At 38.8% G+C, this 144,179-nt stretch overlaps 1 protein-coding gene across 1 annotated transcript; it reads right to left on the reverse strand.

Annotated features, from left to right (window-relative positions):
* Positions 1–19,675: 19,675 nt before the first annotated feature.
* On the reverse strand, positions 19,676–117,325 carry LOC126110224 (uncharacterized). Its single transcript, XM_049914997.1, has 9 exons — positions 112,252–117,325; positions 110,074–110,257; positions 97,438–101,273; positions 72,692–72,803; positions 69,369–69,542; positions 62,967–63,084; positions 51,508–51,690; positions 39,313–40,415; positions 19,676–21,236 (listed from the first exon to the last, which is right to left on the reverse strand). The coding sequence occupies exons 1-9, from the start codon at positions 117,323–117,325 to the stop codon at positions 21,233–21,235; spliced, it is 10,788 nt and encodes a 3,595-aa protein (XP_049770954.1). The 3' UTR covers positions 19,676–21,232.
* Between the last annotated feature and the right edge of the window lie 26,854 nt (positions 117,326–144,179).

Consider the following 144,179-nt stretch of genomic DNA (forward strand, 5'->3'; position numbering starts at 1 on the left):
GTAAAGATATTTTTGGGAGGTATGATTATATCTGAGTAAGCTGACAAAAAATTGAATATTATATTATCAATTTCTTTATGTACTTCAATTTTTTTTACCGATTATATGCAGAAGTCGCAAGTTTTCGTTCTTCTACCCACCTACGTCCTAATCTTCACAACCTGACGCGACAAGGACTTGCATTTTTAAATGGACCTTTTTGGAGAAGTCAACATGAAGAGAGAGTAGCTGACACAGCCATGACGGCATTGTTGTACATCACTGCCGTGACGAGGCAAGTATCAAGCTGAACACAAAAACTCAAAGGAATTAAATTCAATCATAGTTCCACAACTGCCACAATGTTTCTTAACCTGCATGCATCCATACCTGCTGTGCATTTCTGGACTTACAATTTCTGGCATTGCTAAACATGCAAGATGTATGAGACAGGCGAAATACCCTCAGACTTCAAGAAGAATATAATAATTCCAATCCCAAAAAAGGCAGGTGTTGACATATGTGAAAATTACCGAACTATCAGTTTAATAAGTCACAGCAGCAAAATACTAACGCGAATTCTTTACAGACGAATGGAACAACTGGTAGAAGCCGACCTTGGGGAAGATCAGTTTGGATTCCGTAAAAATATTGGAACACGTGAGGCAATACTGACCCTACGACTTATCTTAGAAGAAAGATTAAGGAAAGGAAAACCTACGTTCCTAGCATTTGTAGACTCAGAGAAAGCTGTTGACAATGTAGACTGGAACACTCTCTTTCAAATTCTGAAGCTGGCAGGGGTAAAATACAGGGAGTGAAAAGCTATTTACAATTTGTACAGAAACCAGATGGCAGTTATAAGAGTTGAGAGGCATAAAAGGGAAACAGTGGTTGGGAAGGGAGTGAGACAGGGTTGTAGCCTATTCTCGATGTTATTCAATATGTATATTGAGCAAGCAGTAAAGGATACAAAAGAAAAATTCAGAGTAGGTATTAAAACCCATGGAGAAGAAATAAAAACTTTGAGGTTCGCCGATGACATTGTAATACTGTCAGAGACAGCAAAGGACTTGGAAGAGCAGTTAAACGAAATGGACAGTGTCTTGAAATGAGAAAATAAGATGAACATCAACAAAAGCAAAACGAGGATAATGGAATGTAGTCGAATTAAGTCAGGTGATGCTGAGGGAAATAGCGGGTTGGGGTTGGGTTGTTTTGGGGAAGGAGACCATACAGGGAGGTCCTTGGTCTCATCGGATTAGGGAAGGAACCATCCCTGCATTTGCCTGGAGCGATTTAGGGAAATCACGGAAAACCTAAATTAGGATGGCCGGACGCGGGATTGAACCGTCGTCCTCCCGAATGCGAGGGAATTAGATTAGGAAATGAGACACTTAAAATAGTAAAGGAGTATTGCTATTTGGGGAGCAAAATAACTGATGATGGTCGAAGTAGAGAGGATATAAAGTGTAGACTGGCAATGGCGAGGAAAGCATTTCTGAAGAAGAGAAATTTGTTAACATTAAGTATAGATTTAAGTGTCAGGAAGTCGTTTCTGAAAGTATTTGTATGGTGTGTAGCCATGTATGGAAGTGAAACATGGATGATAAATAGCTTGGACAAGAATTCAAAATTTGATGTTCCAGAAGAATGTTAAAGATTAGATGGGTAGATCACATAACTAATGAGGAGGTATTGAATAGAATTGGGGAGAAGAGGAGTTTGTGGCACAACTTGACAAGAAGAAGGGATCGGTTGGTAGGACATGTTCTGAGGCATCAAGGGATCACCAATTTAGTATTGGAGGGCAGCATGGAGGCTAAAAATCGTAGAGGGATACCAAGAGATGAATACACTGAGCAGATTCAGAAGGATGTAGGTTGCAGTAGCTACTGGGAGGTGAAGAAGCTTGCACAGGATAGAGTAGCATGGAGAGTTGCATCAAACCAGTCTCAGGACTGAAGACAACAACAACAACAACAACAACTATATCTGGCGAGCATGACAGGACATTACCATCGGGAAAGAGTTAGCACATTTCTAATAATTTAAAATGGTTATATAATTTTGCAAATTTTCTATTGTACGAATTGTTTTCGTGCACTGCTTCATGAGTGGGATACTATACTATCGTAATAAGGATGGGAATCACACGATGTGCAAAAAATTAAACATAATCAATTGGAGAATTAATTCGAGAAGGAGCGAAAATGCCAACGAAAAGGTAGGAAAATTCACAATCCATTGTGTACACAACTGCGCTTAGTAGTATCTCCGCCAATAATGAACGTAGTACCTTTTCTAATCCAATACCCAAACCAAAGCATACTCGCAAAATATGTAGACATTTGGACAGAAAATTAATTTTAAGGATGAAAATGTGTGCATACAGTTGAGTTACACCGACAATGTATTTTGATATATGTTGGCGAGGTACTACTGAAAAGGTTTCATAGTGATATCCTCACTGTTACAAACAGAATATTTCATTTTCAAAAGTATGCATTTATTTTGTCATTTTATAAAGTTATCAAAAAATGAAGATACAAGTTAGGCTTATCGTTGTCAGTCCACTGACAGATAGCCAGGCACAAGATATCGCTGACATGGACATGGCAACAAATGAAATCAAAAGAAAAATGTCATTCGGAGTGACGAAGACCAGTTACATTTTTCAGTTAACATGGACACAGAACATTATCATTCGAACTGACATGACATAGGGTCATAATTTTCTCCAGCAACTATTCTTTCCCCTGGTGAAAATTTAACACGTGACAGCGCGAACTTAATAAATCATTCTTTGCCTGCCACATTTACACCTAATGCAAACATGATTGGACAGGGTGCATTGTGCACGCCAGAAGCCCTGATCATGATGCAAATGTTACAACAATTATTTAAACAAAGTTTCAACAATTTCAAGAACGAGTTTATGGGACAGCAAAACAGACACTCAAACAAAGTATTGATATAAAATTTAATGATTTTTCGAAACAACAGACAGATACACAAAAGGAATTACTTGATCAGCAAAAACAAAGTCTTGATGCTTTCAAAACCAACACAATGCAACAGTTCAATGACTTGGCAAAACGTTTGCATGCTGATCTTTCAAATGAATTATGGGATAAACTTGTAATTATGGGGAAAGATCTAAAAACATAGTCTCTCAGCGACTTGCCACAAGGTATAAATACTTTAAGCCAAAAAGTGTCATCAGTAGGGGAATCACAAGAACAGTTCGTGGAAACAATGAAGGACGTATCTGACACTCAGGCAAAAATGCAACAGGAGCAGTCACAATTGTGCCAGAATATAAATACACTCGTAGGTACCGTTGATGGGTTGCAAACAGTGTACAAAGGTCAAACTGAACAGGTGCAAGACCTGTCAATGCAACCAGGTAGCATAAAAACAAATACTCAGTTAAAAAGAAAGGAGCAAGGAAGGATAGATAAAGTCATTACAGAAATAAAGCATAGTGCCAAGGCTGGTTATGTTACACCAAGGCAGTACACTGGCACAGAAGTTAGTCCAGGAACACAAGGGTTACATAGATGTGATCGAGGAAGTGATTAAGGTACAGAAGATAGAGCTGACATAGATCACAGGTTGAAGCCAGTGGAGGGAAAATTGCAGACTAACATCGTTAGTAACATTGAAAAGGAAAGTGAACATTTAACCCCGAGCTATCAGGTGTCAACAGACAGGATAGATAATCCGAACATCTGTCCAAAATTGAACCCTGACCTGTCAGGTGAAATCAGTCACAACTATATGGTGCAGCTGACACTGCCTACTTCTGTCCCTGTCACGCCGAGATATTTGGAATACGATCTGATGCATCAAAACAATGTCAAGCCAGTAATGGGTAGTTCTGTGAGCCTTTCTGCTTTGCTCATGGATGAAGGCTTATTACGACAGAGGCAGTTTCCAATTTTTTCTTCCGAAGGTAAGCGAACAAACTCAGTCATATTCGTAAGAGTAGATCCAATTATTATGTTCTTGCTCACTTTTCATTTACTACAGGAAATCGCTCGTTTCACTCATCCTTTTCACTAGAAAATGAAAACTTACATAGAACCTACTATATGGATCTACTATAATCCACTCTTCAGGTCTAACTCACTTAATTCCATTTAAATTACTTAGAAAAAAAATAAAAATAAATATTTTTTGTATCATGTTCACTAATTCTCAGAATAATAATTTTCATACAAAAGGTGAACATAAGAAAATACAATTTAATATTGTTTTATAAAATGTGAACATAAGGAAATAAATAAAAAGCATTATGGTGAACATAAGAAATTATTCATTTCTAATTTTTTCTTCTTGAGCAGTCATAAGATTTTTATCATTTGTTGTTAGTATATGTTTTTTGAGATAAGACTTATTTACAGTTTTATCACATAAACATGTAACTTTAATTTTCTGATGTCTCGATACACGTTGCTTACAAATCCAACAAAATCTATCTTTTCAATACTTATCTTCATTAAATTCATTAATATTCTTTTTTTCTAAACAGTCACCACACTACTTTAGCTGTTTGGTATTGTCCATTTAAGGGTTATAAAATTTTATAGGTAAAATAAAAAGTTGCTGAAACTGAGTAGCTGAAAGTACAGTGAAGTGATTTTCTTACCTATATGAAAAAGTAGTTAGATTTAGAGATGTACAATTATTAATAAAATACATAAAATTTAATTGTTTTCAAAAAGTAGTTGAAACTTGGGTAGCTGAAAGCATAGTGATGTGTTTTTTTTACTTATATGAATAGCTGAAAGTAAAGTGAAGTCATTTTCTTACCTATATGCAAATTCAAAATGCTAACATAATTTACATAAAAAGAGCTATTCATAAAAATGAGAATTAGATGTCATTTCATAACTGATGTACAAAATTTTTGTTTTTATTTCTCTGTCTCTCTGAAAATATTTCAAAATGAAATGCCAACAAGCTATAAAGATTTATATAACTTTTCCTAATTTTTTATTCATTTATATAGTTAAACATTTTCAGTAAGTATTTTGTACTGTGCATCCTAAGTTAATTTTTTCTTACCATACATCGTTACATACTTAAAAGTATTTGTAGGAATTTTTTCATTAAAAGTTGCAGAAAGTTTCATAGTCATTTTCAGTGAACTCGTTTAAGATCAAGAAATGCATTGTATGCTTTGAGAAAATTATTTGGAGATTAGTATTCCACATTTCCTGTGGGAAAATTTCGTTTCTTCCATTTTTCAAGTATATATTCTGTAGAGTAACGTGGTTGAATAAGAAAGAGTCAAGTAACTGATTATTTTTACGATTTGTCTGAAATTCAACAAATACGAAATATGGCATATCAGATTTCATTGAGTTACAGTAATCAGTGATATCTAGTTTAAACTTTCCTTGCCACTGAATCCTCATAGAAAGATATTGAAATTTTTGGATTTTTCAGAATATTTTCTCATTGTTCTAACTCCTAATTTGGTTCATATTTAACGATTGGTACACAAATTTCCATCGATTCTATTGCAATTTTTCTTCCTTAGGAAGTGTATCTTTAATAATTCCAATTCCAGCATCATTATAATCAGCCCCTCTAAGAAGTGCATCTCCAGAACTAGAAGACTTAGTTAAAATTACTATTCAACCTCCTTCCCACATAATTTATTTATAATCTTTAAAATATCAACCAAGCATTGATAAGTGATAAAGTACTTTATTTTTCTTACTCTTCATTTTTCCATTATTAAGAATATGTCCTTCCAAGCTTATTTTATCAGTAACAGATAAATTCAAATATAACACAACTTTTGATGAAATAAAGGGATGTTCGATTCTACATAAAATTTTATTTCCTTTCTTCATGGTCAGAAAATCAAACAGTTTTACCACATAACTATTGATTCGTTTTTTACTGGATTTCCCATTATATGTCAGATAATCTGATTCTGATCCATCTGGATTAGCTATAACAATTCTAAAGTTTGTGTATAACTGTGTATGATTCGGATGAAGCCATCCATCTCCGATATTTATTTCAGTCTCTCTATCCTTGTTGGCTGCATTTAAATTATTTTTTTTTTCTCATACACAGGGAATAAGTAAAACTGATAACTCTAGATTTTGTCCACGTTTTATTCAGGTTAAAATTTATTAAGGCAGTTTTAAAACAACTTTTACTGTAGCACCATTAAAATCAGTCAGATTATCATTTTCATCAATTATAGTAAATCTTGAATAGGATCAAAAATAGGAATATCTATGGGACAATCAGGCTCATAAATAACTGCTCATCCAAATTCAGCATTTGGTTTAAATGAAGCAATAATATTAGTTTCTCCATGAAAATGATCAGTATGTTTAACCAACATTCCATCAACCAAGTTAAAATTTATAGTAATTAATTGAAATGGAATAATTTTTGGAACATCTTTAGCAACAGTTTTTTCATTAGGTTCTAAAATTTGATCATTAAATCTTAATATACTACCAATACTATCTTTTATATCCATGTATAATTTTACATTAATTTCAATAACAACTCTATTTAATATTTCATCTGCTTTAATTTGAATACCTGACTTTTTCGATTGAGCAAATTTTTCTAAATTTTTTTAAAATTGTATTGACCAACAAGAATTTCTATTGTTTCTCCACTGATATAATGTTTAGTATTTTTCGGTTTGATATTTGCAATTAAAAACATGAATAAAAACTAACCAGTGAAACATTTTTATAAGTTTCTCTTATGGTGATAGTTAATCTACTTTTAAGAATAAATGAATTATGATTTAACTGAAATTATCTACTAAGTTCAATTTACTGTTAAAAATATATTAAAATAATGACAGATTTGGAGCCAAAAATAAGACTTCCAGAAAAGAATAAAAAAATGACATGGTAAACTTTTACCAAATTCTATTTGATGTGCAATTATAGGTCCAATTGGTTGTGGAAAAACAACAATTATATTCTAACTCCAGGATGGGTGAATTGGAATAAAATTAATCATTTGTATGTTTATTCAAGAAATGTACGTCAACCAAAATATCAAGGATTTGTAAAAAGATGTGAATAATTTGAAGATAAGCGAAATGAAAAAATTACTCCCTTTATTGAAAATAATGAAGAAATTATTCCATTAGATCAATGTAAAAAGAATTCTGTTGTTGTATTTGATTACTCCATTCTTGAAAATGAGGATATATGGAATTTTTTATTAGAGAAAGGCATAAAGGAATTGCCTATTTTTATTTTGCTCAAACTTATTAAAAAATACCAAAACAATTAGTTAGAGATAATATTAATTTTTTAAAATATTTTTAGACAAGATGACACAAATTTAAATCATGAATTTTTTGGTGGAGAATTAAAGTTTGATAATTTTTAAAAAATTGTAGTAAATGCTGGAATGATCAATTTGGAAGTTTTTATAATAGACATGACTAGAAAACCAATTGGTGGTAAGTTCAGAAATAAAATACAGAATTTTTTGAGAATATAAACGTTAAACATAATCATTACATGTAAACATAAACATTAGATGTCAGACATTAAAAATGTTTAATTCATGTTTTTCATCTCTAATAAATGTTCCCAAAATACGATGCAGAAGTTGTCCAAATAGCTAAATAAAATAGAAAGCTGAAGAATTTCATCAACAATTCAAGCTTTGGAAGAAACAACCATGAACAGAATAAAAAAAATATAAAAAAAGAAGATCAACCAGTTGTTGATGCAAATGAACAAGCTAAACAAGAAATCAAAGGACTAGGTGATAATGTTTTGAAATCTACTGAAGTGTAAAGGACGAGCCAGACAATAAGGGATTTTACTTTATTATATGGACCTCCAACTGGTAACTTCATTTTTCCATTGCGGTCAAGCCACGGCTGGCAGTGTTGCTGCCTGTAAATTCTTTCGTCCCACGGTCTAGAACAGGAAGTCAGCACCGAGAAAGGGCACCTTGTTCACGCGCCTCTCGTGTGCTGACGAGGTAACGCCGCCCCAGGCGCCGCTTAGCAGGCAACGCTCTGGAAAGTTCCATGCCGCCCGCACGGTTTGCTCGGTCCTGACCAATCAGGGCGGAGGAAGCCGCGTGGTGCGTCGAATATACCCGGCTGCCCGTCGCCGGGCCCGTTCTCTTGTATTCTTGCTCACCCGCGAGTTGGATGCGTGCCCTGTAGCATTGAACACCTCCCGCTTCTCCCGGTGCTGCGGCACTGTGGGCTTAGTTTTGGCAGACAACAACTTTCGGTAGCTTCGCGAACAATGTTCACCAAATTATAAGCTCTGGCTCACCCTCACCTCCCTAGGCCTATGTAGCCCCTTTTCATCATGCTTTAGCCAATAAATGGCCTTTCTCTAAAAATTACCCTACTATTCCACAACGCCCACCGCCTGCCCATACACTCCATCCTGTACAATTGGTGTCAGAAGTGGGAGTACGCGTGACAAAGCTACATATTTCTGATATTCGACGTCTCTTTGCTGTGCTTCCCTTAATTCTTCAATAGAAACGTCATTAGCTACGATCACTCTGACTTTTCGGCTTAATGCGTCGGCGTTTTGATGTAACTTGCCCGGTTTGTGTTTCACCTCATACTCAAATTCGCTCAATTTCAAAGCCCAACGAGTTAGCCTACTACTAGGGTCTTTTAAGCTCAACACGCACTGTAACGCGGCGTGATCAGTGATGACAGTGAATTTTCTCCCATACAAATAACATCGGAAATAAGTTACACCAAACATGAGTGCTAGAAGTTCCTTCTCAGTTGTGCTGTAATTTGACTCTGCTTTATTAAGCTGTCGAGACGCACAACCAATTGGTCGTTCTTCACCATCTATCTCTTGTGACAGGATGGCTCCTACAGCATAATCTGAGGCGTCCACTGACAGTATGAAGGGTTTTTCAAAATCAGGGTACGCTAGTACAGGGACTCTAGTTAAAACATGTTGAATTTGTTGCATAGCTTTATCACATTCTTTGGTCCAAATAAAACTAACTCCTTTTTTCAATAAATTAGTCAGGGACTTAGCAAGGGTGGCATAATTATTCACAAAACGTCTATAGTAGTTTGCAAGGCCTAAAAATGACTGTAGTTCCTTGACATTTGTCGGCGTTGGAAATTCCTTTACTGCGGTGGTCAAACAGGGGTCCGGTTTGACACCTTCTCCACTTATTATATGACCTAAATATTGTACTTGTGACTGGGCGAAAGCACACTTTTCTAATTTTACACTCAAATGAGCTCCTTTTAATCTTTGCAAAACATCTCTGAGTCTTTCTGCATGTTCTTTTATCGTTTTAGAAAAAATGATAATGTCATCTAAATACACCAAGCATGTTGTAGGTTTCAACCCACGCAACAGCAAGTCTGCAAATCTTTGAAAAGTGGCAGGGGCGTTTCTCAATCAAAATGGCATCCTTACAAATTCATACAATCCTGTAGGTACAACAAAAGCAGTTTTATGGTGGTCCTGGGGTGCAACAGGGATTTGATGGTACCCAGAACGCAAATCAAGGGTGGTAAAATACTTACAGTTGCCCAATCAGTCCAATGTTTCATCAATGTGTGGTAACGGATATGTGTCTGGTGTCGTTACCCGATTTACTGCCCGCATATCGACACATAGGCGATCGGCTTTCTCCCCATTTACTGATTTCTTTGGCACAACGACCACGGGAGATGCCCACGCACTCGAGGAGGGTTGTATGATTCCTGCAGCTAATTGCTCCTGAATCGTATCTTCAACTACAGACTGCAAATGATATGGTATACGGTAAGGTTTTTGTGCAATTGGCCGAGCTTCTCCAGTCGGAATTTCGTGCTGAACCAAATCCGTAGCCGGTAGAAACTGCCTCTCTTCAAACAACCACGAAAATTCCTCTAATACTGGCTGCAACATCCTTTTCTCCTCACTGTTTAAATGACCTAACTTCTCTGATAACTGACTCCTTAACGTCGACGCGACACATCTCACTTCTCTAACTTCCTTTCTCATCTTTATCTCGCTGCTTCTCAGCTCCTCTTATTTCCTCAAAAATTTCCTGTCCACTGGCAACAATAGTACCCTTCGGTATCACAACATCTTTTACACCAAAATTATCTATACTTACTGGTATCGCAAAACCCTTCTGTCTCCTCTCCAGTCGGCAGATACTTCTCTTTATATGTACTGACTGATGATCTAAAACATCATTCTGGGTGAGCGGGTCAACCAGAATGTCTGTCTTAGGCTGTTCTTGACTTTTGACATCTATCCAGAGAATCTTTCCACTTCCACCTTTTATCCTCACAGGGTCAGTGGTTTTTATTGCCCACATCTGCAGTTTTATGGGAGACTGTGAACGGCGCCTTTCGCAGCTCCCTCGCGTCTCACGGGGGTGCGCACTGCCAAATCGGTGAATTGCTTCACCGAACTGCACAGTTCACGTTCGATAATCCACTATCCCCTGATAACGGTGCAGGAAGTCATTCCCTAGTATGATGTCAAATTCACCCTTCTTTAGCCTTACTACTTCCATCCTCTGACTGTATTTACCCTCGTCTATTTGCAGATTCACTACACAAGAACCTGCAGGGACAATTACTTCCTCTCCAAGGCCACTGATATGGTACCGGGGTGGCTGTAACACCCTTTGATCATTTTTCTCCACAAACAGTACACTAACTTGAGCATCAGTATCGACTAAAATTCTAACGATTTTGTTCCCGAGTATGCCAACTAGACTAACGTGTTCCACCTCTTTACATTTTTCAGTCCTAACCGGGTGTATTATTTTTGTCGGGGGCGCGGGTGGGTGGCGGAACCTGCCCCCCAAGCATTTCCCTGATTCGACCCCGCGTTGTGCGGTGGCCACGCATCTGATTAGAAAATGGTGACTTTGTGGGGCAAACATTATTAGCATGACCTACTGTCTGGCAAATAGTGCAATACAGCGCGCGACAGCGCATTGCCGTATGGTTGGGCTTCCCACAACGCTGACAAAATACTTCTTTTGCTGGGACCGGTACTGGGTCCGATGGGCGCGGTGCGGCAGCGCAAAAACGCAATACCTCTTCGCGTAACATTGCCAAACGAACAGCTTCAAACAGAGAAGTGGGGGAGGCTGCTTTGACTTCTCCTCTGATGCGGGGGTCAATACCGCGATCAAATGCATCAATTGCATGCGCTTCCGCTTCTGAGCGCAAAATTCTGTTTTCACTGGCATTTTTGCCTAGCTTATAGCTACGACAAGATACTGCTCGTATGCGATCTGCAAAGGCATCAAAATCCTCATTAGGCTTCTGCCTAAGGGTTGATAATTGATCTCTGTAATACGCGGTACCTCTGGTATCGGAATAACGCGTAGTCAACCCGCAGGGGCATGTACCTGATATGACGCGAATGGCGATCGCGCGGAACCCTAGCTGTCTATGCCGTTTCTTCACTTTTCATCTTCGCGGCATAGTCCATCCTAACCACTTCATCTTTCTACTATCAACAGAACAACACATGAAGAGTCATGCACCACCCGCGAGGGCACGTACCTTACGTGACGCGGTTGGCACCCGCGCGGACCCTTAGCTGTCTGTGTCGTTTCTTCACTTTTCCATTTCGCGACATAGTCCGTCCTATCCACTTTCATCTGACAACTTTCAACTGAACAACGCCTTTTGCAGTCTATTACCTGGGCGTATCCTAACACAAAACTATTCAGCCCAGACTTTGATCTTCCATCTCGAAGAAGAGTACACGAGAACGGTGTTCCGTGCTCTCTGACGACAGCTGATCAGGCAACGTCAGACGCTAACCACGTCTAGCCCGCAGCTAAACCGCCAGTAAGCGGAAATCTCTGTTCAAAACCTTGAGCCTTCTTTGATACTGTTTTTACGTTGTATTTTCCGATGGAATACCAACTATTGAAGTAGTAGCATTTAACTGTATGACGCGTCCCAGGACATTGCGAGATAACCAATGATAGACGGAGTTTTAAGAAACCAGTTGGGCCCAATGAGGCCAGCACCATGGAGGATAAAGACAGTGAATTTGGTCGCAAAGTAAAGTTAGTCGCAAGATGTTGAGAGAATAAAGATGACGAATTTGGTCGCACAACGAAGGTTTTTGTGAAGAGGTGTCGTATTTGAGGAAGAAGTATGAAGCAGCTATCTTGGAGTCGCAGAATTGTCATTTACACAGTTAAGTAGGCGATACCGTCGTGCCAATGATGCGCCGCGCACTATACCTTCATAAAAGAAAAGTCCTTCAGAAATTACGCTCAACTTAAGTCTTTTCTAATCCAATTCCTTACACTCTCTGTGTCCACTATGGACATCGTCGAGTTTTGTTTCTCTCCTTTCGTTATCAACAGCGTTGACATCCTACGACACAATCTATGTACCACCTGCACCAAACTGGTGTCACTTTTCTTTGTCACTCTCACTTTATGGTGTTTCGCAAATATATTGATGCATGAGAAACTTCCTCTCACAATGTGAATGTTATTGCATTTGGATGGTTAGCTCAAAGAGGCATTTAACCTTGTTTATTTAGTGATATGGAATATGCAGTAAATTTAATGTGATATTTCAGTGCTTCGTTTTTATATTTTCATGTTTTTATAACAATTATGTTTGGGCTAAAATGGATTTCATAGGACCTGTGTTACGGGGTTGTGACGTATCTGTCACTTATGAACCAATTTACTATGGCATAATGTAATTTTTAACAGAACCCACTGTAACAAATCATCTAGCTTGATGTCACGAGTAATCCCGCTTCTATTTTGTTGGTCATCGGTGAATAAACTATATCGATTACGCATATCTATTCCCCTTTATTCAGTAATGCTATACCCCTTTTTGTGACATTAATATTCGTCACTTTGAAGCACATAAATACGCTCATCTGGCGCAGGAGCCCAAGAACGTGTGGAGAGAGCGTAAAATACAGACAGCGTCGGTAAGCTTCATCCCTCTCTCTCGCTCTTACACCTGATGCACTGCGTGCGCACGTAGCGGCCTCGGCTTCGCTCCTCAGCTGCCGCGTGCTGCTCTGACGCGGCGCTGCCCTTGGAAGTTATCTGCCGCGCGCCTTTCTGACGTAGAGCGAGATTCGGCCTTGCAGTCAGCTGCCACTCTGACGTAGCCTCCGCGCAGGTCTTTAGCAAACGGTTCCTGTTGGAACACCACCTTTCATGCCATAACGCCTTACTTGGTATTCACACCCCTTTAATTATGTTTTTTATACCTGAAAGCCCATTCATGATTACCGTGTCAACACTTGTCGTTGTTGGCTAAATCCTATTATATAGGAGGATCCGGGTAACAAGGTAGCACTTCTGCACTATTGAGAATGTTGAATTTATTTAAATATGTTTCATCCATAGCCCCTAACTAAGTAATTGATGTGATGTATCTGTCCCTTATACACCAATTTACTAATGCATAATGTAAATCCTAAGCCGATGAATCTAACGTAATGTCACACGTAATCTCGCTTCTCGTCTCTCGACATCCCCAATACCTATTCACACCCATTTACCTGCATTTTTTCCTACCTTCCTTCAAATTTATCATTGGTCCTCGGTAAATCAAAGTTTGACCACTGTACACTGTCTTCTTCATCTGATTCATCCGAATCAGTTGGCAACCATAGGGTTCACCGAATTCTTCTTGGACGTATTTCTCTATCATCCAACAATTCTGCTTCACTTTAATTTTTGGTTATCCAATGTCTTCTTCCCAACTGCCCAACTTGTCCAGAACACCAGACAAGACGTCCGTGCATTCATCATAAATAATCATATCGCCTCTTTCGTCTGCCAAGATGAAAGGGCACAAGTACTTATAAAAACAAAAAACTTGTTGACGTGTGTAATTTATTGTTACCTAAACAAAACACCAACAGAATGCAAAAGATACTAAAGTGCTGTCGCTGGCCACTGAGCGATACTATACACGACTCCACTGTGGTGTCACCAGCCTTTGAGCGATACTATGCACACAACAGCTCTGTCATATCACTGGATGACATAGTGTTAATTATAGTGAAGATCTAACTTTTGGATGAAAACATGTTGATAGATTTAAATTTTTTGGAAGTTTTCCAGTTGATTTTGATGGCAATAAATTAAAATTTGGTAGAAATAAAGCAAAGGCACAGATGGTATAATGAATCTTCCTGATGAAACAACCGTTGGTTGTGAAAGCTAGAATTTTGTGTTTGTGTTTGTTTGTGTGTCTACCAACATGCAAACTCTTTCGTTTGGTAAGTTATATCATCTTTGTTTTTAGATATAAACAATTTACTATGGAAGATATGGGTGAAAAATTTGATTCTGTTCGTTTATCAAATTATGCAAGTATATTGTACCATTCAGGAGTATTATATTCTGAAAGTGATCCAAATAAAATAAATTCACGTAAAGATAAAAAATACAATAAACTGTGATTGCAGGCTTTCTCGGCGTGTTTCAGCTATGAAATGTTCATGGGTTATCACTTGAGTGGCATCGTCTTCTAGTCGCAACGTTGCAATGGATTGCATATCCATCATCTTCAGGTGAAGTGTTGGCATGCTGACCGCTGGACCGCTATCAGATTCTGCTTGCTGACCAATCTCATGCCAGCGGAATCACACCAGGCCTGAATACTAGTACTGGAACACAATTGACATCCGAGCTGGTCTCACACATGTTCTATCAGAAACAGATCTGGTGATCTCAATGGGCACCAGTATGCCTCATCACAACACAAGACAGTTTATACAGGCATTTTCCATGTGTGGGCATGGATTGTCTTGTTGCTAAATGGTACCACAATATGATGCTACTATGGCTGCAGTACTTTAGGACACTGTTTTTATAAAACACAGATCTGAAGATGGTCATGATAGACCAAAACTGGTAATCTGTGAACAAAAAGTTTGTGACCATAGACATAAATTAAAGCAAATTTATTTTATTTTATACTACAGTACTGTTGCACGAGAGGTAACACATGAGGATGCAAGATGCTTGTGATATACTGTAGTGCCAGCAGAGTTCTTTCAGCCACTAGGAAATCATACGATGCATGGCGGAGGGTACCACAAATCACTACTAATCATTTCCTTCCCTGTTCCACTTGTAAATAGAGTGAGGGAAAAACAGCTGTCTGTAAGCCTCCATATGAGCCCTAAATTTCTCTCATCTTATCTTCATGGTCCTTATACAAAATGCATGATGGCACCAGTAAAATCGATCTACAGTCAGCCACAAATGCCGGTTATCTAATTACATTCTTGTTTATGTGATTAACATTTTAAAACAGTCAATATTGAAATTACTGTATGTACATTTTACAAAATGCTCTTTAACAATTTATATAAAGTAATAAATTGACATCAAACATCATGATTATTTTAAATATATCATTTAAGGACTAATTTCTTATTAAGATTAAGAATGGCAAACTTACAAAAAATTTGTCCTATTCACTACCCATGAACCAGGATACACAGGTTTGGCGTTGGTCACTTCATTGTAGTGTTTCTTGGCTTATAAGGTGTTACCAAGTGTTTAATATGTTAACATTAAGACATCACCTTCACTATAGAACATTAGGAAAAGGGGAATATTAACTTTTTGTATCTGTAGATCAAAAGAGAAGGGTGAAATTACAATGAAATCCAGACCTTTAACTGCATACAGGCATCAATAAATATCAACGGGGCAGCTGAAAATGTCTGCCCCAATCAGGACTTGAACCCAGGATCTCCTGCGTACATGGCAGATGCCCTATCCATCTGAGCCATCGAGGACACAGAGGATAGTGCGACTGCAGGGACTTATCTCTGGCACGCTCCCTGTGAGACCCACATTCCCAGCCTACTGTCCACACACTACATTTGTAGTGCCCCTGCCCAATATACTCATTACTCACGGCAGTAAATCTACAAATTCCCGTAAGAGTTCGGGCAATGTCAGTGCATCCAGACTGAAGAAAATCATTGGCCAGTTAGCCTTATCTATATGAAGATGGTATCTGTTCTTTCGGACATCTGAAAGAACAATACCACCTTCATCAAAAGATAAGGGAGGGACCTCTTATTCAGTATTATCCCTTAAACCCACAACATCTTCTGTTCGTGTAATTCACAACAATTCTTGTTATCGAAGGTCCCATAAAGAAGCTTATTTTCACCCAGCAATTGACAATATAACCAGATATTCCTCATGTGAGGCAAATATTAATACTGAATCACACATACTGAAAAAGGTAGTATCTGACAATGGCTTCGACAAAACACTAATTATGAGGTTTTACACCATGAAACAGTAGGAACAAACTAGGAATTGATATCAGGTCACATCAGGAATGAGTGAACAGAAGAAAAAAGATAAGTTATAGTTTTACCACACTGGAATCACATTTCTGATGAGTCATTTGTTTCAGAAATCTGGGTTTCAGGGCAGAGAACACTATAGGACCTCGCATTATATACAACGTAGATAACAGTCAGTTACATAACACATCCAGAGTATACAAAATAATATATAGTGACTAATAAGTTTTGTGTTGGGAAAAGCAAGTGAAACATCAAAAACAAGGTTTAGAGAATATACTAACATTAATGAATTTAATCTCCCAGTATTTGATGCTCATTTAAGAGAGTGCGAGCATTCTATCAATGACATCACTAAAAAATCACCATTCTTCACATGTCAGAAAAGGTCGATTACTGAATATCCTAGAAGAAATAGAGATAAGCACTCATATAACCAAACACCCAGATAATGTCCTTAATGAACAACAGAGTTATGAAATAAGATGTATGTACAGAACTTTAACAGCATTTTAACAATAAATGTTCAAAATAGAATTTTCTCCAATTTCCTTTCTGTAAAATTGAACAAATTTGACATTTGTTGATTTATCCTTAGATCCAGGTCTGACTTGACAACTTTGTAACATGGTGGACACAGATTTTGCTGCATATGTCCATCTTGCTCAATGTGTTGTTTGAGACAGTTAACATGAGTTTCATCTCTTTATTCTTGTCTTACATGCTGTATATATTCTACCCATAGATACCACTTGTCCAAGTGCAGTCCTCATTACACAGTCTGACAAAGGAAAAAGCGAATCTCCTGGAAGACACGGACACGTACACACTATCGATGGGTGTGTAAATGATTAGAATTAAGATTGTGTGTGGCACAATGCAGGACACAGGATTGCTGCATACTAGTGTTACAGCATTATCAGCACCTGATAAGAGTTTGAAAGGAGCCTGATTGTGGCTGGTTGGATCGTGCAATATCCAGATTTGTTGGGCATCTGAATGTGACAGTGGTCTGATAGACCAAATGAAGATATGAGGGCAGAACACTCATTATCAACATTCTGTTGATTGTGTCTGACTGCAACAAGGGAGGACTGTCATATTGTGGACGAAGCATATCATAAAGTCCTTCAAATCTGTACTCTCCTTCACATCTGTGCTTGCCATCCAAGAACAAGTAATTCACTCCCTATTACATTCTGTATCATCCCACACCATTGGTCAGAGACTAGCAGCAGCCAAGCTAGGCAATTATCATCGCATGCACAGGCTGCCATTAACACAACACAATGTTTGGAGTGGTTCTGAGACTGGGAAACGTGGGCTGCTGATAAATAACATTGCATTGTGTTAGTTCTAATTTACGGTTCTGTACTACCCCAGATGATCATTGTTGGCAAGTATGGTGGCAATCTGGGAAAAGTAAATTTTGGTCACACGTAAAATAACTAAATGATTTGAAGATTTATATCCAGTCTCTATTCAACCAGTCTCAGGTGCCAATAGAAGACAATAAAAGAAAGCTGAAGTTTTACATTTCACATTTTAGAAATTGTTCACAAGGGAGGCTCGTACAAACATACCATTGTTTGACTGTTCCACAGTTTCCCGCATGGAGGATGCAGAAATAAGAATCACTGGCACAGAGAAGCAACTGAAAGAGCTGAAAACAAGTAAGTCAGCAGGTCTAAATTGAATCCCAGTTCGGTTTTACAGAGAGTTCTCTGAGGCATTGGTCCCTTTGTTAGCTTGCATTTATTCCTAATCTCTTATCCAGCGCCAAGTCCCAGGTTACGGGAAAAACTGCAGGTGACTCCTGTATATAAGAAAGGTGAAAGAACACATGCACATAATTACAGACCAATATCCTTCAATGTCCTTAACTCTTGTTTGCTGCAGAATTCGTTAACACATTCCGAGTTCAAGGAAAAGCTTCTGTCCACAAATCTGCATAGATTAAGAAAGTATCATTCATGTGAAACTCAGCTTGCCCTTTTCTCACATGATATCCTACAAACCACAGATGGAGGGCAACAGGCATTTCCAGAAAGTGTTCGACATGATGTCCCACTGCAAGCTAAGACTAAGTAACGGAACTCAGTAGGTAGTCCTCAGCAGAGAGTGTTCATCAGAGACCAGGGTATCATCAGGAGTCCCCCTGGAAAGTGTGGTAGCACTGCTCTAACTCTGTGTATACATAAATGAACTGATAGACAGGGAGAATGGCAATTTATGGCTGTTTGCTGATGATGCTGTGGTGTATGGGAAGATGTTGTTGAGTGACTGCAGGAGGATAAAAGATAACTTAAGACTGAATGTCTAGTTGGTGTCATGAATGGCAACGTGCTCTAACTGTAGAAAAATGTAAGTCAATGTGGATGAGTAGGAAAAACAATTCTTTAACAGTTGATTACAGCATTAGTAGTGTGCTGCTTGACACAGTCACAATGATTAAATATTTAGGCATAACACTGAAAAGTGAAATGAAATGGAATGAGAATCTCAGTTTGGTAGCAGTAAACACTAGTGATCAACTTTTTTTTTATTGGGAGAATTTTGGGAAAGTGTAGCTCATCAATAAAGGAGACAGCGTACAGAATGCTAGTGTGATGCCTTCATGAGGCCTGTTCAAATGTTTGGGATCTTAACCAGTCATATTAAAGGAAGACATTGAAGCAGTTAAGAGGAGTGCTGCTAGAAAGTATTATAGAGATGCTACATCATTTCAAATGGGAAGCCCTTGAGGGAGCCACCATTGCAGAAATTTAGACAACCAGAATTTCAGGCTCATTTATATAGACGTACAGAATATTTAAGTAATGTAATGTATACAGAATATTTAAGTAATGTTATGTATACATTCATTTTTTGTCCTCTGTAACAGGAGCCACTGATGGTGGGTGCAAATACTGGTCAGGCAATTAAATATTTTCACATGCAGCTCATGGTTTTCAATAAGATGTCTTCTAACAACCTTAAAATGTTTTACATGTACATATCGATGAGAACTTAAAACTTGAGAAAGCATATTTTGAAACTCCCAAAACTCTTAGTTCAACCACATTCAACAACTTTAAATCACTGCTAATCTTGGAGAGAGACAAATCAGTTGAGTTAACATATTTTATGGATCTTAACTGAATAATGTCATACTGAATAATGTTCTGAGTCAATTCATAACTAAGAAAGAAGATATCCATTGCTCAAAAATGTGCTGTAAAAATAATATGTGATGCTCATTCTTTACCACCTTGTAGCCGTCTATTCAAGAAGTTAAGCATTTTGACTACTGCCTCATTGTATATTTATTCCCTCATGAAGTTTGTTATAATGGAACAGTTTAAAAAGAACAATGATGTACACAACTATAATACCAATAAATTATTCACATTAAGGTTGTCTTTAGCACACAAAGTGATGTATAATCTTGCCACTAACGTTTCTGATCACTTACTTCCTTGACAACTTCTATTCTGTAGAAGAATTTTTATTTTTGTAATGGGTAAAAGAGTAAAGAGTACGAATTACTAATTCATATCTGTATTTAAAAAAAAAAATACACACACTGGTAAATGGTCAGCATGTAGCCATATTTACACACGAGTGTGTAATGTGAATGTAAAATGACTTGTGTCACATCATTACAATTAATCGTACAAATGATCCATGGAACATGAAACTAGATAATTGCATACCTTGAAGGTACAGATCCTCATCAATGAAATAAAGTTCAGGACATGGATACATTCACTGTAGATGGTTTTAATAAAATTGGAACAATGACTGAAATACAATAATTTAACACATTAAGTGTTCTGCTTGTATCGCTATGTAATGTGACAAATATTTCTATGGGTTTTGTTTTTGTAAACACTGCCAGTATGCTAACAGGTGTAAGCATATTTTTGTCCACAAGTATCATGAAACATCTATAAAAACTCTCTTTACTTAGAAACATTACAATTACATAGAATGCCTTGAACAGTCTCCTTATGAACTACATCTATTGTTGTATCCAAGGCTACTCTTCGGCATGTCGAGATCAATAATTTAATGGAACATCATCTTCTTGCCTTTAGTATGAGACTTATACCAATTCAAATTTAATAAATATCAAATTTGCAGCACATACACAATTATCATAAGCAACAATTAAGACAAATACTGTTAATAGTAGCCATTGAACATCACATTTAATCACAGATGATTTACCACACATATTACATACAATCAATTCACAGTTATAAAAAGAGCAAGATTAACATCATGTTTAAATTTTGCTACATAAGTACATCAATTCACTGATTGAGTGACTAGTACTTCTAACTCTGATGCAATATTTATAAACTGGTACAATACACTATATAAAAAGTATTCGTAAAGAATCTTCTAATTAAAAACATACAGAAAATAGGAATATTATTCTAATACATTTGATAATAGGTATCAAATTTCAGGTACAAAGAAGGATAGTAAATAAGTTTTTCACGATGGACTAGACCAAAATGTATGCAATACTGCATACAGCTATCACATGATGCTGCATCACTGTTTAAAATAAAATAGAACATCTATAAATCTATATGAAAAAAGTTTAAATCAATTACTGTGATGAGGACCAATTTTCCCAAAAGTGAATATTTCTAGCTAGCAGGCAAAAATGCTCACTGCAGACATGTAAAATTTCAAACCTGAATATTATAGGACATCAATACAGGCTTTACTAGGATAATCTACGTATACAAGGACAATGACACTGATGAATACAATCTTCAGTCACAGGTGTTATACAAATAACACTGCAATATTACTGAAACTCACTTACTTCCATTTTTCACTTAATGCAAGTTTTATCTTGGAAAACAAATGCTGCAATGTGGTGAAACACCGTCATATGTAAAGCTTGGAACACATTGCTGGCACCAACAGATCTCATGTCATCTGAAACAATAATTTAAAAATAATAACTGTATCACTTTAACAACTGATTCGTTATTTTTTTACCTGATAGTTGTATCATATTAAAAACTGATTCTGTATTTTTTAGGTAAAATATAGTCTTACTGGGAAACGACAGCAGAAATAGTTCACACTCTAAAGTAAACTGGCAGAAAATCATACAGGAAGTGGTTAAAGATGGGGTTGGGGAGGGGGGGATGATTGGTAAATCAGCTGTAGCACACCATGGTTAGCAGCATGAAAGACATAATTCTATTTTGTAAAACCTAGGTCCTGAGAAGCATAACAATGCATCATATTTGACAGAGAGATGATAGATATCTGTTAACACATCAATAATTTTATTAGAAAGAATGAGGTGTATAGCTAAATGTTATCTGATTATGGTACTGCAGAGAATGTGAAGTAGTTATCCACTAAGGAACAGTGCCGTTGATGATAATAAACAACAATCACCAACTTGTACTCAAATTCAACGAAAAAGCAACATCATGTCTCTTTGTGAATGTACAGTGTTAAGGAGGTTCCAGCCAGTATCAAGCCATGACGGGCATTCATCATACATCAAAGGTACGACTGAATCACCCTCAAGGTTACAACATTGTGATTTCCAAGAGCAACCATTTGACTGCACATAACAGAATAGAAAGAAATTTAATAAATTCAGTATGCTGGCCATGAACGTTTGCAGTTTACATTCTCACAGTATAACATTCTTAATTTCAGCAGCTGCTTCAAAGTCTGGCATGCCTATAATTTTTTTGCCAATATCAGTCCAGCACAAATTTGATGAGAGAATGTCTCCTCATACGCTCAGCCATTTTATTAACATGGCTATACTTGCACACTGATTTGTCTACATTATAACCAGCAAATGACCATGAACTGTGCAGCACAGGTTACAAAGGATACACAGATTCAGATCTCTTCTTGTCCCATCTACAAGTGGACAAATGCAGGAATGTCTTTGTGTATCCTACTTTTATTGACATGGCAGCAATTGCAGCAGTAATATACAGAAGGCACAGTGATAGATACGGCACTGGAAAATGGTACCATTTCTGTTCCTCCCTGTTATGAAGCAAACAGGTCTGTGACCATTTGTACAGTCATTCTTTATATGTGCTCAGATCTGTGACCATTTGTGGTCATTCTTTATAAGTGCTCAATACCACTTGTTGGTTCAACACTTCAACAGTACTCCAGTATTGCCAGTTTATCACTTCAACAATACTCCAATATTAGAAATCTATAAGTAATCTCTTTCATACACAAATTGCAGTTTCCCACATCCTACCAATAAAGTGATTCTGGAAGCACAAGCTCTTCACCACATGCACATTTGATGTATTTTGAATCTCCACCAAGGGTCCACTTAAGAAAGAATACTTCCAACAGATCCCCACCCTTTCTTGGTTTGGTTCCATTATCAACACATGTGCCAATTTTCACAACTGTAATGTGAAAATTACTATATAGCAGATTTACCATTCATTACATAAAACAGTTTTTATTAATAGCACAGCTAATATGAAAGCTGAATCTGGAAAAATTGTTGATAATCAAAGGTAAGAAAACATAAAAATAAAAGAAAAAAATCAACTGAGTGAGGTGATGCATGGGTATGACACTGGCCCACATTCAATAAAAGGGCAGTTCTAATCCCAGTCCACCAATCGAGCTTTTTTCCTGTGGTTCCTTAAATCACTTTAAGCAACCCATGGATGGTTCCTTCCCCATTCCAGGATTATGTTCCACCTAAAGACCTCACCATTGATGGAACATGAACCCTAATCTTTCTTCCTTAGGAGAACTTCCTATAAGACCACGTATTTGTTACTGCAAACAATCAAAAAATGAAGCCTTATACACAATGAATTAACTGTATTTTGTGATAGACTCATCTGTACACAGCTGAATCAGGCTGAATGAACTACAATTTATGTATATGGATTCAGTAAGAATCTTCATGTGGAACTGTAACTATGAAGATATTTCTGAAAAAAGTCATTCAATATGAGGCACAATTGTAAAATATACTTTTCTAGATAACAGATTCTCACCACTTAGCCTTCAGGAAAATGGAAAATGGGTGGCGGTGGTGGTGGTGGTGGGGGGGCATTCTCCATCTCCTTGGCCCAAATGGTTCAGACTTCACGTCCAACAGTAAATTATCTAGTAACTGCAAGGAGTATCTAATTCAAAAGTTTGATATACATTTAGTAAATTATCTGAAGACTACAGGGTTGTCTTAAATATGTAAATTAAATTACGATTCCTGCAGTAATTATTTATGTTGTACAAGAGTCACCCATACACTGAGTTGAATAAGGTTGACATTCATGTCAGTTGTGAGCAAGACTTTAGCCATGATGGTCATATATGTGTTAGCTGGATCACATGGCTGTGACTTACGTAATTCAATTTTAAAATGGAAGCTAAAACCAAGTCAGATCAGATTACTTGTAGTGACCAGCGTTTCTGCATCAAAATCGAATCCCTATGTGAAAAGAAACCAACAGAAATGTACAACGCTTTGAGAGAGGTATGTGGAAATAGTGTGCTTGATTGTAGCACAGTACCATGGTGGTCTGCTTGTTTCTGTAAAGATCGGGTAAGCTCTCAGGTCAACCCAAGAAGTGCAATGCCATCAACTGCAACAGACCATACCATTCACATAATTATTAATGACATTTTGTGAGAGGATGGAAAAACATGTGAGGAAATTGCATATGAGGATAGAATGTCTGTCAATTCAGTTTACAGAGTCATAACTCAAAAGTTAAAGATGAGAAAAGTTACAGCCAGATGGGGGCCACAAGATCTGAGTGAAGAACAGAAATCAAGTTGCAAAAGAATTGCAGAAGAATTGCTTCAACATTATCAAACAGAAGGAGAACAGTTTCGGAAAAGGATTGTTGCTCTTGATGAAAAGTGGATACGAGATTCTGATGCAGAATTTAAGTCTCAGTCGTCACAAAGGAAAATTTCCAGCTCTCCACGTCCGAAAAATTTCTGCCACAAACAGTCAAATGTGAAACTGATGATAATCTTTGCATATCACAGGAATGGAGTTAACAGCCATGCACTACAAGCTGTTCCTGCAAAATGTTTTGCAACCAAAATTTTTCAAAGAAGGCCTGCCACACTTGCAGGTGGTGTCCTGATTTTGCAAGATAATGCAAGACCACATACTGCCTAGCAGTGAAACACTTGACAAATACAGATGGGAAACACTTCCCCACCTGCCATACAGTACTGATATGAGCCCAATAGATTTTTATTTGTTTGCCAAATTGAAGGAACATCTCCATGTAAAAAATTTTGATACAATCAATAAAGCTTCCAATGATGTGAACTCAGTAATCAGACAGCACAGCAAATAATGTGCCCAATTCAGAATACAGAAGTTGCCAAAATGCTGGGAAACTGTACTAAGCAAGAATGGAGGTTGTATTAATAGCCTGCAAAAGTAGTTTGTCAAATAACTTCATTTTCATGATACTATATTACACGGTGGAAAACTTTCGAAATAATCTGCACCTAATAGCTTCATATAGAGATTTTCTTACATTTACAGATAAAGCTTCATCAATTGTCATCACACACAGATTTATTTTGAAGAATTTGGATGGGGGTTGAGGGTGGGGGGAGGTGTACAGCAGCACCAACTAGATGGAACACTAGGACGAATGTGAGAAGGAGAATGGCAAACAGATTACCATTCACAATGCAGTTTAATGAGATAAATGTTTTCCATCTCTAGAAAACCGTATTCGAAATCAGTGCGCAATTTCAAATGAGAATTGCTCTTGGTGAACTGATAATATTTCATGACTTCTACATATCATCCATGTGCCTTATATAGTTTGAAGAATTATTAATGAGAATTCCTCTTGGTGAACTGATAATGTTTTATGACTTCTACATATCATCCACGTGTCTTATATAGTTTGAGGAATTATTTCAAAAGTAATTGCTTACGCTTAAACATCAGCTGAGCAAGTTACATACACTGCCATCAATACATAATTTTAAACTGAACAATCAATTTTAAGACATAAGCAGCACAACAATTTAAACAAATACGGTATGTACATATTGATAACACTAGCAGAGATATTGAGTATCACCTGGCAAGGCATAACACATGGGGATCAAATAGTTTAATAATTAATTTTTGAAAATATGATGTAATTGGATACTCAAAACAAACCTGCTCAACAAAGGTTAGAGAAATGTGGACGCTTTTAGAGCCAGTGGCAGAAAGATTGAAGGGGATGGAAGAGGGATGAAGGAAAAGGACTACTGAGGTTTAGGAAATGGGGAGAGTTTGGAAAAGTCAGCCAGAACCACAGGTCACCGGACATTTACTGGACAAGATGAAAGGGAAGAGTCTTTCCTCCCACCCCATTCGGTGAGTGCCCACTGACCTGGTGTTCTGGGTGACTTTTCTGAACTCTCCCCATTTCCTAAACCTTGACAGTCCTTTTCCTTCACCCCTCTTCCTTTTCCTTCATCTCTCTTCCTTCACATTCAACCCTTCAGCCAGAAGGAGGGCACACTGGTTTCAAAACCTGTCATGTTCATTTAACCTACATACGAGTTTTCCCCCAGTGCCATTTGGTGAGTAGACTGTTTTCTATCTGTCCAATTATATTAAATTATATAAAAAGTTTAAATAAAAGTTTCTCTAAAAAGTATCTTACTAATAAGTGGTTTTACAGCATTGAAGAATTCCTCTTTGATGAATAAATTATTTTCATTAGCAGCACATCATTTTTAAGTAATCAAGGTACAGTAACTACGATCACCAAGCAGGATACTAACACAACTTGAACTTGAGCTTATGGGAGTATTTGTAACCAGGCTTACAGAAACTAGCACACAAAAGAATATTCTGTTCATTGTTATATCTATCACCATAACACAATGTATTTGTTAAACAAGATACAATAACTTGACAGTAAAATGTAGTTAACAACATTAAACTGAACCAAAATTATTTCTGAGTAAACAGTGTTGCTCAGTATTTACTATTCAGGAGGCCAATGTGCTGACTCTTCCCAGATATATAAAATGTTTTCTTGTTTTAAATATGGCAATGGAAAATCCTGATGGAACATAACTTATTTAGGAGTAAAGGTAACAACTCACCTGATACTAGAGGCTTCAATTTGTCAAAGGCACGTAAACAAAATTGAAAACATTGCTAGCTTTCAGACGAATCCTTTATCAAACTACTACATGGGTACACTGTACCAGCTGAATGTATGTGCCGCGGATGCAGTTCTGTATCTCACCTGGTGTGATGAAAAAGGGGGTTTAGAGAAGAGTGGCCAATGTACTGGTGGCAGACAGTACGTGCACGAAATACGAATGCGACACAGGTACCACACCAGTGAGATTGTGCAGCACATGACCACAGTAAGGTTGAGGAGAAGATTGAGGGGGAGACAGAATGGACACCATGGCAAAGAGGGTATGGGTGCAGGATAAGTGAAATTACGGTACTGAGACAGGATTCACCTGAAAGCTAGCTTCATTTTCACTCTCATTAACATGCCTTCGATGACTCGGGGCCTCTACTATTTTGTGAGTTGTTACCTTCACTCCTTAACAATTTTTTTTCTGGTTTTCATACACATAAATCTTAAATATTGGTACATAGAATTCTAGCGGCACGTAACACAGCCTAGCACTGAAATCGAGCCACAGCTGTGGCCTTCCAGGCAGTCAATGCCCCTGCTTATACAGTAACCTCATCAGAAGCCACAACTTCTGTGCCATCCACTTCCACGAGCAGTCGGCCAAGTCTGGGGGCAGCAACTATCTGCCGCATGACAACAGCCAGATCTCAGTCGTCGGCCTCTGTTCCAGATCTTTCTAACCAACACAAAAACACTGTTCATTCCACAAGGTCAGCCCAGGGCAGTTTTGGCAACAGATTGGCAACCTATATCATCAGCACTTCCAACCACCTCCAGCAAGAGCAGCTTGTCCACACTTTCCTGTTATTGAGACAGCTTACACTACACTCGTTCGTCCTCTGTTACAATATTGCTGCGTGGTGCGGGATCCTTACCAGGTGGGATTGACGGAGGACATTGAAAGGGTGCAAAAAAGGGCAGCTCGTTTTGTGTTATCATGTAATAGGGGAGAGAGTGTGGCAGATATGATACGCGAGTTGGGATGGAAGTCATTAAAGCAAAGACGTTTTTCATCGCGGCACGATCTATTTACAGATTTTTAGTCACAAACTTTCTCTTCCGAATGCGAAAATATTTTATTGAGCCCAACCTACATAGGTAGGAATGATCATCAAAATAAAATAAGAGAAATCAGGGCTCGAACAGAAAGGTTTAGGTGTTCGTTTTTACTACGCGCTGTTCGGGAGTGGAATGGTAGAGAGATAGTATCATTGTGGTTCGATGAACCCTCTGCCTAGCACTTAAATGTGAATTGCAGAGTAATCATGTAGATGTAGATGTAGATTTGTGTCAGAAGAACTGTTGGAGGCTGTCCACCAAAGGGTAGAAATGAAGAGAATGCGGCAGCAGCAATCAGCACTAAAACTGAAGTAATTGATGACTAATTTATTTATTTATTCTTTTTTGGGGGGAGGGCAGTGTCCTGTCAGGATGTATTATTTCCTTTCATTGCCTTTTCTGTTTGGGGTTATTGTACACTTGCAGTAAGCAGAAAGTCAGTCAGTGAAAACTTGACAACACAGAAGGCGTTTCAGCATTTCACAGATGAGATAGTTAAGGCTCAAGCTGATAATGATGCTTTGCATAAGGAAATAGACTGTTTAATGAAAGAAGGGAACAGTAGCTTTCTAGTGTGTATCCACCCATCATTGATAACGGTACTACTTCACTGGTTACCTCGTTTTTGGGTAAATCTGAGGAAGATGTTTTTGTCTTTTTTGATAATTTGTATCCAGTCGTGATGTTATGGAACTGGAGTAGTGTGCAATTGTTAAGTGTGGCTTGTTTAAAATTGGTAGAGGTACTAGATCATACGTGATGTGCAATGAGAAGTTGCAGCATGGTCTTTCCTTACTTTGTGGAAGCGTTAGCAGATCGCTGCAGAAGAAAGAATACTGTGGTATAGTTAAAATACAAGTGGAATCAATAGAAAGATTTGTAGACCACATCAGAAAAATCTTCCCCATGAATCACGGACTCAGACATTGGTGAGGAGGCTTGTGTGCCTCAGCCATACAGATAGCTGTACTGTAGCTGCAATCACAATGGAGGGATATCTGTTGAGAGGCCAGCCAAACATGTGGTTCCTGAAGAAGGGGAAGCAGCTGTATAAGTAGTTTCTGGGGCAACTGTCTGGATGATTGATTGAACTGGCCTTGCAGCATCATCCAAAACAGCACTGTTGTGCTGGTACTGCAAATGGGTGAAAGCAAGGGGGGCAGCTTTACTTTATGGTCTAATTATGATGCTGTCCTCTTGGGTAAAATATTTTGGAGATAAAATAGTCCCACATTCGGATCTCCGGCAAGACATTCTATGGTTTGAAGTGTGGAATGTCAATTGGGCAATTATGTTAGAAAATTTCAAAAGGGAACTGGACAGGCTAAAGTTAGATATAGTGGGAATTAGTGAAGTTGCGGTGGCAGGAGCAACAAGACTTTTGACAGGTGAATACAGTGTTATAAATACTAAATCAAATATGGTTAATGTAGGAGTAGATTTAATAATGAATATAAAAAAATAGGAACACAGATAAGTTACTTTGAACAGCATAGTGAATGCATTATTGTAGCCAAGTCCACACCTACTACAGTAGTACAAGTTTATATGCCAACTAGCTCCACAGATGATGAAGAGATTGAAGAAATGTATGATGCAATAAAAGAAATTATTCAGATAGTTAAGGGAGACAAAAATTTAATAGTCATGGGGGACTGGAATCCAATAGTAGGAGAAGGAAAAGTAGTAAGCAAATATGGACTGGGGATAAGGAATGAAAGAGGAAGCTGCCTGATAGAATCTAGCACAGAGCATAACTTAATCATAGCTAACACTTGATTTAAGAATCACAAAGTAGGTTGTACACGTGGAAGAGGCCTGGAGACATTGGAAGGTTTCAGATAGATTATATAATGCTACGACAGAGATTTTGGAACCAGGTTTTAAATTGTAAGACATTTCCAAGAGTATATCTGGCCAAATACCAACTGCGGTTTGTGTGACCAACGCAGTAAGTAAGTAAGTAAGATGTGGACTCTGGCCACAATTTATTGGTTATGAACTGTAGATTAAAATTGAAGAAACTGCAAAAACATAGGAATTTAAGAAGATGGGACCTGGGTAAATAAAACCAGAGGTTGTACAGAATTTCAGAGGGAGCATTAGGGAATGATTGACAAGAATAGGGGGAAAGGAATACAGTAGAGGATGAATGGGTAGCTTTGAGGGGTGAAATAGTGAAGGCAGCAGAGGATCAAGTACATAAAAAGATGAGGGCTAACAGAAATCCTTTGGTAACACAACAGTTCTTGAATGAGAGAACATAAAAATGCAGTAAATGAAGCAGGCAAAAAGCAATACTAACATCTCAAAAATGAGATTAACAGGAAGAGCAAAATGGCTAAGCAGGAATGGCTAGAGGACAAATGTAAGGATGTAGAAGCATACATGACTAGGTGTAAGACAGATGCTACCTATAGGAAAATTAAAGAGACCTTTGGAGAAAGGTATATAATAATATCAAGAGTTCAGATGGAATACCAATCCTAAGCAAAGAAGGAAAAGCATAAAGGCGAAAAGATATATAGAGGTGTCTATACAAGGGCAATGTACTTGAGGGCAATATTACAGAAATGGAAGAAGACACAGATGAAGATGAAATGGGAGATATGATACTGCATGAAGAATCTGACATAGGACTGAAAGATCTAAGTCAAAACAAGGGAGTAGACAACATTCCATTAGAACTACTGATAGCCTTCGGACAGCTAACCATGACAAAACTCTTCCATCTGGCGGTCAAGACGTATGAGAAAGGCAAAATACCCTCAGACTACAAGAAGAATATAATAATTCCAATCCCAAAGAAAGCAGGTACTGACAGGTGTGACAATTACCAAAGTATCAGTTTAATAAGTCACAGATGCAAAATACTAACATGAATTATTTACAGACGAATGGTAAAACAGGTACAAGCCAATTTTGGGGAAGACCAGTTCAATAGAAATGTAGGAACACGGAATGCAGTGCTGACCCTGCAACTTATCTGAGAAGACAGGTTAAGGAAAGGTAAACCAACATTTAAAGCATTTGTAGACTTCGAGAAAGCTTTTGACAATGTTGACTGAATACTCTCTTTCAAATTCTGAACATGGTAGGGGTAAAATATAGGGAGCGAAAGGCTATTTACAATTTGTACAGTAACCAGATGGCATATATAAGGGTCAAGGGGCATGCAAGGGAAGCAGTGGTTGAGAAGTGAGTGAGACAGGGTTGTGGTCTATCCCAAATGTTATTCAATCTGTATATTGAGCAAGCAGATAAGGAAACAAAAGAAAAATTTGGAGTAGGAATTAAAATCCAGGGAGAAGAAATAAAAGCTTTTGAGGTTTGCCAATGACATTGTAATTCTGTCACAGACAGTGACGGACTTGGAAGAGCAGTTGAATGGAATGGACAGCATCTTGAAAGGAGGATATAAGATGAACTCAACAAAAGCAAAATGAGGATAATGGAACGTGATCAAATTAAATCAGGTGATGCTGAGGGAATTAGATTAGGAAATGAGACACTCAAAGTAGCATATAAGTTTTGCTCTTTGGGCAGCAAAATAACTGATGATGGTCGAAGTAGAGAAGATATAAAATGCAGACTGGCAATGGCAATGGCAATGGCTTCTGAAGAATCAAAATTTGTTAACATTGCGTATACATTAATTAAGTGTCAGGAAGTCTTTTCAGAACATATTTCTAAGGAGTGTAGCCATGTATGGAAGTGAAACATGGATGATAAACAGTTTAGACAAGAAGAGAATAGAAGCTTTTGAAATGTTGTGCTGCAGAAGAATGCCAAATATTACATGTGTAGATCACACATCTAATGAGGAGGTACTGAATAGAATTGGGATGAAGGGGAATCTGTGGCACAACTCAACTAGAAGAAGGGATCGGTTGGCAGGACACGCATCAAGGGATCACACTTCAAGGGATCACCAATTGGACAGAATCATGGACGTAAATACTGTAGGGGGAGACCAAGAGATGAATACACTAAGCAGATTCAGAAGGATGTAGGCTGCAGTAGTTACTTGGAGATGAAGAGACTTGCACAAGATGGAGTAGCACGGAGAACTGCATCAATCCAGTCTTTGGACTGAAGACCACAACAACAACACTAAAAAAATCAATATTGTTACATATGAACAGAGGGATAATCTTGCCAATAAAGCCATACTGTAGCAAGCAGGACAATGGGCATCTGATACATTCTTTTCAGGAGATACAGGCTGACATGTCAGGTGAAGTGCACATGAAATTCTCAAAATCCTTGAACGAAACACAGCTCAGTCAGAAACTGACTCAGCAACTAGGCTGGAGGAGAAACGAGTAATTTTTAATGCAGGGGTTATCTTATGGAATTTGGTTCTCTGGGCCACGTTCAGCTGTTTTGTAGAAATACATTGTGTCAAAGGTGTAAACAGGTAGGGCACTCTATTCAAAAGCGTCTGCAGGCATGTATAAGGTGGAATTGGTGCAACACTTGACCAGACGGAGGATGGAGTGACCACTGCACAACACTCCCAGTAAGTGTGGTCACGGGACAGCCCTGTGCAAAATCAATGCCACACATTTGTCTATCTGGCTTTAGAAAAGGAAGGTTGTGTAAGTTTTTGTTGGATACAGGATCACAGGTACCCTTGGCTCGCCAAGAGTGTACTTGGTTCTGTAACACTGAACCCACCTTGTTGTACACTAAGTAGTGTGAGTGGTAATAGTGTTCAATCACTCAGTTTGGCATTGTTGGGTTTCAAAGTGGGCAGGAGATACTTCCGGGTGTGTGTGGAAGTTCTCCCTAGTGTCGGTATAAGCTATAACAAAATTCCTGAGGTACACTTACTGGATAAAAATCACGCCAAAGTTGACCTATAACTGGGCACAGAGGAGCTGGATGGGACATCATTTTGTCTTGTTTTTACTGCTGAAAAAACAAAAATGTCATAAGGAAAGCCTGAACACTGGGTAACCATACATGGTCTCTTAGGCTGACTCATGGATATAATACTGAAAAGCACAGGAAGGCTGCTCGGGATGAATGCATGAGCCCGTGTGCCAAATAATACTGTTTTTCGTACAGCCATTGCTCTGGATCTGGAACAACATTTCATAAAATTGTAGCTTATCATTTGCGCAGGAAATTGGTGGCAGCTGAGTAGTTCTATTTTGGTTGGTGAGGGGTGAGGCTATCAAAAGGTGCACTGAGAGAAAAAATAGAACTGTATAGGAAGGTGAGCCATGTATGGATTTCTGTGTAGAATACAATGAAGCCAAGACAGTCTGTCGATTTAACTGTGCTAAGAAAAGTTGTTGCATCTGGAAGGACATGATAAAGTGAACATAGGGAGATTATTGCAATAATACACAGAATTATTTAAGCTGCCTGGACCATTGCTGGCGACGCCACTAAAGCAACACAGAATTCCCACTAGGAACAAGGCACCTGTGTGTAAGAAGCCATATCAAGTCCTACACAATCTGCAACCAGTGACAGAATTATAGAAGAAAGTCCCTGGTTGGCACCTGTTGTTATCATTCCAGAAAATCCTCTGATGGTAAGAAGGCTTATAGATTCCTCTGTGACTATAGACAACTACTGGTGCCTACCTTATGCCAAACATTACAGGGATCTGAAACAATCTGGACCAATGCCATTATTTCACCACCATGGATTTATGAAGCAGGTACCACCAATCAGAGACATCAATGGAGGACCTGCCAAAAACATTGTTTCTGCTTCCGTTTGCTCACTAGTGGTACCACTGGATCCATGTGGTCTGAAAAATGCACTGACGACTTCCCAATGCTTGTTAGGCAGGATGCTACAGGTCGAAAACTAAAACAACAGATATCTACAAAGATGATGTCATTGTGTTCTCCAAGTGCCAAACCACTTTATACTGCAGAAAGCCCATTACTTAAGCTATATTTATCAGCCATGGCTCACATCTGGTGCAAACCATAATAAAGGATTTCCAAACATGTAGCACAGCACAGGAATTAAAGTCTCATCTCGGTATCACTAATTTTTATGGAAAATTTATTCCACATTTTGGAGAGGTAGAAAGATTCCTTATCAGATTTTGTTAAAGAAGGGAGCTAAGTTTCATTGGACTCCAGATTGCAAAGCACCATTCGAGCAATTTCAAGATTTTGTACTGTCTTGTGACTCAAGTGAGAATGTTCTAAGGCTGTGTTTTGAGTTAAGACATAGAAGGGAAAAACACCCACAGCTTATGCTCCTAGACAGCTCAATCAGGCAGAGAAGAACTATTCAAGTACCAAAAAAAGAAATGCTCAAGATAATTTTTGGCCTCGCCTATTTCCGCTGTTATCTGTAAGATCACAATACATCATGCACCACTGGAATGGCTTCTGCAGTGAAAGATTCAACCAGTTGTTTGACCTGCTGCTAGGCTTTATGGCGATTTCCAGGTTGTACATCATCCAGGGGAATGTCACAGAACACGGACAGACTTAGTCACGAGATATGCATGACAGAATATATTGGGAGTATGCGTGAAAAAATGCAGCATACCTTAGGTTGCTGACTGTTTGTCAGCAGTTCACAAGGCAAGCACAATGATCAGAATGGACATTCTTGGTCCTTTTGCACAAACACCAGCAGGGAATTGATATGTATTGAGGGTAATTGATAATTTTTCATGTTTCTTGCCCATGACTGCTATACTGAAACAAAGGCAGAAACGATGGCACAGATATGGTTAACCAGTGGATACTGAAATTTGGAACACCAGAGACCCTAGTAACTGACTAAGGCACTAACTTTAGGTCCGATTTATTGAAGTAATTACGCTGACTACTACCATAGAAAGCTTAAGAACTGGTGCACTACACCCACAAGCGAATGGCAGAAGTGAAAGAGAATGGCATGAAAAATGTTTGAAATGTTGCTAAAACATCAAGTAGTATCTGGTGTCAGTTTAAAAAGATAAATACAAAGGCTCTAAAATGGCAGGAAGGCACCCACAACAAAAGAAGCGAAACTGTTTAAGAACCATGTTGTGCAGTGGGTTTTGCAATCAAAATCTCCTGTACCAAAAGGAAAAACTAAGAAATTCATTTTGCGATACCAAAGATGAGATAATATCTCCAGTTAAAGTCAAGCTGCAACTTCTGAACCCAAGCACAGCTGTCTATGTAGGAAGAATTCGTACATTTCAGATTGAACCAGAAGCACTGCCTCAATTATCAGCATTCCTTCTGAAGATTGATTCTGAGATTGGGTGGAGAAAATAAGAGAAAGGAAGGTAAAACCAAGAAAGTGAAGCAGGGTGTATCTACAATTGTGCCGACACATCCATGCAGTATTTTACAGACTGTAAGGCGCCCCTTACTTTTTACGCAATTTTTTTAAAAAAATAACATTTTTACAATTTTTATTATTAGACTGCTAAGTCACATGAAAAAAAGTTCTTATTCATAAACCAAACTGATCTTCAAAATCCCTGAAATCAGTCAGCTGAACTTTCTTCTTATTATTCTTCTTCCTCTTCATCATCATCATCATCATCATCATTATCATCATCATCTTCATTGTCCTCTTCATATATTATGTTCTTCACTGCCATCGAGAGCCTTACTTATGCCACAATTCTTCAAAGATTTAACAATAATATCTTCTCTCACTCTAGGCCATGACTGTTTCGTCCACTAACACACTTGTTTGATAGTAGGTCATTTTAAAACTCTCTCTGGCATGAATTCACGTTGTATTTCATCCCCAACCATTCGTCCCATTGCTCTCTCATATTTTATTTATAAAGAGGTTGCAATTGTGAAGTAAGTCCTCCTGAAACAACAGCAAGCTTTGTGTTTCCCTGTCTTAAGTTCTCCTCCACAGAATTTTTCAAATGACTACTAAACTGATCTAGGAGAAGAAGAGAACTCTTCTTCAATACAGCATCTTTCCTTTTATCCCACACTCTGTTAATCCACTATTTCACACCTGTCTTGTCCATCCAACTCTTGTCATGTACATGAAGAATAACACCTAGCGATATTTCAGGTCTTGGCATTGTTTTTCACTTGAAAATGATCATCGGATTAAGTTTAGTACCAACAGCACGACATGAAAGGACAACACTATAGTGCATTTTTTCATGTCTTCTTGTTTTTACAGTAACAGTTTCACCACATTCCATGGCAACAGTTCTATTACTCAGCACATCAAATGTCAGAGGAGCTCTGTCCACTTTGGTTTTCTTTCGAGTTGAATAATGACACAATGGAAAGATAATATTGTCTCTTCATACTCTTATTGACATTTTATGAGATATTTTAGTTCTGGGTTGCATGATAAGTCCTTGATGCTTCAGAAACCTATAGCATCAACCAACTCCACCCTTAAAGACCGTTAAGTTCCACTGGAACGCCATCTTATGACTGTGTATTTCCATCATTTTTGTATTAACTCCAATGGCATTTTGACAGTATCCTTGACTTCATTTCAATACATACTCTTCTATTTTGGCCATTTCCATTCAGTCCTCTACTTGCACATTTAGTCTTCCTCATTTTTTTCAGTAGTTCTTTCCTAGCTCGCCAATCATGAACGGTTTTTCTGTTGGTGAAGGGCTGAAATGTTGCTCAGCTGCACTGTTTCCATGTTCTTCTGCATATGCTAATAACGAAACTAGCTACTGACAAAGCTATTGTTCTGTTACCAATAACAACACAACTCACTTTTCAGTTCAAGTTCACTGGCCTTAGAGTGCACCATAATCTAGACAGTGTTCTGAGTTTTGGATGGTAGGATGGGAGGGAGACAGTGGTAGCAAGCTTGTGAATCCCAGGAACTCATATTCGCCACATTGGTGAACTGCTGCTGACAGTTGAATCCGATGTTGCCAGATAGAGATAGGTTTCCCTTGGCATTTAATATATGGCCATTTTGTGACTGGCAGGAATTTTAAATTGAACACTGGACATTTTTATATTAATTCCAAGTATAAGATGCACCTGAATTTTTGAGGCAATGTTTCGAAGAAAAAAGTGAGTCTTATAGTCCTTATAATATTTTATGCCTTGAGATCGTGAGGTGGCCTTTCAAACTAATTTTTTATGTTTTCTAATTAATTATTAGTGACATTTTTTAGTATATATTAAGGTTATATCCATGTTTGTGTTGCTTTTCTAGGAGAGCCTCACAGGAACCTTTTAGTACATGTAATAGGCTAAGAGGATTTTCAAGAAATTTTATTGGCAATATTTCACTTTAGCATGTGGAATTCAGTTTAGAAGGATAGCATCAGTGTCACCTGGTGCCACACATTTACTGTTTCGCGATGTGTGTGGCTTGTGTAGAAGTAGTTGTGCTGATTGCAACAGGATGTAGGTTGGCAGTTGGCAGTAAATGATACTGACTGTGTGTACATGTGATGCATGTAAGGTTACCAATTCTGTACAGTGTATGTTTGCTAGGTCAGTTTATACTCATTTAAGATGATGGGGGTTTGACTAAGTACTACTCTCCACTGTTACTGAAGTGCCAGAAGTGGCAAGTCACTGGCCACCCCACAAAATGGATACACAAAGTCCTAGAGTCATGCGAGTAAACCCTGTTTGATTCTCAAGTAGCCTGCAACCGACTGCCCTGGGGAACCAACACAAGTGAAACTGAATTCTTTCAAAAGATAAGGTCACACTGGGTAACCTCAGTACCAAAATCGCTAGTTGTCATTTATGCCTGCTGTGAACAGGAATACAACTGGAGGGACAGGGATTGCTGATAAGTGCTACACAATGGGGCATCTGAGAACCTATTTTTCAGTTACCTACCATCAATGGAACCATCATCCGTGAGCTACTGGCCGAATCTGGGACAATGACCAACTGCTGAGTGACAACAGCCAGATCCCAACCTTTGACCTTTGCTATAGACATTTACAAATGACACAAAAACACAGTCTCTTCCACAAAGTCAGCCCGAGGCGGCGGTATTCAAAACCCCAGGTCCAGTCCGTCTATCGTTGGTACAGTTGGGTCATACTATGACGGACAGCCCATGCCAGTCATCACCATATGACATAGCCATGACTGCCATCTAGGCTATGAACCAATGACTGCTATCTTACTGTCTGAGCCCAGGCAGCCAACACTCTGCTACCACCTCACGGTCTGGGTCAGGCAATGAGTTCCAGCGGATTGCTGTTGCTGATCACTGCTCTCCAGTCTGCAGTTCCGTGCTCATCACTTGGATAGTTCTGCTGGGCATGCCTGCCTAGTCCTGGCTACCTGCTGTGTCACTGCTGCCCCTCTGTCTGGTCTCACCCAGCAGACATGTTCACATCTGAAGGACATTGTTTACTGCACACTGCAGGTATACTGATCTATGTTGGTTAAGTGTTTTGGCAACAGATTGGATGCCTACATTGTCTGCATCTCCAAAACTACCTCCAGCACAGAGCCACTTGCCCATACCTTCCCGTCTTACCCTGTTACATTGTAATGGAAATTCTGTCATGTGCGTTTTAAAGTTGAAGTATCTTGAATTTGTTTGGAGTCCCCATGCTACATAACCTATAGCTATACAGACACTACAACAATACTCTAGGTGTACTAAAATTTTAACAGTCATTCTTGTGCACAGCCATGGATTTCTGCATCAAGACACACTGCCTTGCGTAGCAGATAAATTTCACTAAACGTGAAAGGTTATTTAAAAGGCAATTTGGTCAAAAAGTGCCAGATAATATTTTCAAATGGAATTATACAAGCAAAAAATCAAGTAAATTAATGTGGAGGACCATGTATCAAGAGAGGGGCACCTACAGAGACAATATACCACAGAACTGATCTGGTTTCAATGCATTAAGTTTCAGATAAATTTCTCAAGTAATATATAAGACCTTCTGCAGTAAGCCATCAGTTGGTACTCATATGGAAGAAGTTAGAATACTGAGCTAAATCCAACTGTATTTACAGATACTCAATTACTGAGAGAACAACAGAGATCCCTGCAATGTTATATGGTACAACACAAGCACTAACATACACGCCAGTAGATCATTACAATAAACAGTAAAACCTGTAGTTGGATGTGCCAATAGGTAGCCACATGGTCACAATAGACCAGTGCAAAATGACTGCCAGAAAAAGAAGGTGCTTCTTCCAGTCCATGAATATGATAGCTCCTACACAAATGCAACTCATTTGTACTACAGAAAGATAATGCCTGGAACACTGATACCTTCAAGTAGACTTACAGAGAAATACGGAGTATCTGTGGAGAAACAGCCATACATGCTGCAAATCACAGATACTTATTTGAGTTTCTGGGGCTATTCTACTCAAAAATACAATGTGAGGCATATTGTCGATACTATATTGGCACAGACCTCAGCACCTTATTAATGTTTTATTGCACTAATAGTGCTCATAATGCACTCCTAGCAGAGATAAGTGCTGCACAAAGCACTACTCCATACCGATGGACAGTGTAGCTCCCCAAAATGGACAGGAATGTGTCTGATGGCGTGTCACACACGCTCACATGAAACTCACCATCAGTGAACACAAAATCAGAATATTCACAAAATAGCTGCATTTACAAATTTAATTCACAGTACCTATGGTTTGCTGGCTGATAAAGAATAGTCTTTGCAATGCACAGCTGCCTTCATACACATCAAAAATTTGATGCAGCTTCAGCTTGAATTCTCTTTTTATGCTGAAGAATTTTCTGTTGTGCATTAAAATTAAATATTACTTGAGACTATTCTCTTTACACTAAATAATAGTGACTGGGTAAAATCTAAATTCACATAACTCTACCTTTCATCATTAGGTGACGTCTGTGGTAGTTGGGTTGCACCACAGCAAGCAGAACCAGCTGCTGCAAGCCTCTTGGTATGTGTAGCACATCTACTTTGCTCACAACAGTTGACAGTGCACAATTCTTGATTTTGCTGTCCACAATTTACATAGCTGGCACCTTTGCCATTCATTGCATGCTGTATTGAGTCTAGTGAAGGTCTTCTTGTGGCACATGACTGAGGGTGGCTGGCTCCCAGCATACGTGGTGATGACTGCGATGGTGTTGATTTGGTAGTACAGTCTACAATGGTAGATGGTGACAAATCCATCGCTGTCACTTGATGGGTGTGCATATTGGATAAAGCACTTGTCTTATTGTCAGGATCTTGACACAACCTTTTTTCTGGAGTACCACACAGACTTTCACTTTTACATTTTTCATCCACAGATTCTGAACGAAGAGCTGTTTTTGTTGCAGAGATGTTGACCTGAAGGTTGTCTGGAATATTATCTTGTATATAGTCTGAAGATTGTGGTACTTCACTAATAGCTTTGGATGAAGAGATGCTGTTTGGCTTCTCCATAACAGGACGATGCAATTCAGTTCCTCTGGGGATTCTGTCACTCCACTTAACCACTTGGCATTTATCATTATCCTCTGGCGTGCTTTTATCCTGTGACAGATCTATAACATTACAATCACAGTTTAAATTTTCAGTGTCTCTCACAGAAGGAAGTGAAGCTTCCTGTGAAATTCGGTTAGAAGATGATGCAGTAAGTTCAGAGCGGAGTTGCACGTTTGTACTGCTAGGTGCTGGTTGCACACTGTTCACTGGTAAATTCACTGGTGAATTATTCACGGAGTCATCGAAAAAACTTGATGGTGGTGGTACAACCATTCGATGGGAGGACTGCCCAACAGTGTGGACTGTTTTGTAGAGCAGTGGTTGTGTTGGTGATGCTGGGATTCTTGTGTGCTCAGGAAACATAATAACTGGCTGACTGTAAGGAAGTTGTTGTACTGTTGTTGTTCCGTGCCTTGCATGCACAGTATCTTGTGGCAATGCAAATCGAGCAGCCCACTCCCTCTCAGGCAGCTTGTACTGGTATCTGTATAAGTCCTGGAAGGTTCAGTCAGTATTAGAGACATTGTGTAGTTAGCACATGTTTCTTGGATCATCATACATAAGAAAAGACAATGTAAAACAGTGAAGCCACAACAAAAAGCTATAAGAGAACTATGAACAAAAACACTGTGCCAAAGCATAAAGCCCACAAACAAAGCAAAATTGCTTTACAGTGAAGAGGTGCAAGTTTCTGGCATTACTTTGTTAGCAAGTCACATTGAAATGAAACTCCTTCTTTACATTTAAGGAAGGTAGTTGGGAATAGTGTTAAAGCAGCAATAAATTCAAAATACATAGAACAGACTAATACACTGAGCACAAAATACTTTCAAAAGCAGTGGCAAAAACATTAATGAGGCCAGAAATCAGGTAAAACCTGTAGAGGACTTCACCTTGAATTTTGACACTTGATATCACAGGTTTTCTGCTTTCCAGAGGACTACATATGCTTGCTCAGTAAAGGCTGTAACTAAGTTCTATGAACTCTTTGCCCCATTCCATCTCCTTCCATTTTTCATAATATGCAGGGAAGTAGTCAGTTATAAGGCAGAAGTGATGAACAAAGGGAGACCACACAAAATGTGCAAGCCCTTATATGCGTAGCAGCAAATAACACAAACATGTAGCACATCAGAAAGAGCACAAGCATACATCAACAACAGTTAACCAAAGATATTTGGCATTCTAACAAGGTTAATGATACAAACTTTTTAGGAGGTGTGAATAATGTAAAACAAAAAATGGTCTACTTATTTTGAAGAAAAGTTTGGTGTCTAGAAGGAATTCATAATGTTTCCTGTGTATTTCTGCATATTCCCAATCCTTCCTACCTTCATCACTGTGATAAATGTTTAATATGCTACACCCTCCCCACCAATATGTGCAATGCCCATATTTTCCCTACTTCTCTATTTTCTTTTCCCCTTTTCTTTTTATTTGATTATTACATTATTATTTCCACTTTTCATTTTTTCTTCCTCTTATAATCTATCTTGCACCTTCTATAGCCTCTGAACTGAAGCTGCCACACTGTTTACTAATGTGTTATCTTTAACCCTTTATGTTATCCAATGCTTTTCCTTCATCTTTACCTCCCTTGCACCACATAAAAAATGGGTCCCTCTGATCTTAAAATATGATGACCCCCTGCCTCCTTCCTCACCTTCCACAATGACAAATGAACCTACTATCTGAAAGTTAGCAGTGCTGCATCCTATTTTAGGTGTTTTTATTGGTAATAACAGAGCTGTGTTTCCTGAAGAGAAGTACTTGCCAGCCATTCTGTCTGTTTGTCAGAATAATACTTTCCTCAGCTGTATTTGACCAACAAGAATGGAGCATTTTTTAAAATTGTATACAAACCAGAAGAGCGAAATACCTAATGATCACACATTGAGAGCATCAGGGCAGTCAGCTAGCCTTCGAAAAAAGAACAGGAAGAGGATGAAAGAAACAAAAATATGTGCATGCAACATTCACTTCAACACGAAAGTAGCTGTTTTTTGAGAGTGGTGCATCACTTGTCTATTATGTAGAATATTATATTTCTCACTGTAAAGCACTGCTAAGAAATTCCATGGTCAATATAACCAACAGTGTTCAAATGTACAATAGGTGCTGGATACGCACCATTACTCTATGGCACATTTTTGGGACAAGTTTTCATCAGTGGGGAAATGAAAGTAGAGCTACATGAAGTAATTCACATCATATATCAAAGGTGCTCAATGAGAATTGTTGTAAAGTGTCATGGAAGCAACAGCTGCAAACTAAATGCAGTCGTTTCCCTTTATTGTCGAATGTGAGAGTACCTTATTTCAGAGTACAGCTACTTGAATTTTCCATTAAAAAAATTGGAAACAGTTTGAATGTGTCATGAATGCAGCCAAAGATGATAAGCAGCTGTTGGTAAAGAAAAACAGCCAGGTTGCAAGTGTAACTGAGTAATTCTTCCTTCTGTCTGTTCTCAGAAACAACAAGGAATTTTGTTTAACATACCTCCAGACCGGAACTAATATTAACTTTAAGTAGTAAAAACCACTACAAAAAGTGGGATGAGTTTTAGTGGGTTCTGGTAAACCATCCAAACCAAACTCCATATAATCCATATTCCAAAGAAATGAAAGAAAAACGTACTGCATTACAATTGTGCAATCAGAAGCTGCAATGAAAAAGACAATTAAAGAACTTTGTCTGTACTAAGTACAACTGATTCCACAGATGAGTCTACTGTAAGAATACAGAACAAGACTGGACTTATATTTCCAAGGCAGAGTTCAGATTACACAAACAGTTATTCATGCAAATAATTTCCCCCTGATATCATTTCAAGCATAAAGACAACTCTACAAGCACTTACCTGGTATCAATATCTGATAGGCTAGGTAAACTGACAATTTATACTGTTCTGTTTTTACAATTAACTTCACAAACTGTTCATCAAACAAATCTCAAACTTGCCTAATCAATCATAAAACCTGAAAGCTTCCCAGAATCCCATTACATAACAAGCCTATAAATTTACTGGCTGACTAAAAAAGTTAAGCACCTGGAATGAATGGTTATAGAAGCAATTTTGTACATGCACAGAACATCAATGGGTATCTAAATGACTATAATTACAATGATCTGTTGTAGGTAAAATGCTCACAAGAGTTAATTAGTGCTGTCACCACAAGGCCATATTATCAGCCCTCACAAAGTACTGCATGGTGGTCCTGGGGGTGGACTGTTTACAATTAGTTACATTACTGCCGGCAGCTGGCTTGTTGGTCTAGAGGCATGATTCCTGCTTTGGGTGCAAGAGGTCCTGGGTTCAAATCCCGGATCGGCCAGTAATTACCCTCAACAGGCAAAATGTGTAGCAGTGCCAGAGAAGTAAATACAACATACTTTCTTGGGATGAAAACAACTATTAGTTCCAACTATTAATTCCAAAGGCTAGGTAGGGGTGTGTCACTTTTATACCACATATTTTGCCTCCTGAAGGGTTGCCAGAAATTTTGTCTCAATGTATATAATGGGTATGTTCAGCATCGGATGGTTAGTGAGCACTTTGAATAGCCATGGGAAATACCATGCACTTGTGTCATTTGGCAAGAGTTTGTAATGGGCATTACTGTGGGTCTACACAGGGCTTTCAAATCAAACTGTGATATCTAGGCATTTGAACAGATCAGTAGTCCAATGTGGATTGAATGGGAACCAGAGGGTAAACTGCACATCACCAACATTTGGATCAACTAAGTCTGATCACACTGAGGGACATCACCATCTGTGAGCCAAGACTACTGTAGCCCTCCTTACATCTGCATCTGCCATCCAAACAGAAGTAATGGACTTGTCATCCAGTGTCACCCTTCATCACTGGTCGGAGATTACAGAAGCTGTCCACTGAATTGCCCTCCCACATGTTGGCCATTAACAGTGTCATACTGATGACTGTTTTCAAAGTGGTGCCAATCATGAGAAACACGAACTGTTGATGACTAGCACTGCATTAGATGACAAATATAGTTTGTGCATTACCTCGGATGACCTCTGTCACTAAGGGAGAGAATAAATGAGAGAAAATACATTCTGACGTTGGTGTTACTGCTACTGTGAATGGTGTGAGGAGCCATTAGAAGTGTCTTCAGGTCATTTCTGGTAGTGATTCAGGGAACTATGATGATACAGTGGTACATCACAGACATATTGCCTCCTCATATGTCAACTCTCATTAGATAGTATCCTGGAACTGTCTAGTGGCAGCACAACACTCATCCAATAAGGTACACGACATATGAACTTCCTACATGATGTTAAGTGACTACTTTGGCCATGTTCCGCAATCTATCCCCAATAGAACATATGTGGGGCCAGTTTCATTGTCAACAGCATCCCAGTACCAAAGTCCATTTTACTGAGGGCCAGTTACAACAGTTGTAAGTCAACTTATCCCTGGAGATGATTCAACAGCCACATGACATCCTTCTCAACCAACTGTAGCCAGACTCGAGATGGAGCAGTGTCTGACTGATATAAAACCCCACAGCCTTTCTATGCACAAAGTTTCATTTTGTTCCTTCTCTCCTTCGATGTGCTCTCTATTTTTCATAAGTGAATGTAAAAATGGTGGGTGACATGACTTTTTTGTTATCATGTTAACATTCAGCACAGAAGCACACGAATAAGCCACAATTTTTTTTCCACCACTGGCTCGTGTCATTAGTAGATACCCATTTCTTCATGTAACAACCAGGCGTATCAAGGCACTCAGCAATAAAAGGAAATAATGGAGCTGACATATCAACCACGGAAGTCTGTAAAGGTGACATATATCACTCCCCTATATGCTGTAACCTTTTCCTTAAGTCAGAATGGAAGGCGAGAGAAGTCTTATTCCATCATCTCTATATAGATTATTGCATTCTGCTCCAGTGGGAGGATCTGCCCATTGTGCTGTCAGCTGTGTCAACAGTTTGTTGCATGACATTTTAAAATTTAATGAATGTCCATACTTCAACCTACACTTTGAGGCTGGAGGTTTTAGTGTCTTGTACAGTGGCTGTCTCATACAGTTTTAGAGCTGATGCCTAAATTGATAGTAGAGAGAGAGAGAGGGAGGGGGGATTCAGAGAGAGGGAGAGATTTAGAGAGAGAGAGACAGTGATCTTCGTTTCAAGGAAGCTGGTATTTTTCATTATGTTGAAACTTTTACAGGTTTCTTTTAAAAAACCTTGTCTCATAAAAAATGTTATATGGGCATTAAAGATCCAAGTGTTGTGCCTTCAAACAAATATATCAGCAGCATCATCACTATACCCTAACAGCAACACTGCAAAATTTGATACCACACAAAACCAAATGGGGGGAGAAATACATAAGATACAGAAACATGCAAGTAAATGCAGCAGGATTAACCCTAACAAGAAGCAACATTAAAGTCATTTCCCAAGGAGCTACTCAAAAATCTTATATGTCTTACTTGAATCCCAAGTTGAAGATAAAGATATTATGTAAATTTTCTATCCTTCCATCTCTGTGGCTGGTAGTCGCAAGCCATTGTTTCTCCTCTGGAGCTGCTTGGTGTGAGTTGCTGTAATATTAAAGGTTAAACTTTTTGCAGTGGTTTGTTTATGTACCCATTTAGTCACTGTCTTAGATGTATCAGGACTTGCAAATATATATATACTTAATTACGACCGTATCATCAGCAAAAATTTTTTTGGGAAATTTTCCTTTGCCTCGGACCAAGTCACTGATGCACCTATACCCATAAGATGCATAAAATACTTTATCCTAACTTGAAAGACAATCTGTTATTCATTAGTTGATTATCTCCACATTCATACACAGGTAGGGTTGTGTAGAAGAGATAACAGGATGTTTCCACTTATATAATTTTATACTGATGATCAAGAAGTGAGAGCTATAACAATATAATGATAGACTAATTTTTGAATAATGGAATTTCGAATCTTTCAGCTACTCTGTATCAAAATAATTTCATATCTCTTTCATAGAAATCTGTATGAACACAATAAGGACCTGTGGTACCACTAATCATTTCTGTAAAGCAAAAGGTAGCCGAAGGAAGAAGAACGGAAGTTCTCTGGGGATAGGGAGAGGCAAGCAGTTATTTTTCTTTTACAAGAAATCACTTTTTAAGACTCATGTCATAAAAAAATGGTGTGTTTAAGTTTTTGCATTGTGTTTCTGGACTGAATCAACAGGCAAGACTAGGCAATGCCAAGAAAGCAACAGAAGTGGAATAATTTAACACACATAGAATATGATGTGCACAATATAAGGCATTCAGTGTGTAGCATGCAGTTCAAGTAAAGTGTGTAAAAAAACAAAAAAGTTTGTAAGTCACTTATTTATGTTGCCACTATTGGTATTATTGGCATGAGCAACTGAAATGCCACACATACAGTGAACTTTAAAACTAAAATTTTAACATTAGTTAGAAGTTTTGTTGAAGCTCTCAAGAGACAGAATTGCTCTCTGTGACAAACGAAAAATTCTGTGGTTCAGTAACTTATAAGGGACACAAAACTAGTGAGTGTGTTCTGCATCTACTTAATACTGTGTGTGTATCACTAAATAATCACTCAGATGTATCTAATATAGTACTGTGTGTTACAATGCACAACAGTTGATCACTATAATAATAAACATCAAGGAACCACAAGAAAACAAGATTAAGTTGTAACAAACATGGGTCAAGCAATAGTAAACATTACGGTACCATATGAAAACACCGAAGTCAATACACAGTCTCATTTATGAATGCAATTTAAATATATATTAAAAGGCAAAAACTAAACTTAGTTTCAAAAATAAATGAATGTAACCAAAATTTGAGAAAGATGCTTTTCTTCAAGAGAGGTAACTATTTCTGTAACTACAGTGGAAACAACAAATTAATGAAACAAGTGACCTGTCAAAATGATAAAAAAAAAATTAAAAAGTAATTCCCCCAAAAAATTAAATTGTCAATAGATGGTGTCATGATAAGACACAGCAGATTCAGAGCCAAAACTGAATGGATTAAGTTTCCATTGCTCCTCTCACAAAGATCAGGCACATATCGTTATCCAGCAGCTCCTAACATTAAACAAAACATTACATGAGCCTTAAAACTTCCATTATTTAATATGTGTAAAATCAATTTCTGACTGCAAATTGCAAAAGGGGTATTCAAATGCACACTGGCCATTAAAAGAGTGACACCATGAAGATGGCATGCAACCATAGCAAACTGGCATGAAGTGTTCTAAATGCTAGGATATGCATACAGTTAGCATTTTGGTGTACCCACACAAAGGAGGAACACCAAATACATTCTGGAAATAGGGGAAGATTACGCAGCATGTTTCTCTCCTTGCTATATGGGATCGAACAGCCATGTTACCACAATCAAATCCATTCCCTGATTCAAGGTACGAGGAATAACCACATGGACAGTGCAGCTATATCTGGAGCACCCTAGATTGTAACCACAGCAAAAATTGTTGCGGCTTTCCTCAAGGTGCCAGCAGAGAGATGCATGCTGACAGTGGTGCACCCACTGGCAAACCTGAGCATAGGGATGGTGCTATGTCTTCTTTTCAGGTGAATCCCAGTTCTGCACAGTCTCACAATGGACATATGCCCATGTGGAGGCTCAAAGAAGACTGAACATTGCAAGGTAGGATTCTGCTGACATATGGGACCAACTAACTGGCCTGACGGAATTAAGTGCCACATAATATAAAACACTATCATCTTTGATTTGCTTAGCTAGTAATTTGGACAGCCATTGTTTACATTTCTCAGTTAAGGGTGATGGCTGTGATAAATCTGGTCTCCAATATCGTCTTTCAAAGAAATAATGCAAGATCACATGTTTCCTGTGCTGTCCTACTATACCACAACACAGAGGGTGCTCAACTGTTGGCCTGGTCAACTTCTTCATCAGCTCTCTCACTAATTGAAAATGTCTGTTCACATGTTGCCAACAAATCTGCATGTCGCCACTTAAAAGGCCACTATGTTACGTGAACTCTGGTAAAGAGTTAAAGTAGCATGGAATGATGTACCAGTGTATGTCTTCAATGCTCATTTCGATTCAATGATCAGCCAGTTAAGAGCCTTTGTTGTTATTCTACATATGCATAGTAAGTAAAATTCCACTCTATATTAGTGTACAGTGACAGGCGAAAAATGATCCGAGATAGTGTAGTACGTGTATCGAAAAGCTTTTAGTCCCTCCTTATAAATTTACAATGGATTCAACTGTAAGCCAATAATTCACCCAGAAAAAGGCTTACATTTCAACAGTCCAGACAACCGAATCAAAGCTAAGAAAAGAGACAGAAAGTTATGAATTTATAAATGAAAGGAGGCTTATGTACAAGCTGCACAAAAGGTTGAATGACTTAATTGGCTCAATACAATGCAGATAAACTAAATCCTGGCACAACGTTGAGTTATGTGGTTAAACATTATTAACTTTTGACTTAGTTCTTCCCATTACTATCTTAAGCAACTAACAGCACCATACAGACAAACTTTCTTAAGTTGCTGAACATGATGACAAATAGTGGCCTACTTTTCAAGTTATTTGCCATTTCTCTGAATGAATTTATGCATGCTCAATTTCACTTTAAAAACTGCTGAGCAGCATTGTATTTCCCAGCTGCAGCAATTTTGTGAATGGATGAAAGTGAAGACACTATATAAATCAGGAGAGTTGTTCACAGGAGGAGGAGTTGCATGACTTACATACAGTATTATGAGTATGTCGAACTGGGTAGGACATGCACTGGACATGATTAATAAAGGACCAATGTGCAACACTTGCATTGAAAGACACAGAATTTAGTCAATGAGAAGAGTGCAGGTTGATTTCAGACAAAATCTATTGGATCAGATGAAAGAGAACGGTTGACTCGTTGAGAACATAACAACACTGAAGAAATCTAATGTGAAAAACCAGAACACCACCATCCGAATGGTGTGAGCTAACACCAGACTAGGACACTTTACAGCTGATGGCTGCCAGTTTCTCAGAAATGAAAATCAGAGGCCTTTTCTTTCTTGTAGCAATGCTATTTATCCTGATAAATAATGTTTTCAGGTTGAATACTTCCCAGAGATATATACACTAATGATGTGTTCTTTGATAAAATATGCGTTCCGAATTAAGATTAGCACAAGCACTTTTAACCCTAGTTTTGCACACAAGCTAACTGCTCACTTTAATATAAATAACAAGGAAGGGAAAAGTAGCTAGTGGAGTTAAACACCCAAAATAAATAGAACATATTTAGAGTATGTGAGGAATGGCAAGAGTATGTGAGGAATGGCAAGCTGTTTTAGGAAATAATTAAGTGTTCTGACCCTACTGAACACATATATTGCATGTAATATACACATATGACATTTACATGATGATAGAGTTCATGGATTGTGCTGCTAAGAATTCTATTCAACACGGAACCACAAACAGTATACAATGCCAACATATAGTGAACACACAACAACACAGCACAAATAGTATGGGTTCCTGCTTCCCCACTGATATACTACAATCATGTGAATCTGGTGACAAAGTGTCAGAACTTTGCAAATAGATGCTTAAATTTTCAAATTCTTTTAATCTGAACTTCATTTATAGCTACACACTCCCAGCTCTGTTCATTGATACTAGTTCCTTAATTCTTTTTGACCACCCATCTCATTATTCTTGCATTCTGTAATTTGTATTTCTACATCTTCATCTATAAACTTACACTGCATGCTGCTGTAGGGTGCATGGCAGAGGGCTTCCTGTACCATTGTTCCACTGGCAAATGGGAGTGAGGGAGAACAACTGTCTATATGCTTCTGTAAGAGTCCCAATTTCTCTTAACTGTCTTCATGGTCATAATGCGAGATGTGTGTTTGTAACAGCAGGATCATTCTTCAGTCTGTCAGAAACACTGGTTAAGTAATCCTTGTGTGTTGATCAAACCTACAGAAACAAATCTAGCAGCATTCTTCTGAATAGCTTCAATTTCTTCCTTAAATCAGACAGAGTGGGGATCCAAAACACCCAAGCAATACTCAGAAATGGGTTGCAAATGTGTTCCTGTATGCTATCTCCTTTATAGATGAACTGCACTATCCTCAAATTCTCCCAGTAAACTGGAGTTGAACCATTCACCTTTCCTGCAACTGATCTGAAGTGTTTGTACTATTTCATCTTGTTCTGAAAAGTTACACATAGATATTTAATGTGAACGACTGTTTCAATAATTACACCAATCATTCTGTGTTCCAACACTGCAAGACTGTTTTCCTACTCTTCCTGACTAACTTACATTTTCCCACATTTAAAACAAACTGCCATTCATCACAACAAACAGAAATTCTCTCCAATTTGTAACTGTATGCTGCTACAGTCACTCAAAGATGATACTTTCCCCATACACTACTGAGTCATCAGCAGCCACAGACTGGTGCTCACCATATTTGACAGAACATTTATCTATACAGACAACAAAAGCATCTTTGTCTCCAATAAACACTCACCAGCAAGGACAATGTACTGCGTTCTATTACTCCTTCGAACAACTCACATATCTGAGAACCTATTCTGTATGGTTGGACCTTCATTAAAAGTCTGCAATGTGGTACTGTGTCAAATGCTTTCTGGAAATATTTATGCTCAAGAATTCTGCAGCACACTGAAATTAGGGGTAATGATATTTAATTTTTTGGGTCAGCTCCTTTTACCCCTCTTATATTCAGGAGTCACCTGTATTTTTTTCCAGTCACCTTGGACTTTTTGTTGGGCAGGAGATTCAGGATAAACGAGAGCTAAGCCAAGCTTCTCCCATCCAATTTTACTTTTTATCTTTTTCTTTCTCTTTCTTGCTCCTAGCCTCACAAACATTTTCATTATCACTTCTATTTTCTCTTCATGGAAACTTTCACCAAGTACCTCTCCTGTGTATAAAAGTAACTTACATTTTCTTACAATCCCTACAGTTACCAAATCAACACCTTCTTTTAATTGGTCACCATCTGCATACAATCCACTATCAACTGTTTGTGTCTTGAATCTCTACCATAGTTTCCAACCTCCTGCTTTTTGATTGGGTTAATTGATGTCTCACCACCACCATCATATTTCTATACTTTCCATTCTTCTTTCCTCTGGTCTATGGAAAATACTAGTATACACTGTTTCAGTTACTGCATATCCAATGTTATTTTCATATTTTTCAGCTTAACATATACAATGTCTTAACTTTTGGTAAGTACTTTCTTCTGGTGCAGTTAAGCTATCATAATGTAATACAGAAATCAGCTGTACTAGCAGTAAAACAAAATCCTTGACAAGTGATCTGGTCTGACAAAGAGAGGGTCTCAAGGCCCTAATAAGATCATAATAAATAAATAATTCCCACTGTGGAACAAGGTCTCATTTATCATATTTATAGCATGGGAGAATAAATGCATTCACACAGTGAAATATGATAGCAGTTTTGCAATTTGTAAAGTGATCTGTCACTATGTCCACCATTTAATAACTAAACTATTAAACTATGAATAAACTGTAGATTATTACCTCTGTGTTGGACATATCTGGCTGATAACCTTTCATTACTCTTTCGACAAAAGGGCTGACAATAGGCGGCGTTGGTATTTTCAGACGCCCCCCGTGCCCCATAGGCCGTTGCTCTTGGTCCACTGTGGATGACTGGACAAGTTTCATGGGTCTCTGATGTATAGATGCTGTGTTCAGAGGAGCCTATTGAAAAATAAAATACTTATAATGTCCTGCATTTGCTGGACATTATCAACAACTCAAATTTGAAACTGATTACTAGTAGGAACATGTCTGGTAACCCTAAGAGTTATTAAACAATTACTACCTAACATGGAAAGACGCTTTCCAAATAATAATCCAGTGCGGAAATGCAGTTCTATCTCCTGCATTCTAGATCACAGGTAAAGACAATAAAATTTAAACAGAATGGTATCCTTTAAATTTCTCATCTTTAGAATGCTCTTACACTGTTTGTCAATATATTCTCAGATATGTTTAATACCTGTTGCCCTCAAGTATTAAAAAATAAAATGAAAAATAAAGTGACTGCCAGGAAACACGATCTGGTAAGCTGTGCACAAATGGTTCCCACCTAACCTACAGAGAAAAATAGGACTATCCTACTTGTTTATTTATTTATATTCTCTTTGCACCAAACCATCACAATGGCTTTTGCAAATGTCAGAAATAATAGTATGAACAATTACACATACAAAGTATGTTATATACTGCAGTTGTTACATGTTATACCTATTTTATACATTTGTTACGTGACAATTGGTATTGTATTGATTCATGTTATAACTAGTTTCTTTGAATTTGCTTAAAGTTCAAATCATTAGACAATTGAAAATCTGGGATGGAATGTAACAATATTATGAAAAGGATAGTTGCTACTCACCACATAGCGGAGATGGTGAGTCACACATAAGCGCAACAAAAAGACTGTCAGAATTTTTAGCCAACAAAGCCTTCATCAGAAATAGACAAAACACACACACACACACACACACACACACACACACACACACACACACACATACAAAAGCGCATGCAACTCACACACACATGATCACAGTCTCTGGTCTGAGCAGCGAGAGACTGTGGTAACATGTGTGTAAGTTGCATTTTCATTTGCTTGTGTGTGTGTGTGTGTGTGTGTGTGTGTGTTTTCTCTGTTTCTGATGAAGGCCTTGTTCGCCGAAAGTTCACTTTTGGACAGTCCTTTTGTTGTGCCTATCAGCAACTCAGCATCTCCGTTATATGGTGAGTAGCAACTATCCTTTTCATAATATTCTTACAAATTAAGTCACTGATGTATGGGCTTCTGTCTGTCATTTTAAATGTTGTTCTTTTCCAGAAATAGTTATATTTTGTCCTGGTGTTGTGATCATGTGCATCACTGCACTTGATAACTTCTGTTGGTTGACCCATAAAGAATGTAACTAATTTAAATACAAGTATATATAAAGGATATATTGTCAGGTATTCATGCGGCACGAACACTTTACAACATGAATCTCTATGGCCCACTCCATTTTCCTTTCTAGAACAGCAAGATACTTTTTAGTTCAATCCAATAATTGAGACAGGGATATATTGTTCCATAATACACCACTTTCATTGTTTGGGTAGGAACTACCTTTGTGAATTGGATAAGGAGATGTAAGGAATTACTTACTTTTCCACATACACTATCAATTTTCAACAACATACACAGCCAGAAATTTACAGCTCATAGTTTCTGTTGCTGAGATGTTACATACATTATTTACATTGTTGTGGTATGAACTAACACTTTTAAATGACAGTAAGTGAGATTTGGTGACATCATAGACATAAACAAACAATTACAACCCCAACAAGAATTACACAAACTTCTGCCACTACTGAGGACCAAATATTTGTTAACACACCCTATACAGCAAAATGTGTAAATACAAATTTTAATGATCATGAAGCTCAAGTGGTAGCCCTCTCAGACTGTTAACTATCCAGACAAAACCATAAAAAGGACTGTGACTACAAGAAGTTTCAACACACAAAGCATAGAAACATTCAATCACTTGTTATCAACAGAAGGGTGAGAAGAAGTTTTTCAGTTGCATAACACCAACAAAAAGTTTGAAAAATTCTCTGACATCTTCAACTATTATTTTGAAATAGCATTTCCTCTCAAAACAAGGGTGGTAACGAACACAAATCTAAAAGCATTGTCAGGGATAACAAGACGCACAAAAGTCTCAACTAACACAAACAGAAAATTGCTGTTACAGAAAAAGCTGTAACAGTTTTATCACAAAATATATGGAAATATGGAAAAGTCATATGTTACGCAATAATATTGGCCACTGATAAGTTTATATCAGAGTCAGAAAATAAAAGCAAAGCAATCTGGAAAGTAATAAAGCATGAAGGAAATAGTAAAAAGGAAACTATCACACTGAACTGTGGCAACAGGGGAATTACTTACCTGCAGGAGTTTTGCATATCTCTTCAGGCAGCACTATGAAGACAATACAAACAATCTAATAATTAATAATAAGAAAGATAGCACAATTAACCAAGAGAATAAAGTAAATTCTTACCTCCACTCAATCTATTTCTATGACATATCCCTGAGCGAAATCATTCACATAGCAAAAGCCTTCAGAAAAACGTCCTCAGGAATTGATAGTATTCCAGACTTCATCATAAAGGAATGTACACTCCTGGAAATGGAAAAAAGAACACATTGACACCGGTGTGTCAGACCCACCACACTTGCTCCGGACACTGCGAGAGGGCTGTACAAGCAATGATCACACGCACGGCACAGCGGACACACCAGGAACCGCGGTGTTGGCCGTCGAATGGCGCTAGCTGCGCAGCATTTGTGCACCACCGCTGTCAGTGTCAGCCAGTTTGCCGTGGCATATGGAGCTCCATCACAGTCTTTAACACTGGTAGCATGCCGCGACAGCGTGGACGTGAACCGTATGTGCAGTTGACGGACTTTGAGCGAGGGCGTATAGCGGGCATGCGGGAGGCCGGGTGGACGTACCGCCGAATTGCTCAGCACGTGGGGTGTGAGGTCTCCACAGTATATCGATGTTGTCGCCAGTGGTCGGCGGAAGGTGCACGTGCCCGTCGACCTGGGACCGGACCGCAGCGACGCACGGATGCACGCCAAGACTGTAGGATCCTACGCAGTGCCGTAGGGGACCGCACCGCCACTTCCCAGCAAATTAGGGACACTGTTGCTCCTGGGGTATCGGCGAGGACCATTCGCAACCGTCTCCATGAAGCTGGGCTACGGTCCCGCACACCTTTAGGCCGTCTTCCGCTCACGCCCCAACATCGTGCAGCCCGCCTCCAGTGGTGTCGCGACAGGCATGAATGGAGGGACGAATGGAGACGTGTCGTCTTCAGCGATGAGAGTCTCTTCTGCCTTGGTGCCAATGATGGTCGTATGCATGTTTGGCGCCGTGCAGGTGAGCGCCACAATCAGGACTGCGTACGACCGAGGCACACAGGGCCAACACCCGGCGTCATGGTGTGGGGAGCGATCTCCTACACTGGCCGTACACCACTGGTGATCGTCGAGGGGACACTGAATAGTGCACGGTACATCCAAACCGTCATCAAACCCATCGTTCTACCATTCCTAGACCGGCAAGGGAACGTGCTGTTCCAACAGGACAATGCACGTCCGCATGTATCCCGTGCCACCCAACGTGCTCTAGAAGGTGTAAGTCAACTACCCTGGCCAGCAAGATCTCCGGATCTGTTCCCCATTGAGCATGTTTGGGACTGGATGAAGCGTCGTCTCACGCGGTCTGCACGTCCAGCACGAACGCTGGTCCAACTGAGGCGCCAGGTGGAAATGGCATGGCAAGCCGTTCCACAGGACTACATCCAGCATCTCTACGATCGTCTCCATGGGAGAATAGCAGCCTGCATTGCTGCGAAAGGTGGATATACACTGTACTAGTGCCGACATTGTGCATGCTCTGTTGCCTGTGTCTATGTGCCTGTGGTTCTGTCAGTGTGATCATGTGATGTATCTGACCCCAGGAATGTGCCAATAAAGTTTCCCCTTCCTGGGACAATGAATTCACGGTGTTCTTATTTCAATTTCCAGGAGTGTATTATAAACATTGCAACACCCCTTGCTGAGATAATCAACTCATCCTTCTCAACCAGAACCTTTCCTGACTGTTCTAAAATTGCCAAAGTGATCTCTATTCATAAAAAAATGTGACAAAGCAAATTTGCAAAACTATAGACATCTCATTAATATCAGTTTTTGCCAAACTCATTGAAAGAAGTGTGTATAACAGACTAATGGAATTTCTGAATAAGAACAAAATCCTCACCAATGCCCAACACGGTTTTCAGAAAATAAATCTATGACCAGTGCCACATGAAATTTCTTACAAAATGCTCTAGAAGAACTGGAGATAAACAAAATGATGCTGGTATTTTCTTAGCTTTTGACATTTTACATTTTAGACCACAGAATCTTGCTGGAAAAACTCCAAAAGTGTGGCATTACAGACACTGCATTAAAAGTGGTTCTGCTCATACATGCCAAATCGGAAACAAAAAGTAGTAATAACATATGAACTACACATGAGAGCACTAGAACATACTTTTCAGCTGCAGGAATAATGAAAACTGGAGTCCCTCAAAGATCCATTCTCAGGCTTATTCTTTTCCTTCTGTATATAAATGACCTAGATGTAAGCATAGAATCCCAACTAAATACTTTGTTTGCAGATGACACAAGCATGCTTCTTACAGGGAAACATAAACACAGCTACAAGAAAACATAAATAAAGCTACAGACCAGCTAAATGGCTGGTTTGGAGGAAATAAACTAATAATTTCCGTTCTGTTTGAAAGGGAAAGCCTGCAACACTTCTGTAAAAATAAAAGCTGGAGGAATTACACCCTCACTGGAAACAAAATTTTTATGTATATGGCTTCAAAATGATTTTAAATGACAGACACATAAAACAAAAATGAATACAACAATGAAAAAAGTATGCTACAGCCTGTGCTTACTTGCACACAAAGCAAGCTTCCACATTGTTACAATTGCATACTTGTCCCAGTTCCACAGTATTCTGCAGTATGGAATTGTATTCTGGGGTAGCACAGCTACTAGCTCAGTAACCTTTCTGACCCAAAAAAAGAGTTAAAGAGCAATGCACCATGCAAAACAGACTGACTCATGTAAGCTGCTCTTTCAGAAGTCTTCCATCCTCCCTCTACCCTGTCTTTTTATTCTAGTGTAAATACACGAGGAAAAATATCAAAGAGATAAATAAAAATTGTAATGTACATAAAAATAATACTAGACAAAAAGACAAACTCCATGTTCAGGACAACAGCCTTTAAAACTCCAATACAAATGGTGCAATACAAATGTACAATAGTGTCTGCCTCATAAAAGTTATTTCTTCATTTTATGTGTTTCACAAATCCCTAAGGGCATTCTTATTAGATCACTGCTTCTATTCAGTGGCAGAATTCTTAAACCGTGTGAAGTACAACAGACATGAAGCAAGAATACGCATAAACTACTACTGCTTCTAGAGCAAGATTGAGGAAAGAGCGATAGTTCTAGTGGACCAAAATAACAAAACATCAGTTACAGCTGCTTCACTCAAGAAGGAAGGCCACAATATGGCACACAAAAATTTGATTTATGGGAGTCTAATTGCAGCTGTACCATCTCTTAGGGATTTGATGACCCACAGATGTGCACACTATGTGTGTTCACATCACACTTATGTGAAATGTAGATTCATCACTGAAGTAACACAATTCAGAAAGTCTTCATCATGCAGCAACATTTCATTTGCTACATTGGCATGTAAACTGTAGTCTGTAGGCTTTAGAGCTTGTAACAACTGCAAATGATAAGGACATAGCTACAAGGATTTCCCTAAAAGTCTCCACCCAGATGTCACTGCAATTTCTAATTCAAGACTAGTCTTCCAAAATGATTTCTTGGGTCTAAGCGTAAAAGACTCTCTCTCTTCCTCAATTGTCCTGTACTCTTCTCTTAGCAAAACTGTTTCGTCTATTATTTATAATTGTAAGTCACCTGTAATAAATACTAAAAGGCCTTGAAATGCTGATATTCACTTTGAAACACATTGTAATTTTTACCCATTTTGACATATTTTCATTAGCTGCATGTATAAGATAGTTACATGAAACTATTAAATTCTTGTTCAGACATTATTTCATTAAACTTTATTACTTTATTCCCTGAGTAATTTAATGAAAGCCAATTATATTGTACATTTGGTTTTTATGGAAAAATTTCCTTTAATGAAATATTACTAATTTACTACACATTTAGTCAGAGGAAATTTCCGATGCTGCAAAAAATTGTTTGTTTCTAGATTGTTATAGTTAATTAAAAGTCCTCTTTTTCCTCGTTTCAACGAACATTTTTCTTTTTCCAGAAAATTCAGACTTCACAGGTATTCATGTACAAAATTTTTGTGTTCTAGAATTTTCCACTCTTAAAATGTAATTACAATGGAATCTCATTAGTATGTCCTTCACCACTGCATTTTCCCATATGGTATGTCAGTTTCTGGAAGTCCTATTGCCAACTGCATTAAATGCCTGTTAAAACAACTTGTTTATAGAATGAGATTTTCACTCTGCAGCGGAGTGTGCACTGATATGAAACTTCCTGGCAGATTAAAACTGTGTGCCCGACCGAGACTCGAACTCGGGACCTTTGCCTTTCGCGGGCAAGTGCTCTACCATCTGAGCTACCAAAGCACGACTCACGCCCGGTCCTCACAGCTTTAATTCTGCCAGGATCTCGTCTCCTACCTTCCAAACTTTACATAAGCTCTCCTGCGAAACTTGCAAAACTGGCACTCTTGAAAGAAAGGATACTGCAGAGACATGGCTTAGCCACAACCTGGGGGATGTTTCCAGAATGAGATTTTCACTCTGCAGCAGAGTGTGCGCTGATATGAAACTTCCTGGCAGATTAAAACTGTGTGCCCGACTGAGACTCAAACTCGGGACCTTTGCCTTTCGGGGGCAAGTGCTCTACCATCTGAGCTACCGAAGCACGAATCATGCCCGGTCCTCACAGCTTTACTTCTGCCAGTATCTTGTCTCTGCAAGTTTCGCAAGAGAGCTTCTGTAAAGTTTGGAAGGTAGGACACTTAAATGTAAGACTACTCTTGAATACATAACTTTTTCGAATATTTTAGAAAATGAAGTCAGCAATGTGACTGGTCTATAATTATTTAAGTCACTCGTGTCCCCTTTCTTATGAAGAGGTTTGACAATTGCATATTTCAATCTGTCTGGAGAAATTCCCTGTGCCAGCGAAGCATTACATATATCACTAAGGACTCCACTTATTAAATTAGAACAACACTTCAAAATTCTGTTAGAGACTCCATCAACACAACATGAGCTCTTGTTTTTCAGTATATTTATCATTCCCTTAACTTCAGTGGGGGATGTTGCTGCTATTTCTAAAGGCCTAAAGTCCTGGAGAATGACATTTTTAACATATTTTTTTGCTTCTTCAACTGAACCCTTTAACCCGATTTTTGCTGCTACATTCAGAAATTGGTTGTTAAAGATACTTGCAACTTGTGAATTATCACTCACAACATCATCATCATTTAGCTTTATTGCTAAGTTATGATGTGCACTGTCAGGCTGCCCCATCTCCTGTTTGACAATATTCCATACAGTTTTAATCTTATTATCCGCATTATTAATTTCTGTCAGAACGCGTAAGCTTCTTGACGACTTTCCTTAAAATATTACAGTATCTTTTGCAGTAAGCAAGTAACATCGGATCTTGCCTATCCATATATTTCCCTCTTCCTCTTACACAATATCTTAATTCCCTTAGTAATCCATGGCTTACTTGACTTTGTAATGGCTTTTTTGGATAACGTTTCAGGAAAGCAACTCTCAAATATTGAGACAAATCTACAGTGGAATAAGCTGCATTTGGCATCAGCATCACTTTCTGTGTATACTTCGTCCCATTCTACCTCTTCTAGGCTGCACTTAAAGCTTTGTATCCTGTTCGTATTAATAAGCCTCCCTGCCTTGTATGAACCTGCCTGAATCCTGTAAGGTGCTATATGTGTTTTTCCATTAACTGTGCATCATGATCAGATAGACCATTAACAACTTGGCACACATTAATTGTTTCTGCCTGAGCACTGCCTACAAAAATGTTATCAATAGGTGACCTACTATCCTGCTGTACACAAGCTGGAAAATTTACAACAGATACTAGATTGAAACAACCAAACAAAAGTTCTAGCTCATTTCTCCTATCCATATCTTTTAAGAAATCTACATTAACATCACCACAAACCACTAACTGCTTCTTTTTGTCTGACAGGTAGCTCAATAATGCCTCAAGATTTTTCATGACTAGCTGAAAGTTAACTTGAGGGGATCTGTAGATTGTTACAATTACTACAGAAGTATGTTGCAGTAGTAACTCACAGGCATATGCTTCAAGGATCTGATCTACACAAAAACTATTTGTTTCAATATTTATGACTTTGTGTCCAGTTTTTATATAAGTAGCAGCTCCTCTTTTTTCATGTTGACTCAACATGAATAAATTGCTAATCTGTAATGCCTTAAATTTAACTTCTTCATCCCTGCAGTTCCATGATGTTCAGAGAGACACAAAACATCTATACCTTCAGAATTTACCCCATTTCTAGGCATACAAGAAGCTCATCTATCTTATTTTTCAGTCCTCTAATGTTCTGATGAAACACACAAATTTTATTTCTTTGGATACTGCTACAGACATTATGGCACTGTTCTGTTTTAATCTCTTGGTCAAAGTTTGTCGGTGGCCATCTATGTGGAGACAGACTTTGTTGGTTGTCATGCCCATGTACAATGCAGCACAGTGGTTGCAGCTTAGTTTGTAGATCACATGATTTGCTTTCACATGTTGCCCTGCCTTCAATGGGATGGGTGATGCTTGTGCTCCAACTGGAGTAGGTGGTGGTGGAGGGGGGGATGACGTATGAGAAAGGTCTTGCACCTAGGTCTATTACAGGGATGTTAGCCATGAAGGAAGGGATTGTGAGCAGAGGTGGAGTAGACGTGGACAAGGATATTGCTTAGGTTTGTCAGCGGCACAATAGCACTGTTTGTGTGCATGAATACGTGTGTAGGTGCCAGGGGATCGTGGGTAAAATATTCCTCATTTCAGGTCATGACGAGAGGTAGTCGAAACCTTGACAGAGAATGTAATTCAGCTGCTTCAGTTCTGCGTGGTATTGAGTAACGAGGCGAATGCTCCTTTGTGGCCTCATGAGTTTGGGAAGTGGTATAATGAATGGCGAGACAAGGCACTGCGGATCTGTTTCTGTACAAGGTTTGGAGGGCAATTTTGATCTGTGAAGACTTCAGTAAGACCCTTGGTATATCTGGAGTGAGAGACTGTTCATCATACACATGTGATGACCACAGGCGAGTATGGAATGGGTGGCAGTTGTCAAAGTGAAGGTATTGCTGGTGGTTGGTACGTTAGTATCGACAAAGGTACTGATGTAGCCATCTTTAAGGTGAAGGTAAACATCAAGGAAAGTGGCTTGTTGGTTTGAGGAGGACCAGTTGAAATGAATGAAGAAGGTGATGAGGTTTTGGAGGAATGTAGATAGGGTCTCCTGACCCTCAGTCCAGATCACAAAGATATCATCGATGAATCTGAACCCTGTGAGGGACTTGGGATTCGGGGTTGTTAGGAAGGGTTCATCTAGATGGTCCATGAATAGGTTGTCATAGGTTGGTGCCACATGGCAAGTTTTTGTCTGTCATGAAGTTTCTGATCAGAGCTAACTCCACTGAACAGTGAGTCAGCACACTACTAAGAGCTGCTGTTGCAACTGTGTAAGCCAATGTGAACTCACCTTGTTGTCAGATAGTGCATGCATTCATTAGGTGTTGCTGATGCCTGTCACATTTGTTGAGCAAGCAAGAAATTTATGACGCTCTGGAGGAAGAATTCAGTGATTCTAGCTCAGTGGGAGAAATATCATAGTGGGAACAACCTGAAGGAGATTCATATTCAGGTAAGCTGCGGTGTGCTGCAGTTTTCCACAGTTAATATTGTTGCTACAGACTTTTTATACAGAAGCCAATTATGAGTTACATTACCCAAGAAGTCAAATAATACGTTTTGTTTGTAAAGACTTTCTGTCATCATTATAGTAAAATTTGCAATCCTTCACAGAACTAAAATAGATACAAAAAATAAACCTTGCAGCTTGGTCTTTTTAAGTACATATTACTATTTAAGATACATCAAACACAAGTGTGCCCAAAACATTTTAAATAATGGCATAACTGGGTGGTTTTCTGAGTCCGAAATTTTTCCAGGTGACTGAACCTCAAAACTGTTAAATGGAGTATGAGAACTCAATGAATTTACATAATGCGGGATTACCTCTACTTTATTGCAGTAATTATTTCTACATTTCATCTATTTACCTGGATCTATGAGCACTTTGCCCTGTAGTGAATAGATTTGCAAACACACCACAATTAACTTCCTAGCAGATTAAAACTGTGTGCCAGACCGAGACTCAAACTCGGGGCCTTTGCCTTTTGCGAGCAAATGCTCTACCAACTGAGCTATCCAAGCACGACTTATGTCCTGTCCTCACAGCTTGACTTCTGCCAGTACCTTGTCTCCTACCTTCCAAATGTCACAGAAGTTCTCCACTACAGACTGAAAATTTCATTCTGAAAACATCCCCCAGGCTGTGGCAAAGCCATGTCTCCACAATATCCTTTCATCCAGGAGTGCTAGTTCTGCAAGTTTCGCAGGAGATCTTCTGTGAAGTTTGGAAGGTAGGATACTCCCCAAAACCTTCACGTTCCCCCACAGAGAGTACAATTGTAACTGCCTTGTGTTAACTTTATTACCCTTCATAAGCATTTCCACACTACCAAAGTTCTTATCACTCCTTAGCAACTGATAAAAACGTGCAAGAAAATGACAGCTGCATTGTAACCATGGACACTTACATTCATATTTTGAAAAAAAAATGGCCTTTGACAAAGTTAATAACAATAAAAAAAATCTATAAATGATATTGACTAATGGTTACCGGTCTCTCTTTGTTCAGAACCACGGAGCAAGAGAATGATTTGAAATACAATACAATTATGAAATCGAACTCTATTTTATTTTGTATACATAACATTCAGTATAAATAGCAAAGTCCTTCAAAGGTGGAATGAACTGACACTGAAAAATATGCAACTGATATTATACAACTGAATACGGATGTATCACTGCCGATTGTTCTCTTGGCGAGTTCCAGTAAACAGAACTTCAACATTTTATTGTAACAAATTCATTGTGTAATTATCATAAACACAAATAAAATTAATAATTTGACAACATAAACTGTAATGCATATCTGATGAATTTCAGTATGTACCTGCACTGGAGCTGTACTGCTGTTTGGCTGAGGATGTGGTCCTGTCCTCACATAAGTCGGTGATGGGTGGACTTGTGCTGTGTGTATATTTTCTGTGCTCGCTGGAGTCACAGGACAACTGTAACACAATACAAATCAGTCAGTTGTGATTAGGTACCACTGGTAGAGACATACGTAAATACTTGTGAAATTACCAATAAAAAGTGACTTATTAATATCAACATAATAAATAATTGATATTAAGATGGCACATAAAAACAATAGCTCATTCTCAAAAACATCCAGCAAAAGATCATTCCATTTCCATTTGTAGATGGGCTCTTCAATTCTGTGGTTACCTCCTTAGTGCTTAATTCAGTACGGCTTGCAGTTCAGAAAGCAATGAGAAGTTTCTGGGTGAGACTGTAGTGTTTCAAGAATTTTGGCATAAATTCTAGAACCACTTGGCCTTCTACCGTCTTGAACACACAATATTTTAGATGTGGGAGTGGGATGATAGAATCGTACCTACTGTGCATCATATGTCTGTGTGTGCAGGTTTGAAGTCTGTCGTAAAAAGATTGTAGACATGGCGGTCGAACTGCACCGACAAGTACTTATCGGTCGATCCATGGAAGTCATAGTGAAAGAGCAAGGAAGAACTATGGAACTTCTAGGTTATTCCGTGTTAATCATATCAGTGACCATTGTTATAAATAACACAAACATTTGAGATTCTTAATTCTGAAAAAAACTCTTTATCTTGGGCTTGCTGGAGGCAAGACATATTTCACGGTTTGTTATGGTTGTTAAGCCAGCTCTTTTCTAAAACATACTTAAATCTGTTTCTGATGTGAGACGATACAAGTGACTTACAAGAAGTCAAATGCTTATATGCGAAATGTGAATTTTGTTCTTTATGAAACTCAAATATACCAATAGTTGTTGAAAAGTATTCTTCGAGTACCTAATTATTTCACAAGATTTGTGGGACCTGAAATATTACAATAATATGTGGGGTACTATGAGAAAATATTTTCACTAGCATTTAACACGGGCGAAGTATTTAGATAAACCAATGGAGGAAAAGAAAAGACATCTTGTGTAGTGGCTGGGAAATATTAGAAGAATTGTTGTCCTTTGTGGATGCACTTGATGCCTTAAGTAAGGACCACAATGAGAGTGTACAACAAAGTGAAAATCAGAATTACAAAAGGAATAGTAATAATAATTTTTAAGAAAATGAGGCCAACTTTGCTAGCGTACACCAGTGCAACAGAAATAATGGCAATGATAATTATCAGAAGAACCATCCATCTTCGAATTTAGGTCCAGTAACTTTGCAGGAATTTGTGCCAAGTAATAATAGAGCACAAAGTAGTAACGTAATACTCTGATTTGGTAACCAACCAGTGATTACTGATCATGAGGAAAATGTAGTGTGATCTGGATCCAGGGCTGGGGGCCAGGTCATAGAGGTACATTAGGAGGCCTAGTTAATGATAAGTATGTTAATTTCACACACAAAATACCGACAATAGAATGGTTACTGCTGGAAGAACAAAACCTAGTTATCAACAATCCACAACCTATAATACCAGGGACTTCTGAAGTTTACATATTTATAGACTCAGGGAGTGAAGTATCATCATATCTAGCGTATTCTTTAACTTATTAAAGACTAAACAACACTTAACGCTGTTAACAGTAACTGGAATTTACGTAGCTGGTATAACAGGAACAAAAAGTAAGGTTGTGAAACATGAAACACAAGTGAATTGTCTCTCAAAACATGACCTCTGGTAATCTGAATAAATAGAGATAACGCTCTTAGTTCAAGTGAACTGTAGAACTTGGCATTCATTGTTTTCAAGATGTCACTGGAAGTCACTTCCAGGCTGAATTGTTGAATATCAATGGAGATATCAGAGGGAATAGCTTTTGATACCAGGAGCTGGGTGCTTACATAAATATGAATATGTCTGTTGTTGATTCAAAATCTAATAACAGTATTATTAACAGCATTTGAAAAACACAACCAGGATAACTTTTGATATATATATTGTGTGAAAATGAAAACTAAAATCCAACTTGTTACTCAGAAATGTATTATTTATCACAAATGAAAAGATTGAAATTGCAGGTCTTTGTAGGCTTTGTAAACAAAGAAATAGAATTTGCAGCCTAAAGACTTCTTCATATAATTTCATCAATACCCTTATTGCTAGTGGAAAATAGTAAAGATTAATATCATGCAATACAAATATACTACATCAGTATATAGACGACAATGAAATCTAAGAAAGTTCATGCTTGTTGTGAGATATGTATACTCTTCACTTCCATCTTACAATTAACTACTATGTTTCTCGAAAAATCAAACTAAGAAACTAAAATTGTACTAATTAAATTTTCTCACACCATCCTAATGATACTTGTACATGTCCACAAAATTCTCAGTGCAACCTCAATGGCATATCTCTACATTATCCCTTCTTTTTGAGGCTGAAACAACGCTTTTATTCTACTCGGTTGTTTCGCTATTATGAAATATAGGTTAGTTCTACTTTCATGCCTTATACCTATTGGATAAACCATGGTGGATCCTCTGTCATAAAAGAGTGAGCACTACGGGCAACTAACATGACAATGCATCCTCTTAGGGCACAACTTGTGACCACAAATATCACTGATGTGTTCATAAATGACAGCAGTTAAATCTGTTCATATCAAGAACACCAGAGATGTAAAGCTAGCTCATTTCAACTCATTTGGGAGGATTACTTATGACCTGTTTCAGGAATCTCCACCATTCAGCTAAAGTAATTTGGGGAAGCCAACAACAATGACAATAGCTGGTGTTGAATTTTTGACACAATTTATTTCAAAGATAATCAAGATGAACACTCATATATACCACATCAGCCTCATTGCTTGTTGGCTGAATAAGTAGCGAAAGGAGTACACATAATATAAAGTAAAGTACACTGAGGAAGAACAGAAATATCAAACTGTGTTAGGAAACATGGGATGTACAAAGCTTATCTTAACTGGAATGAGTAAATTGCTCAGTAAGGAATCTGGTTTACAAGCATAAATTTAAAGACAGAGTTACAAAGAGCAGCAGAGATTATAACACTGTGGTAAAAAAAAATATTTTTTTTTTAAGTATGGCAGAAAATTCGGAAAGCTTCTGTTATTTAGGCAACAGTATCTTTCAATTCTAATAGATACAAGAGACGATACTGACAAAGACGAAGAAATCTGCTGATATGAAACAAAAACCTGGAGTTAAGAAACAAATTTCTTAAAAAATTATGACAAATGCAGCAAAATGGTAAAAAATTTGTAAATGAACATGCAGGGCTTCTCAAGTGCTTTACAACAGTTCCTCATTAGAGTCTGTGAAATGTTTCATTCTTTTAATTTCTTTGTCCCATCAGTTGACATCTGTTAACTTCATTTGCAGCAACATGTCACAGAATTTCAATCAGCTTCTGTCAATTTCAAGTACCATACAATGTAGCACTCCCTTCCACAGTCATCTACGCTGTGATGTTCTACTCAAGGTTATGTGAGTTTCGCAGCCTCACCTTTGATGTCTTATTGTTCTCAGAGGACCAAGAGCATCATGAAATGATTCTTGGTCTGTTTTGCTCTTGCATATTGGTGTTGTTGGATCATAACCATTTAGGAGTTTCTTAAATGAAATCATAGGCCTGTCATCATGTCTACAGACCTGGCATCAATAAAGATATCAAACGGGTAGCTTGGCCCCACTAAGAATATGCACAATAAGAATCAAATGAATCTCATATTTTTTTCCATAAATCATGCCTAAGGATGTGTGACAATGACTGTACATCTACTTCAAAGGCCATTTCTTTTACTTCACATGGCTTCTGGTGGTTGTCATTGTTCCTAAATTTTCTTTTCCATCACCACTGTACCACACCACAGCGAAATGTTTGTTTTGCAATAACCTCTCACCTGAAAGCACTCTGCAGGCAAACATTTCTGACACTGGCCCTCAATTTACAAATCAAATGCTTTAAACTTTCTCTATCCAAGATGGTATATAGTACATCCTGGTCAGTGGAACCAGTGGGAGTCAATCTCATTGATGAATACATACTGGGCCATGCAATGTAATGATAGTGAATGGGCTTAGCGGACTGCACAGCTTTGTCCACCAAATTGGTACAATGCTGAAGCAATACAGTAGGTGTGAATGTGTCTGCATAAGTGATTTGGCACTGTTTACTATAAGCTGGGCTGGTGACGTACATGTCATCATATCAACTTGCACTTTTCACAAATCATAAATTCCTGAAACTGCAACAGGCTTATGAGGGCTGTCACTTGTATTCTTAGTGGAAAACTGTAGTTTGCAGACTGTTTCTGCTTTGATATATCCTACTGTGATAGGCATATAGGTTTTAGATGTAACTTTGGTGAACACAATCTGACAGCTCACAGTGTTGCACGTTGGGGCACTCAAACACTAGTTATGGCTGCTACACTGAGTAGGTTTTAGACTAATGCCTCACAACATCATCTGAGAAATTCACAATACTTTTTGGCTAAAGTGTTGCCCATCAAACAGGTCTGGAATTGGATCACCTGCAAGCTGTTTGTCATGGTACTCCACTTACCACTATTGATGTTGCGTATGCTGATATGCTAACAATACAAAGGAAGATTCCAGAGGAATATACCCATGCACTCTTTGCTCTGTACCACAGCATTTAAAAGCTGTGACTGCAGCATATAGGGCTTCAAACCACATTGAATTCTCAATGTCAAGGTTCGTGTACAGTTCTGTTACGGTCATACACCTAAGGCCACGGTATGAAGTTTACTTCAGTTACACATATCTTTCTTGCTGTTGTGATTTTCACAAATTTGGATGTATAACACTACAGGATGAGGCAAAAGGAACTTCACAACTTTGGATTGCTATAGAAATTTATTGAGACAACTTACAGAAACAGCAGACCTGTCATTTTGCAGCAAACAACCTCAAGTTTCACTTCAAAGTGTCAAATGTCATTTTGGTTCAATGTGACTACCATTTATGATCCAACAAACATCCTACTTGTAATCAATTTCTACCCACACTTATTGCACCAAATTGGGCGTAACTTGTGCAACACACTATAGATTCAATTTTTCAGGTCTGATAAATTGCTTGGGGGAGGGGAGGAACATACACATGGTCTTTAATGAAACAAAGGAAATTCAATGGTGTCAAGTCTGAGAAGTGAGGTGGGAAGAAATTTTTGAAGAAACCTTGAACTTCTGTGAGGAAATGAGATGGTGCATCATTTTGCTGGTTTTATTTCATTTTTTTATTTACACAACAAGTTCCATAGGACCAAATTGAGGAGCACATCTCCAAGGTCATGTAATGTGTCAGTACATGAAATTACAACATAAAGGTAATAACAGATAAAAATAAAATGTTTATGAACCCGAAAAAAGTCAATCCATAAGTTTAAGTAAACACAATCAACAATACAACAAGAATCAGCCTAATTTTTCAAAGAACTCAACAGAGTAGGAGTGACCCATGAGGAAACTCTTCAGTTTCGATTTGAAACCATCCCACCTCAGTCATCTTCTTTTTTTATTTAAAAAGTTTTCATGCATATACAGATACACAATGAAACCAAAACACACAGCGAGCACTCTCCACACCAGTAAAAGTAGTCATTTTAACTGCGCACTACACTGCCAGTCCTGCTAGCGGAATGGTGCACTGATGCACTATGTGAATCACACTTGAGGTTGTTTGCGACAAAATGACACATCTAGCAATTCTGTAAGCCATCTCAATAAATTTCTACATCATTTCAAAGTTGTAACATCCTTTTTGACTCATCCTGTATTTAATGCAGATGTCACCATTATCATGTCAAATAATTATTTCTACAACACCACTGCTACTGATCAAACATCATTTACTTACTGTTTCACTGCAGGGGGAGGGGGGGGGGGGGGGGGGAGACACGGTAAACAAGTGCGGAAACACCACGCATTTGCCTTGAGACTAAAACTGAAATTACAACTTTTTAAATAAAAAATTAAAAAATACTTTTAAAAAGCACAAAAAATCACAATGACTGAATTGTAATAATCTATAAATATCTTGCAAATCTGCTACAAAGACTATATCTACATCTGCATCTACATAGTTACTCCAAAAGCCATTGCATGGTGCATGATGCAGTACCCCTAACGGTGCTTTATGTGTGCAACTAAAGGAGAACTGTGCAATAACCAACAGTGTGTACCATGCATAAGTTGCAACACAAAAGATTTTCTTTGTGGAATAATATCAAATTATGTAAGTGCTTAATAGTTGAACATGAACAACATGAAGAGCTGAACCATTCCTTGCAATTAATATGCTGAACTAACATTACTTGGTACAAATTCTGCTGTACTGTTGGCATCCAAGCTCTGCCGTAATGACGGTAAGCTTGAGGAATGCCATAATTATGACATTTCTGTTGGAACCTTCTGTCGGCACAGCACCGTGACTGATGGTTCATAGCCCCCCACTGGGAATAAAAGTCTCCTGCAATTGCATTTCTGAAAATGTTAAAATGTTTATATTATGTGATTACTGTGTTCATTGCAGGAATACATTCAATAGCAAGCCTTCAAGGAGTTGAAACAGAGTAACCCATCTCACATAGCACTAAAATAAATAATAAACAAAACAATGGTTCACCTCCAAGCAGTTTGTTACAATACATTTAAACATATCATTTTTATAACTTCCGTCCCTGTATTTGAGAGCTACTTAATAGCTAGTTAGAATATTTTCAGCAATGACAGCTGCTTTTAAATTGTACTAGCACATTGAGCAAAATCATTGCAGGTTCGCAAAAACATTTGACTTCTTCATACATCCGTCTTCTGAGAGATCATGAGACAACAGCTCTTCCTACAGCATTATGTAGTTAGACATCCCTACTACACACAGGGAAACTGTCTAGCTTGATTCTTTGCAAGGTAAAATTTTACAACAGCTCAGAAAATTGCAAATGGTGAGAAACAAGAAGTTTTTTCCTATCACTGCCTCATGCAGGCATCTTGTCTATGAAACTACTATTGCCAATTAATAAGGTAATAAACTCAACTGATGAAACATAAAGGTACTGCTTATCTTATTGGTCTTACCATTGAGTCTCAAATAACTGATAATAAAAATGGTTTCAATTAGCCAAGATTTATTTTTTGGAGCATTTGTAAGAAACTTCAAATGGTATTCCTCTTGAATAGCAGAAAAGGGGCCAGTGAGCATAATACCCCTATTTAATGCACAGATTACCATCAACAGTATACAAACATGAGACACTGCAGAGAGATTGAAATTTAATTCAGGACACTGGGACAAAGTCTACGTATCAGGAACTATACACAACCAACTCTCCACCCCTTGCTGGGTGAATCCTGTGTTGTAAATTTAATCGAGAAGAGAATGAAAATAATGTTGGTATACTGCACAGTTCAGAAGGTCTATCACACACTGATGTTACAAAGGTTCCTTTTTTGTCCCTACCCATAGTCAAGAAACAAGCTGCAAACTTACTTCAGACAGGTTCTTTAGCTTTTGCTTGCAGTATACAATCTGGTCCTTTAGCTGTATAAATTACATTTTTATGTCTGGTGCATTCAAACAAGAAAAATACACTAAAAACAAGAAAGAAATGGCTCTCACTGCCGACTTGAACCAAATACCTCTGTAAACCTTGTTATTAATAAATCAAGTTTGCTTTCCAGTTACTGTCATAAAAAAGGACAGGTTCAAAGCAAGAGTTCTGGAGAAATACTACAGAAAATTTTGTTGCCTATATTGGGAGGTGTCTGCAGTGTAAAAGTAAACTGACTCATTTCAAGTCATAATCTTTAATCCAACAAATGATGCCTGGAGCATGAAACAAAGTAACAGTGATCACTAACTGGATGCAAAATTAACACATTCATTAACAACCTTATTACCATGCTTGATGACTTCTTTCCCCTGAAGTATACTTCAAATTAAACATATTTTTCTTTTCTTTACTTTAGAATACTCGTAGGATAATATTCAGTACGTTTCACTGACTGATCAGCCAGTAATAGCTCTGACAGCAAAGTAGCTCATTACACCAAAGTAGCTCATGACAAGAGCAGTGTGTTAATGAAGAAAGTAATTCCACATTTAAGTAAATGCATTCTTACAAGAGGGGGCAATACGGCAGCAAAATAAAAACAATATTGTTCATAGTGATAAAGGAAGATGAGCAGTCACTTTCAAGAGTAGGTAAGTTGAAAACAGATATGTACACTGTGAAAAATGCCTTAAACATTTAAGTGTTACAGACAGCATGGGATTTTTTGATTTGATAAATAGTGCCCTAAAATATCTTAGATTAATATTTAAAAATAATTTCAATAACATACAATATTTGTTTCACTCAAAGAAGTCATACTGACCATAACATCTTTAAAATAAAAACTTTGTTTTGATTATGATTACGTCAACAAATGTTGTTATTGTATGTACTGACACAGTCACGGGTGGGTATATTTGGCCATTCATGTGATTTTGTGTGTATGTGTGTGTGTGTGTGTGTGTGTGTGTGTGTGTGTGTGTGTGTGTGCCAAAATCTTATTAAGTCTATGTGCTGTGTCTATGCACCATATATCAAATGGCTATGGGAGCATGATTTACTTTAGATATTTTTATTCACCAGAATACTTTAAATTATTTGCATAACCAGTTCCTTATGACTGGGACATTTTCCTGATTGAATTAAATAAGATTTCAAGCATCTGAAAAAGAAAGGGCAAACAGAAATATCATTCCATGTTGTATGAGATTTAACTTTTCCCAGCTTCATCAAACTTTTGGATTCATTTATCTCATTACATACAATTTTCAAACCATTTCATTTTTTTGTACTGGAGACATGTAAATATTCACAATAAAGAAAAATAACTGTGGAAAGTCCAGGATGTAATAACAACAATATGGTAAGGGTAGATGGGTATCACACAGAGGAGACGTAGAGTTGTAGAAAGGCACAATGGAAAAGACTGCTAAAATATTTAAGTTTTCAGACCTTCCCTCTTCCAAAGTAGAAAATACACACACACACACACACACACACACACACACACACACATACATACACACATACACACACACACAACCACAAACACAACTCAAATATGTGAGTGGCCATGTGTGTGTGATAATTGTGCTTGTGTGAATGTCTGTGTTTTCTACATCAGGAGGAGGGCTGCCTGACAGCTTAAATATTTTAAGTCTGTTTCAGTGTGCCTGTCTATAACACTCTGCAACATTTAAAATAAAGAATATTTTGTAAGATAAATAATACAAAAGTTCACATTATTTTATATACATTTCTGAGATACAGCTACATAAATACTATGGTTTTCAATATACAAAAAAATAAAATATTTAATCCCTTGTTCAAACTGTGAAACAGTCCTCAATGAATTCTTTGACAAAATGATAACACTTTTCCACCAGAAGAGTGAAAAGCAATCTTCACTGAACCAATATACTCTAGTGTTTAGACATGAATTAGAATCAGACTCCTCTCATACACAAATATAAAATTTTATCTTTGTGCAATCCAGTTCAATAACAAGCTGGCATACAGGCGTACTTCTCATTAATGTTAAATCATAATCAGTAATTTCTGTTCAGTATATGTACATACCTTGATGAAGACACAGCATCAATTCTGTGTCCTGTATCAAAAGAATTTATGGCTTCACGGGACAAGATACGCCTCCGATCATGTTCAGGTTCCACAACAGTCCCACCTGACACTGAAAGACATGATGCAACAATAACACCTAAAAAAATGCTTTTAGTCTAGAAGTACAAAAAGAATGACATAAAAGCAAACTTCCCATGTACATAGCAATAAATCTGTAGAGGTTGCAGAAACTTAAATGTGAAAAATTAGCTGCGACAGCAATCACATTAGCACGAACACAGACAAGTATTACATCCCCGGCCCAACAACACTGCCAAATTCCTAACAAATTGTCCACATTAGGGGAAAAATGCATGCAAAGGGGCAATGTCAACTATTGCTAGAAACAAAATTCACATTTAAGGCAGAATGCAAGTGATGAACACAGGCCAATGAAACATCTAAAAAAAAAAACACACAACAACAACAAAGTCATGGATACATTGGTTGAGAATTTCAAAATTAAATTCTATTTCATTTTTCAGTTCACTGACAACATATGGAAATACAAAGATAGTGCCATCACAGTAGCGCAATGAAGTGAACATGATTATTTCGAAGTTGTACTAATGAAGTGATTACACAATTTTTTTAAACTATGTTACATAACAAAACTGTAGACAGGAATATAGTCCCAACTGGACAATAAAGACTGACATGGATCACAGCACACAACAAGTACATAACCAGGCTTAGGACCAAGCAGATTATGGATATCTATGATTACTGTAGGCTGGTATTATGCGTACATGATGGTAGCTTCCCATCTAGAACAAGAGGGATTACTATATTATGTAACTGATAGCCAGTAAATGCTAGCATATAAACATAGCTTAGTAATGTGCTCATCCATAAATACAAAACAATAACCAAGGTGTGGAAGGGGGTGGGAGGAGGGAGTGAGGGGGCACAGATGGGGGAAAGAGGGAGAGAAAGAGAAGACAGAAAACAAATTTAAAAGAACAGGTGACATAATACATCTACACGTAGAAAGTTCCAACTGAAAGATAAACATTGATTTAGGTCAAAAGTGGACATAGGGTCATATAGGTACAGATACCCATAATGGTAGGCTCACAAATAGAGCAAAAGAAGTTATTATGTTATCATATTGACAGCTATAAATCAAAATACATGATCATTGTTTAGTACTGAATACATATTAAGATACGTCATAGGTACATAACACAGAACAACAGCTTTCAAAGTGATCTAACAAAACAGCTGGATAATGTTGGATTCATGAGAACATTATACACAGTGGGTGGTACTTTCGTAAGATAAGTGATATAAGAAACCAATTGGGGGGGTGGGGGGGGGTGGGAGTTGTGGGACTGAAGAGGGGGAAGGGGAAGAGGGGGCAAAGGGGTTGGAGGGGAAGGTGACATAGGGGACAGGGGGTGGGCATGGGATAGGGGGGAGAAGGACAGGGATAAGAAATAGATTTTTTGGGAATAACAGCTCATTATGTACAAAATACATAAAATACATAAAAACTTAACAGTATAACTTAACAGTGGAAGATGATAGAAACTGCTCTTGACCACAACACAGCTCACAGCACAAAACAAGAACTTAACCAGGAGTAGGGTTGTACATGTCAGAATGGCATCAGCTGCTCAGGTGGGCATCTGAGGTGTTTTTCCTGCAGGTAAAACAAGAAATGTCAGGATTCTGGGGAAAAAATGGGTTTTATTCACAAGAACTACAACTAGGGGACACAATATTCATTAAAACTGGCTACAGCCATGGAATGAATTGCATATGGTATGGAAAGAGCATTTCGCTCTCTATAGGAAGGACTGGTGGACTCATCCAGATGGTAAGGAAGCTGGCAGGTAAGACAATGACCTGCTGTTGTGGCCACTACCTCACTGACCCTCTTACATACCTTACATGATGGCACCCGGTCCCCCCATTGGTGAGTCTGTGGCAGAAAGTTGGCATCTTTCACACAGCAATACCATGGTGGCATCGCTTGCTCAGTGTAATAGCGTGGAAGCCAACCACACATACTGCGGAGTAGTTTATGTAACTGCTCACGACACTGCCTGAGGCTAAGTTAAAATTATGGAAGTAGAATATAATAAAATTTTTTACAATTATTACCAGTTATAATGTACAGGATTGAACAGATAATGGATATCTACGGTTAATCTATATAGGTGTTACATGTACATGAGGTAGGCTCATACCTAGAGCAAGAGAGATTATTACATTAACTAACTGACAGCCAGTAAATGGAAGCATATACACAAAGCTTAGTAGTGAGTACATCCTTACATACAACATAGGCATGTAACGTAATATAACAGTTATGAAGTGGGAATTAACAACACAAGTAGATTATATTGGATTCCTAAGGAAAATTATAAGCAACAAATTGTACTTTTGTAAGGTAAATAACTTAAGAAAAACCTAATTCGGGAGGAGGGAAGGGAGGAAGATAAGATATGGGGAGAAGGGAAGGTAGAAAACAAATTTAAAAGAACAAGTGACTCAAGAAAACTACAAAACTACAGACTACCTCATCCCCCCCCCCCCCTACCCCACTCCCTCACTGGGTAGGTTGTTGGGTTTTCAGGTTATTTACTTAAATGAAAGTATCATTCATTTGCTTATAATCTTTCTCATGAATATAGTCTCATCCATTTGTTATGTTAGTTTGCACTTCATAGCTGTTATACTACATTATGTGCCTATGTTTTATCTAAGGATGTGCCCGGTACAAAGCTGCATGAATATGTTTCCATTAATTGGCTCTCAATTGCATAACGTAATAATTTTTTTGCTCAGCGTATGGCCTACTATCATATACATGTAATACCTATATATAGTAATTATAGATATCTGTAATTTATTCTACCCAATGCCTGGTTATGAACTTGTTTTGTGCTTTGAGCCATGTTACGCCATTTTGATGGTGGCAAAGACCCGGAACATTTTTGAAGTTTCTGCACTGTGCTGCTGACCCATCACTGCGTAGCAAATATGTGTGATTTTTCCAAGGCGACACTTTAGATCTTCTATTAATTTCTCTATAAAAGCATGTACAGCAATTGTGTCATGTTTCAGGTTGTCACTTACTGTGCAGTAGCTGATGCTGTTGATGTCCCAAGTTATTTCTAGAAGGTACACAACAAATGGGTGTAAAGCTGCTTGGCTATTATTCCAGTGAAAACCTTGAGCTCCATCTCGCACAATGAATGCATAATTTTCAGCAAAATCAATTAATATAATCAGTTCAGTTGGCCTGAGGCTTTCTTTAATGCATCTGAGGTGCTTGCTTTGGTGCTTTGCAATATGATGATGAGTGGAAAGCTTGTCAATTTTTGGAATCAGGTCTTCAGTAAAATTCTCAGCAGTCATCTGCTTAGTTACTAATGTATCTCTGTCAATGTGCCCCCACTGTTTGAACTCAACCATATCATCTGGATCACGGTCTTCACTACTGTTTTCTAAAATCTGTTGCAGAAGTTCTTTTCCTGGCCAAATTTCACACTGATGAAATATTCAGTCTTTGGATTCCAAATCACACCCTCTTTTAGCAATCAGGTTCTTCTAATCTTATTTAATTGGACTGCTCTTAAGCATCAATTTTACACTCTGGTATGAATTGCAAACACAGACTGAGCGAGTTCCTGCAGCACCTACAGTGATGCATAATTTTGGCCTCAATTCACAAAATTTGGAAAATCCAATTTCAGGCCTGTGCTGAAGTCGATACACTGCAAACTTTTCTTTCAAATTATTCCTTAGAAGGTATTTTTGCATCAAAACTTTCTTTCCATCTATTCTACTTAATACACAGTCTCTCTTATGTAGGAAAATTTTGCTAAATTTTCATTTTGAAAAAATGTTACTACTCTGAAAAATTATTACTACTCTTTCTTCCACAGCACCTGGAATCTTCTTGTCACATTTGTTCTTTGCCAGAGCTAATACACTATTTTCTGCCTTTAACTTCCTAGTTGTTTTTATATCCTTTCTGAAATGCCAAATTCTTGCACTGTCTCTCTAATATTCCAACTTTGAGGTACTAATGTCAAAATCTGAATTTTTTCATGCTGACTTGACAATTGCAACTATTGGTTCAGTTCTTTAAGCAGCTACTTAAAATCTTCACAATCAGGGCATGCCTCGCTTGTACTGGATGTCTGAAAAGCTTTTGGGTTGAAGCCTCCAGTGGCACCAATGTTATTCACAACTGCCTCTTGAGTTTCACTTATTTTTCATTTTACACAACCTTTAGCATCCCATGTTTATAGTCTCTGAAATTTTAGAGGGGAGACATCAAAAGCAGTTAAGACTTGCATTGAGTGATTCTGCTGGGTATAACTCTGCTTCGTATTCTGACTGGGATGAAGATGACTGAGATTTTTCTTCTTTTCTAGCTGTTTTTTTAATATATATATATATATATATATATATATATATATATATATATACCTAAAAACAAAGTGATGTGACTTACCAAATGAAAGTGCTGGCAGGTCGACAGACACACAAACGAACACAAACATACACACAAAATTCAAGCTTTCGCAACAAACTGTTGCCTCAGCTTGAATTTTGTGTGTATGTTTGTGTTCGTTTGTGTGTCTGTCGACCTGCCAGCACTTTCATTTGGTATATATATATACACCTAAAAACAAAGATGATGTGACTTACCAAATGAAAGTGCTGGCAGGTCGACAGACACACAAACGAACACAAACATACACACAAAATTCAAGCTTTCGCAACAAACTGTTGCCTCATCAGGAAAGAGGGAAGGAGAGGGAAAGACGAAAGGATGTGGGTTTTAAGGGAGAGGGTAAGGAGTCATTCCAGTCCCGGGAGCGGAAAGAAGTCTAAAAGTATTATTTTGTGATGAAAGCATATTTGTCCATTTTCAGTATGTCATATTTCACCTTTTAGCAATTGTTGTTGCTCTGCTGAAAATTCTTTGATATGTTTGAAGACCTGTTGATGTGTATATGTGACATGCAGCATTATCTGCAAGGCCAATACTACATGGCATTGAAAGATTTTTGATATTCATTAAACTACAATTCAATTTTTAATCCTACCTGCCTTTGCGTTCAATATTTGATAAAGCAAAAGTTATGAATATTTTCAACTGGAAAATATTAAACAGTCATAGATAATCAAACCCTCCCATGGTACACCACCTTATCGTAGGCACCTTCAGTGCCGGGCGGGAGGGTTTGCATGCTCTCGGGAGGTCGAGAGCTGTGCTGGTGGTAGCGTAGCTACTGGCAGAGTCACCCAAGATGGAGTGGTTATGACTGAGGAACTTGATGAAGTGTCCCCCACACCATATGGGAGGGGGGACTTATTGGATAGGTTGTCAACGCCACTAGGGGAGCTAACCCCGAAATAAAGGACCCAGTCCTCCAGGGTGGGGGTTAAACACAGGGTTGATACACCTGCCTTGTAAAAAATCTGTTATTGTGAGTACTTCAACAAGAAATGCTTGACTGCCCCTACAAAGACAAACTGTGCTAGGAAACAGGAATATGGATATAAAATCTCTCTGAGTCCGAGGATGTAGGAGAACCATGCTGGAGAGGGCATAATGGAGGAAACTAGTTGTGAGGCTAAGGCCCACACAGGGTTGTAAAGCCGCGAGAAGAAGAAGAAAAAAGTAACGGAAACTTTTGTATGGAATTTGGGAATAGAACTGAAAAAAAAAAATTAAATGACCAAATAGACATTTCTAAAAAGTAAGACACCTTGAAATAATTTGTACTTACAGAAAAACACATTTATGTAGTACTGACAACAGACTTTACATCATTTAAAAAAGCACATATTAAGGGTGGTGAGCACCAACCAGGAGTAAGTGAAACTTAAGTAGTAAGTTACTAAGAGAGAAGGTAATCGGTGACTCCCAGTTGATAGTACTGAATTAAAGGAGTAAATTACTCTGGGAGTAAATTTTTCATTTAATTCTGAAGTACATTTATTTACTCCATTACTGGTGGAAAGCACCATTGAAGAGTACACTAATACTACATAAGTAACTTACAGAGGAAATAATGCCACAGTTTACTCCTAGGCAGTAGTAGGAGTAAAGTAAGAGAGTAAGGTGCGATCTTTGAGTTCTGTGTTTTGAGTGTCGAATTCTATGGACTACCTGGACTATGAAGAATATATGGAGATGGAGGAAGAGGTGAACATCCCAAGAATGAGGGTTGTAATGGAGAGAAGAGACCCATTTGTGATGTATAGTGACAGTGATTTCAAAGAGTGGTTTGGGTTTCATAAAGAATCCTTCGAGTTGTTGCTTGGTATGCTGGAGTCATTATTACAGCATAATTATGGCAGGAACCATGCTTTGTCTCCTAGGCTGCAACTTCTTTGTGGACTGTGAATCTTTCACACAGGTACTTATCAAATCGTGGCAGGGGATCTCATTAATATCCATCATACTACTGCTGGAAGAGCTTTTAACAGTGTGATAAACAGTTTATTTGCATTATAGCCACTGTAAATGCCCATGCCACAGAGCCAAGAAAATATAACAAAGAACAAAAGGGGAATTCTATCGAACTGGTGGATTCCCAAATGTCATAGGGGCCATAGATTGTGTACATATACCCATACTCTGTCCTTCTGAGGCACAAGCAGAACTATACAGAAATTGCAAGAATTTCTTTTCTATCAATACACATATCATCTGCGATGCCAATATGAAGATTTTGAATGTGGTAAGCTGTTGGCTGGGTTGCACACATGATGCATGCATTTGGGGCATTAGTAGAGTTGCTGCAGAATTTGAAAATAGACAGTATGATGGGTTGCTTGTTAGAGATAGTGGATATGCTCTCTCCAAACATCCTATGATGTCTGCATTCCAAGCCCACACAGGAGCCGAATGGCGCTACAATAGGGCCCATATTGCTATCAGATGTGTAATAGAGTGAGCGTTCAGTGTTCGGAAGAAACGTTTCCAAATTCTTACTAAAACAATGCTATTTATACCAAACAACTGTGGAAATGTTATTGTGGCTGCTGCAGTTCTACACATCTTTGGAATATTAGTCAGAGATATGTTTCACCCTGATGCTGTGGAGGTGAGTGACATTGAACATTATGCATTTCAGCCAGAAGCAGATGCTACAGGCCAAGCTGTCAGAAAATCTATTACACTTAATTATGTTAATTGAAATTATAGCTAGTTTGCTAGTAAAATTAGAAGTTAATGTAAAGACTTTTCCTTCTTAAATGAACAAATAAGCCCCTGGGTTGTCACTAGTGCAGTGAAAATGACTTATTTTATTTATATGTAATTTTATAGTTATGATTAATATTTTCATATGATTTCTTAATTGAGTATACAAAGTCATACAATGTTTTGATCATTTCTAAGAAAAAAGACTTCTTTTATAAGATTGCAAATTCAGATAAATATTCAAATGTGGTATTAACAAAAGTTAGTACCGACACTGAAATGATAAACACACATAATCTGCCATACAAGAAACAAGATGTTTTATACATATGAATATTGTCTTATTCATTCAAAAAAACCCAAATTTCTTGAGCACATTGGCTGTAGAACTCGAACCTGAAGTTTGCTCCATTACGTTCTTGAACTTACTCATAATTTCCATTTTATGTTTATGCTCTTCTTCCATGATTTCTCTTTGTCGTTCCATTAATACCATTTTGCATTGTATTCCTCTTGTATCAAATGCATTTTTAAGGAATGAAGCTCGTCTGCTTTTTTTCAACAACTCTTGGTGGTTCACTACAACTATTTTTCTCTCCCTCTTTTGCTGTGCATATATTCTGATAAGCTACTACCAGAGAATGCAGGCCAAGGGTTCATGACTATGAGATGAAATTGCACCTTCAGTAGTTTCATTGTTACCTTCAGAGGAGTTATCACTGAAGTTCCTTGAAAGTATCACATTATCTTCAGATGTGTTATTGCCATTAGCTCCAGCTATCCACTTGAAAACTTGTGGGATCATATAATCAACCATTTGGCTTATATCGTCGATCTTCATCTCACTTACTCCACACCAGTTGGAAATTGTTCTAAATTACATTTAGCTTTCATTTTCTTTGCTTTTGCTTTCATGTCCTTCCAAATTACTTTAAGTCACTCTTGTGAGCCTTGTGTAAGAGCTTCTGCATTGTATCCAATGTGTATTTTTTCCCAATATTCCTTTTTCCTTTTTAGCATGTTGGCATCATGCTCTCTTTTTCATTTTCTGGTATGTTTTTTTAACATTACTTGGCTACCTCCATGTTGCTACTAGCTCGTATCTCAAACTGATGCTTAAATTAATACGTGTCACCAACCAACAATGGACACTGGTAGCTGTAGATGGTGGGGTTAACAATAGATTCATCCATTAGTAGCACATTTCTTTTTCATAATACATAGATATTATCATTAATTAGTATAATAACATTTGTTGTTGTTGTTGTGGTCTTCAGTCCTGAGACTGGTCTGCTGCAGCTCTCCATGCTACCCTATCCTGTGCAAGCTGCTTCATCTCCCAGTACTTACTGCAACCTACAACCTTCTGAATCTGCTTAGTGTATTCATCTCTTGGTCTCCATCTACGATTTTTACCCTCCACGCTCCCCTCCAATGCTAAATTTGTGATCCCTTGATGCCTCAGAACATGTTCTACCAACCGGTCCCTTCTTCTTGTCAAGTTGTGCCACAAACTCCTTTTCTCCCCAATTCTGTTCAATATATCCTCATTAGTTATGTGAACTACCCATCTAATATTCAGCATTCTTCTGTAGCACCACATTCCAAAAGCTTCTATTCTCTTCTTGTCCAAACTATTTATTGTCCATGTTTCACTTCCATACATGGCTACACTCCATACAAATACTTTCAGAAACGACTTCCTGACACTTAAATCTATACTCGATGTTAACAAATTTCTCTTCTTCAGAAACGTTTTCCTTTCCATTGCCAGTCTACATTTTACATCTTCTCTACTTCAACCATCATCAGTTATTTTGCTCCCCAAATAGCAAAACTCTTTTACTACTTTAAGTGTCTCATTTTCTAATCTAATTCCCTCAGCATCAGCCGACTTAATTCGACCTACTCTGAATTTTTCTTTTGTTTCCTTTATTGCTTGCTCAATACACAGATTGAATAACATCGGGGAGAGGCTACAACCCTGTCTCACTCCCTTCCCAACCACTGCTTCCTTTCATGTCCCTCGACTCATAACTGCCATCTGGTTTCTGTACAAATTGTAAATAGCCTTTCACTGCCTGTATTTTACCCCTACCACCTTTAGAATTTGAAAGAGAATATTCCAGTCAACATTGTCAAATGCTTTCTCTAAGTCTACAAATGCTAGAAATGTAGGTTTGCCATTCCTTAATCTATTTTCTACGATAAGTCGTAGGGTCAGTATTGCCTCACGTGTTCCAATACTGACCCTACGACTCAACTTAGAACATTTAGATTTTCCAATTTTAATAATTCAGTTTAATAATCTTTTCTAGCTTTTAAAATTATAGTGATGAAAATAAATTACACAAAGGGTTGTAACGAAGCAAGCTGTGATAATTTTAATTACCCTCTTGTTTTGCCATCTGCCTCCTTAAATAAGCCAATATAACCCAGATCCACACTCACACTTTAAGTCGTCAGAACATTAGAACATGGCGATCTGTGTGAAAGGAGTGACAAAACAGGAATTTTAAGTCAAAAATGAGAGAAGCTGCTGCTATGTGTTGCTATAGCAACCAACATAATACGACAAGGGAATTACTCCAAGAAATTGGAACAGGTTCAAGTATCCAATGGAACGAAATTTAAATGGAAAAACATTGAAGAAATGAAAAATTCACAACGATAAAAATAGTAAAGAAGATTTCAACGTATTTGTCTAAGAAGAAGTATGCATAGAATGCTTCAGCTAAGAACATCCAGTGCAGGGAGTATACAGCTCTCACATGCATCGTGGGGACACAGGCACAGAAACCAATATACATCCGATGCTGCCGCACCAGCTACTGTTCACCAGTGTTGACCTCCTTCCACATCTGCTCACCTACACAACGAGAATCCTATGCCAGCTGAGTGTGAGACAAAACTTGATCACTTTAGCACTGTTGAGTGAAGTGTTATTGTGAAATTATCATATTTAAAGTTAGTTTTAAATGCTTACAAGAGCTAAGGCGTAAAAAAGTATGAAAAATATATAACAGGTTAGGGAAATTGAAGACCCCACTATGGCCACGATAATTAACAAAGAAGTGCCTGACTGGGCTGAGTTGATAAATTTAGTCAATTAATACTCAGAGTGAAGGTTTAAATGCTCACAGTGCGACTCTAAGTAAACAACTAGACTTAGGAAATTCTCAATTAAATGCTCAGAGTGAAACTCAAAATATTCAAATGACAAATTTACGTTTGTTAAACACCAAAGTCTACTATCAATGCAAAGAATTTAGTAATGTGTGAAGGAATGGGTTCTTTGAAGACTGAGTTTGCCGCTATAAGTAATTAAGTAGAGAATTTAAAAGTACTTTTAAAGAACGAGTTGACAAATCCTTTGACCACTCATATAAATCATATGTTTACTGACCTTAGTCAGAAACAGAATGACACTTTTCAAGATTTATCGAAAATGTTAGAACTTAACATTGAGAACAAATGTAATAATGGTACAATCAGAACTTATTGAAAAGTTAGGATCTTTTGAAAACACGTACAAAATTAAATATAATGATGTAAGACAGGGAATGAATACTTTGAAAGAGAGTGTAGATAAGCATACTGAATTAATGCCAATTATTCAGTCACAAATTACAGGTGTTAATACAATTACAGGTGTCAATACAGGGGTAGGTAATGTAGAAAGGAATTTCTAAGAGAAGACAGCTAACTTTGATATTATAAATATAATTAGTTGGAGGAACAATTTGGAGAAATTATAGATCGAAAGGTTACCGAGAGAATAGCATTGGGGGAACATGTCGCCTATTCCTTCTTCCAAACTTAATGATACCAGGAAGGGTATGGACGACCTGTGGAGAGAAATTATGCTTATCCAAGAGAAAGTAGAAAAAAGGGTAACTTCACCTAATGTTGTATTAACTAGTGAAGTGGTGACTGATTTGCAGTGGGGAGCTAATTAAGGGTTATCTACACAATTCCCTAAATTTAAGCCAGACAGAGATGTACATCTGACCCATTTCTTAGAACGATTTAACCAAAATTTGTCAAAAATTTGGGAAGGTGCAAAGAAGATTGAATTTGCTGTGTGGTACCTTCTAGGGGAAACCTCAGAATGGGGAACAGTAATATTGAAAATTTTTCTTCTTGGGGAGACTTTCAAAATAAATTTAAAGAGAAGTACTGGTCTACCAGTGCTCAAGAAAAGTTAATATCAGATCTGTGGGAACCAAAATATTATAATAATACTTGGCGTACTATGAGGAAATATTTCGATTTGCATTTAACACAATGAGTGTCAAAAGAACACTTTCATTTCGTCCAGAGTTCCTCCAAGCTACAAATAATGAAAATAGTACATACTAGGAAAAAGGTAGTACAAAAGATAAGAATAGAATATAGATTACTCATGTTTTATAAACACCTGAAGTTTACGACTAAAACCATGAGTAAACGCTCATGTCTTAATAACAAAGTAAAATAAGGGAAGAGTAGAGACACAGTTAAGTGAAAGATTGTTCAAGAGAGGACAGAGAATTGTTATGGAAAGAAAAGATATGTATACAAAGACATGTAAGAAATGTATACTGTTAAGATAGGAAATGTTATTATGAGTGATATTATTTGCATAATGATTTTATATAAAATATCGTGTGTTCGATCTGAAGGGGGGGAGGATATGTAGTGATTTGAGAATTTTTGTGTAAATTCTAGAACCACTCAGCCTTCTACCGTCTCGAACACATGATATTCTGGATATGAGATGGTAGAATCCTACCTACTGCGCGTCGTATTTGTGTGTGCAGGTTTAAAGTCATTCACAGGAAGAAAGTAGACATAGCGGTTGGACAGCACCGACAAGTACCTGTCGGGCAATACATAGATATTTTAGTGAGTGCGTAAGGAAGAACCTTGGAGTTTATAAGCAGCTCTGTGCTTATTGTGACATTGACTATTGTTATTAAAACAAGAACAGTTGAAAAAGTACTCTTATGGACTCTTGACGCAACCTTGTTAAAGGCAAGACTCATTTTATGATTCATGTTAAGAATGGTCATGGTATCCAAGCCAACTTTCTTTTAACTGTAATTCAATTTGTTTCTAACGTCTGACTGAACAAGGGACTTGCAGGAAGTTACATACTCATGTGGAAAGTGAGATTTTTGTTGTGTATGGAGGTCAAATACATCGATAGTTGATGAAAAATAAAGTTTGTATGTTTACTTATTTCGTAAGCAGAAAGAGTCTAAAAATTCCTGTACCTAGCGTTATTAGATGGAGAAGAAGTCAAGATGGTTTCTAGCAGCTGGCTGTTGAGTAAAGAAGAGTGGCTGCAAATTCCAAGTAAGTCATCTCACAAAGAAGTAGAAGGTGGTTTGGGTGAATAAGCCGATATAACCCAGAGCCACTCTCACACTTTAAGTCATCAGATCATTAGATGATAGAAATGATGAATCCACTAGTGATGAGAATGGGGTATCTATAACTAATAATGAGGGCAACATGTTAAGTAAAGAAAGGATAAACGAGGATTTGTTATATGAACAAGATCACATGGTAAACATAAAAGAAGTGTGTCAACCTGTAATAACAGCAAGTGTACAAGGTAAGTGTTTGCTGGACAGTGTAAGTGATTTGAATGACATGTCACAAGCATTTTGAATCCATTAAAAACACAGAGGGTATAGTAATGCAAGTTTCTGGAATAAAAATTATTGGTGCTACTGGTAAGCTATCAAAGATTGTCAAACAAGAGGCACTACTAACTGTAGAATTGGCAGAACAGCTGTTGGAGTGCAATTTCTTGGTGATCCAAAATCTCAGCTTGATGTTATATTTGAGACTAATTTCCTATGCAAATAACAAGTAGGGGGTTCAACATTCTATGTTGGATTTATTATGTGGCGATAATGCTTATCCCAGCTGCCTGCCTCAATTTTCATGTTTCCTGAGGCAGTCAAACTCTTCTCCTATCCTATCTGTAGTTTGTAAGTCAATCAGAGACATTCTATCTTTGACTTTCATGTATTTTTGTGCAGTAAAATACTTACAAAAAGGTTTCTCTGGTGTTATCTGTGTGCATATGTGTATTATGTTGTGTTAGTTATAAGTGACAGAATTATCGGAGGATGGAAGGAAACAAATTGGTACCACAGTTAAATATTTTCTGCCAAACAAAAAGGTAAGTTAAACAGAAAATGAAAGATGTCAGCATATGTGGAGGATAATTAACATCTAAAGTAATCAGATCACTGGTGCAGCAGCAGAGGCAATATGCAGTTAAAACCATCTTAAATATGAGATCTTAATAGTAATTGTGATATAATAAAAGTGTTTAAGTTCTGTGCAAGCAGTATGTGGAGATAACTATCTACCTACAGAAGTGTGTCATGGTACAGTCTTGTCTAACATTAAGAAATTACAACTTCAAACATAGTTGCCTGGAGTAACGTGTGTGGAAAGAGTAAGCAAAATTTGTATGCATATCGCCCTTCAGGCTATAATGTCAAGCAAAAGATAGTTCTTCTAAGCAATAATTTTGTCTGATCAGTAATGAGAGTTAAGTTTGCCTTAGCATAAGGATCTGTTTTTGTGGAGTGTTTTCCAGTAGAATCAATTCTGCAGTGAATAAGCAGAGCAGGTGTTTCTTTATTAGATAATGAAACAATAATAAAATAATTAATAATGTTAGGGTCTTAATGGTTAGGGAGCCCATCTCTGCAGTAGAGATATTTTTTGGAAATGCACTCCACTAGTTAACGAGGTAGGAAAGGTAAGTAAAATAATGGAGCTGACAGACAAGATTGAGGAATGAAAAAGATGACTGTATAAAAAGATATGTGGTGTAGCTGTACTGATGATCTAATTGTGAACTAGGCAACATTGGGTACTGTGTACATTGTGCAATTCGTGACACTACAGCTGTGAATGAGAGTTTAACAAAAAGAGCAATGTTTTTGTCAGGTACAAATAATATAATGCTGCATCATTTGTATTCTGAGGAGTTATGAGCTTAAAGTGGTATTAATGGGACGAAGAAAAGTAATTTTGCTGATTAACTGATAACTGTGGTGTGAGAGTGATGTGAATATTCAGACAGGTCAACCATTTGGTAACTTTTGTTTTTTATGATGTTTTAATTTTATGGTTAAATGAGAGTAGTGTTCAGAGTTGAGTAGACAAGTGGGGCAATGATTTGGTACAACATCCATCCCAATAATTTTGGTTTGAATAGTAATTGAATCACATGATAGTGACTTTATTCTTTTTTCAGAACATAATGAATAGTAAATCTATGCTAGTTTTTTTCTATTTTGCAAATGGGAAAGAAACAAAAGTCTTTCAAGTTTAACCAGTTTCAGACAGTTATGACTTAAAGTAAGTAATGTGATGTGCACCTGATTTTAAAATTTTACTAGTCCGCACCTTTAGTACTATAGTTAATTTTAGTGCTATTGTAATGTTATGAGAACTATGTAGTATATTTATTTATGAAGTAAGACTATCATTTGCCATTAGCGTTAAACATTTTTTTTCTTAGAATTAAGTTAAAAATAAAAGTAAATGTACTAAAGGGGGATATTTTTTCTGAATTTTTTCATGTACTATGGCGGAGGAGAACCACATCCAATTCTAGGCAAACAGTGCAACTGAGGCTGTTAATTGTTAAAATTAAAATTAATATTTACACAGTTGCTGATGGGGCCATGAAATGTTGAAGGTATTTACATCCAAGGGAACTGATCGCAGTATATTTCCTAACTAGCTGCCACTTGGACCAATTTGAAGGCATGGACAGCTTTGTGTTAAAGGTAATTAAAAGTGTGAAAGTGCTTCTTTGTGTTAAAGATAATTAAAAGTGTGAAAGTGCTTGTGAAGTTTTTTGCCACCCATGAGGATTTATTTTGTTTAGCAAGACACGACTTGTACAAAGTGATATGTGTTTTAAAATGTAGTCTTTCTTTACCCAAAAAGGACATCACTTATGATGAAGATGCCTAATTTTTATTAAAAGTATAGCTTTGATATTGTACAATAATACACTGTATTTAAATATTTAGTATGGTGATTTTAGTATGGCCAGTTCACATAAGTGTAAATTTGAAAAAAAAGAAAAACATAAGTACTGTAGTTTTGATAAGATTTCTTATGTAATTTTTTTGTGTGTGCAGATTTTATACCCAATTTCTGGCATCACTTGTAATCATTGAATTGCCCATTTAGCTATTAACACTATCTGGTCAATCCATTGAGAGAGTGATGTGATAAAGCAACTGGGTTAATTTTAATTCCCCTCTTGTTTTGCCATCTACCTCCTTAAATTAATTTTTTCACTTTTAACAATTTACCATTAATATATGTGGATATATTCTGCATTTTCATAATAGAGATAGGTTGATCCTCAGTTATGCAATAATGTCTTCTGACAATCGATATTTTCCGAGAAGGAACGTAATGCACGTGCTAGCAGTGTGCAGAAATGGCTTACTTCATTAGTAAAAAGGCATTACTACTTTAGTTACAACTACAGAAGTAAATAGAAATTGAGCTTTCCATTACTTACTAAAAGAGTATATTACTACAGAAGTAATTTACTAAAGTAGTCCAGACTAAATAAGTATGAGTTACTACAAGAGTAATTTATACTAGTTTGGTGCTCACCACTCTAAATCTGAACATTCTTCACTACACAACTGTGTGCTTCAGAATAATTGTTGAAGCATGTATTTGAATTCCATTATTGCCAGTAAACTTGCCGGTCTCAAAAATAAAAACAACTTCTTCTGATCAAACAAAGTGAGCTCTTTTCAATGGTGTGAATGACAACACGATTTAACTGATACCTTCTGAGATATGACCTCTTGAAAATGAATCAGAATTGACTAATTAAATTTTTGAGTTGACTTTGAACCTAGATAACTCAGTTATTATTTGAGTAATCTAGGTGCCAATTGTGGAGCTTTTTGATATACTTACAGGCTCCAAATGAGTAAAGAATCAGCTTTAGAAAGTTATTCTTTCAGTAGATACAAGCTGATAAAGTATAGACAAAATGTTTTATGACACGACACTTTGATAGCACATTATGGTGAACTTACCTTAATCTGAACTTTAGTTCTGAAACTAAGGTACTGTACCCAAAAAGTTGAACAGAATCACCAAGATTCAGCATGACATGTCTTTTAGATCATGAGCAATGATAAAACAAAGTTGATAATTTATTCTGCATTATTGTACAACTTTTATACACAAGGAACCACATTATCTGAATAATAAAAGTAACATAGTGGTGCTATGGATATTTTATACAGCAACTTTTATAAATTTGATGAATGAGTATGGAGCTGTGTTATTGAAATTGGAGCATGTTCATCATATGTTGACAAGACTCATGTGTAATTATATTCCTGGGGGTATGTAACTTTTATTATTCAGATAACATGGTTCCTTGTGTATAATTGTTGTTCAATAATACACATTACTACCTTAACATTATTCTAGCCGTAAAATACAGATCTGAGAATCTGAAAATGACAACAAGTTACTTTCAAAACAGGTCACCAAATAAACTATTTCACATCAAGCGATCTTGGCTTCTAATGTTATAAATTACAAAATTAGATAGCCCCACCACTACATGTAAATTATACAAAGATTGATGTTTTTGGGTGTGAAAACTACTTTTTCATACAGACATTAATGACCAGTTAAATGAAACCAAGAAAATAGTAGCAGGGAAACACTACTAAAAAATCTTAAGTTCTATAGCAGGGGCGGAAAATGAACTTACTCACATGTATCATAGGTGTGAAGTAAGAACAAGAAAGAATAATTAAAAACAACTACACTCATACTTAGTTTGCAGTATACAAAAAATATATATATAACATCCTTGATCAAGCTTTGAAACTGTCCTAAATGAATTCTTCAGTAGAATAACAGCACTTTTCCACAAGAAGAGTAAAGAGCAATCTTTCCAGTGAACCAAGTTCCAAGTTAAATATATACCTCCCCACTATGTTATTGTGAACTTATAACCCCATGTATTCTAGAGGTTGGACACAGTCTTAAACAAAAATAAATCATAAAACAAGGATATGCTAAAATTTTAATTCATTCATACAGACATATGACTGTGTTTAATGAGAGGACAGGACATGTGGTTGGTCTAGCTTTGATGAAGAAATCATACTGCAATTTGTCACACAGGACATGAGCCTCCATTTTCCTGAATGTGAAGCCAGAGTCTTCATAAATGCACTATCACACCTCATTTCGTTGTACACAACATGCATTTATTTTATGTTTGTACATTCTTGGAAAAAGTTAGTTTGGTAATGAAAAAAATGTTTGTTAGCCTCTTCACACTTTTCTCTGCACACAAGCTTACACACTTGAGGATGTCATGCACCAAGTAAAGGAGGAAAAAATAAATAAACGAAACAGAGGTGAAACAGAAAAAAAGACGAGTGCCAATTTCAAATGAAAATAACAGCAGGCAACAAGGCCTACAAATCAAAGCAGAACGTTACCACTAACCTAATGAGCTACTACCATTATCAATAACAAAATTACAAAAAAAGTGACAGTACTACACCTCTGGAGAAAACAGAGAATCAAAAAAATTAAATTAAAAGAACATATAATAATCTAAACTCAGTCTTAAGTGGAAAGTATCTTACACTATTGAACAGTCACTCACTTCCTGTAAAAGGCAACGATTTTGCCAAGAAAGGCATCATGGTACTGAAGCTAAAGTCAATTTTAATAAGAATAGATGTCTGTTTCACTCCTGCAAACTTTATGTGATGAAAAACAGATGCTGTTCTAAAACTCCAGATCCCACAAGTTATCATTGGTATAAGATATCTAAAAATGTGATAACATTTACAGATAACACTTTATCTCCCATTCCATTTTGAAGTATCAATGTTCCATGATACAGCATCGTCATTCTCAGTAGTTAAAGCACAATGCCTGTTACAAGGGCATCGAAGAGAACATATCAACATACAGGAAATTTCCCAAAGTAATTTATTCACTCTGGCGCAACTAGAAACAAATCCTAGGAATTTTCATGGAGCAATGTTGACAGAGTAGATTTCAAATCTTTGAACAATACATTGAGCTACTGGTACATATAATGTTATTTTTATTGGTGATATATATTTTTGTTTTTATTCTGAAAAATATAATTACTGACCAAAAACTAACTTCAGCAGCTAACAAAAGAATTTTTTTCTTTCTTGTGTATTGATGTGAAATCAAACAATTTAAAGTGAACATTATATATCAGGAACAATAGGGCTCAGCTAGGGAAAATCAGTATGTTTGCTTGCAATGTGCCATTAAAATACAGAAAAAACATCAGAAAGTTAATGCTGACTGATTCTTCTGCCACTTCTAGGTGAAAAACTTCATATTTAAAGATAAGAAGCACAAAACTGTGACTATTCTAATAGTATTCATTTATTACAGTAACCAGTTCTTGGCTTACAAAGCCATCATCAGAATTTAAATGACTATTATTGTCAAATACTGTACAATACCAGTGAACAACATTGCAACAGATCCAAATGCAGAGTAATCTTTGATAGGATAATGGTAAAATAAAATGTTAAAAGTTACCTGTAAATAAATATAAAGGCAACAAAGCAGAAAAAATAGAAAAACTATGGGTGTAATAATTACACTCAATGGAAGAGAAGATGTACATACAGCACAACAGCCTAATAGCCTATATAAGGTGACACCCAAAACTAACTGGCACCGAGCTGTTGTGCATGCACTTTTAGTAGTTAGATGTTGAGCCACTATGTGGTTTTAGTTTGTGGTCTCCCACATTACTCAGTAAGCTGTCATCAGTCAGAGTTAACTGCTTGGTTTGTGGTGCTCTGTTGTTTGCATTCCTATTTCAACCGTTTGGTGATTAATGACACGGCTGATAAGAAAGAGAAAAGAGTTTGTGTGAAATTTTGTTTTATTTTAGGGTGGAGTTGAGATTAAAGCAGTGCTTTGGCAAGCCTTTAATTATGATACTTCAGGAAATCACATGTCTACGTGTGGTTTTCTCATTTCAAATCTGGCAACACTCAATGATGAAAACATTGCCACAATCAAATGTGCAACTGATGAAAATCGTCGAAGGGCCATTAACCAAATTTCTGAGGAAATGAAACTGTCATGAAATTTTAACCAATGATTTGCACATGAGATGGGTGTCTGCAAAATTTGTTCCTTGTTAGCTCATAGATGATCAAAGAGAAAACCCCGTCAATGCTTGCCGCGACTTGTAGAGTGACATGCAGAACAATATCATATTTTCTTAAAAGAACTTTGAATGGGAATGACAGTTGGTGCTATGGGTATGATCCAAAGTCAAAGCAACGTTGAGCCAGTGGAATACTGAAATGTTACTAGAAACCAAGAAAGCAGGTCAAGTGCATTCCAATGTGGGGGAAAAAAAAACTGATTTGTTTTTTCGATGTCAATGGCATCAGCTACAAAGAGTTTATTCCTCCAGGACAAACAATGAATCAACATTTTTATCTGTTTGTGTTACAAAGATTACACAAGAGTGTGTGACACAAATGACCAGAAGCGTGGAGAAATGGGAACTGGTTGCTCCACCGTTACAAAGCTTCGTCCCACACAGCTCTGACGGTTCGAGGAAAAAAAACAACATTTTGCTTATGTCTCATCCATCCTTCTCACTTGATCTGGCTCTGCCTGACTTTTCTTTGTTTCCACGGATGAAGCACACTCTGAAAGAAAAGCGATTCAGTGATATGGATGACATTAAAGAAAACACACTGACAGCTCTGAGCGGTATCCTGCATCAGGAGTTCCAGAATAGTTTTCAGCAGTGACCAAAGTGTTGGGACAAGTGCATTAATGCACAGGGTCACTGCTTTGAAGGGGACTAAAGTTCTGTGAAAGTAGAGTTTAATAGAAATGTAAAATAACAAAAATTCCAGTTATGTTTGGGTTCCCCTCATATAACAATGTAAATTAAATTAAGAATAACAATAAAATAAAATTAATCCAATAAATGAGTACTGAAAAATAGTTGTAAGAGATATTGCATATTTAAGATGATGCAGAAACAGAGTGATGGGTAGAAAAGGCAACTGGAACAATAAATACATAAACTAAATTATATATTAAGCATACAAAACATTTCTTTTGCTTTGAGGGAGATGTATATAGAATCAAACAGCAAAATATGTGGAGCACATAGACAATCACAATAAATTAATTAATAAATACAGGAAAAGTTGAGGAATAAAATGGAACAGACAGTGAGGCTTGAGTTAGGAGAGGGGAAGTACTGAACTGTGTTTGAATATTTAACACAAATCAAGTTTTCTGCAAACTTTTAGAAGTTTTCGGTCTTTGTTTGCCAAATGGAGGGCACTGGATTGTGGCTGGTAACTGTGGTTCTCACTTAGTGCATGCTCAGAATACATGGGCTCATAATACTGCAACTTTCAGCTGTGTTCATGTTTACCTTGCCTACTTGTTATGTGCCTGCCCGATTGACAAATATAAGACCCAATAACTAGCCAACAGTGGGGTATAAAAAATTAATTGTCCTGGCTGTGATAAAAGTTTATACTGCACTTGTGAAGTGCTGCTAAAATACAGGAACATCAGACCACTAATGCTGATTCCACAGAGCAAATGCGACATTTCAGGAGCAATCTCCTATTCAATGTTTCCACTACGGCATCTTTGATTGATAATGACACGCAAACTTTTAGCCTTACATTGGGAATATTGACGAAAAAAGCATCAATTCTATATATTTTACCTTTCTTGTTCTTAGAAATATGCTGACAAAACGTCACCATATGCTCACACACAACTGCGACTTCATTTCTGTTTCTGCAACATGTCAGCAATTACAATACCAAAATTTGAAATATCTTGATGATGTAGAATAACGGAGAAGTACCCATTCTAGACTTATTGGTATAAAAAGTAGCAGTTGTGGCACACTGAATTTACTTGAAACTAATGGACACTGACTTAACTTTGCAAACAACCTGTTGTCATCATACATTTCAACACAACTGCATTAACAAAACTTGCAAGTACAACATAGATTATCTCAAGAAAATCGTTCAGATCAGAAGTTTAGCCACTGTTGATCATGTCAACCAAAATGGACATTAGTGGGGCCGCAGCAGACAGAGGAAGTGGGTATGTGTGTGAGTTGTAATGTGTGTGTGTGCGTTTTCTATTTCCAAAGAAGGCATTTTAGCTGAAAGCAAAAACATTTAGTTTAGCAGTCTTTTCATTGTGCTTGTCTGCAACTCAACACCTCATTTATGTGGTGAGTAGCAATCAATTCTTTTCATAACATTTTTGTTACTCCATCCCAGACTTTTCAAAATAAACATTTAGAGAGAGGTTCCAAATTTCAAGTGGCAATTAGAAAGAATCTAAGCAATGATGGTTGGTTTAAAAAGTATGAACACACTCTTTGCCTTACATTGGTTACCTTTTCTCAAGAACTGTCTGGGTTTTTCGCACACATAGGATGATAAGTGTCTTATTTGCTAAAACATGTACAAATGTTGACTGGTTCTGCTAAGGTAAAGTGTAAGAAAACACAGCGTTTATATGATCCTGTGCTAATATAGAAAACTTACAGCTTCCAAATGAATCATACAGTAGACATGATAAACATCAATGGTATACTTTATAAGATAACCAAGGAAATCTACTACTGTCGAAAGATTAAAGACAGCTGCTTGAATTTTCACCAACAATTGGATGTATTTTCTATACTCTAATAAAAATGCTAACAGTGAAATGTGAGAAACTAACAAATGCCAAAAAAGCATATCAAGGAAGTATCCACTTCTTTTAGTGACGACAGATCGACAATCAATCTCTTAAAATATTCATTGTAATTAAACTGTAGTAAAGTACAAATGACAAAGTGACTACATCGAATTATGGCACCTGAAAGAGCCTTCTCTTTGTGAGTCAGAAGATGTGCAGATGAACACTAGCTAAAAACAGATTTTAGTGTTTAGAACAAGAAATTCCTTCGCCTTGCAAAAGGGAGGAGAGAATTGGAGAGAACGTATCCACTACAAGTTTAGTAGTAAAACCAAAATGTAGGAAAAGGCAGATTGCTTCCTACCATAAAAAAGATATGTCAAGCTGCAGAAAGACACAATTAAAAGACACTTACATAAAGCTTTTGGGCACAGCCTTCATCAGTAAAAGAGACATGCGCCCCATTCACACGCAAGCAAGCACACCTCACACACACAAGACCACCAACTGCAGATCTCACACTAGAATGCAGCTATCGTGTTGGATGCAAGCAGCAGTCTGAAGGGGGCAGGGGTGGGGATAGTAGTGTACAGGTGGAGAGAGAGACAAACAGTGTCTGGTGGAGTGTGCAGGGACTAGACTGACAACAGGCACGGCATCAGGAGGTTGTGGGGCAGGGAGGTGGGGAAAAAAAGGACAGGAGTGGAGAAAGATGGGCAGATGCATTGGCAGAGGGCTGCAGATAAACTGGGTGGGAGATGAGAATGGAGAGGAGATAACAGGACAGAGGGGTGGAAACTGTTGGGTGGAGAGTGTGGGGACAGTATGTTACCATAGGCTGAGGCCGGGATAGTTATGGGAGTGGAGAATGTGTTGTAAAGATAACTTCTATCGGCACAGTTTAGAAATGCTGGTGGTGGAGGGAAGGATCCAGAAACCTCAGGTAGTGAAGCAGCACATCAAGTGTGTTATGTTCACCTGCATGTTGTGCCACAGGGTAGTCTACTGGGCTCTTGGCCCCAGTTTGGCAGTTGTTGTTTATCCTGGTGGACAGCTGGTTGGTAGTCATACCAATATAAAAAACTGTGCAATGATTGCAGCAGAGTTGGTGACATGGCCACTTTCAGAGATCCGGCACCTGACGGGATAGGATGAACCTGTGACAGGAGTGGAATAGCTAGTGTTGGGTGGGTGGATTGGGCAGGTTTTGCACCTGGGTCTTTCACAGGGGTATGTTCCTTGTGGCAAGGAGCTGGGATTGGGATTGGCGTAGGGGTGGGTAAGGATGTTATGGAGGTTGGGTGGGTGATGGAACATACACCTCTGTTCTGTTTCCTACCCTCCTTAAATGGTGTTCCATTGCCCACCCAACCTCCATGACAGCCTAGTCCATCCTTATGCCACTCCCAATCCCAACCCCAACCCCTTGTCACAAGGATCATATCCCTGTGGAAGACCTAGGTGCAAAACCTGCCCAATTCGCCCACCCATCACTTCCTATTCCCGTCCTGTCACAAGTTTATCCAGCCTCATCAGGGGCCAGGCCACCTGTGAAAGCAGCCATTTCATTTACCAGCTCTGCTGCAATTGTTATGACTACCAATCAACTGTCCACCAGGATGAATGACCACCACCAAACTGTGGCCAAAAACAAAGTAGACCATCCTGTGGCACAACTTGCATCTGAGTATAACACACTTGATTTCAATGGCAGCTTCATACCTGAGCCATCTACATCCTTTACTACATCACCAGCTTTTCTGAACTGTGCAGATGGGAGTTATCATTATAACACATTCTTCACTCCCATAATTATCATGGCCTCAACCTAAGGTGACATACTGTCCCCACACTCTCCATCCAGTGGTTTACACCTCCTCTGTCCTATCATCTCCTCCCCATTCTCAATTCCTACCCTGTTTAATTGCAGCCCTCTGCCAATGTATCTGCCCATCTTTCCCGGCTCCTGTCCTTTTTTGCTCCTTTTTTCCCTATCTCTCTGTCCCACAACCTGCTTGTTGGCAGTCTACTCTCTGCAAACTCCATCACATAGCATTTGTCTCTCTCCCCACCCATACACTACTATCCTTTCCCCTTCCCCATCCCCTCACGACTTCTGCTTGCATCCCACATGGTTGTTACTACCTGGAGCTTCCACTGTTTGAAGTTTAGCAGAGAAGTTACTCAGACTTGTGGTTGAAGAGAGAGCCAGACGTATGTTAGACAAAAACAAAGAACACAATTACAGCAGAGGTTGAAAATACCACTTCAGTTATTAATTACTTTATTTTCACCCAACCGGTTTTGGACTGTTATAAGCCCATCCTCAGGTGTCGTAGCTGTGCTGTGGTCCCCGAGCACCGTGTGAACTGGGCGCGCTGTGCAGCCTATGAGCGCAGAACAGGCAGTCGGCAGACAAAACCTAAGGAGCAATAGCTGCCAGCTGACAGAGATGGCAGAAGAACACTTTAAAACATGAACCATAGACAAACATTAGCAGGGAAAGCAGGACATAATGTTGAATGCAGCCAAAGAAAAAGATAGGAAATATGAGAGGCAGCAAAATATAACTGAAAGGAGTAATGGAGAAAAATAGAAATGTGAAGTAAAGGGAAACAATGAATAGGGGAGGGGGCGAATAAGAGGCTAGATGACTAGGAAGATATCCAGTAGAGGCCGGTTGTATTGTGGGAACCAGTTTTCAGTATATCCAGTATAGAAAGTTTCTACTTACTTGAAGGAGATGGCATCACTGCTGGGACTGTTGCTGCTACATCAGTCCCTGGCCTCCTAGAAGAGTGCCACCTCTCAAGTTGCTGCTGTTGATGAAAATGGGGATAGTGTTGCTGCTGTGGCTGCAACTGTTGCGCATCCAATGGACCACATGGAACTTGTCTCAACAAATGTGCATTTGAACTCCATGTTGATGGAGAGTTGTATCTTGAATGGTACTGATGTGGATAATTGGGACGCATCTGCACTTCAGTGGAATGAGGAAACTGGTAATGCTGTTGAATTTGTGGGAAATAAAATCGATGATGATAGGGATGTGTCTGCTGATGATTTTGGGGTACTGTCTGATGCTCCCCTGTGATGTGTGATCGTGATATATGATGTGCTGCTCGCTGCTGTTGACATTCCATCTGCTGCTGAACAATTTGTTGTGGCTGTTCCACTGCATTTGGCATTGCAGCTAATTGCCTCATAGGCTGCTGTTCCAGCGATGCTAACTGTTGCAGCTGTTGTTGTTGTTGCAACATTGTTTGATGACACCTCAAAGGGTTCTGAACAATACTTGTTACCTTCTCTGTGTGTGGTGCACCACTGTAAACGTTCTGTTGCTGAGGCACAAATTTATCCATATCTATACACTGTGTCTGATGATGGTGTGATGTGTGTTGTATATGATGCCACTGCTGCACTGCTGTGTGAGTTTGTATAACTGGCTGCTCTAACGATGACTGCTGCATTTCCTTGTGACATTTTGCCTCTTTCTGCTGTGCAATTTGTTGCATGCTGTGTAAGTGGTGTTTCTGTTGTTTTATCGTATTGAGCATCAGTCGATGTTGATCTTGTACTTGCTGCTGTATTAACATTTGGGCTTGTGGGTTATGAGGCTCCACATCTTTCTCTTGTGACTGTTCTCTTTCCTTAACTGAATGCTGTATGGCATATTGCTGATCAGCTTTCTGTTGTTGTCTTGTTTCTTCTTCATCTGCAGATGTTGGTTCTGAATACTGGTTCATTCGTTCTGAACATGAAAGAGATTCCTGTGAGACAGACTGGTTACTAGTCACTGTCTGTTGTGACTGAGAAGTATGCGGTTGTGGTCCAAAGACATGTTTCTGACTCTCATGTCTTTTATGTCGAGCTGATGGCAGCGTTTTGTTTTCTGTATGTAAACCCTCCATTTCATGTGTAGAAGGCTCTCTCTGGTGAAGCACTATATCCTGTGAGTCTGCTTCACAAAGATGTGATTCAGGCAGTTTTTCTTCTGGATCCTGAAAATCAGTAGCCGATTTTTGTTCTGGCTTTTGGATAACTCGTTGTCCTTTAGTTTCATCAGTCACTGATAAAGGTTGTTTAATTGGTGATTGATTATGCTGCTGAAACTCTGTCTTTAACTCATGGCTTTGTTGTTCTGGCACTGACTGCTCCGTTGTGGAATCACTGGGAACTTCAGAAGCTGTTACATGTTGCTCCATTTGTATTTTGTCTAACAATGATTGGTATTGTATCTTTTTTGAGTTCTTCATTTCCTTCAAAACACGTGTCAATGTCAGAATGGTTTCACTTAATGGTCTTCCCCTAAGATTTTTAAAGTGGTTACTTTTTGTCACTAGTGATAACAGTTCTTCAACACTTTCCTGTAGCACATTTTGCTGCAAGTACTCCTCAACAACCTCTTGTGGCAGGTCAACAATGTTCTCAACATGAGGAGATTCTGCCCTCCTTTCTACAACATCCTGCGATTCCCGATCTTCTGACTGTGATTCAGCAATTCTGTAACACGACCTACTATTCTCTTCCCCCTCTGTCTCTACATCACTGTTTACAGAATGATCTTGTTCTCTGTTGTCCACATTTTCCTTAGTAAAATCTTCCTGTCTGCTCTGATGATGAACTGGAGAACTGCTATGTGTAGCCCGGTTGGGACTGTTTACAATATTTTCAAGTGCTGCAACCTCACCTGGACTTCTGGAGTGACATTGCTGTGACTGTTCTGCTACTTCAGAGATGTTACTGCCATCTCTCTTTTTATTTTCAGCTTGTAATAGTATTTTTTTATGCTGAGAATGTGAAACATCTGTATCCAATTTATGTCCATGAGAGTAAACAGCTTCAAGCTCTTCTTCTGCTACACTAGTCTTATTCTCCATTTGAATTTTACTACATGTTGGTACAACTGAAGATTCATCACATTGGTCATTTAACTCTTGAGAAGGTGTGTGCTCTGAAGCTACATTCTTCTCGGGTAGACTCTCTGTCTTGCCACACTCATCAGAGGTAGGGGTCTTCTCAGTGCCAATGTCTTCTGATTCTACAACAGTAGATTCATTTGCACATTGTATCCATGAGAAACGGTCACATCTTTTCAGTCTAACCGTGCATTTTTTTCTTTTATTTGTCATCAAATCTGACTGACACATAGAGGACACTGTTGATTCCTTTTCTGGCAAAGCAGGTTTATCATGGCATACCTCTATTTCTTCTGGCTGCACTATGGCTGGTTTCTTCTTTTTCTGATGTTGATTATGCTGATGCCCATCCATAAGTTTCTTGGCTGTCAAGTCTGTATGCTCCTGACACAAATTTTTTGTAGTATGTGGATTCTGGTCTACCATATACTCAGCTGCCTCCTGAACAGATGATTTTTCTTGATCTTCAACACTTACTTCTGAGTTTGGGCTATCAGGTTCTTCTCTCCTAATTTTTTTCGATGAACTTTCCTCTTCATTATTTATCACCTGAGCCTTCTGGAACTCTCTAGGTCTACGATATCCTCCTACCTTTGGTAGTGACATTTTCTTTGGCACTTTTCTTGGTAATGAGTATGAGGCTTGACATAGTTTTTCTTGTTCTAATACCTCATTCAGATCCCTACGCAAAATCTGATAGCTTGGTGGCAGTGAATCTATGTCAGCACATTTCATCCGTGCTTTTGATGAAATTCTTCTGTTGGAACTCTTTGAAGAACTGTATATAAGAACTTTATTCATAGACACAGAATTACGACTCTCTCTGACCTCTTGCTCCTCACTGTTTCTTCCATGGACATCCTTTTCATTAATAGTTTTTCGTGCGACTTTCCTAAATGGTGTTGATGTATCTTCAGCACCTATTTTTCCCTCAGGTGTCAATTTACTGGGACTCTCATCAAAATCAAGAATGCTCTTTTCATTTTGAAGAGAATCTGGTGCATCTAATGAACCACAATATCCTAGCTCCATGGTTTCCCTTGCTTTCACATCAGGAAGAATGGGCCTTGAAGTCTCAGATGAGAGATCATTACTACTGTAGTTTTTCTCAGCTTGTTGCAGTGGACTGCATGGTTGCTTAATTCCTGGCAGTTTTTTTAGTGGTGACAGTGATTCCTTCTGTATTATCACTTGCAATTCATCTCTGGCAACTGTAGACAATTTTTTATTACTATGTACTTCATGCTCTTCAGGTACTGATGATACAGTTTGACATTCTAGCAGTACTGCTTGATTTCCACAGCTGTACTGAGGTGGTTCAAGATCAGCATCTTTCTGATGTAAAGTTAAATTACTGCCTTCAGTATCTTGTCCTTTGATTAGTTTATCAGACTCAGAAAGATGTAATGAAGTCGTCTGTTTTTCTTCACAAATGTCCTCACGTGAGAGCACAGTGTGCACTCTAACAACATTTTCTTCTGAATTGTTGTCTTGTGTCTCCTCTTCCTCATCTCCTTCCTCTTCACAGATCTGCAACTCTCCCTCTTCATCACTGACATCTTCATATTGTGGATGAACAGCACACCGATGGACATTCTTTTGTTTACAAATTTCCTCTGCATTTTGTTTCTCATTATTATGAAGTGTATCCCTATGAAAAAACAAAAAAAGTCATCTCTGTACCTTGAATATAGGAATTGTTTCATATATAAAACAGTAGCAAATACCAAACTAAAAGAAGTAAATAATGTGTAACACCAATCATTTAATGAAAATTGGTACTTCTGCAGTGAAGCCGACAGACGCAAATTTAAAAAAAAAAAAAGTATTCTCTCAATTTTTACTTTTCCATTCCTTCGCTGAAATTTAAGATGAAGACAGAACAACAAAAAGGGAAGGCACAAATGTTATCAAAGAAAAAAAAATTGCATCAAACTTTGGATCATGAGAGACATAAGACACAGCAAATTATTTAGAAGAAACAACATGTCAACAGTGTTATTTAATATAACTGTAATCACAGGTAAGAGATGAAATCAAAGTAAATAAAACAGAGTAAACAAAACCATATTTATGTGACATGCTAACAGTTACATAAATAAATGAGTAAAGTTTTAAATCAGTCTCATTACTGCCACGAAAACTGTATTTTGAGATGCCACCACAACTTTTAATAAAAGCTGAACTTGTCAGCAAATTGCAGGGCTGTTATATGGGAATGTGATGAACTGATTGTCAACCAATCTGATGGAGTCTTCATGCTATTATAACTTTTACAACTACACATCATGTTGTGTTTCCTGTATGCAGTGTGCTGCGCCTGCTTGCCATACTTCAGCCAGGCGGTTGACAGAGTGTTTACAACCAGTATTCTTGTGTTTGGTCTTTAACATTACATACCACCACCAGACCTTACATCTTAAATTCAGTGCTAATCAGCAACCTGAAGAGGTCAAAGAAATGAAACTGGTCGTAACAAAGTAAATGAATAATAATACAGCTGAGGTGGTTTACATGACTCATTAATACCTCATGTTATTTCTATAAATCGATTTGGCTGAGAACTTTGCATTCCTTCATTTTATCTTCTATAATGACTTACCAGCTTCAAATATAATTTGAAAACTTCATACTACATTTTTGTTGGTTTGCTGAAAATATGCCAGATGTCATCACAGCCACCCTGGAGAACTTAAAAGAAGTAAAAGAGTCTAATCTGTTGTTTCTTATGCATTGTACTCGGTTTTAATAATCTTAATTCCGTTTAATTGTGTCCGCATATGAGGAAGATTTATTTGCAGACCAGATCCTATCAGGAATACCCACAGTTAGAAGTAAGAAAGTAAATATGTGTGCAAAAGATCTTCAAAATTAACGTACCACTGGGTATTAGTGGCTGATACCAGGAGCTGATGGACACAAGACAACAGCTGGTGAGAGTCAATACCACAGATCTCTGGAACATTCCTTTACAGTGTCAGGTAACAATGAGGTGCAAGTTAAAACGGGGTAAACGTTAAGTTCAGGCAATCACAAATTACATATATTACTCCAGAATGAGATTTTCACTCTGCAGCAGAGTGTGCACTGATATGAAACTTCCTGGCAGATTAAAACTGTGTGCCGGACCGAGACTCGAACTCGGGACCTTTGCCTTTCGCGGGCAAGTGCTTTACCAACTGAGCTACCCCAAGCACGACTCACGCCCCGTACTCACAGCTTTACTTCTGCCAGTACCTCGTCTCCTACCTTCCAAACTTTACAGGAGAGCTTCTGTACAGTTTGGAAGGTAGGAGACGAGGTTCTGGCAGAAGTAAAGCTGTGAGGACGGGGCGTGAGTCGTGCTTGGGTAGCTCAGTTGGTAGAGCACTTGCCCGCGAAAGGCAAAGGTCCCAAGTTCTAGTCTCGGTCCGGCACACAGTTTTAATCTGCCAGGAAGTTTCATATCAGCACACACTCCGCTGCAGAGTGAAAATCTCATTCTTGAAACATCCCCCAGGCTGTGGCTAAGCCATGTCTCTGCAATATCCTTTCTTTCAGGAGTGCTAGTTCAGCAAGGTCGCAGGAGAGCTTCTGTAAAGTTTGGAAGGTAGGAGACGAGGTACTGGCAGAAGTAAAGCTGTGAGGACGGGGCGTGAGTCATGCTTGGGTAGCTCAGTTGGTAGAGCACTTGCCCGCGAAAGGCAAAGGTCCCGAGTTCGAGTCTCGGTCCAGCACACAGTTTTAATCTGCCAGGAAGTGACATATATTACTGCTCAGTGCAACAAGCACACAATCTTCAGGAAAAAAAAAACAAATCAGTAAAACATCTGAAACTATAATGAATGAAGGAATTGCCAGTGACTTCAGAAAGTAAATAACATTCCATTACTTGTACACTGATAATTCCTGTAATGCTACAATTGCAAGCATTCTTGGTAGCTAATGGTCAGTTTTTCTCTATTTTCTATGAAGAAAACTGGCAAAGAAAATTTGGGTAGACAAGCATTAACAGGAACAGGAACAGAAAGCAGCTTCATCAGCACATTTATGTCTATAGCAACAAAACACAAATACTTTACTATAATTTTACCAAAAAAAAGGGAAGACAGAAAATAAATAATTTAACTGAAAGAGCTCACAGAAATCCCAAATAAGAGATACAGGGAATGTATATAGCTTACAGCATAATCAAGAGCTACCAGAATTAACTCACTGCACAATACTGTAAGGTCTAATGAATGTGATGACACGAGCTAATAGAATAAACTTTCCACATACTGTACGTGATCTCAGAATAACTTCAAAACAAAATAAGACACAGTAATGAGTGTTCGAAAAGAAACAAATTTTCAGTTATCAAATCACTGAAACTTGAGAATACAAATGGTTAACTGATATCAGTGAGGTGTGCAGATTACTTAAAAGTTTGTAAGAAATCTATATGGATCCACCCACATGTTGTCAAGGTCATTTCAACGACACTGGGAAGCCATTACACATCCTCCATACCGTCCTGATCTCTCTCCCTGCGATTTTCATATTTTTGGAGTCCTAAAGAGATATTCGTGGTCATGGATTCGCTTCGGACAAAAAGGTGCATGCCTGGGTACAATCATGGTTGTACTGGTAACCACAAACATTTTTCCATGAAGGCACTGACCATCTTATCTCACAGTGGGAGAAGTGTATTACAAGATATGGTGATTACCTTTGAAATAATAAACAGTTAACTTACTTTTTTCCATCTATCTCATTTTCACCTGACTGCTCCTTACAGGACTGCAGACAAACAGTACTGGTACGATGCACTTTTCCTATACACTACATTTAGAGTGATCACTACCAAGCACAAAATTCGAACTGTATGTTTTTGACCAGAGTATAGATCCTACTCTCTATTTCTTTTAATTTCCTCATACCTAATCTGCATTAGTGCACTGGTGTACAAAATTTCAGGATGAACAGGGGTGCTCACACATGGCACCAAATCTTTTTACGATGCTTAGCAACTGCACAAAATGTGGAATATATAAAAAAAAAAGAGGAAGGAAGAAAAAATTCACAGTTGTCAATTATGCCTATTTTGATATCATGATCTCATGTTGGCCAATGAAAGCACAGCCCACCACTTCTCGATCCTCCAGAAATGATTTGACCAGTGCTCAGCGCTACTCTCTCATGGGAACATCACAAAAGTTTTTGAACATTTTGCCCAATGGGCAATGGCCAGCTGAGGTTTAAACTGCCTGCTTCGTGTAAACAGATATTCGCTCAATCAGTACCGTTCTTTGTGGTGCAGATTTTAGATCACATTTTTTTACTGCATACCACAGTATCATATACAATTACAATTTATTTTGTTTTTTCCTTTGTTTTTGTTGGTTTTGGTAGTAGATAAATTCACTGTTCACTCATCAGTGAAGAAAAGTGATTTGGCTATGAGATATGCAGTGGGTGTATTGTATGCAACAAAGAACACTGGTCATGTTGCTGGTGGTCATGCTTTTCAAAAACAGTGGAAAGACAAATATAAATGGATGTTATACAATAATAAGTGTGGTAAAGTGTTTTGTTCTTTGTGTAAGGAAAAGAGTTCCTCCAATGACTCTTTCGCAAATAAAACTAAACAAGATGAAAATGTGATTAAAGCATTCACTGAAGTGAGGCTTTCTTCTTGGAATAAAGTGTCAGAAAGCATTGTTTGTCATTAAACGTCAAATAATCATACATCTTGCTGTCTTGGCAAATGTGGAATTGATAAAGGTGTACACATGCAGTGTTCTATGTCTAATTTTATGTTAAAGTGTGAGAAAACACGTCTGCAAGGGTAACACTGTTGAGAATGTTAATCTTCACTGCGTTACCTCGTGGTGCAGGTGTTAGTGATCTGCGGTCACACAGATGAAAATTCTAACTATAATTTATTGGTAGAGATAGTCCCTGTAAGTAACCCAGATCTGTCTCCCAGGCATTGGCGTTCAAACTATAGATGGCTTTTGCACGACAAAACAGTTAAGTAGGTTCCATTATGGCTAACAAACTCTAACACAATTTGAAAAACTGTAAAATATTCTGAATAGTATCCAACAATTTTCAATGAAACTAGTGATGTACACCAACACAAGCAAGTTTTGATATGTTTACGATGGATGTGTCAGCAGCAGTGACTTTCAATTCAGTACTCTTGATGACTTTAATGGATGTTCTCTCTCGTTTTTCTCTACTGATGAAGTGGCAAATATGAGCAGCGCTTTTTTGGGCTGCAAGGAAAAATCAGATAAACTGAGCCACAAATTCTGGCAGACCTATCCCTTCACAGAAATCCTTTCGTTCTTAGAGCCGCTCCCTGCGCAGTTGAATGCAGCACCACTGTCATCCATAAAAATGAAGTCAGGACCAAATGCACAACTGAAATGATGCACATGGGGAAGCAGTACCATGTCACAATAATGTTGACTGGTGAGTGTACCATGTTCAAAGATTTGGAGGTCAGTACACCCATGCAAGATTATGCCTCTCCCCACCATAACACCTGGACCATCAAAATGATCACATCTGACAATGTTCCTGGGTGCATTACACATTCCCACCTCTCACCATGTCAGAATACGTAAGATATCCAATCTTTCTGTTAATGTCTGTACCGTACTCTTGTGGTTCTTTCTATGCATGGTTCAATTTTCAGCAAATTATGTTACAGTTCTTTCTATGTGGTTCAGGTTTCAGTGAACTAGATTACTGGGAAAGAAAACATGATGTGAAAGTTACTTTCATCCTTAAGTTTTGCACACCAGCATATTTTACGGACACTCAATGTGTAAGATACTCTTACTTCTTTTTTAGTATGGAACTTTGTAATAACTGACATAAAAACTAGTTCCATGGAAGCCCACATTCGTGCCACTCCAGAAATGAAATACAGTGGAACCTCACTTAATAAGCACTTCCCATAACGTGCAATTCGCATAACGAGCAAAACAAATTGTAAAAAAATGACGAGTGTTGTTTCACGTAATTAGTGATGACTATTTAGTGTGACATCACCAGCAGTTCACGGTTGACGAGGGAAATGTTCAACAATATGAACACCTTTTACCTGTCAGCAGTGCCATAAAGATGATGTTTGGTTTGTGCAGAGCTCAACTGCACGGTCATCAGTACCCGTACAAAGTCCCTATTTTTCCACAGTCCAATTTTTTACATATTCCAATCTAGCCACTGTTGTGAATGATGAAATGATGAGGACAACACAAACACCCAGTCTGCGGGTAGAAAAAATCCCCAACCCAGCTGGGAATCAAACTCAGGACCCCGTGATCGAGAGGCAGCAATGCTAGCCACAGGCAGCAGCATATGAACGTACTACAGTCTAGGTTTAGCGTTCTTTCTGCTACCATCTTAGTACAGCTAGTGATCACACATTTTTCTAAACTCATGTTCGTACAGTGTTTTTTTTAATTATTATTTTGTGTGTGTGCAAATTTTAAAAACCTTCATAGAAATGTCCCCGAAGATAAGGCTGCAAGAAGACGGCCACAAGACAAAGAAAACTACCTTAGAAATGAAATGTAAAATCACTGAGGAACACAAACATGATGCGAGCATCGCTCACCATGCACATACGATCGGTCTACATCAACTGTTTGCACTATCCTCAAGAACATGAACAAGATAAAGGAGATAGATGCTTCAAAGGGAGTGAGTATGTAAACAACAGTTTCATATTCTGGACAATGTCGAAAGGTTGCTCTTTATATGGATAAATCAAAATCAATTGCAGGGCGACACTATTAACAAGATCATCATTTGTGAGAAGGAGAGAATGATTTTAGCTGAACTCATTATGAAGACACCACGATCATCAGCAGCAGAAGAAGTATTTAAGGGAAGCCATGGGTGGTTCAAGAAGCTTAATGGAAGAACAGGCATCTACAGTGCCGTCAGGTACAGCTAAGCAGCCGGCTCTGACACAAAAGGGAGCAGAGAACTTCATCAGCAGCTTCAAGATGCTCGCAAATCCTTAGGGTTATCAGCTACTACAGGTTTTTAATTGTGATGAGACAGGTCTATTCTGGAAAAAGAAACAGCAGTGGGGAATGCATTGCCTGGTCACAAGCCAATGACCATCTCACTGATGTTCTGTGCCAACCAATGCAAGTAGCAATTTGAAAATTAAACTGCTGCTTGCCTACCAGTCAGAAACCCCAAGAGCCTTCAAGAAATGCAAAGTCCAGAAGGGCAGGTTAAACGTGATCTGGAGATCCAACAACAAGGCTTGGGTGACTTGTTCTTTTTTGTGACTGGATTTATGGACCAGCAGACACTAAAACACTCTTTAAGCATTGCTTTGAGTTGACTGAAGCTACCAATCTCACTCTCATAGAGTTTTGCAAGTATCACTTCAACATCACTGCCTGCATCAAGTTGATCAAAAAGGTGTGGGAAGGGGTTACCAAGAGAGCTCTCAATTCTGCTGGGAAGAAGTTTTGGCCAGTGTGTGTTGTCGAATGTGACTCTGAGGCATTTGACTCAGTACCTGTGGAGATTGTAGTCAACGAGATTGTGTCTTTGGCCAATAGCATGTGGCTAGAAGTGGATGACAATGACTTCAATGAGCTTGTGGAAGATCATAGCCATGAAACAACTACCAAAGAGCTTACAAAGTTGCAGTGTATTTCACAGCAAGCAATTCTGGAGAGGAGTCAAGAGGAGGAGGAGGCAGTAACAGCAAAGCAGCAATCTTCTGGCACAACAAGAGAAATGCTGAAAGCGTGGGATCAGCTGCATCAAACTTTGAAAATCATCACCCCAATAAAGGAGTGGCTATACGTGCTATAAATTTATTTGGTGATAATGCTGTGTCAGATTTTTCCAAAGTGTTGAAGCGTCAGCAGAAACAAGTGACTATAGGTAGCTTCCTAGTAAAAAAAGAATTAGTTGTGTATCATGAATAATAAAATACTTAATACTGTATGGCATAAATTTTCTTTGAACTAATGGTATGAGTGAGATAAAAATTTTATTATTTTTTCTGCATGTAACGCATTATCGTATTTTACATATTGGACAGGTTGTTTTGCTTAACAAGTGTTTTGCACTAAGATTCTGGTATGAATTATGCTTTCTATGTGAGGTTCCACTCTATAAAACTAGTACTCAAGTCTTCACTTTCTCCTTTATATAGTGGCATTACAATAAATGAGTGCTTTGTCACATGAATAGCCCATAGAGTATAGAATATTTATCTTCAAAGTTACTTTAAAAAGCTGAATGAAGCAAAGCAAAACAATTGAGAGATAACTATGAAGACAATAGAGGGAAGTGATTTATCGATAAAACATTCAAGCATAGAAGAACAGTAAAAGAAATTTTAATCTGTTCCCTCACGGATCATGTTCTGTGAATCACACATTCAATTATGAAGTGTAAACATTCATCACCAGACACAAGCAGCTAATATAAACTGCACTTGTACAACAGAGAGCTATCATTAATCATAGTCTGAAAACAACATTAGCTGTATTACATAAATGCTTGGAGAAGAGCAAAACAATCAATGGCTCCCAATGTGCACCATTCTTAGGCTGTACAGTGAACTGAAGCAGAAGATCTAAGATCAGAGGACAAAAAAAGTTACTTTCATTGCCTCAATAGTTCTGCTAGCACATCAGTAACTGGTCTGAAGCTGCTGCACAACTACCATTTTCCAGACATAACCGCAATTTTCCAGTTTCCCGATCTAAAAAATGACTAGGAACCTTTCTAATGGTGTTCAGAAGTGTTAAACGTAACTTATTTTACAGAATTTTTGATGTTTTCATGGCCACTTGTTGATGTATCTCCGGTTAGCTTTTGTATTGGCATCTTTGTCCGACATTTGTTTAGTGATTTTTCTAATATTTCACCAGTATGAGTGACTGGTACAAGTGACTGACATTGCCAAAGGTTCACTTTCAATTGCTGCTGGTGGATTGGAGCTGAGCCCACAGCTGGAGATTATATATACATCTGTCGTGCCAACATCTGTAGGCTTTCGCCTAGTCATTACCAGAAACCAGGGTCCTGATTCACATAATCTCAAACTGAGGGCTCAACTCCAGTCCGCTACTAACAACAGAGGTTGAATCTTTGACAGTGCCAACCACTGACGTTAGTGAAATGTCAGGACAACAGTTAAACAAATGTTGTCCATGGATCCTGCAACAGAAGCCAACAGGCAAGACGTCAAAAATTATTTTTTCCCCTTTGTTGGTAAGGACTTTTACGAAGGTCAGTCACACATGGTGTCTTTACTTACAGTGAGCATATTGAACAACACAAATGAATAATTCTTGAATCAAACGTACTTTTATCCCAAGAATTCCAGTGGTTAAGGGAGAACAACAAATATGGGAAGTGCTGTCTATGTTCATCCATGAACCAAGGCAACATACGAAACTGTACCTTCCTGGTGACAGTGCTGCACTTACCTGTTTTTAGTAGTGGCACTGCTTGATGATTCTATTACATCTCTGACTCCTGTATCACCATTTTCATGCTTCTTCTCTGACCCTTTGTGTGAAGGCAGATCTGCCACTAGTGACAGATCATCAACTTCCTTTGTTTGGGAGACTTTTTCAAATGTTCTTTTTCCTCTACCATTCATTACGATCTCTGAAATTTATTTAAAAAATATTATCAAATAACTTTTGGCAACCCATATGATTCAACAAGATTGAAGAAGGAAAATACCATTGCAGTCATTACAGAATGCTCTTTGATAATTTCATCATATTTACTATGTTTGGACTACTGTCATTATCTTTTTAAAATAATTACCTTATTGTGAAAATAAAAATGAAACTGTAGAATGACTAAGGGAACCAAACTAACTATTTAATTTGTGTGATGAAGAAAATAAGCTAATGATTATAGACAATAAAATCTATAATACTATTATCAATAATGTTCCACTGCACTTGACTGGAACAGGTATTACATTAATATGGGTTTAATTCAAACACTACACCTTCTTCACAAAATACCAACACTTGTTTGGTACACAGACTGAGGCCACTTCCTTTCCGCCACATTTTACTCTGAAATAATGCAACATATCATAGCACATCTGTCTCTCATGCACCATGGGAACTTGGTTTAATTAAAAGTGATGATACATGCTTATGTGAAGTGTCACACAGTCACTGACGAAGTGTTCTGTATGTTTGCTTGTCGATGCAAAGGCAAAAATGTGGGTCCAAGTCATAATCTGGTACAGAATTGTATAATCAGTAAAGTAGTTTTTTTACACCTTACATCCTCTTGCAGACATAGTTTCAGTCTAGCTATGATTCTTGTTTAGTAGATATTGATGAGCACAGAGAGACAGGAAGTGCAAGACGTGTAAAGAAGTAAGAGTGTAGAACCCCTTAAAACACATCTTAACTGCCAGGAATGAAACAGCAATGACACATTTCTGTGATTTTACAAGCATTAACACTTGATTATAAATTTCCCACTCATTTTTGTCCACATATGCCTACATTGTCTTCTTTCATGAGCATTATCGCTGAAATTGAGACATCTACACTGTTGCACCAATGATCGAATTAACACACAGAATTATCTGCTATATGGCATGAATAAATAAACCGTGTTCACATTGCAATATTTGAAATATGCCTCATAGTCAGTAGGAGTGTTGTCAGCCTAATTCAGGTCTCCTCTGGATTTCCAAAGCCAGTGGCACAGTTGACAGAGCAATATTCTACAATCTATTACATGTGTGTTCAAGAAATTGGTTCACCACCAAAGACAAAACAAGCATGCAAAAGAAATTAAGCTTTACAATTTTTTTTGTTCTGCTCTGTTTGTTGCAAGATGCATTACTCAGTTCATGAGCATCATAAAAGCATGGTATGCCAGTTACCATCTGAAAACAAAATTATTTTACTGTTACCTATTAAGTATAAAGATTCACCAAAACCACACAGTTGAATCAGTCAAAATATTTAACTGTTCTTACATGCACATAAAACTACACAGTGCAAGACAATAAAAATAAAAAAAATATTTTCAGCAGACAGAATCATAAGGTGATGACACAACAAGCAAATGAATTTACTCATGCATATTACACATGCTGCTTAGCAACACTAAATTTATATATTACACATTAATGGAAAATCCCAAACAAAGGATACAAAATTATATTAAGAAAAAAGAACACTTACTATACAGATGAAGCACTGGTCAGCAGCAATGCACATAAGAAATAAGTAATATTGTCCAGCTATCAAATTTGTGTCCTTATTCAGGGAACACACTATAGATTGTATATGTGCAGACTGTATGTGTGGTGTTCAGAAAAGGTCTGCAGAAATTTGTACATCAGAGAGAGAGAGAGGGGGGGGGGGAGGGGGAGGGGGGATGGAGAGGGAGTGAGAGGGAGGCACACACTACACATGTGCACTATGACTTCTTATGTGCTTCTCCACTGCTCAACATCCACTCAATGTGGTGCATTGCTGCTTTCCTTTATACCATACGAAGCGAACTACCAGTCAAAAATAGTATGCTCAGTAACTTAAATCTTATTACAAACAAATAGAAGGTACGAATGCCATGCAGAATGACAACTTTGTAGCTGTATGAAATGTAATGCTTACCATATCTGTTTACAGCCTTCATTTTGATCTTGAATGGAGGTGGACACAGTACTTCACTTGATTTTTTCAAAGTTCTTTTCTCAGGTGTTTGTGTTAGAGAAGCTCCTGTATGACCTGCTGTTCTCCGGTTTCTTTCTGACACCAGCCTTTCCAGAAGCCCTGGATCTGTAATACTTGAGAGTGGTATGGAAACACGAATAGGACGATCACTTGTCAGTTCCATTTCTGGGGAACCTGCTTTAGTTTCTAAGCTATGAATTGTTTCTGCTGCACTTGTAGTATTACAATCTACAGAGTTGTCAAGTGTCCTAGCTAAAGTGGACATGCATTTAGAGTCTAAAGACTCACAAGTTGCTTCAGAATTTAAGCTGTACTGAGGATACATGGACACCTGTTTGTCAACAGGTTGGTTATTTGGAGTAACTTTTGAATGCTTTATTGTAATCCTATCTAATGTGGGAGTGCAACCTGAATCTACAGAGTTGCAAGTGTCTTTGGTATTAAAATTGATCAGAGCAGATTTAGGTACAGGTCTGTCATCAACTCGATTAGTAAAAAAACTTTTAGGATGCTTCATTTCAGTCATAGATGACATTGGGCTACACCCAGAACCTACAAACTGAAAAGTGTCTTCACTGATAGTACTGCTCAGAGGAGATGCATGCAACAGTCTACCATCAGGCTGATTATTTGAAGTACCTCCTGAACACCTAATTTCAGCTACTATTTTCACACTTTCATCACTGTCACTACCTGTTTCAGAATCTGTAAACCAGCTTCCATATTCCTGGTCAGAAGAGCTCTCATATTTGATAATAAGCTTGCTATGACTCTCATTAGTGGAAGATGTGTCATAATTCTGTTGGTATCTATCATCATGTTCAATTACAGGTTGAATGGTACTGCAAAAATCCCCCTGGAAATTGCACAGTCTGTATTCTGCATTCTGTTCATGTGGCATCACAGAAGATGTATTATTATTCATTTCATTTTCTGCATTATGACTATCTTCAGTACTTTCAGTAGTAAGATTATGTACCTCATCTTTGATAATGACACAATTGTGAGATTCATTACTGGAAGAAATATTACAATTCTGTTGGAATCCATCTTCATGTGTAATTCCAAATTGTTTGTCACTTGCATGTGGTACATTTAGCTCTGGAAGTTCTTCTTGAATGCTGCACAATCTGTATTCAGTGCCTTTCTCCATGAGCATCACAGAACCCACTGTATCATTAATTGGAATTTCTGATGTACAAGAATCTTCAAAATTTTCGCTAAAGATATTACAAAGCTGATCTACAACTTCGTCTACTTCATGCTCACTTGCCGCATGATCAAAAGTTTCAGTGGTATTGGATGACAGTAAATTCAGTTGTTCTGTTACTTGTTCCTCAATACAATCATTGTTGCCACCATACACAAAAACAGGAGGCCTAACTAAATCCTGTAATTCCATCATCAGAGGCTCCACCTGTTGACCAGTTACAGGCTCTGTACTGCTAAGTGACCTGTCCTCATTTCCTTCAGAGGCTTCTTCAGCAGTTTCCCTAGGGCTCCTGCTAGAATTAACACCTTGGTTTAGTTCTTCACTGTCACTCATGGACAGATCAATATCATTAGTACTGCTGTTTGAAGACTGAACAAGCAATGTCTCTACTTTCCCATTTGAGTTATTTCTGTCATTGTGTGTGTCAGAGCTACTACCAGCAGAGGATTCATCAGTCTGCTGACTTTGTACCACCAATTTATCTTTGGAAGCAATAATGGAAGATGATTTGGCAACAACTACTGTCCCTGTATTGATCGTCACTGACATGTGACGCATCTGTTTCTTCTCCTCAGCACACATAAAACAAGAGGAGCAAGTTCCGTCTGGTCCAAAACCTTCTTCCTCATCCTTTACGGCCTCCTCCTTAACTGTTACACTGTTGCCAAAAGGTACATGGGTGTTTTCACAAGCAGCAGTTTCCTCCCTACATGTACTGTGATTAGAAGACGTATCTGTGTTCTGCAACAAGTTAGCATTCACCACTTCTGCAGTTTCCTTGTTGTCTCCTGCCACTGAAACTTTATCCTCCTCTTTAATGCAAACAAAACACTCTGTCTCTTCACAGGCATCCACAGTGGAATTCAGGTTGGCATTTTCATTATGTCTACTGCCTAATGCAGATTTCTCATTATGATCCAACGTTTCAGTCACTACAGATGAAATTTCTTCTAGTTGTGCATCAGTGCCTTCACTGTGTGTGTTCTTGGTGGAATTATGGTGCTCTCCCCTGTTATGAACTGTTTTGGCCATTACGACTGAAGAGTCATGATGATGCGATGTCATCCATTTAGTCTGAGTGTTGTTCTTCTTATGACTTACAGTTTCATTCATGTTAGATGATATTTTCTCTGATGATTTATGATTGCTTCCACTGTGCCCATTCTGAATGGAAGTAAGCTGCCCTCCTGTACAGCCATTTGGTTGGTGAATTACAACGGGATGGTCAGCTTCACCAGTAAGAGCATCCATCTCTTTAGTCTGAATGTAGCTATTTTTATGCCCTATGGTTTCGTTTCTGTTAGACGACATTTCCTCAAATGGTGCTTTGCGTACATTCTTGAATGAATTAGAATGCCCTCTTGTGTCGTCAAGAATTTGTGGAATGTTGACCGGTGAGTCAGTTTTGTGATTACAAGCTGTCATCTCTGCAGTTTGGTCACAGTGTGAGATGCCTTCAGCACAAGAGCTATGTTTGCACATCAGAGCAAGAAAGACACTATTCTCCCCAAGGTTCCAAGCTTCAGCTTTATCTTTACTCACCACAAGTTGTGCTTCATAGCTTGGCAAAGTGAGCTCACCAGAATTGCTTATGTCAAAATCGAATTCATTGCTGAGGTCACCTTTGTCCTCCAAGCAAGCAGAAATGCCATTTTCTGATCCAAAAATTCCTGAGATTTTGTAAGGATACGGGTTTGACTTGTTACTTATTTCCATGAATTCTCTGCCAGTCTGGCATGGCACTTGGACACGCTGCGACTCAACAATGGTCTCAGTCTGTCTCTCATCTGTCACACACACTATAAACGTTACTTTCTGCAACTTGACTTTGTAAGTAGGGTCTAAGTTACGATTCAGATGTTGAGAATCTTTCACAGTTTTTGGGCCATCACCTTCGGCAGTAGTACTTGGAATGTGTGAACATTCCCTGTCAGAAGAATGTGATAACTGGTTTTGTACTTTCTTTGTAGTTTTCAACACTGTATCTTCAGTTTCTGACTCTCCTATTCCTGTGAGCTGTCCAGTTTCATTCACTGAACAGTTGGAGCCTAGAGCATCATGGTGGTTTGGGGTCATCTCTTTAATTTTGAACATGTCCTTGTTTTTGTGGCATTTCCAAAGTAGCCTATGGCAAGAGGAGCACGTAATTTCTCCATTTTCATCTGTAATATTTGACAGCTTACTACTCTTTAAAATATGTAGATTACTCCAGTACTTTTTGTGATACCTTTTCTTAATTATTTTATTCTGGTTTCTAGGATGTGTGTGGCCAGGAGGGCGGCACCTGTTGCAAAAAACTGAAAAAAATTCCTCTAGTGCAGTCAATGCAATTAAACACACAACTGTCTGGCTTCTCTTCAGTGGTGCATTTGCTGACTTTACAAGCCTTAGTTTCGACAAGTACCTTTTTGGAGGATGCTTGAATCTCCATTTTGAAACACTGCAGTGAGAAAATATGCTACTGGTATTACTTGAAGGTGATGTAAAATCTGGTTGGCAACTTGCTATATTTGCATATTGTTCCAAACACTGATTATCAAGTAACACTTTGTCAGGTCTAGTGCTTGTAATAAATTCTACACTTTGTTTGGTTGGTCTGTCAAATGGCACTGGCCACACAGTTGGCAACTCTAATGGTGGTGCGAACTCCCACACTGTACTCCTCGGTACATTGAGCCTCTGACCGATGCATGATATCTCATTTTCTGAACTGCTAGCCTCTTTGGAACAGTACAAATCTGAGTTTCCATCACCTGTGGCATCATTATACGATGTGAAACGAACTGTAGAATGGAAGCACTGTTGTTTACTAGGTAGTGTATCAGCACTTCCACTGTTTTCATTGTCAGACTGAAGCACTTCCGCAGTTGAAATACTTGTGAAATGGGACAAAAAATTAGCATTATGATCTGAGAAAAAAGGTTTCTCTTGGTTTTCAGAGTTAATAAATTTGAATTTGTTTACAAAGCTGTTTTCAAGGATTTTGGAATCTGGCACCCAGCTACAAGGAGCGCCAGAACTTTGTGCTGTACCTTCAGATACTGTCTGACTTTGCACATCTGCTTCAGGATCGGTACTAGAGCTCCTACTTTCAAGTTCTCCCATGGAATGGGAGTCAAAGTTATCCAAGTATTGTGTACTGCTCTCAGAAGAGGATTGTGGACTTAGGGGCACAGATGTGTAGGCACTCGATTCATTGCCTGTAGAAGACCTATGAATATTTGTGGTCAACAGTTCAGTGTTGAAGCTCAAGCGCACTTTAGCTTTCTCAGAATCTGCAACAGAATGAGAACGCCTCCCCTTACTCTGCACTAACTGACCAATGTCTGCCGCTAAGTGGTACTTGAAGACAGCAGACCACGAAGGAGTCAAGAGTCTAGAGTCCTGCGAACGCTCCTCAGCAGGAGACGGCAGTCGCGGCACCAGTGGCTGATTTGGAACAAGCTGTGCCGCTGTGATTGATGGAGGAAGAGGAGGGGCATCAAATTTGGGAGCCACAGGAGGTAGCTGTGGGTGCACAGTGGGCCCCAACAGCTTGGCATGAACCGCAGAGGCCCTGCTAGAGCCCCGGCGGGTGCCCGGTCCTGATGGACGACGGCAGCCGCGGCCTCTGCCTCGAGCCCGTCCTCGAGGCATCGACCACCAGAGGTCGTACTCACTGGGCAACGTGCTCCTTGGCAAACACCTCGATCTTAAGGAGCACCGTCGACTGACTTCTTCTTCTCGTGGTGTTTGAGATGGCTCCAGCTGCAGCTGTAAACACCCATTTCTCACATATGAAGGTAAAGACAGAGCTGCCATCTACCCGCAGACACGGGTCTCTGGCCTTTGGGGTTAAATACAGCTAAGTCACATCACTATGACCACCTCCTACATCATACCAACTTACCTCTATGTATAGCCCACGAAAATATTCACATTGTGAGTTGGCAATGTGGCATCTGGAGAAGAGCTTATTGCACACACTTATATATGGCTAACATGATCAATAATGCTGCACTGTATGGAGACATACGCTTATTAAACAAAATATTAGTCACCTACCTAAAGGAGCACACTGGGTGCTTTGGAACACTGTATATGGTGTAAAATTTGTGTGAGGTGGTTAAGTGGCCCCCTAACCCCACTGATATACAAATCATGATAGTGAAGGAGGCCCATATTAACTATTTCCAAACAAACACTGCAACGGTAACTGCTTGGAGTTGACATTTCGAGTTTGATATCTTGCAAAATGCCACTGCTCACAGCAGCACATATAGCTGCACTTGAAATTCATAAATCAACATCTCACCAATTTGGTAGCTCTTTGGAAACTAATCATCAATGAATGGCTTCTGCTGTATATGGCATACCTGAAGAAACTTTTTGACTTTCTTTCTTTCTTTCTTGCTGAAGTCTACATCTATGTGACTATTCTGCAATTCAGAATTAAGTGCCTGCCAGGTCAGTACAATGGCTACAGGCAGTGTTACACAGTATATTGGTATGAGGTCTCCTGGGAGTGACACATTTTTTGCCTGTTGTGCTTAGTTACTGCCTTCTGGGCCATATACGACACTACAGGCTAGCACTAAGAGACTGTGCCATGGATATTACATTGTACTACAAGCACAGTATAGAGCAGAGTAATAGGCAGAATCCTTACGTATGCCCCCAGCACCTTTAGCACAAAATGACAAGTAACACTGCACATACAGCTGAGGCCGATGACGCAGTAACTAGCACCTATGCGTAGTTCAAAACTGGCAGTGTAAAATGTGGTACAGTGGAAACTGAATAGAAGGTTTTGTTGTGGAGTGGTGAATCTGAAAATAATGATTCCAGTCTTTCTCCACAACGATGCTATTTCATCATGACAAAGTGAGTGGAATAATTTTGAGCAGCTAAAAAAGTTATTCAGAGAAAACCAGTTGGGCCTTTCCAACAGATGTGAAGGTCAGTGGCGTAATGGGGAAATGGGGGGAGGGGGAGGGGGCAACAAGGAGGGTCTATGACACTAAGGACGCCACTTGGTGAGGGGCGCCAAATAATCTTCAAGACAAACTAGTTTATTACTAGAATAAATTCTATATATTGTATTACTGTATATGTTTCTGGAGGGGGGTGTCAATAAAGGGTAGTGGTACCAATAAAGTGTTGTGCCCCATGTGCCGATATGGAACGGGGACGCAATAGTGCCATGCCCTAGGTTCCAGTTTATGTTCGCTTTCTGAGTCACTACTACTCCACTAGGCCTCATTCTCCTCATCCGGTGATCTCTCCACTCACTACAGCACAAGTTAAATGGTGATCTGAAACTGCGCAAATAAAACATAATGATTATTCAATATCTGCTCGAAGATGGTCCTGACGAATGGGAAGTGTTTTGGCTTTCGATGACGTGTTTTTGATAACTGACAGGAAACTTTTCCATTAGAATTGTAATGTACATAGACGAAACCATTGACTTTTTTATCACCATAAAATTCAAAATAGTTACACGAAAGACCTCTCCATTAAGTCAAGTATCCGTTCGGATACGGTGAGTAGTAAGTATAAGACACTACAAGTTGCAATAACACTGACATTGATGCGCTATTTTTTCATGTCCTTATTGATGTGTTTTCCTAAAAATCCAGAATGAGGAAGGTCTTAAATCAGTGTCCCAAGATATAACATTTCAACAACATAACAACCACAAACCAAGTGGTAAGACCTGGGAGGAATATTTTATAGGAAAATTATGTACCAATGTTTAGTCAAGCCTTTCAACGCTGATCCTTGACACCCAGGTTACCAAAATTTGTTTTACTGTGCCGCCTCCTGCGGAGTTACCTGAAACCCAAAGTCTAGACTTGCAAGCCTTCTAGAGTAGACAAATGGGAACTCATTATCACAAAGATATTGCAGCTCAAGTATGAAGAAATGTTGATGCTTATATTGAAGAGTTTTAAGAAGGTACCCCAAACATTTATACATCAAGAATACATCAAGGTTCCAACTAAATAAGTAAGTTAACTACTATAAACTTGAAATTGACATTTATGCTACATTATTCTGATTTAAAATGATATTTTTGCATTTATTTTACTTTGCATCACCCCATATTTTCACCAGTTTGAAAGAAAGGACGATCAGGTTTCAACATTCGATGACGACAAGATCGCTAGAGAAGATCGCAAGCTTGGGTTGGAAGATTAAGTAATGAATTTGGCAGTGCCCTTTCAAAAGTGTCTTCCTGGAATTTGCCTTGATCAATTACGGGAAAAATCACAGAAAATGTTAAACTGATTCACCAGGAGGGCGTCTGAAACCCCATCCTCTTAGTGCAGCCTCTTGCCACTACAGCACCTTGTTTGGACCCTGCAATTTGAGAAGGTGCGTATGCTCTTATGGCAAAAGCACATTACTGAGCAGAGAAGTGAAAATCAGTGTCGATGCCCACAAAACACAATACACCACTGGGGGTGCAAATGTCTTACACAGATGCATTTTGGTATAATCTTTCTCTCTGTCTCTCAGCGTATAGTGAATCAGGTCACGGTTTGAATGAGCCAGTTTTGTCAGATATATTCCTAAAACAAAAGTTCAGTAAAGTTTGCAGAATGAGGGACCCCAATGCAAAAGAACAGTCACTGCATCCGTGACAAGTACTATCGGAACTAAAACCATATTAAAGGCAAACTGGTTATCTGTAACACATACTTGTAAATCATCGAGAAATGTTACCTCCTGGGACGACTGGGATGTAGTCAATAAAGCACAGTCAGGATAATTCAAGAGCTATATAAAGGGGACGTCTTGACCCCCAATTTCAAAAGTAATTGTTAATTGCTGAATGTGAAGCGTACTGGCTGAAGTCCACTGATGCTTTACAAGTACAGGCAGATGTCAATCAAGAGGTGTAAATCATACTGGATAATGGCTTCATGGACTGTACTTAAGGGGCTGAGTGCCAGGTGAAAAAGTAAAGGATCATATCTCTCCAACAACTGCAATGAGCGCACAATCCACCGGCCATTGCCTAGCACCCTACAAAAACCCGAGTGGAATTCTCTAAGGTCATCCATACTACCGAAAGATTATGAATACATCATGGTGAACAGTATAGATCTATAAATGATGACTGCATTTCCCTAAACATATACACAACCTTTCATGAAAACAATGTAGTACGTGTGAGTGCCTGACATTTCTGACAATGTTTTGAGGACCGTAATTATGGTTTCATGAAGTTATCTGGTCCCCTGCCGACCCTGCTTGGTCACGACTGTGAATGCAGGTTCATCTGCACCCTGCATCTTGCACGGAACAGCTATAATAAAGTACTGTCCAAAAAAAGGTGCACAAATATTTAAACAGAGCTTGATAAAGAGTTCAAGGTGGCACAAGATTGGCAACTTGCTTTATGTGTTGATTAATTTAAAATTGTGTACTTCATGAGGCGGGAAAAAGTGTTAATTCTCCGACTATACAATATCAACTAGTCACAGCTGGAACTGGTCAACATGTACTAATACCCGGGTGTAACAATTTGTATTTATATGATCACATTGGCTCAGTTGTTGATAAAGCAGATGGCAGACATCGGTTCACTGGTAGAATACTAGGGAAATAAAATCAGTCTACAAAGGAGATTCCCTACAAAACACTTGTGCAATCCACCCAAGAATATTTCACGTACCAAACAGCACTAACAAGGGATATTGAACGTATATAAGGAAGTGCAGCACGAATGGTCACAGATTTGTTTGACCCATGCGAGATTGGCACAGAAATGTTGAAAAAACTGAACTGGCAGGTGTCTGAAGACAGACCTACCTCTTCCTTTGAGCCATATATGAATGTAACGAAAAGAAGCCCGTATTAACTGTTACACTCCTTCCACCACATCCTTCATGGTGTTTTGTTGAGCAGACATGTACATGTTCCTGATTTCGGTCTACACTAATTGGTGGCCATAATAATGTGACTCCACTGTACAATGAGGTGACAAAAGTCATGGCGTACTCGGATGATTCATGTGAAAGGGTTTCCGACATGATTATGGTGCCACGACGGGACGTAAAAGACTTTTGAATGCAGAATGATACCTGGAGCTAACGTATTGGGCATTCCATTTTGGAAATCATTATGGAATCCAATATTCCGACGTTCACAGTGTCAAGAGTGTGCTGAGAAACCAAATTTCAGGCATTTCAGGCATTAACTCTCACCCCGGACAACGCAGTGGCCGATGGCCTTCATTTCATGACCAAGAGCAGCAGCGTTTGCATAGTTGTCAGTGCTAACAGACAACCAACACTGTGTGAAATGACCGCAGAAATCAATGTGGAAAGCTCGACAAACGTATCAGTGAGGACAGTGTGGCGAAATGTCGCGTTAACGGGCGATGGCAGCAGACGACCGACAGTGAGTGCCTTTGCTAACAGCACGACATCACCTCCAGCACCTCTCCTAGGCTCGCGACCAAATCACTTGGACCCTAGAAGACTGGAACAAGTGAGGCCTGGTCAGATGAGGCCCAATTTCAGTTGCTAAGAGGTGACGACAGAGTTCCGTTGTGGCGCAGAGCCCACGAAGCCATGGACCCAAGTTGTCAACAAGGCACTGTGCAAGTTTGTGGTCGCTCCATAATGGTGTGGGCTGTGTTAATGGTTCTCTGGTCCAATTGAACCTATCATTAGTTATGTTCGGTTTCTTGGAGATCGTCTGCAGCTGTTCATGGGCTTCATGTTCCCACACAATGATGGAATTTTTATGGATGACAATGTGCCATATCATCAGGTCACAATCTGTCATGACTGGTCTGAAGTATTTCTGTACAATTCGACCGAATGATCTGGCCACACAGATCGCCCGACATCAGGCCCATCGAACATTTATGGGACATAATGAAGAGGTAAGGTCGTGCATAAAATCCTGCACCGGAAACACTTTTGAAATTATGGGCAGCTATGGAGGCAGGATGGCTCAATATTTCTGGAGGGAACTTCTAACGACTTTTCTGTCCATGCCACGTCAAGCTGCTGCATTAAGCCGGGCAAAAGAAGGTCCGACATGATATTTAGTGGTATCCCATGACTTCTGTCACCTCGGTGTATAGGAGCATATTGGTAACTTCAAACAATAATGACGGCTGAGAGAGGAGGACAGCAAATGGTTCACAAGCGGGAAAGATGCACACAATGTACGTGGATCTGTTTACTTAAATACACTAGTACTCATCTTGTTGTTTTGCAGTAGTCAGGTTAGTGAATGTTAAACTTTTCGCACTGTTTACAGTAAGTACAATGTTTATGTCAACTGCCTGAGGATGGCAGCAGAGATTAGGGGTCGTACTAATCAACATAACCATAAGATAAGCATAGCCAAGGCGTTGTTCACGTATCCGTAAGTACCTAATAGAAACACAGGCGGCCAAGGTTCCATTTCCAGCCCTCCCTGTATGTTGATAGAGACACATTTCCACACCATCTTCAACTTTGTAATGTTCGTATGTGAAAACAATTCCAAAATACATTAGATGGATCTTAGCACAAGAATATCTCCACAGAATGTATTAAAAGTAAAACTCCTAGACGTACAAATATTCCTTGCTGTGTGTAAAAAATGGACAAATGTTCAAAGATTTATTTTATTTGACTTAATGTATTTAACTTTTTTGTGCTTCACATAGAAAAAAATGCACTTCAAATCTGTGGTATACATTTTTGTTAGTACATTGCTTCATCTCCCAAAGAAGCAGCAAAACCAAAATACCTCATTGCCCGAATACTTGTTACACATACTGCAAGGAAACTAAACAGTGTTTGTTATAGCACTTTTTAAAGAGTCAAACTAATTATGTAGAAAACAGATTAAAGCATCTGATTGCTTTTCAAAGGAGTTAATATTCAAAAATTTGTCGTTATGAATGTGAGGGAGGGGGGATGTTAGGAATAGGCGGAAGTTGAAAATACCAATCAATCAATCAATCTCTTTATTCATCCACTAACAATATACATTGTACGGATGTAGTCAATTAAAATACAGTTTCTTATCTTTAATTTGTTTAAAAAACTTGGATAGTAAATACATATATTTTTATCAGTGTATATAAATAATATTACTTTTCTATATTCAGATATTCTTTAATGCTATAAAAAGTATGTGTTAGTAAAATTTGTTTAAGATCTACCTTGAATTTATGAAATTCTTTAATTTTCTTTATTGTAGAAGGCAATTCCCTAAAAAGTATTTTGGGCTGGTAGTTTACACTTTTTTGGTAGAGTACTTCTTTGTGTGTGTCTCTGCGAAAATCATCCCTGTTCCTTGTTTCATGGTTTTCAACCTGATTATTTAATGTTGAAAATTCCTGGTGAGTTTTCAGAAAGCATACACATTCATAGATGTATAAGCTAGAAAGAGTCATTATTTTAAATTCTTTAAATATTTCCCTGCATGACACTCTGCAAGGAACCCCTTTCATTATTCTAATAGCCCTTTTTTGAAGTTAGAAAGCTTGTTTTGGCGTACCTGCATTTCTCCAAAATATCACACCATATCTAAGCAAACTGTTCATGTAAGCATAATAGGCACACAGCAATGATTCGGTGTTGCAACATTCCCGATGCATTCTTAGCACATAGCAGCATTTACTTAATTTTTTACTCAAAACTTCTAGATGCTTTTCCCATCTCATGTGCTCATCCACCCACATACTGAGGAATTTTGTGTATGGAGCTTGTGCAATAACATAGTTCCCTAACTTAGCTTTTACTCTTCTTCTAGCTTTACTTTTAATATTACCGAAATTCAACAATACTGTTTTATCCTTATTTATGATCAACGCATTATCACTAAACCATTTTCCTGTCTCATTTATTGTCCTAGAGACACACTGCTGTAGATCATCCTCAGTGTATCCTTTTATAAAAATGCTAGTGTCATCAGCGAACATCACCATTTCTGCAACTGTCAGATGGTTTGGCGAATCGTTTATGTACACCAAGAACAACAGAGGGCCTAACATGGAACCCTGGGGCACTCCATAGCTAGTTTTTTTTGAGGTCTGAAAGATACTCTTTGCCTTCATGATATATTTGTACGTTCTGTTGTCTATCAGAGAGATAAGACTTGAACCATTTGAAGGCAAGTCCCCGGACCCCATAACATACTAGTTTCATAAGCAATAAGTCATGGCTGATTAAATCAAATGCTTTAGATAAATCTAAGAATATTCCACGGCTTAATTCGTTCTTGTCCAAGGCATTAAGAACCATTTTCATGAATTGGTCGACTGCCGTTTCTGTGGATCTGTCCTTTTTAAACCCATTTTGAGCATTAGTCAGTATTTTATTTTTTATTCATCCAGTTTTACGGTTCATTTTATTTTTCAGTAGTTAAAACACAACCAGGCTCAATGGCCATCATGCTCCTGTGACGCCGAGTAGAGGACGCGGTGTTTCATCAGCAAGCACGGAGCGCAGGGCTCCGTGGCACTCGGGGTCACAGCACAAAGTTATATCTGATGATGGCCATGTAAGAGCCCGAAACCAGTTGTGTTTTAAATACTTAAAAATAAAAAGAACCTCACAACTGAAACGGTATTTTCAACCTCTGTTAGAATGCTCAGTCGCAGATGCTTCTCAGACAGGATTACTTGCGTTAAGAAAAAGGTTGAAATTATGTTTAATGTTTGTCGCATTGCACTAAGTGCTCTCATTTTCGAACACTGGATGAGTAAAGTCTGGGTAATTTGTGTGCCGTTTTAAGTAAAGACTAGTGCTTCACACAACCCACTGTTTATGACGACATACCTACTGTCGTCATACCTACTTGTAAGCGTGACATAATTCTGCAGGTACATTCAGTTGTTTCTGTAGATAGAGTCTGCAAATTGTGTTTCGAATAGAATTAGTGCTATGGAAGTAATCATTTAAAACGTCATGCATGATTCTGAAATTTTGAACAGTGGAAGTGTAGAAAGCGAGAAACTCTTTTCCTTTCATCGTTTTATGGTAGGTTCCTATGAGAAAAAATTTGGGAATGTCCGATATTATTTGTTAAGTTTCTTGGAAGTCACTAAGCACTCTCACTCTCAAATACTGCAAATGGACTAATATAGTCAACGAATTTGTGAAAGTTGCATTTCTTAAATCTTTTTACGTGGGCATAAAGTACCCCCCCTCCCCCCAACCCCGTTGGCAATACACGTTACTGAAATTGCACTGATATTGCTAAGAGAGTGCTTACTTACGCACCAGTATATCTTTAAAATGTGTGTAGTTGATGTTAAGTCATCAACAAATTACGAATATTGATGTTTTTTGCACAAAGTAATACAGTAACTCCCCCACCCCCTACCCGTAATGTGTGTTGGTATTGCTAGTGTTAATGAGTAGCCTAGATTACGAAAGGATTTTTAATTCTTAAATTAGGTCAATAATTATTTGAAATATTGAAAATCAAATTTTTGTTGCCCCTGGGAGCTGTTAGGCAGGCATCCAGCAACGCAGACCGTGCCCCGGGTTAGGCATTTCATAATATACCGGTCAACCTGTGGTTCTTAAAAGAATCGAACTACCACAATTAAAACAGCTTTAGGTTGGTTGATTGGTTGGTTTGGGATATAAAGGGACCAAAATACAGGGTCACCAGTCTCTTTTCCTGACGCAGAGAAGGCTCAAGGTAAAACAACACCCAAATTTAATTTGTGGAGGTAAAAGAGGGTAAAAGGAATGGGGAACCACACCGAAAGAGAAAACGAAATAAAGGAACAAAGGCAAGGGGGAAAACGTACACCACAAGGAAAAGTAGAGGAAGATATTAAAACCATAGAGCAGGTGGTCTAGGCTGGCTGACCACAAGAAGAAAAGAGAATGAACCAGCCACTCTGAGACACACGAAAATGTCCAGCAAAAAGACGAGATGAACACACATAGAGAAAAGACGAACAACAAGGCAAATAAAATGCACAGAAATGAAATCGGAAGGAGGGTGGAGGCCTCGGAGAGAAGGCCAGACGCCCACCTTTAGTTGGTACGATAAAAACCGTCCTCACGAACAAAACGTAAAACTAAATCTGCTGTTGAGACATTGTCGCCCAACACCGTACGCAAGGTGCTGCGAAGGTTAAAAGTCTGCCACAGAGCGTCTAAAATTGGGCAGTCCAACTAGAAGTGGGCGACAGTCATAGGGAAGCCACAGCGACACCGAGGTGGATCCTCGCGACGGAGGAGGTGAGCATGTGTTAGTCACGTATGGTCGATGCAGAGCCGGGAAAGGACAACAGATTCCCTTCTAGTGGCTCGCATGGAGGACCACCACACATTTGTTGTCTTCTTGATAACACGGAGTTTATTTGGTGTACTGAGGGTGCACCTTTCAGTATCACAGGTCGTGTAAATCTTTGTGGCGGAAGACCTATCGCAAATCGGTCTCCAGCAGGGCAATCTGCAGAGATGGTTTACTGGTAGCCTGTTTGGCCAGGTGGTCAGTAAGTACATTGCCAGGTATCCCAACATGTCCTGGGGTCCAGATGAAGGTCACTGAACGTCGATTGTTCTCGAGGACATAAAGAGACTCATGGGTGGTCATTACCAAAGGATGACGAGGGAAGCATTGGTCGAGAGCTTGTAGGCTACTTAAAGAGTCACTACAGATGACGAAGGACTCACTGGCGCGGGAGCGCATCTGTTCAAGGGCGCAATAAATGGCTACCAACTCGGCTGTGAAAACACTGCAGCCATCCGGCAAGGAGCGCTATTCAGTATGTCCAACGTGAGTGTAAGCGAAGCCAACAAGACTGTCAGCCGTTGATCCATCGGTGTAGACTATTTCTGAGCCCTGGAAATCGCTGAGAAGAGAGAGACATTCTCAGCGGAGGACCTCAGGTGGAACGGAGCCTTTTGGGCCTTGTGATAGGTCCATGCGAAGCCGTGGCCGAGGTATGGACCATGGTGATGTACAGAAGTGGACCTGCAGGAAAGGTGGTCAGGGAAAGCGTCAAAATCATTAAGAAGCGACCGGAGACGGACAGCGAGGGGATTCCCAGTGATGGACCGCCGTTGTGGGAGATGGATAGCCGTGTTACGAAAAAGGAGACGGTAATTTGGATGCCGAGGCGAACTGTGAACGTGGGCGGTATAATTTGCGACCAATAGTTGCCGCCGGAGCCGCAATGAAGGAATGCCAGCTTCCACAAGGAGGCTGCGCACAGGGCTCGTTTGGAAGGCCCCCGTCACGAAGCGAACTCCACAGTGGTGGATAGGGTCCAGCAGACACAGTGCGCAGGGCGGTGCTGAACCATACACCACGATTCCATAGTCAAGATCGTACGTGGGCTCTGTAAAGTTTGGAAGGTAGGAAACCCTGTGGGTCCCCATTCTCTTGTATATGGGGTGCACAGTGGGATGCACCAACGCGAACTCTGAAAGTGCAGAGCGACAAAAAGTTCTGTATAAAAGATCAGGAGCAGGTCCCAGAGACCCTACTCATGCAGAGTAGCGAGGATGTGGTGTCGTCAAGAGGTATCATTGGCCTTCGTCAGGTCGAAGAAGATGGCAATAAGGTGTTGTCGCCAGGAAAAGGGCAATCGAATGGCAGATTCCAGGTGCACCAACTTGTCGATGGCGGAGCGTCCTTGGCGAAAACTGCCCCGGGATGAAGCCAGAAGGCCCTGAGACTCAAGAAGCGAACACAACCACCGGCTCAGCATACGTTCGAACAGCTTGCACAGAACGTTAGTTAGGCTAATAGAACGACAGCTATCAACATTTAGTGGGTTCTCAGTAGGCTTTAGCACTGAGACGATGATACTTTCCCACCACTGTGATGGGAATTCGCCATCGCTCCAGATGCAGTTGAAGACGGTAAGGAGGTGGCGCTGGGAATACGCTGACAAATGTTTCAGCATGTGTTGAAAGATGCAGTCTCTATCCCCGAATTGCTCTTCAACAGTGGGAAGCAAGAAGGTGCTTAAAACATCAATGTAGATATGTGATGTGATAGTGCCACGCAAAACAACAAGGGGTGCAAGCCCCCTCCTTGAAAAACACGACCACACCCTAACAACACTGCCTCCGAATTTTACTGTTGGCACTACACAGGCTGGTAGATGAAGTTCACCGGACTTCCGCGTACCACCGTGAGTTCCGCGGAGCGCCCCATTCTGCTCTCTCACAATGTCTAATGAATACTGAGGTCGCTGATATGGAATACCTGGCAGTAGGTGGCACCACAATGAACCTAATATGGAAAACATATGTATGATGTACGGATACTTTTGATCATGTAGTGTATGTGCGTGTACAACATACTGTTGGACAGAGCAAACTCTTAAGTTTTACATGGTTCCCGCCAGGTAGCACAAGCATCTGTAAGTGCGGGAATTTTTGAATCAAAGGTTACTGAACGATGGATCGATCGCACTGAACCAAATGATTCAGCCTTACATAACTGGCCCTCAAGGTCACTGGGCATGACTGTATGTGATTATTTCTTGTGGGGATTTGTAAAAGACTCCCTTTATGTACCTCCGTTACCAACAACAATGAATGAACTGAGACAACGCATAGCTGTAGCTGTGGAAGCTGCAACTCAAGACATGTTCGCTGCAGTGTGGGAACAATTTGAATATCGCATTGACAGGCCCAGAAAAGTCACACTCCGAACTAAGAATTTCGTCAGGAGGATGTCAAAGGGAGACCTACAGAAGACTGCTGTTGAGATAAACAGAGAGCCGCGTGAATTTCACAGGTGGAAATATCGAACAGTACCGTAAAACGGATCCGCGGAAGAGTCTAATCTTCACGGTCGGCGCCCAAGCAAAAAACCATTAATATCAGCAAAGAATAGGAAAACCCGACGAAGCTTACCAGGGCGCATGAGGACTGGACGCCTCGACATTCGGCGCGTGTGCTCTGGACCGATGAAAGTTGAGTTTAATATGTTTTCTTCCGATGGGATTCGGTGTGTTCTAAGACCGGCCAATGCAAGAAACGATGTCCGGTACCAAGTACCCACTGTTAAGCAAGGGGTTGGGAACGTCGTGGTGTGCGGATGGTTCTCCATTTCAGGTGTCAGCCCTCTGGTGCCTGCCGAAGGCATTATGGTTCGTTTCAAATATTGTGAAATCTTGAGCGCGCAAATGTTGCCCCATGCCAAAATAAAATGGGAATTTCAGCGCGAATGATCCTAAGCACACCTCCGGTCATGTCACAGACTTTTTGTGAAGGAGGCAAGTAAGGACGCTTAAGTGGCCTAGCCAAAGTCCACCTTACCCCAATTCCCATGGAACACCTGTGGGTCGAACTCGATCGATGGCTAAGGCGACGAATATTCTCTAGCCGCGACCAATTATTGTAGCTTTTTGTTAAAGAATGGCAAAAGTGCCCCTCCACCTTTTGGCTGCTCTCGTTGACTCCATACCATAACGCTTTGCGGCTGTAACTAAGTCTAAAGGTTACGCAACCAAGTACTAATGGCTATGTGCATTGATTCGAGTTCCATACGTCTTTTAGACTGTAACGTGGCTTTTGTCAAACTATAGAAACTCTAGTAACTTTCTAAAACTATCTGTGATATTGCCAGTTATGGGACAAAAAGTTCCTTGTTATATGATATTAGCGCAATTATCGCTGTTAATCAAGTGACATAGCAATTATAAAGAGTTTCCTTTGAATAATTTGTTTTTCTTTTGAAAATGTGTTTGTCAAAATACGTGTTGTAGCTAATGTATCTCCTGAATCATGTGTCTTACAACGAAATAATTTTGCATCGACATTCAGTGCTACATGTTTCGCTCAACAGAAAATTTTCTGTGCTACAGTTTGCAAAGATTGAGTCCGTGACCTCGTTATTCCGTGCTTTTCGTCGGCATTCGACTTGGTCCGTCTGCACAGAAAACCATTTGAAAAGGCAGGATGCTTGAGCAAAGGCAGCAGCCCAGGTCGACCTCGCACTTCTGATGACAGGGAAAACGTTTGAGCGAAATCGACGAAGACTACTCGCAACGCAAGCACAGAGCCGGCAATACCCCATTCGTTCGTCTGGTGAGTGTTACCAGGCGTCGTTTGGTCTACAAACCAGACAGTCTACGATTAGTGCAAGCCCCTCAGGTTGGTGATGAAAGGAAACGGGTTGACTTCTGCAATGTTCTGCCACATTTTTACCACGGTTAATTTTCAATGATGAAGTAACACTTCATGTCAGCGACAAAGTAAAGCGACATAACAAGCGCATAGGGGACATTATTGGGCACGAAGGAGACTCGCCTAGAATGAAAGTTTTTTGTGCCGTTTCTCGTGAAAAAGCGTACGGTCACTTCTTTTTTGAAGAAAACGGAGTGACTGCAATCAGCTATCTTATGCTGCAGTATTGGTTTTTTCCACAACTTCAGGAGGACTCTGATGACTTCATTTTCCAACAGGATGGAGCTCCACCACGCTGGCACAACGTACGTTAGTTTCTCAATTACACTCTGCCTCAACGGTGGATTGGGCGCCCAGGTACCCTGCATTCTTAGCCTCCAAGGTCACAAGACATGACTCCATGCGATTTTTTTCTTGTAGGGGCTTGTCAAGGGAAGTATGTTCATCTCGCCCTTAGCTCGTGACGTATAAGAAATGGAGAACGGAATTACAGCCGCTATAACTTCTGTAAAAGCAGATACATAGTGGAAGGTTTATGACGAATTTAGCTATCGTCTAGGATGTAGATGTTGTCTGTGTTGCTGATGGTGGACAAATACAGCATTTGCAATACCATAGCTAAAAATTTAAGATTTTGTGAGTATATATTGCAATTTATCCCATGTTTGTAGTTTGCTTTTATCAATGAATATGCAGCTTTAACTCCTGTCATTCTATTTGAAACACCCTGTATTGTCCTGTATGTGTTGTATCGTAGTTAAAATGCAGCAATAGATATCTGTACCTCAGTTACAAACAGCTTACTGCGCCTTTTCGGAACAGCAAACTAAAAGTCTAGACTGACTCGTTGGCGTGAAAATAAATTCAGGTTCAAGTCACTAAACCAATTACAAAAATGAGCATTAAAAAAACACATACTTACATCCATTTGGATTCTATCTGCCTAATTCGACAGTCATTTCTGGCTTCGAGGCCGCACAGACCGAACAAAGTTCAGAAATTGGATGACAATTTCATCATGTATGTGTACTTAAAGATTGCAAAACTTCTCCAAACTAGGCATAACCTGTTATATCAGTCCTCTGCGAGTCGGTAATTTATCGCAGTCTTGTAGGCGCACTGACTGCGTTAATGGCGGGAGGCAGCGTTCGAGGGATGGAAAGTTCCAAGGAAATAGCAATTCATATTCTGGAGAAGGATCCATTATTTGTCGATAGTTTTGTGAAACAGAATTCCGGGAATATGTGCTAAACACACGATAAGCCAGTAAGCAAGAGCAGGAAATGCATCGGTTATTTTCTGAAGAAATATCCTTTATCTGTCAATGGTTTTATTCATCGTAATGCCGAATAACATACTTAACATATCGCTATGGGCCCTTCCTACTTATGGCTGACGTTTGGACACTGTGCAAAACGGTCAATAGGATTAAGTTTTGTCCAAGTCGCAATGCGAATTTGATGGTCTATATTCGTTTTAACAGCAGCAAATAGAAAGAATTAGTTAAAAAACTTTTTTGCCATAAAACTTTGGTTGTTAAGTGTCCCCGTATACGAGAAGCCAATTTACGCTTTTCAGCTTAACACAGGACGTTACTGGAGCACCACGGTGACGTAGTCGCAACCCCAGACGGAACAAAAATTTTATTTCATATCACCCTTAAGTACGCAGTATGGGTATGTCTAAAAGAATCAGTATTGAGAAACTTTCGGAAGCCATAATGTGCACTAATACTTCTCGTGCCTGTCTTCAGGCTGACAGATTGCATGTCTATTCTGCCGAAATAATCAGGTTATCGGTACGTCTTCTGTTGATAGTCACAATTATGGTTTGCTTAACGTCTGCATTAACTAATAAAAAATTGTTACGCAGCGGCGAACGATTTTTCTAATGTTAAAGATGAAACAACTGTTTTAGTCAGAAGCTTACAACAAAATGAGACTACTACTGTTATATTCGATATATTTTGGGAATTTTGCAGAGGTCGTGTGTGAATACCCACGCGGGAATATTCGAAGCTGTCAATAGTGCCTTATCGTAATCGAGTAGCGAGATATCTTACTCTTAGGTTACCTCGGTTGTATTATAGTTGGAGACGTGAACGGTACGGTGACGGTCGAGTTTACGCTTGTTCTGCGCACCTACGTAACGTATTCTCCGACAGCCGATGAATATTCCAGTTGTTTTCTGACCGCTCTGCTGTGAATGTCGTAGCCAATGCGAGCATTAAATATGCTCTTGGGGAGTCATTTAGTGAATTTTTATTTCACTTGTTGCCAAGTTGTCATCGCTGATTGTGGCAGTAAGCAAGAAATTCTACACGGGCTTTCTTCAAACGCAAAGCAAGTGGATGGGCATCGCAACTCTCATTTGGTTGGTACCGGAAACAACTGCGCCTCCATCTTCGTGAACCGCCAGCGTTCGTGAATTGTCCTGTAGATACTTCTGTTTCCCGTACGCGTTTATATCGGAAATGTGAAAAGAGTACAGTACACGTCTTTTAGTCTACTTTTTTGTCAGACTTCTTGTTTATTACTGTCGACTTACTGATTTCATGGCGATTCGGTTTAACGGACGTGAGGACTGTTACTGAAAGTACAGTATACGCCTTTAGTCTACTTCTCTGTCAGACTCTTGTTTATTACTGTCGACTTAAGTGATTTCATGGCAAATATTATTATTATTACAGTGGTCATTTCAGCGACGGGGGACATGAGAGAGGTCTCCACGAAGTGTGTGTACCGACTACTGAGCTCTACACATCCGGGCGTCCCCCTGGGCGTTTAGGTATTCCCTAGACGGCTAATTCTCTCGCACCAGAAGCAAACATGCGAGCAAACAAATGGTCCTTATCAGAGACAACTTTAACTGTGGTTTCTATAAATATTGAAGGCGTATCATCAGCCAAAGAACCGACGTTCTGCGCATACAAGAGACCCAGAGAGAAGAGCGACAGAGACGAATAAAAATACCTGTCATCAAATTATCTGGAGAAATACCGCACTCTCAGAACGGAAGCGCCATGTTTGCAGACAGATAATCAGAGCCCACTGCAGGGTAGAAAATAATACCAAAGTTATTTCAGTGGAGCTGAGTAACTGTGTGGTTACCTCTGTATATATAAGCCCCCTTCTGCTGCATTTTCCTTTACACCACCTAGGAACTTCCACAATAGCATGACGTCTTTAGTGATCGGTGACTTTAACAGCCATAGTCACGTGTGAGGATATTCTGAAGATAATGAAAATGGGGAAGCTGTCCTCTCCTGGGCTGAATCCTGCCAGTTGTCTATTGAACATGACAGCAAGCTACCCCCTTCCTTCAACAATGGCAGGTGGCATCGTGTATTTAACCCTGGCATCCTCTTTATGAGTGAAAACATCGCACAGCTATGCACCAAATCAGTGTGCTCGCCCGTACCAAAGACGAAACACAGGCCACTGCTGTGTGAAGTTCTCCCAGCAATAAGGTCACAGGAGGTGAGTTACAAACGGATATACAATTTCAAGAAAGCTGATTGGACGAAATTTTCTAACATGCTGGGCAAGAAGATTAAGTCTGTGCCACCCACACCTGAAGAGTATGAGAACTTTGTTCAAACGGTAAAATACTGCTCCCGGGCATCAATTCCGAGAGGATGTAGGCCAATGTATCTGCAGGGCGTGACGCCTGAAAACAGCTGCTCTGCTGAACGAATATTACCGGCTATATGAAGAAAGTCCTTATAGCGAGTAATCTAGCTCGATATCTCCTAGATCTCTGAGGTGAAGAGAAAACAGTGGATTAAACTGATGACAGAATGTGACATGAATAGAGACAGCCAAAAGGCCTGGAGATTGTTACGACGTCTCCAAGGCAGACCAGATTGCATACCAGCCCTTGAAAAATGGTAAACCTGACCGTACCAGTAAAATTGGGAGAAGAACCCTGGAAAGGGATCCCGAGCAAGGGGGCAACTTTCTGTGTCGACCTTTCAGTCTGAACGACCTCGACTCGGCTCTAAACAAGTGCAAAGTCGGAAAAGCAGCAGGGGTAGATGATACAAGAACTGAAAAGATCAGAACTTTGGTCCAGGCGCAAAGTGCTGGCTACTCGAACTAATAATAATTGTATCAAGAGCTGCAAGATTCCTAAATCCTGGAGGAAAACAAAAATCATAACTATACATAAGCCAGGAAAAGATTGGCATGATTCCAAAAGCTATAGGCCTATCTCCCTTCTATGCCACCTGTATAAGGTGTTGGAAAGGCTGATCCTCCAAAAAAGAGTAACAGATATGATAAACCCATCACTGACACGCCAACAAACAGCATTCAGAGAAGGGAAGATCTACACAGCACAGGTGTTTAAGCTGACACAGCATAAAGAGGACGGCTTCGAAAGGTGGCAGCTCACAGGAGTTGTGTTTATAGATCTCACAGCAGTCTACGACACTGTCAACCATAGACTCTTGTTGCTGAATTTATACAACCTCACCAAAGCCGTTACCAGAAGTAACACAAAACTTCACATACGCAGATGACCGTGTAATCACAGCTCAAGCATACAGCTTTGAGAGTGTGGAGCAGAAGCTCACTGATGCTTTGAAAAAATTGTGTGTCTATTACAGGGACAATCAGCTGAAACCAGATCCACGTAAACCCCAGATCTGCGCTTTCCATCTTAGAAACAAACATGTTAGCAGAACCTTACAGATAGATTGGGAAGCAACATCTCTAGAACACTGCAAGACACCAAAATACTTTGGGGTCACTCTGGAGTATCACATACGAGGAGCACTGCTTAAAAACAAAGCAAAGAGTGGCTGCCTGGAACAATGTTGTCAGGAAGCTGACGGGAACAAAATGGGGAGCACAGCCAAATACAGTGCGGACATCCGCATTAGCCCTATGCTATTCTGCAGCTGAGTACGCTTGCCCAGTATGGTGCAGATCCACACATACCAAGAAATCTGATGTTGCTCTGAACGAGACATGTCGTATCATCACGGGTTGTCTGAGAGCCACACCCGTGGAAAAACTACACTACTTATCCGGCGCGGCCTCCGGACATCCGACGGGATACAACAGCACAAAATGAAATGAAAAAAGGTATTAACATCTAAAGTTCATCCACTATATGGCCATCAACCGGCACAGCAAAGACTTCTGCCTATAAAGAGCTTTCTTCGCAGCACAGAAGCACTCGCTGACACTCCACACCAACACCGGCAGGAGAGATGGCAGGCCAGATGCCAGCATCTGGAGGAGCGGCTGATTCCATAAAAAGCTCTTCACGAAGACCACACAGCCAAATGGTCCACATGGAAATTACTTAATCGCCTGCGTTCCTGTGTCACAAGATCGAAGAGCAACCTGCAGAGGTGGGGCTTCCAGGTGTGGAGTTGCCGTGCAGACATCATCACATCTGTTACAATGCTCATTACCTCCAAGTTTGTGCACTATGGAAGATCTTGTAAATGCTACACAAAGTGCACTGGACGTTGCTTATTTTTGGACATCCATTGTACAGTTAAATTAACCAATGTTTGCTAATATAATCTATGTGTATATACAACTATTTTATTCTTTGACTGTTTTAATTTATAAACCATAGTGTATGTAGTAATGTAATGCAGTGACGTATGCAATAATGTTTTAGTTTGCTTCTGACACGAAATAAAAAAAAAATCTGCGACGTCGCGGACGATAAGACTGTAGTCACTGTCCAGGGAACAACAGCTCTTATTATTTCTGTCGGATTGTTACGCAGACAATGGTGACAGGTATGTGGGAAAGAATAAACTGAACGAGTTTTCATTTGAAAACAACTGGTAGCAACACAAGTTGCATGATGCCGACAATGGACGGAAATTATACCCTACATATCTTCTGACGCAAAGAGTTATTTTGTGTCAGAATTGTTGTTTCCCCAAATGGATGTGAGTGCCGGTTCTTAATTTTGGGGTAGGCTCGAGCATAGCATCTTCAAAGGATCATACCTACCAAATCGCAATGTTATTCGAACTAACCGTTCGAGATGGATTGCTGCTTTACTTTAATATACTACAAAGCCTATTGTTTTGGAATCGGCAGATCATTTCAAATATCAGTGTTCGTGTCCTTGGTGGACATCAGTTTTCTGGGGTTTTAGCTGTAATCCAACGTTTACTTTTCTGCCTTAAGCACCTCTCTTTCTGGCGGATAGATATTCGTAGGTTGTGTAGCTACGTGGTAAATTATTCCACGTTCATTGCTGTAAAAATGTGAATCTCAAAGATCACGATGTCGAACCAAAGTATATCTCTCAGCTGATCCAGTGGATTAGAGGTGCCATTTATTTCATTTAACAAAAATGCATGCAACTATTCTACTTAATGAGTCCTTCTTGACCTGAACAGTCTCCAAGCGAAACCGTGGCTCAATTCGGCGATCTTCAGCAATGTTTGGTTTGTTTATCCTTAACCAAAATGCTGTGTCTAGGTGTCTCAGGACATCACTCGATAGTTTTTCTATCTCTTTCTATTCTTTTGCCTAGAGAAGCGATTCCAACTCGTGCTTCTCACATCATTTTGCTCCCAGTGTTCCTGCTCCTCTTGTATTGCCAACTTAAACAATTCAGTATTAGCACTCTGGCTTACAAAATTCAACACTGCATTCGCAACGCTATACTTTCTCTATGTGCATTCCACTTCGTGCACTAGAATTTCTCTACAGCTGGACGGGCTCGTATCTTCTAAACGCCCAGTCTTACAAAAATAATGTAACTGCTAACGGAATTATTGAAAACCTCTTAATTCATGCTCTCTGACCTAAAATATAGCCACCTACTAACGGACATTAATTACTCGTGATACCCCTTATATTCTATTCTCTTTGCAATGATTCATTCCGGCGTTAACAGGTCTGCTGTCAACTGTACCATCGATTTAACCATACCCCAACGGTATGATGCCCACAACTGACTGATACGTGTTCCATGCTACGAGCAACGTTGTCATGAGCCATATTGCTTAGCTCCATAACACCAGCAGCTACACTTTCACACTCAATATGGCCAACACCTGTTAATGAAAGGAGGAAAATTTTATTAAAATGGGCAGTATTCTCAAAACAGATTACCTGTATTTTTTATTCTTCCCCTGGTCCTAACCACTTTTTGTACTAATTTCTACTTGACTGGGGTTGCCATATCCAGCTGGGACCTCGTCGTGACACTGTGAGATGGGGGTAGAGATGCAGTAACTAATTTAGTTAATATAATTACTTTTTATTTAGAACACAATTACATGGAACTTGTTACGGCAGTAGTTGGTACACCATATTTTTAGGAAGATTTCATCTTTTTCAGCAAGTCTTTCTTGCCTTTTACGTAGTTATAAAACTCTATGCACGTCAGCTTGTAGTTAAAATGGCATTGTGAGATTGATTCCACGGTTCCTGGCAGCAGTTGATTTCTTTCACCAGTCCACTCGCCAGATATCAGCGAAAATACTGTCACCACAGTGGCGTTGTTTGCGGGAACAGAAAACAAATGCTCACATAATTTTAGCAGTTGGCATTTGCGTTCAGAATTTTCGGTTTCCTTAAGGAAGTAAATCCACCTTTCTCCTGCGGAGTGTTTTAGATTTCCATTCTTCCGAGTCACGCTCAGTTTCTAAAAAGCTTCTCAAATACATATATTCCTGAAAACAATTGTCGCCTGAAATCTTCATATTTTTTGTCAGGTAGATAATATTTTCAATCGTCACCCGATCTGGGGTTTCGGACAGCGTCATCCAATCAAATACTTGATATTTATTACAAGAAATAGTCCATTTCCCTAAGTAATCAAATTCTGTGGTATAGAAAGCCATTCTCTCTTCCTCAAATTTCTAAATCAAATTAATTTTTTCTTGGTTGGCGTTCTCATTCATTAATTTGTTCAAATCCGTCTTGTTTTGTATGGCAAAAAAACTGGCAGTCTTACTTTCATTCACACATCTAAGTGTCCATTAATACATTTCTTATTTCAATAATCGGGACTTTATTCTTCTCCACACTTTTTATATATATTTTTCCAAGCGGAGCCAAGTCTGACTGTACAAACATTAAGTATGAAAAATCTGAAATTATTTCAGGTGGCCTGTCTTCGGCGTAAAAAAAAAAAAGTTGTTTTAACGGAATTCACAGCTTAAGAATTCTTCAACTGCGAGCGTTAACGACAGCCATCTTCTTTTGTATGACAGAGAAGAGTTTGGTGATTGACATCAACGTACGAGTATAAGCAGAACTCTTTCAGCTTCTCTGTCCTTACAGTGTATATAGAAAAATAATTAAATATTTTCTTGATGATTATTTTAATGTCGACAGTTAAGACACCAGCAGCGCCTGATATATTATTGTCGAGAATATGGGCAGGGCATCAAATTCTTTCTACATTTTTTTCCTAGGTCTTCTTTAATTTGGTAAACGCATTCCGCTGGCCGCGTCGATGAAGCCCTCCGTATTTGGCATTGCTATTGTCTCCACAAAAAGCGATTAATTTATTTATTGAATTTGCAGTTGTCTTAAAGTGTCTAGAATAAGATTTGCAGTTGTCTCCGAAGTTTCGTTATTCAGTGCATCAAACTTCTACAGCTTCTGCTGGGTTCCGTCAATTTCAGTAAAGTACTGAACAACCGAAGGAAACATCTTTCCAGGCTTGTGGTTCGATGCGTCGGTGCCTATGCCGTAAAATTAAACTAGTCGAAACTGTTTTATGCATTCGGACACGGGGTGTTGTGCGAGAATATTTTTAACAGTCTCTGTACCCTCTGTAAACACTTCAAACTTTAGTAACTTGCACTTGTTTTTCGTAGAAAGAATCATCTTATCAGATCGTTATTCAAATGGGAACTGCCCCATTATTCAGTACCTCTTTCCAAATTTCACAGAAGCTCTTCTCAACAATTCATACTGGAAAACACTACGTATAAGACATTTCACCACGATATTTTTCTTAACTCCAAGAAGGTATAGAGAAGTTCTGTAAATTTCAGGAAGTAGGTGAGAGAGGTACTGGCAGAATTGAAATCGTGAGCAAGAGTGACCAGTTCCGTTAGGTTAGATCAATCCGCGTGAATATTCGCCACGAAAGGCAAGTGTCTGAATTTGAGACGCACTCCAACATAGTTTTAGTATGTCAGAAAATACGACAATAGCTCAACTCCGCTGCAGAACAAAAGATTTAGTCCCCTTTTCCACTCAATTATCTGAGAATTACAGTGTACTGTCAACCGTTATTCGTTTCCTGCAAATAACAAGAAAATTAACAAAGTGCGATGTTAACGAAATGATGCGTCAGTTGGTAATGGTTCTTATTTTTAGCATAAAATTATCATATCTTAACATAATCTGCAATAATTTGCTGATTTTCGAAAACTAGGGAATAACAATTTTGGGAGAAATTTATTAATAAAGGAAATGATACGATGGTGGCTGTAGCCGAAACACCGTAATATGGGAAAATACATTAAGTGATCAAGGCAGCTTTACTTTCTTACGCCCATAATGAACGCTGACTCACTTAGGGAATTTATTTCCTGAGCTTGTAGTTGACGCCTCGCTTGCGTACAGTTCTTTTCTTTTCTAACTGACAAGAAATTTGGTTTTATGTGGTCTTTGATCTCATGATGGCAGTAGACGAAACGCTAAAATTAGTGAAAATACAGGGTGTCCTACGACGAATAATCAGTATCCAGGGAAATGGCAATAATGCTCGAAGCAAAAAACTTCATATGGACATATGACTTTTGGGGCAGCGGCGCACACGTCATTGACTTAGCCAGCCCTCCTCTTTGACGTTTTATTCTAGCGCAGTCGACCTCGTTGCTTTTCACCTCCTTGCTCGGGCTGTCTTTGTCTCATCAAACTAGCCTATTGAACGCGCTTTTATCCATGCTGTGTTGCGAGTGCAGAAGTTGGAGGAACTGAGAGTGTATCATAGTGGAGTATCGGTTAACTGTGTTTGTACACACGTTGGCCAAAATACCATACATCTACACTAATGAAGAATATACAAATATTGTGTATACTCACGGCTTCTGCGATGGTAGTGCTCCTGCTGCTGGCGATGAATACCGTCGGCGCTTTCCGACACGTCGAATCCCTGGTCGCTGAGTTTTTACCAGCGATTTAAACACATTGCCTGAAGAGGTATTCTTCCAAGTTTCCATGTTTACTAACTGTAGTACACGTGTGGACCTGACAATGTAGTGAATAACACAGATAATAAATAACAATGTACTCAAATGTGTACTGTCTTGGAAACCAGTTGGAATAGGGCATATGTCCACATGAATTTTTTTGTTTCAACCCATCGTTCTGTCAAATGCCCGAACATCGATCATTCCTCCTGGGTCATCCTATACATTAAGCGATATGAGCGGCTTTGATCTCAAAATGTTTTGAAGGCATTAAGATGTGATAGTAAAAAAAAATTACATTATAGTTGGCGACGCATTCCAAATGTGCAGGACACTTGGGCTGCAACCGACGATGACGTGAAGCCTTAACTCCAGTGATTGACACGTAGCACCACATCCTGCCGTGCTACAAAGATACATCACTACTTGCTCTCTTCTTGTTTCATCCCATTATGTTGGAGAGGTGGTTTGATGAATAACGATAATAATAATAATGTTCATCCAATGTAAAATCCGCCAGCGGATATATATTACGTAAATTGAGGATGGAGGGGAAAAAAAGGAAAGTAAAGGAAGGGAACTGATGATATCAACTGTATCGGGACTTTATTAATTTCAGATTCCCGCCGGAGATCGAACGATATTCATCCGCGCTGAAGGTTATGGATCCATCGCTCATCGAGGCGAGTCAATTACATGAATGCATGGTGTCTGTTGTTTCGCAGATATCCGGAAGAACAGACACGACGCATTCATTATTTATGCTTGTAGCTCTCGATTATCATCAGCGCTCGAACACTACATTAATAAAATGAGTAATTAAGTCAAACGGTGACACAAAACTACGACAAACTGTGATTTCGTGTTATTCGAAAAGCAGTGCGAGGAACACGTGTAAAACAACGACAGTAATACAGTGCGTCGTGTGAGAAGTGTGAATTGTTGCGCGACACATCACAAAAACTCAAGCATTCCACGCATAACTATTATATAGTTGTTAGTTGAAGTCAAATGACCTGTAGAGCATCGTTCACTTACTGGAATTTCGGAACGTGCAGAACAGAGTATTCCGACGACTCTGGCGTCGGACGATCCAATTCTAGCACTGGACAAAAAGAAATGCAAGTTTCAGATGATGAAATTATACAAAACTAGACCAATACAGCACATAAAGCCACAGACGCTATGACAGCCGTCTTTAAACAGGGTGTTCGGAAATTGCCTTACAAACTTCTAGGATTTATAGAGGGGAGTGAGAAGATAGTATTTTGACTTGGAACCCATGTCTGGAAAGAGGTCTAAGGGCGTCACTGCACTGTACGGATTTTTTTTAAGTCAGTGAACACTTGGCATCGGCGTTATATTATTTATAAGAACCTCCACCTGCACTGTATTTAATCAATGGCACCGCGAAATTTCGATAAATAACAGCTATAGAAATTAAAAATTTTCGAATCATTCGAACTCGGCCTTCTGCGTGGATTTTATGCCTGTAATATTAAATCTCTCTTGTCTGTCCAAATTCTACTCGTCACGGAAAGTCCCCTGATAACTACATGTCTTGCTGTTGCGTTTTATGGCCGCTCGGAATCTCTTAAAACTAGTGGTATCTACGTAAGGCAGATAAAAACATTAATATATAATAATGGTGTATTTCTCTTAAGTAGGCAAGATATGCGCTGAGGAAATTGAAACAGGCTGAGAAGATACTATGTCTACGACTCTCTTCCTAAATTTTTTGGGGATAAGATTTTGTGATATGCGTATTCTTCAATGAAATCCACTCTGGCCGTCTTATGGTCATCACTGAAGACATGCTTACGCTAGTGTTTCTTCAACGCAAGGTTATCATCTGTTGTAGTTTTTGCCTCTTTTCTCCGGATCGGATTAGAAATTGGTTATATCGCACGAGCGGAATTTTTTCAGCCCGTATCGTGCACCCAATTTCACAAGATTAGCAACAGCACAAATTGAATGTTCTAACTTCTGGCCGATTTGACAATACGCGGGGCATAACAGCTTCTATCCTGTAATACTTTGGAATCTGCACGAGATGAGGGCTATCTAAGGAGCATTGTCGCAGTTACTTATGCTGCTCAGTGTCGCATGTCTCCAATACAACTGCATAAATTCTCTACTATGCGCCTAAAGATTCAACCACGTCACAAAACGTGACAACAATGCTTTCATATCAATATCCATCCACGAAACAGGGTTTTTGATCGTTTTCGTGTCATAGACCTACTGTGATGGGTGCACCACAATCATTCGTGTCGTATAATATACCTACCAACTCAATGTAATATATGCTAGAAATGTGATATATTACTAAATTAATAAGTTGGTGGCTGAGAAACCCGTACATCTGCATCAATTTCCCCCACTGGAGTTTTGTTCCACTAACTGTATGCAAAAGATACAGAATTGTATGCAAAAAATATCAATAACGAATCGAAGGTCTTGACGTGAGATTGAAAGCAGGAGACGGAGGCGATCTTTCGATTCTTGAATAAAATCTCGGTTTTCATGCCGCGAAGATTTTATTCATATATGCCGCCACGAAAGACTCCGTGAACATATTAGATTCTTACTGTATGAGACGACGAACGTTTATTTTTTGTTTGTTTGTGAATTTCTGATCATTTTTCCTTTATACCCGCAACAGCTAAACAATATCGAAAATGAAACGAAAGCTATCTGCCTCACTGTCAGTGTTTCACTCCCTGTTGCTAAAGAATTCCTAAGTGGTTTTCACTTAGCGCCCCTTATTATTTTATTTCTCTCTCTCTCTCTCTCTCTCTCTCTCTCTCTCTCTCACACACACACACACACACACACCCGCGCGCGCGCGCACACACACACACACACACACACACACACACACAAACATTTATCCTGTTCATCCCCATTCTTCCGCCAGATGAGAGCACCAGTTATCTCACAGTTATCCCGTAACAGCAATTTCTAAAACACAATGCTGTCAACTTTTGGACGTAATCCCCATACAACACGAAAAAAGAGGCCAAACTCAAATAAAAACTGTCAGCCAGGAACACAGAAACATCTCTAGTTGCGCAATGATTTCAGATTTTGGCACAACTTTTACCACTACTATAGCAAAACATACAAAAATATGACGACACATCACAATTTTTTTTTTTTTTCTGTCTATGACTTTGGAACCTTTGCCGCAATAAGACGCACAGTACGGGTCCGGATTATCCGCCTCTGTCTGCATGTCTACACCTGTTCTCCTTTCTCATTCCTCTTCTGTGTTTACGATTAGTTGAAGTTCAACTTAAGAATAAGTATTGTCTACGTGTTGTCCGGTCGATTATTCAGTGATGAAGTTCCGTGGTTATAAAGGAAGCAGGTCGGTACGACTACAACAAGT

The sequence above is a fragment of the Schistocerca cancellata genome, chromosome 1 (genome assembly GCF_023864275.1).
Source record: "Schistocerca cancellata isolate TAMUIC-IGC-003103 chromosome 1, iqSchCanc2.1, whole genome shotgun sequence".
NCBI lineage: Eukaryota > Metazoa > Arthropoda > Insecta > Orthoptera > Acrididae > Schistocerca > Schistocerca cancellata.

Excerpts from the sequence above, each read along its gene's own strand:
- LOC126110224 (XM_049914997.1), bottom strand. The coding sequence starts at position 117,325 with ATGGCAGCTCTGTCTTTACCTTCATATGTGAGAAATGGGTGTTTACAG. Across the intron at positions 110,258-112,251 it reads GAAGGCTGTAAACAGATATG|AGATCGTAATGAATGGTAGA; the intron begins GTAAGCATTACA and ends AATAAATTTCAG. Across the intron at positions 40,416-51,507 it reads CAGATATGTCCAACACAGAG|GACTTATACAGATACCAGTA; the intron begins GTAATAATCTAC and ends TGAACCTTCCAG.